We start from the raw sequence: 144,179 nt of genomic DNA on the forward strand, positions 1-144,179 counted from the left end.
ATTAATGTCGATTGCAATTTATGGCCAGATGGGCCCTGAAAAATAAGAGGCTTGTGTGTCTCTTGGAAGGTCTAAAGAAAGCAGTCGGCATGCTTGGGGTGAACTTTTCACTTCAATGCTTCGTTCTGCAGGGAGAGTAAATACTTGTGAAAAATTCAGTTTTGTAACAGCAGACACAAAGGGCTCCTTATTAGGATTATTTTTTGCCACTGCTTCTAATTCCTGTAGCAAATAGGAAAAAATGTAAATATTGTAATTCTTCTTACTGGGAAGCTATGCATGTGTTAGGGAACAACTTCACTGTGCTTGGAGATTTGAGATCTAGAAGCTGAATCCCTGAGATAACTCCATAGCCAACTAGTGTGCGGGGAGGGTGGGGGGGTGCACATTGGATCATAGCATATAAAAACTCTGACCCACTATGTGTATCTCTTTTTGCTACTCCTTCATGGGCCAGTGAGAAGAACTGGGCCAGCTAGAGGGACAGAGGAAAGAAGAAAAAAGAAACACCGGAGAATTTGATGAGTCTATGATTCTAAGAAATAATGGTTTGTGGGAAGCTGAAATCCAAGGTCAGTTTGGCAGCAGCCAAAGAGGAGGCTGCTTGGCCACTACAAGCATTCAGAGACCACATGCAACTGGATGGTGCTTCCTCCCACAAGGGCACATGCCTCAGGGTATGTAAGGGACAGGACTAGAAGACTTTTGTCCTAGCTTCATTGATATATAGTTATGTGACAAGTCACATAGACTCTCAGTTAATTTCCTTTACAGGTAAAACAAAGTATCTAGACAGGACAAGTCCCTTCCATGCTGCAATATAATGAGTCATAAGAAATACATATTTGGTCATTCATATGACCAAACACCTATTTCCCAAGTATATTTGGTCTTCATCCACAGTTCCTGAAAACACTGTAGTCTTAAAGGTGACATGGTTGTCTTGTCATGTTAATGAGACACTTTTGGACCCCCACCCAAGGGTAGGGGCTGGAGGTGAATCAGCCCATGGCCAATAATTTAGTCAATCATGACTATGCAAAGAAGCCCTCACCAAACCCCTTAAGAAAAGCTTATCCCTCTCTTCAATGCCACTTTGTCAGAGAGAGCTTCTATACTGGGACTTGGTGAACCAGAATGCTCCCAGACACCACTGAACCAGGCCCCATGCTCCATGAGGATAGAAGCTTCTACATTTGGGACCTTGTCCTGTGTCTCTCTTCATCCGTGTTAACCTGTATTCTTTATGGTATCTTTTATTAAACAAGTACACATAAGGGTTTTCCCGAGTTCTGTGAGCTGCTCTAACAAATTAATCAAACCTAAGAGGGAGGTCATGGAAACCTCTGATCTGTAGCCGGTAGGTCAGAAGCACAGGTAACAGCCTGGGGCTTGTGCGTCTGGAGTGTAGGGTGGAGGGCAGTCTTGTAGCAGGGAGCCCTTAACCTGGGGAATCTGGTGCTGTCTCCGGGCAGATAGCATCAGAATTGAGCTGAGTTCTTGGACACACTGCTGGTGATGGAGAATTGCTTGGTGTTGGGTGAATGGGAAATCCTCCCCCCAACACACATTGGAATTGGGTCTGAGAACCTGAAAGCAGTTAAGCACACCGTGGCACATGTCTAACATCATTTTGATGATAATCTTTGTTTTACAAAATTGTTAGGATCAGAGTAGTATTTTATTTTCCTACTCAATTAATTGGCATTTAAATTCTTCTTGATAGACATAAAATTATCTAATGATCTTTACTCATCCAATGTCTTTATGATATTTTTATAGACCCTTACAATTTGAAAAATAATTTCATATATATAAAAGCTCTGTTATGTAGATAATACAAGAACTTCGATTTGTCCCGAACTTCATAACCAGACTAGGGTTTAAATTCAGTTTCTTGGAGATGTCACTGTTCTTTCATTCAACAAAATCACCCAAATATTTTTTGAGCACATAGTAGATGAAAAGTACTTTTTTTGAACAAAAGAAATGCATAATGAACACAACAGGTGTACTCCCATATCCTCAGGTTGCTCATATCTTGTAGGGCAAAATGACACTTAATTATAATTAAGTGTGGTGTGTGCAATGGAAGAGGATGGAGACATCCAGCAGGAGAATTTATCCCAGGACAGAGATCAGTTAAAATCTTTCTGGAGAAGTGACATTTAATTCTTCTCAAGAATGAAATTGCTTTAGTCAGTCCAAAAGGGAGTTAGGGAAGAATGTTCCAGGCAGCAAGAATAGCATGTCCTTTGGATTAAGACAGGATTTCCCTAATACCATGTGTATGGGTTGGAGGAGGGAATATATGGAGAAGGAAGAGAGGCCCAAGATAAACAATGAGCAACAAGCAGATTATTTTTCAGTGTGTTTACATATAAAATAACCTTAGATAGATGTTCTACCTCAATAATTGCAGCTATTTCATATCAAAATCGGTATGATTTTGGGTTGATTTAATAAAATATCAAATAGGTGTGTTCACTGGGCAGCCTCTGAAACTCTGAATGCCCATGGCATCCATTGTCTCTTTCTATGGGAAGAGTCTGCAACAGGTATTCCCTTCCCTAGCTGTCAACAGAGTTTATATGTGACCCTCAGCATCCTGGAGACACCTGACTGGCCTAGGGATAAATGTCTGAGCTAGCAGGAGTTCTAAGGGGTGGCCCAGGGGAAGAACTCTACTCCACAGAAATGCACCAGCTTGGATAACAACTAAGGGACCAGCAGTGTGTTTGAGGTTGGAGCTGAAGGACAAGGAGGCCAGGAGACACTACTGCTGCAGAAAGCGACAGCAGCTATGAGGAAGAAGAAACCACACGAAGTGTGCAGGAACTTAGAGAAAAATGAAGGAGCGGTAGTTGCAGTTTAGGGGTGGGTGGGAAATGAAGGCAGAAAGAAACAAAATTGCGGAAATAGTGGAATGGCTGAGAAGCCCTGGATTCAAAGTTAGAAAGCTGCAGAGTGCCAATGGTTTGGAGTGGATTCATGCTCTGCTCTTGGAAGTGTGGCCAGGAGTGCCTTTCTGGAGAGCAACCTGATACAACTTCGTCAAATTAAAATGAACCCTATGTGTATTTCCCAAGAGTATTTCACACAGGCCCATAAGGGGAGATGTTTGAAGATGTTCATTATAGCATCGTTTGTGGTGACAGGAAGTTGGCGGCAATCTGGAAATTCATCAATGGAGATTAGATAGGCAACATATGGTGGGTATATATCCCTGAGAACTAAACAACAATGAGGATGAACAGCCTGGGTGAACATTTAATAACATGGATGAATTTATGAACTATGATGGGTGGAAAAAGTAAGAAACAGAGAGAGGTATATACCAAAGTACCATTTTTTAAATTGAAAATTCATGCGTTAAAAAAGCATATATTTTTCAAGAACAAGTACTAACCAAAAGATGGACATTAAATACAAATAAGAGTGTGCCTAAGGGGTTGTGGGGGTGGGCAGGGAAAAATAGGAGGAAGGAATAAGGACAAAAGTAAATAAATAAGAACAGGATACAGCATAGTCCTGGCTGGGGGAGTAAAAGCTACTCACCCCACTGCCACTGACAAAAGGAAGGAAAGACGAAAGGAGAAAAAATGAAATGAAGAACAAGGAGTAAAGCATCCTTTCTTTGGAGACAAGCAGAACAACACTCTTTGATCATATGGGAAGTTATAGCTGCAATGGTCTGAGAAGAATGATATTCTGCATTTCTGAGGCCTGGTCATACAGCTGTGGAGTTTCCTGGGCTTTGATGGCACATATCTCTGTCGTAAACCCCCTGCTCTGAGGTCATCTGGACATGTCTGTATTCTTTGCAACCTTAAGATACCTAACAGAAAGTTTAGAATGGGGCATTCATGACAAACCTAGCTACTCTTCTTGGATAATTATCATGCACCAGGTGCTAACCTAGTATTTTTAAAAAATACAAAATATCATTAAATCCTAACAACAATTGCATGTACAGCTTCTATCATTATCTTTATTTTGTAAATAAGGAACCTAAAGCACAGAAAGGTCACACAGCCAGTAGGTAGTAAGCTGGGATTCAAACCTAGGCAGCTTGGTTCCACAGCCTCTACGTGCAACCACAAAGCTGTGTATCAAAAGATGCTGTTCGGCAAACTCCATTTGAGTGGCTAGTTTTGCCCAAAGTCAGGCTTGACTAACATCTCAAAATTCTTAGTTTTTTTTTTTCCTCAGTAACCCCAGTAGAGGCAGTTAATAACACTTAGACTGTGAGGTACTCAGATTTGGGAAAAGGAATTGTTATGTCCATGACATGCCACACTTGTGTTCAAATCATGATTTTCCTGTTTCATTGATGAGATTTAATACCAAGGACACTGGATTTGGAGCCAGTGGTTCTTCCTCCCCAGGCTGTGTGAACCTTGGTGAGTCTTCAAGCTTTCTTAGCCTCAGTTTCCTCCTTTTAGAAACTGGGGCTAATAGCAACTCTCACATCTGTCATTATGGGGAACAAATGAGATGATATGTACGAAAGAGCTTTGAACATCACGCAGCCTATGTTTGATGGCTGTCTGAGGTGGTCTTTCAAGCTCTTTTCCTCCCACACTGTGCCTTTCATTGCATCTCAGGACCAGGTGTGAGAGCCTTGGCATCTTGTTGCCATGGGCACCTTGCATGAGCTTCCACCTGGCAGCAGACTCACCGTCACTGACATGTCCATGCTGCTGCAGTGCATGGTAATAAACATACGTGGTGACTGCTGACAGTGTAGTCTGTTTCCCCACCCTACGTGGAGTCACTTGGTCCTTCTGGGTCTGTTTTCAATTCTTTTAATGATTGGAGCATCATAGGATTGTATTTTCCTACTTGTACTCTGTTCTGCCACGTTTTTGCTTGTTGAAAATTGTGCCCATCCCAAAAAACAAAATTTCTTGACCAAGCTGTCCCCAAGTGTCCTTCCCATACCAGAATCTGATTTGTCCTTCCCTTAAAACTTTAAAGTCCTTTGAAACTGGGTTTGTCTCTTTCTTATGAAGGGCCCAGTGGTAAGTTTTGTTCTGATGATGAGTGTGCTTGTCTTCCCTGTGCCCATTTGTAGCAGGAGCTGTTAGGTGGGGCCTCGGTTTTGCCATTGTGCTGCTGGCAGCCCTTAGTCTGTTGTCTGCCATGTAGAGGGCACATAAAGTGTGTCTGGTTACCCAGAGGGTAGGTGTGTACTCCAGTCTGGATGGGTAAGAGCACCCATCGTTCAGGTCACCCAGACTGTATGAAGTGGGGGTTTTTGATAAGCCGCAGGTTCTTGGTGTAAAGAAAACCTCAGGGGACCAGCAGCAGCATCTGACATGAACTTTCAAGATCTCCATTGTTTTTTCTAGAATGGCCATGGATTTAGCACTGTTTTACTCCACTGGTTCTAAGGCTTGGAACTTTCTGCTCCTACTCCTCATTGTTTATGAATCCATTCAGGAAACATGTATGAAACGGTTGTATCTGAATGAGGGCCTGGGACTAAGAAGACTAAAACACAACTCTTGTGTATGAGATGCCATGGTCTGATGGGAAACAGAAACAGAGGCAAAAAATTAAAACACAATGAGAAAAAAGAATGTAACAGTAGGGATATGAGCAAATTGGAGGGAATGGAGTCAGACTGCCTCAATCCAAGCCCAGAGTCTAACGTTTATTAGGTTGTAGGACCTTCGTCTCCAAGAATTAAGTTCCTCAACTGTAATAACATTTACCTTATACAGTTGTCCTAAGGATTAAATGAGATAATGCAGGAAAAGTACCGGGCATAATGCATGGCCCATGGAAAGCCCTAAATAACTGTTAGCTGTAGTCATTGTTCCCTGGGCTTCAGTTCTTCTCATCTATAAAACGAGGGTGGTAATTATACTCACCTCATAGGATTACCATGAGAGTCTAATTATGTAATGCATTGAAGGTGCTTGGCATGGTGCCTGACAGAGCAAGCACTCAATAATTGTTAGCTATCATTCTTATTTTGTATAAAGTAAAAAAGAAGAGAACATTATGCTAAGTCTACAGCTTGCTTTGAAGTGCATCAAACAAGAAGATGGGTCAGGTGAATAAGGGTATGGAGAGATGGGTAGATACAATGAAACAAATATAGCAAAATCTTCATTGTAGAATCAGATGGTGGGTACCTTCAGAGGTGTTCCCTTTACCATTCTTTCAACTTTTCTGTATGCTTGAAATTTTTCATACTAAAATGTTGGGAGAAAAAGGGAGTGGCCGAATGTTTGGATGGTCTTTGCCATAGAATTTGAACAAGGAAATGACATGCAAGGAACTAAAGACCTGGCATGACCTGCTCTTTGCTGTCCTCTGCCCTTTCACAGAACAGCAAGGGCCAAGGCTCAGAAACATGAGGTGGAAATTATTCTTCAGTGGACAGTGAGTACTTCTGAGCTGAGAGGAGGGTGCCTGAAAGAGAGGCAGAAGTCTTCGTGGCTCAGAGCACATACACCCTAAGTTCAAATCCCAGCTCTGTACTCACTAGTTTTATAACCTTGGAGAAGTTCCTTAAGTTCTTTGTGCTTTGATACCTTATCTATAAGAATGCAGATAACATGATCCACCTTATTAACTTCATTTCAATATTAGATGAGTTACTATCAGCAGCAGCAGCAGCAGCTTCTTAGGACCCCTTGTCGTCTCAGAATTCTAGCCTTGCCTGGTAGAAGCTCATGCAAGGTGCCCATGGCTCCACCTCAGCCCTTGTTGACTAAGAAGTTTCTAGAAAGACTCAGTTGGAGGAGGGAGGTGAGGGTTAGACAAGGGTCATAGTGGGTGAAGTTAGGGGAAGATTTGACTGGGTGGCTAGGGTTCAAGAAAGAAAGATAGATAATCAGGCACCAGTCAGATAGACAAGCAGAAAAGGCTGAGCTGATTGCTTGCACAATGTCATGCACATGGCCTCTAACGATATATTTAAAATGCTGGTGAAATCATAATCCTGTTGTAGTTCCTTCAGAGACTCGCTCATCAGCCTGGGCAGTGTGTGTGGCTGGCAGGGATCCAGCTCGTCCCCTGCCTCCTGCCTCCATATGACTCAGCACAAATCAGACACTTTAATAGCTTCTAATGCCAAGTTTGAACTTGCCCCCAAATGAAAGCCTCTCTCCCCATCTCTGCTCTGCCCCCACCTTCACAACCCATTCCCCACTTCCAATTTATCAGCTAGTAAATTCTGAGTTGAACTTAGAGACAGACTTTCATTTAGTTTTGGCAAAGAATCAACTTCTTCCAAGAAAATTTAAAAAAAAATAAAGGAGGAGGGACGAAGGGGAAGGTTTATAAAAAGCTCAGCTAAACAAAAAGGATTTATGGAAAGAGCCCCATAACATTAAGTAATCCAGTGCAGAGACCACTGCTGTTTGATACAGAAAGTGTGAGTGAAAGTGAATTTGAAATGCTCTGAACATGCAGGTGGGGTTACCCACAAGCTACAGATGGGCTTCTGGTTTGGAGAAGTCACATTGCCTGGTGACCAGAACTTGAGAGGGGGATTGGAGGTGACCACGACATCCACACTCATTTTCATTCTGGATTGTGTGATCATTGGCCATGTGATCTCCCGGTACCTGTGGATGGCAGAAGACCTGTTGATCTGACATTCTGCCCTGGTTAATCTACTAATCCCCTGAAGAGTGAGGGACATTTCTAGCAGTATATGGTATCCCGAGTTACAGAAAAAGACATACAAACAGCTCAACCCCATTCATAATGGAAAAATGCATCAGACTGGAAAAAATTTAAATTTGATACTATTAAGTTGGGAAAAAACGTTTTCAAGTTCAATAACATCTACTGCCAGAAATGGTATGGAAAAATGGCCACGCTCTTACACTGTAGGTAGTAATGTAAATGGTATTACTTTTCTAGAGAGAAACTTGACAGTATTTTTCCCCACCTCCTGTTCTCTCTTCCTTTGATTCATTCATTCATTTCCTTTTATCCTACATATCAAGCTCTCATAAGCAATCATTCCTCATGTTTGATGTGTATCATTTTTCAGATATTCTTGCAAACTGTGAAATATTGTTTACTGTAGATGTATTTTTAATTTACAAAAGTGACATTATGTATACATCTTACATTTTTTCACTCAGCATTATATTTATGTTATGAATACATTTAAACTCTTGTTTCTAACTGCTGCCCAGAATTCCATGGTGAGCTTCCCCATGTTTCCACAAACAGTTCTTCCAGGTCTGTACTTCCAATTTACCACCTCCTCCTCACATCTGCCAAAAAAAAGAAAAAAGAAAAAAAGAAAGAAAGAAAGCTGCACTGAATATTCTTGTATATGTCCCTTTATGGACATATATGAGCATTTCTTTGATCTTTCTTCTATTTCTCTAACTCTGCCTCTATCTGTATTTCTATCTGTTCATAATCTCTAAATCTGTATTTACATACATATTTATATGAAGGTAGAATTACTGGGTCATACTATTTAGATGTATTTAATTTGATTAAATAGTGCAGCAATTGACAGTATCACCTCAAATTATACATCCTCTTTGACTTGGCATCATTGAGAACACACCCTATAGATGTAATTCCGTATATTTACCAAGTTATATAAGACATATAAGAATAGTGATGGGAACACTATTCATATTAGCAAAACCCTGGAAAGTGCTGGAGTGTCACGGGAATAAACATTTAGTTGTATCCCTAAGAAGGCGTCCCTCTGTAGAGAGGGAAAGAGCACAGTCTCTGGGGAGCAAAGTCATGGGTTGAATCTGATTCCAGCACCTACTTTCTGTGCATATTTGCACAAATTCTTAACCTTTTTTTGTTTCAGTTTTCTCAGTGATATGTAGCATATGTATTTGTTTCAGAGTCTCAGCAGAAAACAAACTGCACACTCAAATGAAGTCGTTTAAAAGGAGTTTACTGAAAAGATAGTTTTCAAGGGTGTAGAGAGAATAAAGGAAGCCATAGGAACAATACAAGACTGGCAAAAGTATAGAGTTATTAGCACCTCTCAGCCCTGAATTAGTGAGAGAGAGGGGCAGTCTCGGAAATGCAGGGAGAACTGTGTGGAGAAGGCCACCTGACAGGGGATATGGCCTGTGTTTCAAGGGTAGATCTACACCAGCTGACCATTAGGGGAGACCCAATACTAGGGGACCAGCCTGACCTCTCTGTGCACCATCCTTCTAGTGTCACCCAGTAGCTGGATCTAACTGGAAGCTGGAGGCCAAGGGGCCACTGATACTCTTCTGTAGATTAATCACTTGGCACACAGACCAGAGTACAGAGAGGATCAGGAAGGGGTGGGCAAATGGAAGGAATCCAGCAAAATACTTCCTGTGGTTTGGGGGAGAATTAAATGGATACATACATAGAAAGCGCTTGAAACAGTAAATGGCACATAATAAATGCTTACTAAATATGAGTTGTTATTATCACTATTTTATTCATATGAGTGTTGATTTCCCATTAAAATCATTGGCTCAGATCCAGAGGTGCTATAGTGAGATTAGGTCTCTAAGATATGTACCAACTGAAAAGAAGCTGTGTCTCAGTATAAAAGTATCAACCCTTTTGTATAAAAGAGATTTTAAAAAATTGGTTAATGACTATTGTCTTTGTGGAGAAGGTCTGAAGATTACATGGGAGTGGAAAGAGGTTTTCACTTTTCATTTTCTGCCTCTTGTTAATGTTTGTACTTTTTAACCACACATGTACATTATTTCTATTGAAAATGTCAGCAAGTGTCATCTGGGTGGTGTATTCATGGGACATGGCTTTCTTCTTTATTATTCTCTGACATATCTGAAGTATTTCTAAGTTGAAGAATAAAATATGTTACTGAGAAGCACGCTGTGCTAGAATATTCTAAGTATCAAAATTGGCCTTGGATAGTATTTTTGAGAATGTGAAGTTCTTTGGTGTGCTCATTATTTATTACAGAAAGGTCACGATGGCCTCACCTTCCATCTCTTTTTTAGTTCTAGAATCTATGCGTGGAATGAATGACTTCCAACAGCCTTAAGCAATAAGAAGAGGATTTCATTCCACAAAGCAAGATCTTGCTGAGTGGGAAGAATATGTATTTCCCCCTACTCCACTCTGGGATTTTGTGTATATGAATATGTTAATTTTATGGATATGTGCAAATATATATTTGTATATATATATATATAGTTTTCAACATGGCACAAGTTTAGTACAACTGAACGCACTACCTAGATTATAATTCTAGCTCCTCACTTACCAGCTAGTAATTGTGGGCAAGTTACTTAACTTCTCTAAAGCTTGGTTTTCTCACCTCCAGAATGGTGGTTGCTACCTACCTTGCAGGAACTTTGGAGGATTAAATGAGATAAACATGCCTGATATTTTAGTTATCACTCAATATATGCTAGCAGTTATTTATTGTTAAAAGTAACAGTTCAGACCAGCTTTTCCCAGTGAAGAATTCTGTTTTATTCCAACCCAGTCTCTCTAACTCAGCTATCAGTAATTTCCCTCTGACCAGGAAAAGGATCAAGTAGGTGCAAGTAGGTGGCTTTAGACATGTAGTTGTATAGCATGCTGCTTTTTGAGCTCAGCTATCCTGCTCACTTTGTCTTCTTGTTAGGCCAACAAGGAACACAATGTCCATGCAAATTCAGTAGCCCGTCCATGCTTGCAAGGCTGGGACTCTAAAACCAGGTATCCTGAATCCTAGCATGGTGTGCCTAAAGTATTTAGAACCCCATCCACATATGGCCACCAGTGACTATTTGTTAAGGATGGGGAGAATGGTACACAAGGAATCCTCTGCGTGGAAGAACTGTAAAAAGTCACCTGATCTATCACCCTGCCTTGTGCTTCCTCTCCTGCTATGGCACTCTCTCATGGGCCAGTGGCCAGGAGCAGGGCAGCTTCCAGCACGCAGGATGGAGCAAACCGGAGCAGGCACAACTCTGACCTAGGTGCCTGCTGCCTTACTTGCTTTTCACAAATAAGCTAATGCTTCTTCTTTTGTTAGAATCTTGGCTTCCCACTCAGAGGCTTTATGGATTCTTTGAAATAGGAATCATTCTTCATCACTCCTTTCAAGTCTTACTGCCCAAAGACTGGGCATTTTTTGTGTCTACTGAGCTGGGCACCAAGCCCCACCACCCTGAAGGGAATTCTGCTCTGGTGTGATATGATACCTAGTAGAAGGGAAGTGTTGAACCAATGTCACCACTCTAATCATCACAGAGCCTTTGGCAGACCAAATGCCCTGGGCATCAGCTCAAGCTAAATGACTTTGTAAAAGAAGTCTTTACCTTGTAGAGCATGGCATGTTTTTGGTTCAGTTTTAAAGAATTTCTCATCATTAGAGCTGTCTTACAGTAAGTTTCTCACTTTTGAAAGTGTTTAATCAGAGAGACTGGCAAAACACTTGACATAAATACCATAAAGGAGCCAAATAACCTCAAAGTCCCTCATTCTAGGACAAGGCCTTGCCTTTTCCCTTACCACCAAAGAGATGAATAAATAAAAGGAATCCTATTCAAATAAGAGAATTTAATCAGATTTCCCATACTAAAAACTGTTTCTGTGAGGGAAAACAAATGTGGTGTACAGGGGAAATCATGGACAGAATGTCTGGCCAGAATGTCAACCAGATGAGTAGCTTTCATGCTGGTTGATGCTGTTTTTTCACTACCAGATGAGTGGATGGGGTCCAAGCATCTCTATGTTTCCTTGAGTTGGGAACTGTATTTGGGAGTTCATAACTGGTCAGAAAAAAAGTTCAAACATTTGTACACAGATGAATATATGGCAGGTTCACAGTGAAAGAGTTAAATCCACAGAACTTTCCATGTCCCTTCTTCACTAATGTTCCAGGCTAAGAGAAGTACATATTGGAAATGAAGCTGGAGAAGGGATCTTGAAATGTCCTGCATCAATACTGCTCAACTTGGTCATGGAGACCTGTTCACCAAATAAGGTTCTGGTGTCTGCAGACCAGAATACAGAGAAGGACCATATTTAAAATTCCTGGGAGCCCTGGCTTCTGCAGGCCAGGAAGATACTTCTGCTTGCATCCATGCTTGGGCTGCCTAAACAAAGCACCACAGACTAGGCAGTTTAAATAACAAAATGTTTTGTCTCACAGGTCTATATGCCAGAAGTTTAAGATCAAGGAAGGTATCAGCAGGGTTGATTCCTTCTGAGGGCTGTGAGGAAAGGATGTTCCAAACCTTTCTCCTTGGCTTGTAGATGGTAATATTCTTTCCACATCTCTTCACAATGTCTCCCCTCTATATGTGTCTCTGTGTCCAAATTTTCCCTTTGTATAAGGACACCAGCCATATCAGATTAGGGTCCACCTAAATGTCCTCATTTTAACTTGATCATCTCTGTAAAGCCCCTATCTCCAAATAAGGTCACATAGTGAGGTATTGGAGGTCAGGGCTTCAACATATGAATTTTGGATGGCGAGGAGCATAATTCAAAACACCCATCTATACTATGCCACCCACTCCACTGGCCTTCCTGGGCCACATCACAGTTGGCAGGATGGGTAATTGGTAGTGTGTCATGAAAATGACCACAAACTCATTTCAGTACATCCATCTTGTTTGGCCACATTTCCCCTCTCAGTTCTTTAAACCTTTATTTACCTCTTACGTTAATATTCCCTTGGATTTGGTGATTATTGTTTATGTGTGTGTTGGAGGGAGAGAGATATCAGTACATAGTTCTTCCTCACGGTGCTTCTGTTCAGTAGAGAAGGGGAGCACTTGTCTGTAGGCTGTATATGTGTCTAGTTTCTATATAAATAACTAACTTTGAGCTGTTGTCTCAGGGTTTCCCTGGGAGCAATTTGGATATATGATCAGTAAAGTTAGGGCTTCCTGGGGTGAAGCAGTAACCTCACATGCACACCAACAGGAAAACAGGCTCAGTGTAAATCAAGTTTCATTGCAGTAATTACTCCACCAGGCATTTATATTGGGCTGGGTCCTAACATCCTACCATGAAAGCCGTCATCTCCATTCTGGACTCAAATGACCCACTTTGCAGCTGAGTTCATCGCGGAACCCCATCAGGAGCATGGGAGGAGGGAGGACCCTGAGGGAATGCCTGCTGCTGTGTGTTCTGGGTCTTCAAAGGCCAGGGCTGCTGGACTTAGTGGTGCTCTGGATGCAAAGACGACCTGATCAATGTCCAACCATCCAGGGACATCAGCAAAGAATAACATTTTAACCTTCTTTTGGGTTTACCTGTCAAAGTTAATCCATGATTTTGTTCACCCTGTGACTAGCCAAGTTTTTAGACTTACTGGAAATGAATATCTCAAAGCCTACACCCCCTAAACAGTTCCAGGTTCATGTAGTGAGGCTTTGTAAAGTACACGTGAGAGAAGCAGAAGCAGGTAATTTTGAAGAGGCAAGAACTCATGCAGGGAAGGCTAGCAACCTGACTCTGGTCTTCAGGGACTCAGCAGATGAAGACTTTAACTTCTGGCTCCCAGTTGAGAGCCCACTGCAGTAGGCCACCCCACTGTCCAACCTGATCCAACTTTATGGAGCTTCTGGTTGAAACTTCTAAAGGCAGTCATGAGCAACAAGCTCCAATATCAGCTTCTCAGATCTGTCAGCTATGAAAACACTGTAGTTCCCCACTTTTCAGGGTTGGAGAGAGATTTCTCATCCTCATGTAATGCAAGTCTGACTAGGAAATGCTGGTGCACAGAACCACGAGTTTTACCTATCATCTGGAAGGAAGCAAACCAAATAAGCAAATATGAGATGGACAAATTGAGGGGCAAGGAGGCAGTCAAATAAACTCAGGATTCTCCATCCTCTGAATATCCTTGAGAATGTGATAGGAAATGAACCACATTGCTCACCAATTTCAAAGAATTAACAGTAATAACAGGTGACATTTATCAAGCATATATTATGTGCCACCCATTGTGCTAGGTGCTTGTACAAATCCCACTGAATCCTTAGAAAACTCTTTGAGGGAGGAATGATTTCTAGAAGTGAGGATCAGATGAGCTAATGTATGTACAAGTGCTTAGAAATGATAAAGTGTTATAAAGCTGCAAAGATTCAATGCATGCTATTATTTTATTAAATAACCCCTGAAGTTCCTTTTAGCCTCAGACTTACAATAGTGAAATAATAAATACTTAAGAGATATGTGATATAGTCCTATCACATACCACAAAACATCACCCAGAGATGTGACATCAGCTTGCTAGAGAGGAATAGAAATGCTGTGCAACCTGCTCTGGGAACCACAGTAATGCAGAACCTTCCTTCTAAAACCGTGAGGGCGCTCAGGTCAAACAGGTTGGCGACTGACCAAGACATATATGTTGTCAATCTCCAGCTCTGTTGAAAAAGAAGCCAGGTTTTTCATTGTCATTTGCATCATGATTAGTGGCTCTGATTAGGGATATAGAATTTCCCAAGTTTGATCTTTGCTGAACTCGGTTTTCATATTATTAGAGTGGGGATAATATTTCACATTTATACTAATGTACTAAATGAGGTCATGTATTTGAAAACATCTATCAAAGTGCTGACATACAGGAAGCAATAAAAATAATAATTAAACACCCACTGTTTTAGCCTGGTTGAAAAATGAAGACTCAGAACTGGTGGGACTTTTGTGGGGTGACACATTCTATGAAATGGGTGGTGTTTGAAAGGAAGCGGGTCTAGAGGTATCAGAGCTGGTAGAGTAGAAATGCCCTTTGGGCAAGAACCTGGTTTGTTCTTACTCATACATGCCACCCACCTTATCACTGAGTCACTCAACCTTTGTTGGCAATTATTTTTTTCTGGAGTGTAGAGGCATATGAAGGTGTGGAGTCACTGCAGAGCTGTCTTTAATCTCATTAAGACATATTAACGTAGAGGGACCACAGCTAGAGCTGAGGGCATTTGCTCAACTATCAAGATGAATACCCCAAGAAAATAGCTTGGCGGATGTATAGTTTTCCTGTTAAAAGAGAGGCTTAGGAATCTGACAAACCCGTGTTTGTGGGCAAATTCCTGAACTTCTTTGAGTTTCAGCTTCAAGAATTAGAAATGATAATTCACGTAAAGCACTCCATCAGTGCATACTAGATGTTCCATATTATTTCAAGGCACTTTTATATACAACAATGAATTATTTCACTTGAAACTGAGGTGTACGGGATCAGCACTAGAGACAGAGATTCCCAGATGAATGAGTTTCCCATACCCTTAGCTCTGTGTTGTGCTTCTAGCTCTGACCACGCCTAGTCAAGCATCTATGGTCTTCCCTGTGCTCTCTGGTGGAATTGGACTAAATCATGTAGTTTGAAATGTATGTGTAGTTTGAAAATGGCTCTGCAGTCACATGCATTCCAGAATTGGGAAATGAATTCTGTCTATATTTTGAAGTTGAGCGTGTGTGGGCCTTGGTAGTAAAGAGATGGAGGTCACATCACCTGGCTCCCATTGAGCCTTACATTCTTTTTGAAGACTGGCTGACGATCTGCAAGGCAGATCATCCCTAGCTCTTAGTCTTCAGAGTTGTGGAGGCAGATCCTTAAATGAAGGCATTCCTAGCTCTTTCCAAGGGCCTGGCTGCCCAGTGTCTGTGGGATGGCTGGCAGCAGTGAGACTAAGGCAATAAATAAATGGAGAGATGGAGACTGATAGATTTGGTGACTGCTGGTGACTGAGCTCTTGTTAAATACAGCTCATCCCATATTAGGCCCTAGATTAAATACTCAGAGGCTGGTTGTGGTCCTAGACCCCTGGAAATGTCCTCATACACTGTTTCCCCCATTTAAACGTGGTGGAAGGTGCGTTTGGTCCACACTGCCACTGTACTCTGAGGGCTTTCTGGTCCCAGCCTCAAAGCCTATCTCATAATTTAATTATAGATCAGAGTGGGCAGGTTACACAGTGTTGAGAGGTAACATCAGGAGTGGTACCTGTTGATTTGATTGAGCTTTCCCATTATACATGTTTTCAGAAAATATACTTGTCCTGTCCTCCATGTGCTCAGTGTGAAAATTCAGGTTTGGTTGCAGGAAGCCAAACTTAGCCACTGGAGGTGAGAGATCACAATGAGCCAGGAGAGGAAAGGCAATAATCCTCTGAAAGGCAAAGTCTTCTTAAAGCCCATAATCCTCTCTCCAGAGCAGGTAGCAGTGGAAAGCTGATGCTGCCTCGTGGCCATTCTCCATACTCACACTTAATATACTCACCGTTGTCAATTACATAGTAACGTTTTTTTCTTTTGCACTTTGTGTACTCAGTGTGTGTATTCCGTGTGTCTGTTCTTTGTTTAATGTTGAGTGTTATACCTCAAATAACACTCTTAGAGCAGAAAGAACACTATCCTTCAAGTCATTTTTCCATATATAGATTCTTCCATATATAGAATAGATAGCCTGCTCTGCCTATTTGGTGGTCATTACTCAAATTATATTCTTTCTTTGCAGGGGAGGGGGCAGGAAAGGCTTGGACAGAGCGATAAAATCTAATTTCAGGGACTCTAAAAAGCCTTTATTCTTTGCCACAAAACGGCCTAAGATTTTCTCTTAGAAGTCTTAACCTGCAGAAATTCTGTTCTTAAGCTTAGGGCTTTGTTCCCTGGCAACATGCTAGAAAAACTCTGTACGAAAGACATACTTAATGATTAGCTCAGCTACCTTTAAATATGGATGAGTATCAACTTTTGCAGAATATCAGTGTAACTGGGGAAGAACTGAGACTTGTTTGGGTTGACAGAGAGGGGAATGGGAGGAGGATAAGGGCAAGGAAGTGGGACTCACATTCAGAAGACAAGAGCACAAAGTATCTTTGCAATGATACAGAAGCCAAGCTTTCATTTTTTCATAATTTTGAGGAAAATCTGTCCAGATGGTGAGGATCAGAGAACACTGAGATGTACCATGTTCTGTGTTTTCTCTTTAGCCAAGTCATCGTTAAAGAATAAAGCCACAATTCTTATAAATTATAAAATGAACACATGTCAAAAATTTTGTGTAATCCAATAATTAATGAGTGGACCAGTAAGATGTTAAAACTGGTTTGAAGATTTCAAAGAACCACACAAATACAAGCCATGCAGAATGCCAAAATCAATAAAGAATGGTGACATTTCCTGAACTGACCCAAACTTGAATGAAACACCCTCTCAGCCACAGCCTTTAGTGCCCTTTTTATTGATTATGTGGTTTGGTATTAACTCAGTCAGTACAACTTCTAGTTTTTGAAAGCAATAATAAAAACTTGACTCTATAGTTAATTGCAGGGACCTGTTTCAAAGAGGGTTTCTTTCCCAGTGTTAACCTGTGAGCCACCAAGTGATTTCTGCCTTGGGAATGATGACAGGTGCAGAAATCTTTCTTCCTCTGCACTGATGTCCTGTGTCATCTAAGGTGATCCACATCTCCTGTTCTCCCAAATAGGGATAATACTGGTTTTGACTTAGTTTTCCAAAAGGCTTTGCAATAAAACCAGAAAAATGATTGTTAAGTGAATTTAAATGACCACCAGACCCAGCACCCCAGCACACAGAAGTTGCTTAATTAAGGCTCTGGCTAACACATCAGACTTCAAGGAGAGAAGAGGGAGACCTTCCACAGCCCTGCCCGGTCTGATTGGTGGAAACCTCCTCAGCTCATAAACACCCTTGTCATTTCTCCTGGCAGTCTTAAGCCTGCTGTTGGTCTGCAGTGGTCTGACACGCTGGCGCCTGGAGACAGGGCAGGGTGGGGAAAAAGGCTTTGGAATCTGCATAACTCATTGCCCTCCCCCACCCCCGCAAAGCTTTGTCCTCAAGCTCTGTCTCTAGGGCCCTTGGATCAGATTGCCTGCCTCCAGGTGCCAGAGAGACACTTTTCTGTTTGCTGTCCCACCCAGACTGCCCTCAGTTTGTCCTTGTCCTAGGTGGGGGTGGCAAGTGACAGAGGCTCTTTTGAAACAAATCTTTCTTCTTCCTCCCCTCCCTTTCCCCCACTACCCCCTCAAACTGCAAGAACATTTTGGCTTCTTTTCATCACTTGAAGCTTGTGTTGGAGATCTGAGCGTACTCTTGTTCTCTGTAAATAGCCCAGAAGTTAAGGTAGGGGTGCAATCTTTAGAGGTGAGCTGTTCTTGGGGGATAAGCAGTAATGTATGAAGCTGATTGCTCTGGTAGTGGCGATTCTCTTTGGATCCCAGCCTGTGCAGTTGGCGGTCCCCCCAGTATTCCCATCCTAGTCCACATGGCATTGTCACTGGCTTGTTTTCTACTCACCCACCCCAGGCAAAAGTTATTAACAATCTGAGTATTTCTCATGCCCCCAAAAGCTGGCAAAGATTCCTTGTTCTGCCATTAACCTTTCTAACTTATGACTCTTTCTTAAGGATATTTTCTTTTTGCAGAGGATACTATTGGTCATTAAGATGGCAGAGCTTCTACATGAGGAGGAACTTTCACATTGCAAGTTGATAGACACCCAACTCCAACTAGTTTAAGCAAAAACAAGAAGGTAATGCTTCACATAGCTGAGAAGTCCAGGGATGTAGACAAATGCAGAGGTTCAAAAGCAGTCAATAAGACCTAGGCTTCCTGCTGCTTAGGTTGTTGCCATACTTAGCAAATAAAAATATAGGACACTCAGTTAAATTTAAATTCCAGAGAAACAACAATTATTTTTAGTAAATTACATCCCATATTGCTTCCTGTATTTTATCTGGCTGACCGTTCCTGGCACCCCATGTCAGCTTTCTTTTCCTTCTCATGCTGGGATTACTCTCGGGAAGACTCTAGCAGAATGGCCCTTGGCAGCCCACACTTCCATCTCAGAGCTTAGAAGCCATGGAACCACCTTTTCCCCCAAGAGTTTCAGCAAAAATCCTAGGTTGCATCTCATTGATTTGGCTTGGATCTTGTGGCCATCTCAGAGAAGTAAACACTCTGTCCAAGGGAATGGAACTTTGGCCTGGTCCAAGTCATATTCCTACCTCTACAACTGAGGTGTAGCTTTAGCCACAGAGGAACTACTTGAATGAAGAATGGGCAGGAGTGTTCCCAAAGGAAAACCAGAGTGCTATTCCTAAGATAAGAGAGGTGAATGCTAGCTAGACTCAACGCCATGGCCTAGTGGTCTGCATTCTGGAGCGCAAGGCTCCTGGACCTCCTCACTTCACACACTGGCTTCTTAGATTCTGATGTGGGTCATAGAGGAGTGGACCATGTTTTTTCTCTGAGAGGGTGAATTTGGAGAACGGGTGGCAGTCCAGGTAGCCCTGAATCAACACCAACGACAGTGTAAAAACATTTATTTAGTACCTTCTTTGTGTGGCCTGTGGTACTCAGAATGAGTCCTACATAAAGATAGAAAAGGAGATATTGCTGATGGTCATGAACTTATCTAGTGAGAGATATTACATTGTACCTTGTTCTAGAGTCTCATAATACTTTCTTTGTTTCTACATACAAGTAATTATAAGAAGGGATGAATTAATTCCAGATAAGGCTTGCTGGAGGAGATGTGTTTGAGCTGGATCTTAACAGACAGGTAGAGTTTAGAAGGCAGATATGGAGGAAAAGAAAAATTCCAAATAGGGAACTAGAAGGAGCAAACCTTTTGATTGAATCTTGCTGCAGGCCTGCACTGGATGGCATTGCCTTTCAAGTTGCATCTTAATATGGGCCTTTGACTTCATTCAGGGCCAAGCAGACATTAAGGGATCCAAGGAAAATGAATAAGATTTGATATTCTCTAAGCTGATAACTTGGCATTCCTTCAAATGCTGTTTACAGTTACAGAGTAGATAGGGGATAGGGAAGTTGGAGAAAAGGGACCCCAGGTGGAGACATTTAGCCCCTATTCTATTTTCCTTGGCAATTCTACTCTGGCCCCAAACTTGCATCCTTTGCCCCTTCAGTGCCTTAGTATAACTTCTGAGCACATACGGTACTCTTTTTGAGGTGAGTTCTGATAAATTATATTTTATCACATAGCCAGGATATTTTATTTCCCTGGTGACATTTAGTGGGATGGCCTGCCTCTTCCTCCAAATCTGACACTATCCCAAAGTGCAGAAGATTGGGAAGTGTTTGCCCCTTCAGTCCATTACTGCTAAAGTGTGCTATTCAGAAAGATCTGAGCATATGTCACTGGCTCATTGAGGCAAAGACCACACAGAGTGTGAGGTTTTCTCCTGGTGTGACCGTCAAAGGCTGCACTAGGGGTTGGGAGCATGAGCTGTGCTACCAGTTGGGTGAGACTCCTGGATCTTCCATTTAATCTACACTGGGTGGCCCTGGAAATTCAGAACAATAACTGAGAGGCCATTGCTTACCTGGTGGCCCTTGTCTGATGGCAATCTTCAAGGGTGGACAGCGCTTTGGTAGTAGGACAGGTATTTAGTATGTGAACGCACAGCTCTTTTTATTACAGACTGTACTAATACCCAGCCCAAAGATCTTCACCCACGCCTCCTGTCAACGTTCACCTCAGCAGGATTTTCTGACATGAGAAATTATGTCAGACCCTGAATTAAATTTTGCTTAAAAAAGTGTTATTGCTTTGGGTTTCTGTCTTTGAGGCATTTTTATTTATTTTTTAAAGACAGCTCTCCCTGTACTCCAGGGAGGATCCCCTAATGAAAGAAGCTGGGATATATGGCTTTAGAAAATGATGGCAATAGACAAAATATGATCTAGAAAAATAAATAATCAGTCTGACCCATTGTAGGGTCAAGTTACCCATTTGAATCAATGATTGGAAATTTAAACTAGGCAAGTAAAAAAACCCAATATAATGGAATAATAGGTTGAATGTTATTGTATTACATTCCTGTCCCCAGGATAAATTGGAAAGTGGGTTATGTTCTCTATTAAGGAGGAGATGGGCCAAACTTCACTTCATTTTAGGGTTCAGCCATCTTTAAGTTAGTCTTTGTGGACAAACTTGAGGTCCCCTCACCCCCAGTTCTTTCCCCCATGTGTTGGTGCATCTGCCCTTGCCTCCTGCCATCACCACTCCTCTTATACTGGGTTATCTTCCCCCAGAATGAGTTTGTCCTTCATGTCTATCAGCCACTGGGAGCCAAAACAATAGCTCAGCCTAAAAACTGTCTTTTATATGTCTTCATTCTCCACATCTCTCTTGAAAGGCTCTCTCTTCTTGATGCATTAAAAAAGATTCCTTTTAGAGGCAACATAAATGCTGAAAAGTAGAAGTCAGTCTGAAATGGCTATAAATTATATGATTCTGGAAAAGGTGAAACTATACAGATAGTAAAAAGATCAGTGGATTGGGGGTTGGGGAGGAAAGAGATGTCTAAGTGGAACAAAGGGAATTTTTAGGACAGTGGAGCTATTCTGTACACCATCATAATCGTGAATATATAGTGTTATACATTTGTCAAAACCTATAGAACTGTAATGCAAAGAGCATGTAAAATGTAAACTATGATCTTTAGTTAATTGTAAAATATTAATATTGGCAAATGTACCACATTCATGCAGAGATGTTAAAAATAAGGTACACTGCATCGGAGGAGGGAGTATGTAAGAAAACTATACTTCCTGCTCAATTTTCCAATAAATTTAAAACTTCTCTAAAAAATTCATTAATTAAAAAAAGAAGAGTCCTTTTACATCAAGTATTTTTTTTCCTATTTCTCCTAACTCTGAGTTTCTCTTCTGGAATGTTGGAGTTGACAGTGACTTAGATTTGCTGAAAGTCAAATTTAGATCTCCAAATACTACTGCATCCTCAGCATTTCAAATTACTTCATAACAAAACACAAATTTATGTTTCTGTGCTAATCATAAATTGGTTTATGTTCATTCGAACTATGAAGCTGAGTCTTGGTCAAACTTGAAGTTAACAAGATGTTCTTGCTCCTTTCGGTTCTGTCCTGCTGGATCATAATGTCTTGGTTCTTTTTGTCCCTGTGCCTTCTCATTAACTTAAACACTGTCCATAAGGAATTTATGCAAGGTGATGGCAAACAGGGACCTTGCACGTCACTTTACAAGGGTCCTTTTCTCTTGGCCTCGTTGGGAAGCACTTCATCTCATCCCTCTTGACCATTCTCAGATGATTCATAAGAGCCACCTTGGGAATCTGCTGGGTTTGACTTCATTATCTCAAAAACCCTGGTCACACATATCTGGGTGATCCCTGAAGACTCTCCAGATATTTATTTAATGAGAACAGCAAACCCAAACAGAGAGCTTTGTGGTTACAAAAAGAATTTTAAACAAAATCCTTGAGTAGTGTTCAACCCCTCTCTTCTATAAACAGGCCCTCTCTGTCATCACTCTGGCTATTCCACAGGGGCCAGAATTATCCGTCTTGAGACATTGAAATCACAAGGTGCTGCTCTCCCTCAAGGCAGAGAGAGCGGCTCCAGACCTCAGGGAAGGAGACTCACAGGCACATCATTTGGCAGGCCTTTCTAAGGAGCCAGGATATTGTCAATATTTCCACTTTCATCACTAAAGGTAGGTTTCTGAGCTGAGGAATAGAGAAGGAAGACTGTTCCTGGGCACTACAATGTGTCAGGCACCAGGTTATACATTTTATACAAGTCGGTCCATTTAACCCTTGGAGACAGATACGAGGATTCTTCAGTTTATAGATGAGGAAAACTGATGGGAGGTAAGAGAAAGTAACGCATCCATGGTGAGGTGGCTCACCTCTCGGGTGGCACTATCCAATGGTAATATAACCAAGACACAAATGTGTGAGCCACACGTGATTCTAAATTTTCTGGAAGCCATATTTTTTTGAAAAATAAAGAATCAGGTGAAATTAACTTTAATAATACACTTTAACCCAATACATCCAAAATATCACTTCAACACCTAATTAATATAAAATATTAATGAGATATTTTCCCCTTTTTTGGTGGTATAAAGGTTTCAGAATCTCTTCCCATTGCTTCTCCAACCCTGGGGATGGCAGTGGACTTCCTGTGCTGCTGATTTCTGACTACTCTTTTGTCCTCTTCCCTCCATCATGCATACAATCAAGTCCTTGTATTAAATCCCTGCTGTTTATAATACCTAGGTAGCTTCTGTTTCCTGTTATACCACACCCTGTAACAGTAGATTATATCACCCTGCTTTGTTTTTTCTCCATAGCTTCTTTCACAATTTATAATTATTTACTTGTTTACATGCTTATTAACATTTCACTATTTTCACATCAGACTGAGAAGGGATTCTAGAATGTGCTCACCATCGCATACTCAATGTCTTCAGAATCCCAGGTACTCAATAATAATTTATTAAAAGAATAAATAAATCTAGTGCCTGGGTTTTTAAATCTTGGATCCATGAATCACTTAGGGGACCTATGGATGACCTTCAAGAGATAAATGAATCTTTGAAATTGAATACAAATGTTTGTATGAATTTGTGTGTGTGTGTTTTCCCCATCATTGGCAAGAGTCCGTAACTTTTATTAGAGTTTCATCATACAAAAAAAGCTAAGAGACAGTGTATCTAATAGGGGAGAAACTCACATGTAAAATTGTTGTTAGAATTTTATAATATTGACAAAAATACATGGAAGCACAGAAGAAGAATGAGTCCCTTTTTCCATTTGTACAAGCCAAAAATTTAGGAGTCACTGCTGACATCTCATTTTCTCTTATTCTTCACATCCAATCCATCAGCAATTATATCCATTGGCTCTACCTCAAAACACATCCAGAATTCAACCTCTGCCATCATCACCCTGGTCCAAGCCACCACTGTCTCTTTCCTGGATGAATGAACAAGGACTCACATCTCGCTGCTTCAGCTCTTCCCCGTAAATGGTCTATTTTCAACACAGCAGCTCAAAGTCCAACAGGAGTCAGATCATGTCATTAATTTGTTCAAAATGCTCAGTGAGTGAATTAAATCCAAAGGTCTCTGAAAGTCCTCTGTGATCCGACTTCTCTCTCTCTCCTCATTTCCTATCTTTCTTCTCTCCACAGTCCAACCAACCTGCCTCATTGCTGTTTCTTCTCCTACCACAGGGACTTTGCTCTGGCTGCTTCCTTTGCTGCAATGTTCTTCTCCCGTATGACTTCTTTGTTCCTTCATCTCTTTAAAGACCCTGTCCATGCAACAAATAACTCCCTACTCCCCCTTCTCTTTATGCTGATCATCCGGCTTTATTTTTATCTATAACATGATTGTCATCTATTTATTTACTGACTTATTAATTATCTATCTCTTCCACTAGACATGAGATTCAAGAGGGCAAGGACTTTGTTTAATTCAATCCTGGAACAAGGTACGTTCTCAGTACATGTTTGTTGAATGACTGTGATGGCAGTGACACTTAGAGAACCTTGAAAGATGAGTGGGACTTTGAGGGGCAAAGAAAGATGAGTGACAGTGAGGGAGAAAGGTAAGTGACAGCATCTCTCAGGGGTTGGTGGGGATAGTCTTTTCTTCTTGAGTGTGTTTTAGTTTTGGGATTTTATATTCATCCATCACCCACTCCCCTCCCCAAAGGTCTGTCCTGGATAAGTCCATAGCTGGACAGAGATTTTGCCTCACACACAGAATTGGCTCCACCATTTTTTTCTCATCCATAGATGTAAGTGGAAGAGTTCAACTACTGGTTTAAGGAAGTCAGACTAGAGAATTTAGTTAGCTCTTGTTGTTCAGGGTGAATTCTGGATATATCTGATGGGTTGATGAATAATGTAACACGTGATTGGGTTGGAGGGCAAGAATTGATGGTGGAAGCAGAGCAAGATTTAAAGGATGTATATATGGAGAGAGAGAGTAAGAAAAGCATAACAAAACCTTACTGAGCAGTTGAGGAGTTCCAGGTCATCCTATAGCTCTTTTCCAGCCTCTCTCATCTGTCATTCTGAAATGTTGGTGAGATTGGCTTCAAGGGACACTGTCAACTTTTGTTTTTGGAGACCGCAGGGTAAATATTACAGATCTGGAACTGCTGGCTCGCAACTTCAAAGCCTTGAATAAAGCTGCTGGATGATCTGGAAGCCACCTGGCAGGACATTTAACTTTTGCAGTTTGGGGCATTTTTTTCCTTCTCATTTCTTAATTCCTACCTTTCCCCCATCCTCCTTAACACCAAATGAGCTATTTGGATGCCACAGATGCAATTTAGACCTGGGTACCAGCCAAGGTCACGAGGCTCAGCGTATAAGAAGTGAATGCCAGCTGTATTTCAGACAGAATTTCCAAGGCCACAGAGGCAGAGGGAGGAGGCTTGGTCTTCCTGATTCTGGATTTTCTCCTCTCTTCTGCACACAGACAGACATGAGCACAAAACACCCTTTTTATTTTTAATTTCCTGCTTCTAGAAAGAATGGTATGACAACTTTTTATCCCTTTTCTACCTGAATTCAGTCCTCCTCTCTTTGTCTCCCTCCCCACAGATGCACTGACTCTATGCATGAAAGAATGCAAGCTGAGACTAGTCAGTAGGGAGTCAAAGAAACAAAAATAATAGACCAGAAGGTCCCCCAAATTTAACAAGAATTTCTGAAATAGAAATCTATGCTCTACAGGGGAGTAAAGAGAATAAAAAACTGTGAGGAGATAATCCAAACAAATATGTGATTATAATTATCAGGAATTATATAAACATGGCTCTGACTCATGAGTTTGCTAATTATTGTCACTGTTTGCAGTGTTAAAACTAAGTTCAAGACTTTCCTCTCCACTACTACTTATAACAATAAATTATATCTATCTACCTACCTCTCTATATCTATATAAATAGATCTAGTCTATTTCTAAATGGCTCAATGGTTGCCTTCTGTGGTCAGTGTACGTTCTTTATGCATGCATCTGAGCATTACTATGCATACCCATAGTCAATCTTAATTTCTGCCTTCCAAATGCTTAAAATCAGTCATGTTCTTTATGCTGACCATTGTACCACAGTCCTCTGAAACATCATCCTAGTAAAAATCTTCTAATGTGAAAAACTAAAACAAAAATAAAAAATAAAGTTAAGATATACATCCGAATTAATGTAATGGAGTCCCTCAAGTTTCACTGAGAACACTGTTTGACCTAGAGTGACTGGTCTGTATACCTTGGCCCCTTTAAAATTCTAAAACAGTCTATATTTGAGCAGTGAATTTATAAATGTGTATCATTTACTCACCAAGCATTTTTTTTTTTTGAGCATCTGCTATGTATCAGGAATGGTGCCAGACTCCAAAGATACACAATTCATAGTTTCACGAGGATTCTGGCAACAGCAATCTGGCATGATGGGAGTGCGATATAGCTAGTAGGCATTGGACACAATGGGGTCTGCCAGGAAGTGTACCTGACTCCAAGATGCTCCCTGGGGAAGGGAGTCTGGAGGAGGTGATGGAGTTTTGAAAGATTAGCAGGAGTCATCCAGGTGGAGGCGGTGGAGTGGGAGGTCCGAGAGAGCATGTTCAGAGTGGTAGCGTAGAGGCACAGTTTCCCTGGAAGGCCTTGGGCCACTGAGATGGTGTGTGCCTGCTGTCGCCAGGGTGAGGGTGTGGGAACATTCAAGGCAAGCAAGTCTGGAGAGATACTGAGTGAGAAACAAGATTTAAAGGGTTAAAAGAAAACCAGGTATATTGCAATGTAGAGGTCAAGTTTACATTTCTGAAAGATCTTTTCTTTAATTTCAGCCTGTCATCATCCAAGAACTGGGTTCATGTTTTACCAGTTTTACCAGCTATGACTATATCTCCTGAGGAAATGACTTTTTAAATTAGCTTCTGGAGAATAATAAGCACCAATTAAAAGCAGAACCCAGATCCAATAGAACTATTGAGTATAACATATCATAGTTTTCAAAGATAAAGCCAGTGTTGTCACAGTCAGATATCTAAAGGTTCACTAGAGTTGGTAAGCTCAAGAATTGGCAGGTTTTTAAAACCATTGGTGATACAAGGCTGAGAGGTGGTGGTCTCCAGGCTCTTTGAGACAAACCCTGGAGGGGAAGGTCATCTTTGGTTCTGCCCCTTGCCGGGTACACTAGATGGAAGAAGAAGTAGAAGAAACCCATTTCAGCATGACCTCAGTGGGAGGCCATGTGTCCTGGCTGGGAATGGAGAACTTGGTTTGGACCCAGGCTGGAGGTTTGGCTGGGGCCTAAATGGAGGCCTCTAAAGTTGAAGGGTGGAATCCCAGCTCCTCTCCTTACTAGCTGGGTTTCCTTCTCTGTGCCCATCTCCCCATCTGCAGAATAAGGGTGCTTACCACAACCTACTGCTTGGGGCTATGTGAGCATTAAATGTCAGTTAGCGTGTGTCCAACACTTCGACCCATGCCTGTACCGAGTATGCTTCCCATGCATGTCAGCTATTGTTGTGCTCTGTTTCTCCCATCAGAAATTAAGTGAAGCCCCTGGCCCATGGTTAAATGAAGTAAACATTCATTTCCTTTCTCATTCAATGTTAAGGAAATAGATATGGGGTGAGAGGTATGATGGAAAGGATGTGGTCCAGGAGGCAGAGGTTGGCCCAGATGACCAATTGGTGACTCACTCAGTTCTGAAATGTGGCTCTCTAAGCAGAGCCCGGGGCTTGTCCATGGTGTGCAAGAGCAGTGTTACTGCTCTGCTGAGCCCCCTGCCCTCCTGAGGGGGGACATACAGGCAAAACTCTGCCTCCAGGAACACTGCATCTTTCCCAAGCCCAGAGAAGTGCTCAACACCCCTGTTTTCCCTCAGCCTCGGATTTTCACCTTAAGTCCAAATGTATTTGTACGGTTCTCCGGGCCTGAATGAGGCTAGAGGGATTCCATGTAATCCCAGTGCTGGTTTCCTTTGAGTTGAGGCGCAGAGGCACATGCACACAGGCACATGCGTGCTCGTACTGCGTTCTCACCAAGGTCCCAGGAGGGGAAAAGTCCATTTTGGAATGTGCCATGTTTGGGCTTTGAGGAGCCCAGAGATTTCTCTATTAGTACAATAGCCTGACTGTGCAGGTGCGTCTCAGGCTAGCGGCAGGTCGGCAGGCCAACTGAAAACTCATCTTAAACAACCACCCCAAAGCTTAAGCCCAAACACCATGGCTGCACTCCTGGAACAAAGTCTGTTTTCTTAGAATATCTGGTTACAGCATTTTAAAAATGAGCAAGCTCATTATCAATAGTGTTCCTGAGAACCCAGAATTCTTTTAGAAACTGTTAGCTCTCCAGGGCTGGCAGGAGCTGCAAAGCAGACACATTCTCTGGCCTGCCACCCCCTCCCTTGGGCAACACCCAGCCAAACCCAACAGCCCAGCTTAGCGCAAATGAACACCGGGACTCAATTCCTACCAAGGAGCTGGGGTCCTGGGTGACTGAAGGGGGGAGCGGACTCTCCTCCCCCAGAAGTCTTAACGGGTGGGAGAGACTTTTGTACTAGCACTGAGTGGGCATCACATTACCAGCGAGAACATTGGATTAGAACATGGGTTTTGTTTCTCAACTTGAGCACATACTAGTTGTGTAGTCTTCAACAAAGTATTGACCTTTTCCAAGATTCAGTTTATTCATCTATGAAACAGTGACAATTATTGTGAGGATCAAATGATATAACACATAATTGGTAAACTAGAAAGCCTTCAACATTTGAAAGGAATTACCTTATTCCTCTTAATATGATCTTTCCTTGTTTCATATATACATGTGTACGTATGTGCACACATGGAACTTACTTATCCATCTTCAGCTTGATTATAAACTCTTCAGAGTTTTGGAGACAGAAATTAATTTTAATAGTTTGAAATTAAAATATTGCTCTTGCTTCAATGTTGGGCACAGAGTGGGCATAAAATAAATGTGTGAGGGAAAGATTAAGTTGTGTTGTTTATCATCTCCGATTTAAGAAGGTAAGAAGTTGTGTACTGAGTTTTTAAAAAATTCCAAACATCTTTATCTATCTGTCTGTGTCTTTGTGAGTTTCTTCATCTGCAAAGTACAAGGATCTCCTTCCAGAAGGCTGTTCCCAAGGGTTCCTTGTGTTTGAGGCGGCTCAGTGTTTTGCACAGAGGCTGGACTCTTCACTGAGAGATTCCATTCAAAAGTCCTTCTCCTTACTAACTGTGACTTTAGGCATATTACCTAATCTCTCTGAGCTTCAGATATGACATTGGTAAATTGGGTCAACGTCTCCTTCTCACTGGGTTGCAGTGAGAATACAATGAGAAAACATATGCAAGGCATCTAGCATCATCGTGCCTGGCCCTTATTACCCATTCAGTCCAGGTTGGACATTCTACCAACATGACAAATGGAGAGGAGGAGTAAACAGAGTGATGGACAGATGACAGGGATGACACGCGCAGCAGGAGTCCCAGGGTTAAGAGGGAATGCCCTTTGAGGGCCCTTCTAAGAATACAGCCCAGCCTTATGCTGAGAGAAGCCTAAGGGTACAAAGAGAATGGAATGGAGAGTTTTGACACTATGCATATATTCCCATTCCAGTGAGAAACCTATGCTCACTCAAGATTGATCTCTAAGGAAATCAATGGGCTTCTCCAAGGAAACAATTGAGGCAGGTTAGGAATGAGATAAGAAACAGGAAATAGAGCCTGAACCTCTGCTTTTTCTCTATTCTTCCCCTAGGTGATATCACCAAGCCTAAGGGCGTTAAACACCATCTATGTGCTAACAATTGCCAAATTTATATCTCCACCTTGGACGTGTCTCCCAAACTTAAAGCTTTTAAATTCTGTTGTCTACTCTATATTTTTCCTTGTTTATCTACTTTATATTTGTATACATATATCAACTCCAAAAATGCAAAACACAGTTTTTGGACTTCCCTCTTCCCTTCCTGTATAACTTTCTCTGAACATCCCTTGGATGTCATGATGGATTCCATGTATAATTATCGAATATTTTTAAAGAAAACATTAATACTGCAACATGAAGTTCCGGAGACTGTGCTAAATCCGGGGAAAATAAAATAAAGTAAAGGATAGTCCCTGCCCTCAAAGGCTCACCAAGTAATAGGGGTGACAGTACATTGCCCTGAAAGTATTTTTTCATATATCTCCATGTTGTAAAATGTGCTGCAGAATAGAAAAGGCAGAAAAATGTGCTAACAGAGTGACACTGAGGAGATGACACTTTTAGCTGCTCCTTGAAGAATAAAGAAGATGTTCCTCTTTTGGTAGGTATTGTAGTGTTACAGCTCTCAGTTCAGTCCTCTTGACCTATTTGAGAGCATTACACATACCTACTCCATAGATCAGCTTTGGTCATAAGACTTGCATTTGCCAAATGGAATGTGAGCAGAAATGTTGTGGCTACGTTGGAGCAAAAGCCTTAAAAGGAATCACTAGGTTTAGATGCTTTTTTCCTTCTTTGCAAGAATAGTATGTTCCAGGGAGGGATTTCTTCTTCAGCTTGGATCTCAGAATGAAGAAGATCCATGGAAAAGAGCTGCAGCCAGGGTGAAGGTCAGTGAGAAATGAAACTTTGTTGTTGTAAGCCAACAAGATGTTCAGGCAGTTTATTGCTGCAGCATAAATGACTAAAGTTGAGTCATAAAAACATTGGTACCAGAACTGGAGGGCAACAGAAAACCAACCATGTGTGCCACTGGCTTTCAGGTTAAGTGTTATATAGCTAGGAAACTTCTCGGTGACTCATGTTATTCAGTGGAGAAACATTTGGTGAAACTGTTGCTTGTGATATCTTTATTTATATATCTACATATCTATATATCTATCTATTCTGTGTGATAAACCACTCCAAGTCTCAGGGGTATACAAAAGTAAGCATTTATTTCTTGTTCCGGTGCCTGCAAGTTGCAAGCTGTCTGGGGTTCAGCTGATCTAAACTGGGCTTGGCTGGGCTTGGTGCAAGCTATATGTTGATTTTGTCTACTCCATGTGTTTCTCCATCTCCTTGGAGTAATCAGGCATGTTCTTCTTGGGATGAAAGGTAGAAACAAAGAGATATCGTTCTCCCATGTTGTGGGTAGAAGAGGTAATAGATATTTGCTTAACCATGATGTAATTGACCATAATATCTAATGAATTTGCGGTTTTAGGTGAGTAAGTGGGAAAGAGCACAGAAATTATAGTCATGTGTGCTGTTTCACTTATGGCCAAACAGTGGATGCCTGCCTTGGGCAAGTCAAAATTTCTCTAAATCTCAGTTTCCCTATTTGAAAATAGTGGAAAACAAACCAGTATTTTTTACAAGAAATGGAATTTCTAGCTAGCTCAAATAAAAGTAGTGATGAGTGTTTCTCATCAGAAACATTTTGTGGATTCCAAAGGAAACTCAACTCAACCAGGACTTAGAACAGCCTGAGAGACCTTCTGCACCCTGTAGACATTCAGTGGTTTGTTCTGCCATTGGTGTGTCTCAGATGAACTCCATGTATCTGTTTCTCTTCCACTGCATTTCAGTTATGTGTGTATTTGTGTACAGACATATGTGTATTGCAATTCTATGCACTCTCAAGTTTTTGCATGAAAAAGGAACAGAATTCATTTTGTTCCTTGGAGGGAGAAGGAAACAGAGATAAAAAGAGAGCTGTTCACACTCAAGTTTTTAGTAGAGTTGACTAAAAATAAGATGTTTGGCATGAGAATATTTTTCCCTAAAAATTTGTCAAGCAGTGGCATTTCAAGTTTAGGGTGGTACAAGGCAAAACAGCAGTAGTACTTAACTGGAGTTGGGCCTGAGCAGGGGACTGTGAATACACAAATCCTGAGAAAATAATATGTTATGTGGGAGCTTTGGTTTGGGGGGAGTTTGAATCAAGGCTCCCTAAATCTGACTAGCGCCACCCAGACCATGGCAACCAGAGTCCCTCTTCTGGGCCCTGCACCTCAGCAGCCCCTTTTTAGCTCTTCTTCAGCTGTGTTGCTTGCTTTGGAGTAAGGAGTTTGTGGAGTCTGGGATATGCAAGTCAGGAACCCGTACCCTTCCGGATCCATGGGGCCCTGCAATCCCCTGTCAGGTGGTTCCCAGCTGGCTTCCTAGGACAACAAAGGCCTATTGCCTATGTGCCTCTGTAGAGTGGGTCACCCCAACACTGTGTGTACTTCTGGGTTGAAGGACTGTCCGTGGAACTTTGTTTGCAAGGATGTGGATGGAAGCTGGGTGTTGGACCCTAGGATGTCTACATTCATACATGTGAGCCCCTCCTGGTACTGAATGGAGTCTAGGATGGGAAGAGAAAGGGCTGGTACCAGGAATCTCCACTGGTAGTCTTACCCCAGGCCCTGCAAATCTGAGAGACAGGCTTATCTCTGTAGGATAGGGAGGCCCCAGCTGACATCATATGCAGTATAATTTGAGGGCATTGCAAAGCCCTGCCTGTAAGACATGGTATTCTTTGGGAAAGCCTGCCCTAAGAATTAACCACAAACCTCCTCCCTAACTGGTATAATAATGAGGCAGCAAGAAAAGTCCAGCTACAACTTCCATTTTCAAAAGCTCATTATGCATTATGATCTTATAAGAAAAATATTCTGTATGTGGCCACCTGCAAAATGAAATAGGCAAGACTTGGTTCTCACACAAGGCACCAATTTCTCCATTTGGAATGCTAGCAATGTTCTCTACTTGGAAAGTTTATAGAGCTTATATCCTGCCTGTTTGCCTTTAATAAAGAAATGTTGAATATTTTAAAATAAGCTTGCTTTAATGGGCCAGAAATATATTCTTCCAAGTCTTTTGCATCTTTAAATATCCTGAGGGCTATAGAATCCCCGGAGTTGGACTGAATGCCATGTCAGGATATGCTCACCTTGCTGGGGTTTGGGGTTCTCTCTGGTTTATGGGGCCACAGCTGGTGTGGGATAAGATCCCAGGTGTCTCTGCTCATTTATTTGTGTGCATTGTGTACATTCTTCCTGCTGCTGGACCGAGTAAACTGAGTGCTTTCTGGCTTCTGTGCTTGCTTTTCTTTGCCTGAAGAAACTTAAACTTCCTGCCATGTGTCCACTGTTCACACAGCACTCTTAAATGCAAAACGGTGTTTAAAACTTCCATCGCCACCACCCCTCTTCTTTCTCCAGGAGTCCTCTCCTGGCCTGCAGAGAGGAAAGGGTACTGCACTTGGAGCCAGGTGGCTGGGTGGCAAATCCAAGGCCCTTCATTTAGTAATTGATAATGTTGGGCAAGCCAATTAGAAATGCTCTATTAGAAAGAAGCCAGGCATTCATTTATTCCTTCAAAAAAATACTTACCCAGGTTCCCATGTGTTAACATTAGAGGCTCCAATGAAACAAAGATAAAGCACCAGGGAAACCTTGTGACTTTAGGAACTAAAGCATAAGTGCTACCTGCCTTGTCTCCCTCCCCAACAAGTTGTGAGGGTCACCTGTGGGCATCTTCTAACCTTACTCTATAGACAGAAGTGATCAATTGTGGAATAGGAGAGTGCAGCCAAAAGGCTTTATTTCAGTTTTACACGTGAGGGTGTGTGATAACTGTCTGAGTAGAGCTTGTTTACTTTATTTTTTGTAATATTGCCCATAGCTTCCTTTAAAAATATATGCAGGACTGCACTGAAGTTAAAGTGAATTTCAATAAAGTTTGTTGTAATGATTTGAAAATGGGATCCCCCTGGGGTATTGCACAACTGGTCTTGAGACCTCAGTCTTGGCATCAGTAGATGGTTTTTCACATTCAGAGAAGAGGACAGCAACAGGAGGTCTCCAGTCTAATAACAAAGATCACCGTGCACTGGTGGGGCGAACAGGTCAAGAGTTAAAGTCAGAATAATCTGAATACAAATCATCACATAGAAAAAGGAAATTTTCCAACTCCTTGAGCCACTGTTTGGTGTTACAGATTTCTGCTTTCTCTCAGCAGAAAGGTATTAAGACTATAGGTAAAGATAAGTAGTCTGGTTGGAGCAAGATAGGAAAACAAAAGGCAAAGAGCAAGTCAGTGGGGCCCCCGGTGGACTGCTGTGTTTCCACCCACACTAAAGAATACTCGGAACCATAGGAGGTTCAGATCCTGCTCACCCCTCCGTTTGCTCATTTATTCAACAAATATTTATTAAGTGCCTGCTGTGGGCTGGGACTTCAGAAGGAAGCAAAGTCTGGCAGAGTCCCTGTCTTCATGTGTGCTTGGAAAGGACACTGACGTTAGTCAAATAATCACACAAACCCATTGGCACTTGTGGTGGTGCTGGTTGCTGAAAGGTGAAGGACGCAGTGCAGAGGGAGGCAATACTAAGGGGCCTGACCTTGTAATGGAGACGCAGGAGACGCTCCTGAAGACGTGACGCTACTCTCTGCTTCTACCACCACACCACCTCTGTCTTTTCTGCCCTCTCTCCCATCTTGCAGGGACCTTGTGACTGCACTGGGCCCACCTGGATAACCCAGGATAATCTTTCCATCTCAAAGTCCTTAATGGAATCACATTAGCAAAGCTCCTTTGGAAAGAAGGTAAGGCAACATAGTCACAGTTTTTTGGGATCAGGATGTGGGAGCTAGATCTTTGGGGAGTCATTATTCTGCCCACAGCACCAGAGCATCTGGACTTAAACCTGAGGGGACACTGGAGAGTAAGTGATATATGGAAAGACAGTTGCAGCTTTAAGCAACTAGAGAGCGGAGCTTAATCGCATCAGGCTCAGCTAAAGAAAGTGGCTGGAAGGGAGGCTCTCAGCAGGGGTGGTGCTAAGTAAGTGAGATGCAGAGTCCAGAACTTAATGCCTGAATGAAATGTTTATGGTATACAAGGCTGGTCCACTCTAAAGGCAAATAAAATTCTTGATAATCCAAGGGATTTGTGAATTGTACGTGGGTCCTGGCACTATGCCTTGCCGTGTTGTACAAAGCAGGGCTGTCTGTGACAATCCTGGTGTTACTTCTCTAAATGCATTACCCTTGCTCTTAGAAGGAGTCTGGTTTCCTGCTCTTTTGGAGATTCTAAGTATGCCCTATTTATTAGCATCGCCATCCATTCCCCCTCCACACCTCTTCTCAGAAGAATTTATAGTTTAATCATATTGAATGTGTCCCTAGTAGAATTTTTCCATTTCTACTTTTTCCAGTATGTTTTTTATGGTAATATTTTTTCTTCCCTCCTCACCTTCCTTAGGCATAAACCTTAACACCTCCCCTCTGCCCAACTCTGGTGTGAGACACTTACTAAGAAAACTCAAGAGGCTTTTAACAACAGAAATCAAAGGTGAGTGAAGAGAAGTGATTGCACACCACACTTTCTGTGCCTGTTAGGCTTAAAGGACAGCTGCTGTTGGTAGTTCTCTGCAGATGCTGACCTAAGGCCACCTTTCTTCCCACTCTGCTACCCACTGAGAGCTCAAGTCCTCCTAGTTCCTTGCAGAATGCCTTCCTAAGGGGTCAGGGTTAGGAGAAGTAGGGGGTTCCATTAGCGGACTGGGGCTTCTCCCAGAAGTCTTCCCAAATCAAACAGAACCATTGCAATTCAAAGGATGAAGTATTCAAACCCTCATTGTTAGGATCTTCCTGAATTCACTGTGGAACCAGAGGACTAATTATTTTTTTCTAAAAGCTACTTTCCTCTTCTCTCTTCCTTTGGAGCTTCCATAATACTAGCATTAAACTGGTTTATTCTTTGGGAGGAAGGCAAGATGGGGAAGTCTGAATATGGGCTAAGATCCTCTGAGTGTCTGCCTTCTCACCTGTAAAGACTGAGCTTAGATCTTGGCAGAAGTTGAGGTTTCTCCTCTTTGCCACTCCTTTGCAGGATATGGGGGAGAGACACCTCCCCTTCCCTTGACCTAGAAGAGGCAGATAATACATCCTGTCTCAGGAGCAATGGTTCGTGATCATGCAGGCAAAGTGCTTATAAGATGCCTGGCATCCACTAAGCTTTTAATAAATGTACACCTAAAGGCAGGGTGATGATGAAGATCATTCCTCAGTTGTTCTAACCTTCCCTTATGGTTGGGTTCTCAAGCTTTAAAAAGGCAGGGACACTTGAACTCCTAGTCGTTTTTCCCAGCTTTGGTCTATTGATAAACAAAGTTTGAGACACTTTCCTTGCCCCCTACTTAATACTCATATGCAGAACATGTTTCTCGAGTTTAGCTTCAGATCTTTGTTGCTCATGCCTTGGCTGGTCTGTCCATTATCATCTCTAAGTGACTAGCTGCTGTGGGGATGTAGCTTGTAAATCATGATACTCTGAGGAGTACCAGAGAGCCAGAGAATTCTACAGCTTCCGATTCTTCAGATCCTACTACATTCCTCCCAGAGCACTGCTCTCAAAATGTGAGCTGTTAAACACAGCAAGCAGTTCTGGCTTAAATCATCAGGTCACACATTTCCCTTCTCCTCAAAGGTTGGACTTTTCAGGATAGGTTGTAAAGATGATCTGCTACATTTTCTCTTGCCCCGCCCCCACCCAAATAACTAAGTTGAGACAGACCAGTGTCTCAGAATTTCCTGAAGGCCTCTTCACAACCCTTCTACTCTTTCATGACTTGCCCCCAAAGAGCCCTTTCCCATCTCCCTCAGAGGGTCTAAATGCTCATTTACAAGCGTCAAAGAGGGAAGGAAGAAAAAGTAAACCAAGAGGATGGTTCATTGCTCAATGCAGCCCCTGACAACGGATCCCCCAGCTTCCCTCTTTTCGGCCTATAAACTGCTCTGTAAAAATTAAAAAGCGTGAATTTACAGGGCCCGAGAGGTGCCAGGAGGTGAAGACCCATCTCCAACCAATGGGTAAGGCATATTGATGAAGCAGGAATATGAGGCCTTCCCAAATTCTGGCCAATAAAATACCTTCCCTGCCTTTCCAGATCCTTGATCTTCTCTCTCCCGTGCAAAAGTAAGTGGGGACAGGAATGAAGGAGAAAGGTCAACAAAAAAGCAGCACAACCAAACAAAATGCCAAGCAAGCCCTGGACCCTGGCATTTGGGTCCCAGTGGCCTCCCTCCTGGGCCCTTCATTCCTCTGTGGATTCCTTGGCCATCCTGTCTGCTTGAGTGCCTCCTGGTTTCCCAAGAATTCACACCCAAACTCATTCACTCATTTGCCCATAGACAGTGAATGCACCAGGGTCTAGCTGGATGCTGTGTGCTCCAGTCTCCTGACACCCTGCCCAATTCTCTTCCCAGTGGATCATGACAACTTGATTCCCACTGAATGCATGAAATTGGCAAAACCATGCATTTCCTCCCTTGCCTAACCTTTCTTCCTCTTGTTAAGATAGTGGGATGGAGAAAAAAGCACAGATAATAGATGTTTTCAGTTTGGAATAAGAGTAGTGATCATGGGTCTTGGATGAGGTCTCTACAAGTATTCTACAAATACTCCCCAAATACCCTGAGCTGCTTCCCCCAGACCCACTTAACCTACAATGCAGTGTAAGGGGCTTAGCCAGGGGGCCATACTCAGAGGGGATGTGAACGTCTGAGCCTTAGAGATGTGACACAGAAGGAATAAACCTTTGCACTAATGCCCAGTAAGTCGAAGCTGCTCGACAAATAATATTTATTTCCTGTGTGGTGCAGGCTGGAGTTTAGTGGCTATGTATTTTCCTTTTCTTAATTTCTTTCTGGGGCCACATATGACTTCTTCACCCAAAATAGTCTTTGGAGGTTCCAGTATATATACCTGGAGTGTATGTGTGTATGAGCCTGTCTTGGGGAGGCTGTCCCTCCTTATTATTCAGGGCAGATGGAGCTTGATGAGGTCAGCTGGGTTTTTGAGAGTTCAGGTCAAGGCTCCAACTGGCAGAGAAGAGTCCCATCCTCCAGGCTGCCCAGCCAAGGCCATGCTCTTCTGAAAGCCACTGAGCTGAAGATAAACATGGAGCCTGGAATAGATTTTTCACCTGATGTCCTTTATTACATGTTCCACACTTTAAATTCCTTTACTTCACTCCTTTATTCTCCTGGATCTTCTAGAACAAACATTGAAGTAGGAAAAAAAAAAGGAAACTGTCCTCTTCCTTCCACCCTTCCCATCCTTTCTGAGTGACTCACTTCAACTGGAACAATTAATCTTGATCAGGATGGTATGACAGCAGGAAGAAGGCATCCACAGCAAAGCCCTTTGGTGCCAAAGACTTGGGGAGGCAATCAGCTCCTCCCCTGTGCTGCAGTCGGGGCAATATGGAACTATTTGGTTGTTTTAAAAATAGCATTTTACACATTCAGAGCTCCCTGTATCTGCAGGATGGGCAGCAGGTCAGGGGTTGTGAAATGCTGTGCTAACCACCAAGTGTGAGCAGGCACTTTTAATAGTGTTGGCTGGAATGCAATACAGGCCACGGAGCCCAAAAGATCAACTCCACCTCCTCCGGGGAGATTGAAGCCAAATAATTCCTAGTGTTTTCACTCGTGTTTTCCTCCACAAAACTCATAGGTTCCGGGTGTTATGCTTAACCATATCCTCATTTTCTGACAGGTGCAATTACTCATCTCCTTTCCTCTGTCCATCTCCTGTTTTGTTTTTCTCTGCATGGGTCACACTTTCCAATAATCCACAGCTACACCTGGCACCCTAGAAAGGCTGCGGTCAACAGAATGTCCTTCTTGCAGATGGCTGAGCAAGTGCTGGAATGACCAGGAGGAATCACTTCATCATCTTAAGAAAGTGGTCACATCTTTTAATTTTTAATTAACTGATTGAGCCCTCATTAGAAGGAAGACTACCATTACTGTCTTGAGGTCCAAGAACTCCAGGGACATAGTCCAAAGAGCCTGGTCCTGCTTCCAGATACAGAGCTGAGACAGAGTTAGAGGCTGCAGTCTGCCCAGTTATGGATGCATCCCGTGTCAGCTCCTTCCCCAGGTGCCCTTGTTAAGATCTGCCCTGGTACAGACTGATTGGGCCCTCTCCACTGCTGTGCCCATTTCCTGTGGACCCAGATATGAGCACAGGCCACAGCAGCTTCAGGGCCACACATGGCAGCAAGGTTCCAGCCACAATGATCCCTGATGGGAAGAAGTCTGTATTAGAGGTGGTGAGGTGGTTGTGGTGGTGGTTTGGGGAAAGGGTCAGTAGAGGGGCTTCTAGTTCGTTCAGGTAAATCCTGTTCTTAGAGGCCGTGGTCTCCTGCCCCCTTTGTAGACCTCAATTGGGACCATCCTAGTCCTCCTGATGTCGTGGCTTATCCTGTTCAAGCCACTGGAACGGAATAACATCGACTGGGTGGTTTAAACAGCAGACATTTATTTCTTGAAGTTGTGGAGGCTAAGAAGTCTGAGCCCAAGATGTCCAGTGAGGAAGGTATCTCTTCCTGGTTTGTAGATAGTTGTCTTCTCACTGTATCCTCATATGGTGGAGAGTAGAGAGACAGGAAGCTCCTTGTGTCTCTTTTTATAAAGGCACCAGTTCCATTTGTGAGGGCCCCATTCTCATAACATAATGACCTCCCAAAGGCCCCACCTCCTGATGCCATCACACTGGGGGTTAGGATTTCAGCATAGGAATTTTGGGGAGATATAAATATTCAGTCCGTAATCTGTTCTAATCAGGTCAGTCTCTTTCCCAGGGGGCTCTCCAGCTCCTTTATGAATTTGCCTTTCTCCTCTGCACCTACTATGAAAGGTGTGAGGCCATTACCTTTATACCCTTTCCCCAAAATAATGGGGAAATAAATATGTCTCACACTCACAAAACTAAGGAAAGTCCAGTTATATTTTCCCTATTATCTGCTCCCCAGTGTGTCTGTCTTCTCTTCCAGATAGAGTCTAACCTCATTATTTCCTACGTTTTGTCTCATTGTATACACTACAGTACTGGGATAAGACAGAAACCATCCTTCGGTTGAATTATGCTCCAGTGTATCCAACAGCCCTTGGTCATATTAACAACTCACTGGCCTGTGAACAGAAGTCATATGTAAGATCATACTCTCCTCCCATCCCTCCATATTAGGTGTGTCAGTTCAGAGTCTTCAGATCCCTATTGACTTGACATTTTCCAGTCTTTGGCCATTCATAACACAGACATTTCTTAAGCAACAACACTATGCTAAGCACTCATCTGGGATATTGTACTAGAGAGGTGGAAAAGTGCCTGTAATAATTAGGTAGTCTATTAAGTGGGGAAAAGTACACGCGTAAGCAGCTGTGCTATAAAGTAAAAAGTGGTAAGTTTGAGCCCCCTAGAAAACAGAGCCAGATGCAAAAACTGTTGTCCTACTTCTTCGACAGGGAGTGCAAACCTGGGAAAGGAGGGAAGAGGAGAAAAAGGTGTGAGAGAAAAAACAGTTACAAGGGGCCGGGTGGTTACTGCGCTGGGTACCACTTGATAGTAAGTGTAACTAATCACTAGGTCTTGCAGGTCTGTCTTCCCAGAAGCCTGTGGTCTGCTGGGTCTCAAGAGAGTACATGATAGACTGGGGAAGGAGGTGGAGAAGTTCTTCACTGGCTCTTGTCTCCTGTTAGTTAAAGCTTCACCCGTGGAGGCATGAACTCCCTGTACTTATAGTGTGTGTGTGTGTGTGTGTGTGTGTGTGTGTGTGTGTGTGTGTGTGTGTGTGTGTGTGTGTGCCTCATGTGTATCCCTTTGGGTTAAATGCCTCAGTAGAATGGAATATACCAAAATGGAAGGCAAGGGGTTCAGAACAAGAAGAGGCAGTCAGCAGCGTCAGGTTGTGCTCTGAGGATTCAGAGAAGGAATTGTTTCTTAGAAGCGGGATTGGGGACAGGGAGTGGAGGAAGGCGTTCTGGGAAAGGTGGATCTTGGTGGTCGCAGCTGGGTGGGGTTGGGTTGGGTGGGAAACACTGACTGCAGGGACACAGAAGGACGCCACTGAGGCTGAGTGAGAAGCAGTACAGGGATGGAACAAGGGAAGGGTGGTGGGGGAGAAGGCTGAACATTTACATGGGGCCTTAATAGAGCCAGGGTGAGGAGTTCTAACGGGAAGTTTTTGACAATGGGGGTGATTGGTACTGTTGCAATAAATGTTTTAGGAATTTGAGTCACTCTTCTTTATTCTGTTCTGTAGAGTCAGCTACTTGTGTATATAATGATATTTTGAACAAGAATGATATGGACAAGACTTTTGAAATTTCAGACTTCTATGGAAAATACTTAGCTCAGTACACTGTCCTATCCATTTGTCAGATGAATACATTGAGACATGAAACATGTGGTAGTTGAGATTTTTACTTTTACTGGCTCTTGTATGTAGAGCTCAGGGGGGTAGATCTGGCTCAGGCATAGGCTGAAGCTGGATCCCAGATGACGCACGCAGGACCCTGCGCATTCCAGCTCTTGACCATCTACCCTTCTGTCCTGGCTTCAGTCTCATACAAGTGCTTCTCTGGTGGTGACGAGGGTCATCAGTGGCTGTGGGCTTTCATCCTGCAAGCTTGGCATATTCCAAAATGGACAGTGAGTCAGGGAATAGAATGTTCCATTAAAAAAAAAAAAAGAGGGATTCTAGCTAGGAAATGGAAATGGCAAAGCACCAGTTGTCCTCTCCCAGGATCAGAAATGTATTGGCTCATTTGCAATTCGAGTTTGCGTCTAAACTGAGGTATCTCTTGGAGTTGGTGACAGAGCACAGAGGTGGAAAACAGCTGTTATTGTGTGTGTGTGTATGTGTGTGCGTGTGTTTTAAAGCTCCCTGGACAATGCAACTTAGGTTAAGTTCTGACTCACTGAAAGAGGTCCTGTTTGATCCTTTTCAAAAAAGGGGATCATAGTCCATCCTACATACAGCGTTTGGCTTCATCCTGTCTCAGCCTTTCTTCTCCTCGGGAACGGAAGTGGGCCCCTTTCCCTCTGCATGTTCCATGATGGGTACCTGGGAGTGGAATGTGGTCTTCACTGCCTGGGATTCTGGAAGGGAGCTTCGGCCCTTGTGTCAACAGAGTCAACTTAAAAAAAAATAATTCTCTTAGAGAGTGAAGGAAGGCATCTCGGCATTTTGGTTTTTTGTTTTTTTCTTTCTCTCCCCTACTTGAATTAATGTGAAGTCAAAACCAGATCTTAGAGAGGAATTGGCTGCCTCATAATTTAGACATGTTTGCTTAACATTCTGAAAATAATTCAGTAAGAATAGGTTTTTCTTGGAATTTATCACTGCCTGGCAAATTAGAGCCCAAACACAGCAACTTTGTGCTAAAAAGGCATGAGACCCAGCAAATGGAAATGGCAGTGGCAGGGAGAAAGGAAACCCAAGCAGCCATTCGACTTTCATTAACCAGAATGGTGTGAAGCAGAAATAGAAAACACATAGCAGAAGCAGGGACAAACACAGTGTGCATTCAGACCCCTGTTCCCTCCTGGACTTGGCAACAGCTGACAGGCCAACGTGGCAGGGGAAGGGCATCCCAGGTCTCAGAAACAGTTCTGAGAGATTCTCTCATGCTGCTTTTCTGCATCCTCAGCTGAAGGGTTTTTATCTTTTGGGTTTAATAGAGAGGATCCACATGGTCAGAAAATAGTAAACTAATGTGAACATATAGGGTCAATAAATGGTAATTTATGAGGACACGGACAGAGCGGTAAACCTAAATCAGGAAACCTGGGATGATTTCAGCCTTTGCCATCCTCAATGCGACAAGCCAAGGAGCTTCCCTGAATATAACTTTTCTCCCCTTTTCAAATGGGGAAGGATAATAGTTAGCTCCAATCACAGAATTGTTGTTAGGTAGTATTTCACAGCTTTGGGCATTTAAAAATCCATATGCTATATACAGGCGGCCTCAGGTATAACTCAGGCCCCTTCATAGACATTGGTTCCTTAGAACCAACAACCACTGTCATTAGGCTAGATGCTCAGTTCTTGGAGGGCAGGGTTATGTGCTTGGATCACCTGCCTGTGGCTCAGTATGTAACCTTTGGATTCTTCCTCATCCCAGACCTTAGTAACTGTGAACGCTATGGGCAAAGCTAAGTCCCGGCTTCTTTAAACATTGGTATCCCTAAGCCTCTTCTCTTCACACTCTTCCCTGTATCCCTCATCACCTCAAACATGCATGGCTGAATATTCCTTCCTTCCATAGGTTTATGGCCCAGAATCCATATCTTTAGCCCAGACTTCTCTTCTGACCCCTGTTATCTACTCAACCCCTTGGACTTCTGGCAGTTCCCTGTCCATACCTGCTCCTTTCTGAGATTGCAGTTCTCTACCTGCTCTTTCCTGCCACAGTGTTTGAGACAGTTTGGGCTGTATAACAGAATACCATAGACTGGGTGGCTTCAGCAACAGACATTTATTTCTCAAAGTTCTAGAAGCTGGAAGTCCATAAGGTGCCAGCAGATTCTGTGTGTGTGGTAGGGACCTCTTTCTGGCTTGCAGACCATCACCTTGTTACTGTAATGGCAAATGGTGGCAAGATGAAGCTTTGGTGTCTCCTCCTTGTCTGATAAGGGCACTAATCCTATCATGGGGGCCCCACCATTATTATGGGCCGAGTTCATTCTCCTTGGTTCCTGTCCCTGCGGCAACAAAGAATTGAAAGGCGGAGACACAGTAGAGAAGCAGAGTGAAAGTTTTATTTGAATGCACTCCAAGGGGGGAGCAGGCCAGAGCCACGCAGACAAAGGCTTCTTTTTATGGGGTTTTTGGCAGGGCAGAGAAGTCCTTGATCGACAATCTTTGGCCTTTCAGGTCTTGTCTAACTGGTGAAATGGAGACATGGGCTGCGCTCTGATGGTTACTGTGCTTGTTTTCTGAGATTTTCTTTATCTGGGGAGTGTTTGGACATCCAAGTAACTCCTGGTCCTTGAAACTTCAACCGATTAACCCTGTGAGACTTCTCTTGCTCTCTGGTTTTTATCTTCTTAACTCTTTGAGTCCCTTTTAGGAGGCTTTACTGGCTTTATTCTCCTTCCAACCGCTTATGTTTACCTTTCTGCCTAACATTATGACCTCATCTAAATCTAATTAGCTCCCCAAATCTCCACCTCCTCTGGGATTTTCAGGGGGCACAAACATTCAGCAGGTAACATGTAGTGAGTGAGTGATTCCATGATCACTCAGGCATCCTTGCCTTCTCTCTCTCCTTAACAATGTACTTTAAATCTACCAAGGTCATTCTGGTTTCCACCATCTCTTGAATGTGTCTACTTTTCAGTATTAATCATTGTAAATCCAGGGAAAGGAAATCCTGGGGCAAAATACCTCTAAAAACTGAAATCAGTCAAAGGGAGAAATAAAGTTTAAAACCCATTTATTGCTTACAAACTGTAGGCTGGCCCATCTCTCTCTCTCCTGCTCCAGCAGCAGCAAAACCGGCCCTCCCCCTCCCCTCTCAGGTACAGATAAGCCCTCCTTGCCCAGGTAATTACCCACTGATATGGAGATGAACTTCTCTCCACCCCTGAGGAATTATGCAAATCCACTAAAGCCATGCTTCTCTCCACCCTGAGCTCCTGTTGATAAGCATATGTACTAAAGCCAGGTGAGATATTCTGGATAAATTACAATTTTACCCACAATCATCACCACCACCTTTGTTCAGCTTCCTGGGCTATGGCAACGGCATCAGACTGACCTCCCTACCTCCAGTTTGTCCCCTTCTAATTCCTTCTCTGTGATTTTTAAAGAGCAAATCCTAATGTGTCTCTCTTCTTTTGCACACTCTTCACTGCTTTCCCTTGACCTCAAGATAAACTCTAGATTCCTTAACATTATTTACAAGCCTCCCCTCTCAGTTTGGCCCACCCCTGCCCTCACCACTATTTAGTACCTTACATGCCTTGTGGTCTCTGTGCCTCAGAGATTGGAATCTTCATACAAGATGAACAATCCCTTCTGTTCCTTACACCAGGCACTTTAACGTCCTGTAGGAAGTCTGCCTGGATCCTCACTCCTGTTTTAACTCCAGAGAAAGAGGAATTTTGTAGTTCCAGAAATTAATATAATATCAGATTCTTTACTTGGGTGTCTTTTCTGCAGAGGGGACACTCTCATCAGTTCTGAACAAAATAAAAGCAAGCTTTAGTGTCATCTCTCACCTCTGGTGGACTCAGTGAAGAGAGAGTGGAAGGTCCCTAGCCCATGGGAAAAGATTTAGAGTTCTAGGCAGAATGCAACCACTCAGAGGGAAGGACCTATGACATTGCAGCACCTGGAGGTCCCCATAGGGTCTTGATCTTGCCCCATTGAGGGAAATTCAGCAGGTTCACCAGCAGGCCCTATCAGCCTTAAGAGCAATGCATGTCTTCCCCAACAGGAGCAGAGGCCCCACTCAGATGCCAAACTCTTCCAGAGCAGCCAGGATTCATGAGCTAAGTCACCATTTACCAATAACCAGGAACATTCTCAAATATTGTATTGCTAAAGCCAATCACATTCTAAGAAGTTCAAAGTTAGTATTTTGGTCACTACCCTTTATGAGTGATACATCATCCTGTTTATAATGGGAGGCTATAGCTTCAATTGATTTCAAGAACCTTCTGGTTATTAAGAGAAAGGGTTATTACAAAGTGGCATTTTCCTGGGATAAAGATCCTGAAAGAAGGATTTTCCTAGGGTTTCCTATGAAGTCATCCTCCTGGGTGGAGTTAAATGCACCTTCCTGGTCTGGGGTCCCATATATCCCCCATACTTTTCTCATCATCTCTCTTAACGATGTCAAGGTGGCTTATTTAATGATTCTCACTTTCATCAGACCATAAACTCTGTAAAGGTTTTCAATGCTGTATCTGTTGTTCCTGAGACAAAATTTGTGTTTAGTAAATGCTGGATGAAGAAACACCTTCTCTTTGGCTGCTGCTCGGTACACCAGTTGGAATGAGGAAGGAGACCTCTGTGAATGCACTGGCTTCCTTTTGATGGGTAGGTCTCCCACCTTTATTTCAAGACAGTGTTTTGCCAGGGAAGCTACCATCTCCCTGGGTTAAGAGCAGCACATAGAAAGAATCTTATTTCACCAGTTGTAAAAGAGGTGAGCAGGAAACAGAGAGAGGTGACATTAGAAGCCTGTAGAGGAAGGAGAGCCTCGTGTGTGCGGTCCGAGGGGCTGCAAGCAGGGAAGCAGACACGTGATCAGTTTCTACCATGTCACCTCAGGTTTTGCCAGCAATTAGGCTGATGGAATATGTGCCAAATCCAAACACTTCATGTCCCCAAGGCCTTGGTGGGCTTGATGAATAACCTTCATTGTGAGGCAGGCTAAAGACACTGTCCTGACGGTATAAAAAATGCCTTTCTCCCTTCATCCATTCTACCCCATCTGAAGCCTCCCACTTCCTTTTGCACAAACTATCAGGAAGACATTAAATAAATCATCCCAGGAAAAGTAGAACTGCTGGAGAGACACCTCATCCATAACCACCTCACCACCACTCCCTTTGTCAAAAGGAGAGTGAAATGGGATTCTTGTGTCCTTTGGAAATTTCAGTATCTGGGACTCATATGCTAGGGAAGACGATGTTCCTTCAATTCCCATCTTGGGCAAGATGGATGACCATGCCATGAATGGCAGAGTGTAGGGTTGAAGAAACCATACACTGGTGTTCTCACATGGAACTCCTGGGTACCCTCAAGATGGATCATGGTGTTCAGTGGGTGGGGGCAGGAAAAGGAACCACAGTGAACTAAGACCCCCCTTAAGATCCCACATGTGGCTCTTGATCCTGACTGCCCGAGTGTGAATCCCACTTGCCCTGCAGCCTAGCTCTATGACTCTGGGCAAGTTTCTCAACCCCTAAAAGCTTTAGATTTTCCTGAAAAATGGAGGTAATAATTACACCTAAGTCAAGGGTAATTGAGGATGTTGAATAAGCTGATGCAAGAAAAGGACTAAAATAAGTAATGGCACCTAAAAAGTTCTCAATAAAAACAGCTGTTAATACTGATTCTTGGTAAATCATTTAAAGTGGCATGGGTAAATGAAATAAATATGAAGATGTATTCAGAAATATTAAAAGAAAATATGGCTTCAAGGAAATTTCCTGATTGTGGCAAGACAACTGAGGGTAAATTCATGGAACACAATTCATTTATCCATGCTATTAGGGAGCTTGGTTGGAAAGCTTTTGAAACCTTGAATCAAATCTACTCCCCACTCCATCTATCTATCATCTGTATCTATCTATCTATCTATCTATCTATCTATCTATCTATCTATCTATCTATCTATCTATCTAATCTATCATCTATCTGTCATCTATATCTATCTATCTATCTATCTATCTATCTATCTATCTATCTATCTGTATCTATTTATATCTATCATCTATCTAATTTTTACCTATCTACCTGTCATCTATATCTTTGTATTTATTTAGGTAAAAAACTGAAGTCTAAGAGAACACTGTAAGTAAAACAAGAATCAAAACTTAGAAACTAGGATTTCTGCTCTCTTATGCTGTTTATGCTGATACAGTTCACAGAGAACTTTTGAGTCACATAAGGAGGGTTTTCTACATGTCATTTGCACTCCTTACCCTGAAAAGTGGGCATGATTATTTCCATCCTGAAACTGAGGAACTGGAAGCTTGGATAAGTAAACTGAATTGACCTGAGGGTCATGATAGTGTGAGTCTTTCACTAGCTGAAGAGTTTGGATATATAAGATACCCAAGGAAGTCCAGGTAACCTTGTATTCCAGCAAGGGAAGGGAAGGTGAAAGCAGCAAGAGGGAGGGACCTTTGATGGTCTGTCCACTCATGCGCCAAATGTATAAGAACATTGCCTAGCACTTTATAGGTGATCCACAGACATTTATTGAAAAATACTAAATGAATAAACAAATGAATATTAATAATAGTAACAAGCTAGTTGAATTTTTTTTTTTACATTTTAAGACTCATAAAAAGAATTTATGTTACCAGCTTGCCTCCATTAGCATGTTGTCCTGGTCACATTCTTATTTTAAACATAACATTCATTACTTTTAATATTTATAGAAGTAACAAAAATTGATAAGACCCAAAAGGTATAAGAAAAATCACACTCACTCCGTATTTCAGCAATAATAATCTTCTCAATCTAGAAAATCTCTCCCTCCCTGGACTTCTGTGATCAGTACTCACATGATTCTGAAATAAAATTATCCCCAGATTTCTGAGGTCCACTGTCAACTCTGTATTTTTTCCTCTCAGAAGATTCATTCATTGTCATGATTTCTACTGTTTCCTGTGTGTGAAGGACCCTTAAATCTCCAGTTTTAGTCCCAAAGCTGTCTCCTCAGTTCTGGTTCATCATTTTGTGTTGACATCTCAGCTTTGTTGTCTTTCTTGCAGATCAGAAATGTAAAAAAATTATCTTCTCTTCTGATATACTTTTTTCAGTTAAAGACCTCACCATCTTCCCAGGCATTGCATCCAGAAACTTCTATCATTGATAACTTTCTCTCTCCTTGGCTCAGCACACCCAAATTGTTATTAGATCCTGGAAATTATACTTCCTTGTTTCAGTCCCTCTGTCCCTTTCTGAGACTAATACAATCACCTCTATTTTATACACTGCCTTAGATCAACTGTCTTGAACATCAGCTTAATCTACCTCTCTCCATTGCCTAGGGTTTCACATCACCTGAGAAGTATTTGTAGTGCCTTAAGTCTAGCATTCAAAACTCTCAGTATCTGACCTGAACTAGCAAAGTGTTAATCACCTTCAACTTGCCTTCACACTATGATACCAGCATTTCTGGGCACATCAAGCTTTCAAGACGTGCCTACTTCTCGGCCTCTGTGTTTTGCTCATGATTTGCCAGGATGCTTTCCTTTTGCTCGTCTTCTTCCAGCTTTTTCTGAGCTGGGATAGAAAAGGTGGGTACAATTTGCAAATAATGCCTCCATGATGTCTATCAAAATAGCCAGGAATGATTTTTTATCCTCTGAGACCCATAAAACACCATATTTTCACAAGGTTCTTGTCATATCCAAAGATGTATCACCATTATAGATAAATGTATTATCTGTCTACTATTTTGAGTCCTTCAAGATCTGTACATGGTAATGTTGTGGAGGAGCCAAAGGCAAGACATACTTTACACCTGGGGCAGAATATTACTCTTTACCCCATCTTCTCTCCCCCTCACCCCACTTTCCTCTTTCCGAGAGGTGGTCTTTGGCATGCTATAATAGATGTTAACATAGTATTCACCAAGGTTATCCCATGAGAGCCAGGGTTGATCAGTCTAAGGAATAGTTCTAATAGCTCAGCACTATGAGGGCACGGGGTGTGGCATGGGGTTGGGGTGGGCGCAGGAACAGGGAACTCAAAAGGAAATGGAAATTAAGAGATTCTATGGGAAACAAGAACACTTCAAGTGAGGTCTGCTGACTGCGGTGTCCTCAGTTAACTTCTAACAGTATGTGCTGATGGATGTGTTTCCCAAAGATGGGGGAAATCATCTACTGATAAGATATTTATCCTAACTAATGAGTTGTAGACTTTGGGCAGCCTTCACAGACTGACTTCCATGCTTGTAGAGATAAAACTGAGGATTTCTTTTCTTTCTTTTTTAAAAAATAATTTATAATTGTGTTTACCTACAAAGTCACACAAATACTATAGCTCTAAGACATAAAGAATTACTTTTGTCACATATTAAGAAATCCAAAAGTATGTATACTAGAAATAGGCATAGCAAGATGTCCAGAAGCCAGCATACCACGGAGCTGAGATCCATCAGGAACCCAAGCTCTTCCTCTGTTTCAGCTCCTCTATTTTTAGCTTTTGCCCTCCTAGTCATAGGGTGGGTGTGACATTTCCCAACCCCACATCTGTGTTTTAGACTTGAAAAAGGCTGAGACCAAAAAGTTTTACTAGAGACTTTAACTATTTATTCAGACATACGTTTATACCATATTGGTCAGATTTGTGTCACATGGATTCCTCAGGCTGTAGGTCAACTAAGTAAATCAAGTATGTAGTTATCTAGCATCTTTTACAGAGGAAGGCAAGTGAGAAACTGGTTACTACAGCCTCTGATACTCCTCTACCACTATTATGTTCTTTAGTAACATGCATCTAGATTGTAGTAAAAATTGGGTTCTGGGAAGTGTATGTATGTTTACACACATGCATGCATGTATGTATGTATATATGTATTTGCATACCTGCTGTAGGGCTAAGGGTTTTGCTTGTGAATCTATTGGTTTATGCTATCACAGTACCATTTCTGTTAACTCTTCTTACATGTTAAAAATAAGGAATTTAAGAACTTGGCTTTAATTACTCCAACCCTGGATGTCCTAAAAGAGCCACCCCATTCCAGTGAGAGGTTCTAGTTACTGAAGGAACTCACTGTTAAGGAATCTGAGCACCCTGTTGCATGAAACTGAGCACCATTTTTTTTTTGTATTTTAACAAATATTATTTAGACTTTAATTTCTGTAGTCTTTAAGAATGTTGGTCTTTACTTTCTTTGGATTGTAATGTAAAGGGGGATTTGAAATTTTGAATGCTAATTGCTCCCTGAGAGTTTAATACTGGGAAGCAGTTCAAATTCAAGTTTGAGTCATTCTTATTCTGTTGACATCATATTTTGGATTGTACTGCTGTTAACTTCCGATGAATTATATTGGCATCTAGGCCAGTGACAGCTTGGGAGGACCTGGGATATAGACTAGGCAATGGATTGGAAGCTTAGGGCATTTAATTAATTCATCTTACTCATTTTTAGAGCCCTCCAGAGAAAAGGTTAAACTGCCCTCCATGATCCAAGAAGCCTGTGCAAAGGAGGGGAGGCTGACAGGGGAGAGTGGCCTCAGAAAGGTGGGAGTAGGATGGCTCTGAGCAAACCGAGGGAAGAGTCTGAGCGCTGGCACATGAGTTGCATTACAACCTAATGGTTTAAGGAAACCAAATCTTGAAAGTGTAAGGAACATTCTCCACTCCTCATGTTTTTAAAAAGGAGAAAATATTTCTACTACAGCACTCAGAAAAGAAATACATGGTGCTCTCGCTCCGCTTCTCCACCCTTGGCTTAAGTAACTGTGTGATAGGATTTACAGACTTAGAAGCATGCGGCTCCGTCCCCTCCGAGTTTTCTTTTTCATGGTTGGCCTTTGCCCTTTCTTCCCTACTGAGCTCATGAGGGCCAGGGGCCAGGTGTGGCTAGTGACGAGTGGCTTCCTGAGTTTGGACAGTGAAAGAGTGAATCTGGGTAAGGGACTTTTCTCTGCAGATGGTCACCTCACTGAGAATAGGTCTAGGTCTGAGGGTTGAGAAGAATTGAGCAAGTCAGTTGTGATGGTGGATTCAGGCCATAGTTTCCGAAGTAGTTTTATTTGCCATCAAGCTGATATTTTTCTCTCCGCATCATCTGACTCCTGTTGTCTAAGTTTCGGTTGGTTCCAAAGTAAGGTAGGAAAGATGAGACTAATTATTACCTCTAAATCCCCGAGAAATGTTAGCAAGAGAAATGTTTGTTGGGTCAGTAGAAGTTTCCCCTGAAGGATCTGAGCAGCCACACTTCCAGGGTGAAGTCAGTCCTGTCCAGGAAGGGTGGGGTCACAGAAAAGACCCAGGGGGTCCTTGGGGAAGGATAGAAGGAAGGGTGCTCAGGAGAGATGGAATTTCAGGATGTGCCCTGGGTTGGGGTGTGTACTCTATGGACTGATAAGAAACTCAGTGAGGAAAACAGAGAAATGTACCACAGTCTGGAGATGTTATCTGTGAATGTCTCATAATAACATTTTCTTTCTATAATGTATTGTACCTTTACAACTTCCCAGATGTCATGGGAATCAGTTAAGGATGCACATATATATATATATATCTATATCTGTATATGAGATACTAAAGAGACATATATTGAATACATTAAATGAAGGTAAGGATTTCTATTTCATAGAGCTAATGAAAAATCCAGTACGCTAGAGGGCTATATTAAGAAAAAAACAAGGCAAAACAAAATTCTATCTCTCCATTCTAAAGACTATAGGTGGGACTCACATAGCAGGAATATGCAAAGGTGGGAGGGGTACTACTATTAAGAGATGATTAGAAAAGTGAGCCAAAGAAAGGGAGAGAGAGAGGAAGGGAGGGAGGGAGGGAGAGAGGGAAGGAGGGAGGGAGGGAAGAAGAAAGAAAGGAAGGAAGGAAAGGATACATATGCTCTTTAGTAGATATGGTATCAAGCTGTCTTGACACTATCATATTAAATGATACTTTGATAATTAAAGTCTTTGTTGCAACCTGTTTCTTCATCATTTTAAACATCATTTTAAGCCTGAGGACAATACCCTAGAATGACCTTAGGTGACACTGTGAATACAGAAAAATTCAAAGTATTTCCTTTGTTTTAAATGGAAAATTGTGAGGGTCACAGTTGCCAGGATGAAAACCGAAAAGAAAGAAAAAAAAATCTAACCAGGAAATGTGAAAGCGAAGGTTTTAGCAAATTAACTCACCCTGATGACTCATCCCAGATGTATTAAGTTTTCACATTTTATCGCCTCTTCATTGAAAATACTAAATACCATCTGTCTCCAGCAGATGAGTTAATGTTAGTCTTAAAGCCTTAAAGTTCACATTTCCTAATTCTTTTGTTTGGAAATAAATAACCTTTATGTTGCAGTGGCGTGCTCTTGGGAATGTAATTCCTTTGCCCAGTCAGGAGGAAGAAATACACAAATTCCCAAGCCGAGTTCTCAGGTTGTGAAATACTCTGTGGGAAAAAAAAAGATTAGTTCTGTACACAGGCTGCCTCAACTGGATCTGGCCCCAGATTCTTTTTAAGATTATGTTTCTTGCCCTTTTAGCCAAATCTCAACTCTCCGCTGAAGTTGAGGCCACATGCAACGCCGGAAAAGGGAAATACCTGTCCGGCTCAGTCATGATCCTTGAAGAGCGCCTTCAAAGGGCAAACAAGGGCCCTTCCATTTATTCCTACCCCCTTTCCTCAGCAACATTGTTCTTTTAAGCAGAAAAGTGCTATTTGGTTTTTACAAGAAAATTTGGCTTTGCACATTTTGGGTACTTCAGGTAGGAAAAGGGAAAGTTATAAAGAAAACTCACCAGCAATCTAATGAAAGGGAGAAACGGCTGGTTCTGCTTTTGGATTCCAGGGGCCCAACAGTAGACATAAAGTTAGCTTGTGACTTTTATGGGGCTAAGAACTGGGTCTCATTCTAAGATGACGTTCTACTCCCAGGTTAGTCACTAACTTACCAGTGAACATGGGCAGGTGACCTGATGCCTTTGGCCCCAGATTTCCATTTTTTAAGCTATAGGATAGGACCAACATGGTCCAAGGCAATATATATCGATCACCGTGACAAAGAATGGTTAAAATAAAAAGGGAATTAATTTATGCTCTGACCCATGTTTCTTGGTAAGCTGGGTAGGCAGCTGCAGGTCAAACACTCTGAGATCACTTAGTGTTTTACTCTGTTCAGACTCTTCGCACTTAAATTCTTAGCATTACAGGCCTCCCAAATTAGGCCCCAATTTACCTTTGCAGTTTCTATTACCACTTCTTTGCTGTGCATGGACTTTGACTTTCCTGCAAATACCTGCTATAGTCCTTCTCCTGCTGTGTTTATGCTGCTCTCTCCACTATACTCTGCCTTCCCCATCTGCTTTCCAAAAATCCCACCTCATTCCCTAATCACTGGTGCATTTTTCAGTATATTCTTTATGACATTCCCCTGCTTAACCCTCCCTAACAACTTGGTAAGATTATCTTCCTGTAATCCAAAGTTTCTTAACCTTAGAACTATTGACATTTTGGACCAATATTTTTTGTAGTAGGAGACTGTCCTGCTCAGTGTAGGATGTCAGTAGCATTCCTGGCCTCTACCCACTAGATGCCAGTAACACCCTCCCATCAGACCCCTAAACTGAGACAATTGAAAATGTCTTCAGAGATTGCCAAATACCTCTTGGGGGTGCAAAATCATCCTTCATTGAGAATCACTGTTGTAACCCTTCCTCCTCCTCATGGTACAAATGGGTTCAAAACCAGAGAGAACTGAGTTAGAAAAGTTGCTCTAGCATTTCCTACTCTGTGACTTTTGGGAAGTTACTTAACCTCTCTGTGCCTTAGTTTCTTATTTGAATTTTGGAATAATTCAGACATGTTTGGGATTATCTGACGATCTTTAGGAGCCTCTAGAAGCTGGTTTGCAGTGGGCCTCAGCAGCCTTTTGAAAGAGAACTGCTTCTCAAGGGAGGAAGTAGAACAAGAAAATACTTACAAACAACAAGAAAATACTTATGTAGGGGACACCGTGCCTCCATCAGTGGTCTTAGCACATTGTAACATGATAGGAATTAATCTGTAACATAGCAATGGGTAGAAAGTGAGGAGTGATTCTGAGAGCATCTTGGTGATTCATATTCAACTGGTATCTCTGTGGCCCCCTGTCATCCATGCCTGGCTGGGTGACATCAAGAAGACTGTCACTAAATGCTAACACAGAATTATTTGTCACACAGTGACACTGTTTAATGAAACACTGTATATTTGTCACACAGTGTCACTAATGTGGCACCCCTCTCCCAGCCCCATGTAAAGAGGGCGGAGTTATTCTGCACCTCACCACGTTTCTCAGTATAGTTTGGCACTGGAGGGGTGCGCTCAAGTTGGGAGGGGTGTCTCAGGAGCAGTAGCACCAGGTGATGCCGGGGTTCTTGTTCATGGAGCTGAAGAATGAACTTCACAAACATTCAAGGTAGGAGAGCAAGGCGGAGGCTTTTATTTAGAGAGAAAGCGAGAGGACAGAGCTCCTGGCTCATGCCAGGAGGGGACAAGAGAGCCCCCAGGGAGGGGCGGTTGTCATGGAGTTTCACAGGCAGTTGAGAGACAAAGGGCTAGGGATGTACACCTGCTAAGTGGTCCCAAAATGTTTACCTTTGAAGAAACACTAAGTTTCTTATTAGTCTTCCTGGTTATTTACAAGAATTTTACTGCTCTGATTTCCTCCCAGGATAGCAGCTTCTTGGTTTCTTGGTCTGGGAGCATGTCACTCAAGACTGGCTGCTTTACTCCCAAGGTGGGCTGAGTTACTGTCTGTTTGTTAAGAAACTTGTTTTTTAACTAATTGGTTTTAAGATGGCATCATCCTGTTTTTACTATGTTGTTTTGGGCTTGCTTGCTACATTGCCCAAATTGCAACAAATCATTTGTTTAGGGCTGGAGGAAGAAAAGCAGCAGGCCAAAGCAAATCTCACAATGGATTATCATCTTGCTTTGCTTTTTCCAGAGGCCCCCACCCTACTCTGTCTAAGCCCACGGTCCCTGTCTCACAGGCAGAGCTCTGTCGAGGTTGAGTTCTTCAGTGGCCTCTCATGCTCCTTGGAGCTGTGCAGATGGGGTATAGCAGTGGTGGCGTTACCAGGCCCAGGAGGAAGGGCAACCCTCATGCTTCAGATGGAGCGGTGCCTTCAGATGGAGGGCCTGCATTATGGCCTCCTGAGGGCAGCTGCTCACTTCCTGGAGCAGTGTAACCTGCAGCCAAGTCCTTGTGAACACTTCCCTAGGATTCTTAGAACTCTCAGGGGGCTTGGTCAGCAGCAGGGGGTCCTGCACCAGCATAAGGGACAGCCACTCTGTGAGATACGAGTTATTAAAATTCCTATATCCGCAGGTAGTAGGCACTTACCTACCCCTCTCTGGAATCTAGAAAATTTATAAACCACCTCGTATTGTTAATCTTTTGCCCTTTGTATTGAGACTGGTGGAGTTATTTTGGAGAAGTTTAAACCACCTACCACCTTCACCTGCCATAGGGCCAAGCTTGCCTGGGAGAATATTTTTCATCGTTTCCATTGGACTGATGTAACTCTAGCAATCATTTTGCCTATCAAGCAAAGGCAAAAGCTACATTTAAAGAAATTTTCATTAAGCATTTCATCCTAAGCAGTGAGGCAAGTGATGTACTCTGATGGCCACAAATCCTATGGCCTCTGGTTTTCACAGTGTTGGTGACTGGCTTTGGGAAACGTTAATGCAGACTCAGCCATGGGCATTGGCAGAAGCTTTTATTCAAGTAAACCAGCTCAGTGTTCTTCAGTGGCATGATGTGTCATGTGATTATCATTTGTACAATTCACCAAATGTTTCGGACTTACACTTACTGCTTCCGGGTGAATGGCAGGATTGCACTTCCCAGTGCCCCTCTGATTGGGTAATGCCATGTGACTAATGTTAGCCAATGAGCTGTGAATATAAGTGATAAGAATCACATCCATGCTGAAGAATTTCATTGCTGATATGAAACCACTGAGAGCTCTTTTTCCCCCTGCCACAGTGACCAGTAATTCTCCAGATGGAGGCTGCTTCATTGAGCTGGATCCTGTAGTAAGGATGGATGGGACAGAAGCTATGCTGTTTTAGGCCACAGATGCTTGGGGACTCGGGGGCAGAATTGTTACCACAAGCCAGCATTGCCCTATTGAATGATACTTCCCATGTAGACCTAGGTCTAATATTACCTGAGCACCTTCTATGTACCATGTGCTATGTTAAATTTTCAGAGAAGGGAATGAAATGATCAATCCCAGCATTTGCAACATAGTCATCTCTCCCATTCCAATGAAAGCTCTGAAACAGCTTCAAAAACAAAATTCAAAATCTTTTATTTTTGCCCTCCCATTTACTTCTAGTTTCCACTGACCTCACTGTCGTTGCCCAGGTGTTAGAGAGCCTGGAATATCTTCTGTTCTCAGCATGCATCAAGTCTAATTTATGCACATGCAAGAGAGCTTAAAAGATGACAAAACAAGATGAACAAAATAGCAGTAGACTCATAAACACTGAGGAGACACTGGTGGTTATCATGGGGGAGGGGGATAAAGAGGCACAAAAATTCTCAATCATAATATAAGTTGGTCACATACTTATATTGGTAGTGCAGCATGGAGAATATAGCCAGTGATTCTGTAACATCTTCCTATGTTGACAGACAGAAACTGCACTAGTGGGGGTGAGGATTTAATGACATGGGTACTGTTGAACCACTGTGTTGTACACTTGAAAGCAATGATGTAAGATGGTATATCAACTGTACTTCAGTAAAAAAATTACTATATATATCAAAATAAATAAATAAAGACAGATCTCAGAGTATATCCAGACCACTGGTCTCAGGAACCTTGTATTCTACCACTATTTGCATAATGACACCTTGTTAGGACATAGTGACTTTTATTTACTTCAAGTCACTGTTCCATAAATTATCTCTTTCAATGGGCTGGTAGTTTGAGTCTGACTGATTTGGTCTTCGTTACAAAGGGAAAAGACACATAGCTTGTGGGTGATGTAGAGCTGGAATCCTCTGGATCTTCTTCCACTTGACCTAGTTCCAAGCCCATGCCACAGTGTGGGATGGTGGCAATGATTCTAGCTAATACAACCCAGGCCCTGGCGAAGGTCACTATGTCTCAGTATGAGAGGTCACTGGTGATGTACACTCACCCTAAAGACCCTTAACCCTCCTTCTAACCAGGTTGGTAGTCCAAACTCATAAAATTCATGTCTGAAAAAACAATGTCCATGCTTTCTTCACAAAATGGAAGAGTTCACTTAGGATATTCATAATCCTAGAATATTTCTCCCAATTCTGGCCCATGTGTTACAAAAACAATTTCTTTTTCCTTCTTGTGTTCTTCCTTACTTCCTCACTGTTTCCCCAGTGACCTTTCATCTCTTTCCTTCCCCGCCTCTCTCCTTTTTTCCTGCCCATCCATGTTGTGGGATATAAAGAGTTTTCTGGGCCACAGCATGACTTGGGTTCAGAAACACGAGATGAGGCAATCTACCACTTGACACAGGTTCCCTTTCACAGAATTTTCGACAGAATTATGTGGCCTTTGTTTACAGTGTTCAGTGCTCCTTAGTTCCCAAAGGAGCCCATTCTAATGACTGAGAGTTTGGGTAATTACCTCGTTTTCCAGTTTTTAGTATTAGCAAGACAGGAAAAAACAGACAAGCTGTTCTGTGTGACACTCTCATCTACCCAGTAACTTTGCTATGTCACTTTCCAGGAGCGGATGGGCAGAGTGAATAGCTCATGCATCTGCCCTTCCCAAGTCATGATATTCCCTGATTTTGAGAAACCACCAGGGCTCGGTGTCTGAGGCCACTCTTAAGGGCTTTCGTCAGCATTATGAGTTTCAATAAATGAAAGTAAAGTGGGCCCAAATTGAGTGTGGCATGCAAGAGAGGGCAAGTTTCAAAACCCTAAGAGATGAACAGTTGGCAGTTGTGTTCTGAGATTCTCTGCTTCACTCAAGAGACCCCTTTCAGCGACCATGACCTCTGTACACTTCTCCTAGACCAAACCACTCACTGGCCGGCGAATACCCCTGGCCTCTCATGCATCAGTGCTTTTGCTCACACTATTTCCTTTGCCTACAAGTTTCTAAAACACCTAACTTATCTGCCTGGGCTTCTGCCTCATATTAGAACAATTGATATTCTTGCCTCCACTTTCTACCAATCCCATAGTGATACTAAGTGCTTGTAAACATGAGGGCAAGAACTATTGCCTGACTTTTTTTTTGAAACCTTTATCCAGCACCTTGCACAGTGCCCTGGGCTCAGAATGGGTCCGTAGCACCATAAAAAAGAATCCATGCAATGCATGATCTAATTTATTCAAAGGTGAGGTCACTCAGATAGGAATTTCACACAAAGGAAGTAAGTTCAGCCCACCACTCACTGTGACTGAAAACCACAGCCCATAAATCAGCCTGGCAGGCTGTCCTGCCAAAGAAGAAATGTTTAGACAGAGAGGACAAGCAGTTTGACGGAGGAGGGAGAGGAGAGTGCTAGGGAGGAGGGGCAGGGAGGAAACCACCGTATGAACTTCCTTGAATCTCTTATGCCATTGACCTGCCAATAAATTGGCTTAAAAAAACAACAACAAAAATTTAACATGCCCAGGCCTAAATCCGATCCTTCCCCCAGACAGGCAGGCACACCAGGCTGCAAGCCCGACCCACGCTGTGCCCTCTGGTATGACCTCAGAGGGCAGGGCCAGAGACAGAGTCCTGGTCAGGGGGAATAAAGACCTTTGTGTAAACAGCTCACCTCCATTCTCGAGTGACACTGTTTGACATAGTTTAAAAGTGACATTTACCTGCTTCTGCTGGCTCTGGAGATTGGGAGAAAAGTATGAAGGAAGGGCAAGAATGAGTGAGCACGGTGCTGGTCTGCGGGGTGTTCCCAGGCTGGGCGTGGGGTTGGTGCCACCGAGGACAGCAAGGTGGCTCTGCCAATCTCTGACAAAGCGCCCCGGAGCCACAGGCAGGGGGGAAGTGGGCAAGAAGCTGTTAACATCCCCGCAGGAGGTTATTTTGCCATTGAAGGAGTTTTGTTTTGTTTCCTTCATTATTGTCTGGTTAACTATTTCCTTGGAAGGGAAGGATGTGTAGAGATGCAGAGTCCAGCCAACTGCACGTGGTAGTGGAAGGAGTGTAAGTACATGTGTGCACGGCCACCGCTCCCAACACATGGGCCTTTTGTGTCCAGCTTTGGCGCGACTCATTCTCCTTTGCAGGAAGTTCTAAACCCACACTGAGCACATTATGTTTTATTTCATTGTGTAACTGTCTGTAATTACATAATTCACACAATAGCTTAGTCTTTTGGGAGTTCAGGATAAACCTTTTTCTCCCTAGATGTTGGGGTCTAGAAGGCTTAAGGTGTGTTCTGGTTCTTTTGTGCCCTATCATGGTTGGCATAGTTCTAGGCACATGGGCACTGCCCACTGGCTGTCATTGGGCTCAATAAACAGCTATATCAACTCGACTTCAATTTAAAAAAATAAAAGGGAAAATACAGCTTTATTGCCTGACATTAATAAAATTCCATAACTTTCACTACACCATGACACTAAAATTTCTCCTAAGGGTTTATAGCCAAACTGAGAGAGAACATGGGCATCAGCCACTCTCCATGTGACTCTATCCATGTGTGCAAGGGGCAGACAAGGTCGGGCTGTAGGGCAGATGTACCTGAAAGGCTTGGTGGACTGCCTTTGTCCAACCCCTAAGTTGGGGGGCCTACATTTAATGGAAGCACACTATTAATAAGACCTAACATTTCTGGAGCACTTACGACATGCCAGACGTGTCCTAAACCCTTTACATGTTTTAACTCATTTAATCCACACAGCAAACTCTGTAATTGTCCCTGTGTTAGAGATAATAAAGGCTGAGGGAAGCTGAGAAGCTGGCTTTTGAGTGGAGAGCCTGGCTTTGAATGCAGGGAGTCTGGACTCCAACCCATGCTTTTACTCACTGAGCTGTACAAGAGAAATACTTTTTCAAAAGACATGAAAAAAAATGGCTTTTGTGTCATTGCAATAGGGGGGTTTCATGTGTTTTGCTTTCTAAACTATAAATTTGGGCCAAACATAGTATGAATGTTGGCATCAGCTTGGCATATAAGGCTATTGATCAGCAGTTTGGGTCCATGCACACAGAGAGTACCTTGAAAGGAATATACTGATTGAAGATGAAATGAAGCTAATGTACTACTCTTGGGAAAAGATCAAATGTGTTCACAGTGAGAGAGCAGACTTGACCATAATTAATGAAGTAATAATCACTTTGAGCTTAAGACCTGATTCTTTGATTACAAATGTTTCCATTTGAAGAGGGCTGGAGGGACCCTTTGGCCTGTGGAAAATAATCAGTAAAACTTTCATCTTAGGGTTTCTGTTATGTTTGATCAATGTATCTGTCATTTCCAAAAAGCTTCTGAGGTTTTCATCTTCCTGTCTTTGTGCTTTTTCAATTGATTTTAATCAGAGGCAAGATGCTGATTCAGCTTCTAGTCTGAATTTATTCAGCTGGTGCAAAGATTCAGCGGCAAGGTTGCATTTACATTTTTATCACTGTCTCTTAAACCTGAATAATTTATCATGTTTTTTCCAGCTCTCTTCTCTCACCATGTTATAGAACCAGAGTGAAGTTCTTGCTTTTGTAATCAAACTCATCCCGGATGTGTCTGCCATTTCTCATGGGATTCTGACACCCTCTCTGTTCTGTCATGGCATGTTTGGGGGGAAAGTTTTTTTTTCCTCTTCACTGATTCTTCTTAGAGATTTCTAACTAAGATGTCAGAGATTTCTTTGTATGCATTCCCTTTCAAAGTGTGCAGATTCTGCAACAAATTAACAGGCTACTAAATTAAAGATTTTGGGGTAGGAATCTAATATGTTGCTTATCAATGCATTTTTTTTTAAATGAAGAAATCAAAAAATGACAGTGAACTCCAAGGAGAAAATCTTATAGACTTCTACATGGGGTTTTCTTTCTTGGGCAATTACACTGTTTAAACATGAAAATAATAGTCCTGATACAATCAACAAAATATGTTCATGGAAAAAAATGCTCTCCACCATGTCAATAGCTGAGACATACACATTCATGTTCAGGCATACTAAAGGTGTATTAGACCTGAATGAAATTATTTTACCTTTTTGTCAATTCAGAAACAGAAATGAATAAATACACATCCATGAACACACACAGCCCAAGCCAAGAGATTTTAGTGTATGGCATTGGAAACACATGCATGTTTCAAAAACTGAAAAAAAATCACTACTTTATTTGTTATTTTATGAAAAAACTCACCTTGGGGTTCATTGAAAGCAAGCTCTTTTGAATACATAGAATGGATGTTGAATTACTAAAACCTTAATAATTCTTTAATCTCAAGGACCTGTTTTAAGGCTGAGGCTCATTAGGATTTATGACTCTAAGAATGTTTTAAAATATTCAGTGAAATTCAGCTCATGTGTTACCTTCCCCATTCTCAGGCCACAGGTTCCCGAGAGGATCTGAAGCCTGTAGCTCGCTGTAGAGATTACTTCCCAGCTCCAATTGCCTTCAAGGTCGAAATTATAATTCTTTCTGGGAGAGATTAATGAATGACCAACAATGGTAAGATGGTTAATTTAATGTGTTAGGTGGGCTAGGCTATGGTGCCTAGTTTTTAGGTTAAACATCAGTTTAGAAGTGGATGGATGTGATTAATATTTTTTAAATTTTTTTGTATCATTAATATACACTTACATGAACAACATTGTGGTTACTAAATTCCCCCCATTATCAAGTCCTCACCACATAAGCCATTACAGTCACTGTCCATCAGTGTAGTAAGATGCTATAGACTCACTACTTGTCTTCTCTGTGCTATACTGCCTTCCCCGTGACCCCCCACTACATTATGTGTGCTAATCATAATGTCCCTTTTCCCCCTTATCCCTCCCTTCCCACCTATCCTCCCCAGTCCCTTTCCCTTTGGTAACTGTTAGTCCATTCTTGGGTTCTGTGAGTCTGCTGCTGTTTTGTTCCTTCAGTTTTTTCTTGTTCTTATACTCCACATATGAGTGAAATCATTTGATACTTGTCTTTCTCTGCCTTGCATATTTCACTGAGCATAATACCCTCTAGCTCCATCCATGTTGTTGCAAATGGTAGGATTTGTTTTCTTCTTATGGCTGAATAATATTCCATTGTGTATACCACATCTTCTTTATCCATTCATCTACTGATGGACACTTAGGTTGCTTCCATTTCTTGTCTATTGTAAATCGTGCTGTGATAAACATGGGGGTGCATATGTCTTTTTCAAACTGGGCTCCTTAGGATAAATACCTAGGAGTGGAATTCCTGGGTCAAATGGTATTTCTATTTTGAGTTTTTTGAGGAACCTCCATACTGCTTTCCACAAAGGTTGAACTAATTTAGATTCCCACCAGCAGTGTAAGAGGGTTCCCCTGTCTCCACATCCTCGCCAACATTTGTTGTTTGTCTTTGGATGGTGTCCATCCTAACTGGTGTGAGGTGATATCTCATTGTGGTTTTAATTTGCATTTCTCTGATGATTAGTGATGTGGAGCATCTTTTCATATGCCTGTTGGCCATCTGAATTTCTGATGTGATTAATATTTATATCAGTAGACTCTGAGTAAAGCAGATTACTCTCCACAATGTGGGTGGGCCTCACACAATCAGTTGAAGGCTTTAAGAGCAAAGAGTGAGGTTTCCCAAAGAGGAAGCAATTCTGCCTCAACAATGCAGAGTAGAAACTCTGCCCAAGTTTCCCTGCCTGCTGACCTGTCTTGTGAAAATTTCACTCAAGATGGCAATATCAACTTCTACCTGAACTTCCAGCCTGCCAGCTCCCCTACAGATTTTGTATTTGCCAGCTACCATAATTAAGAGAGCAATTCCCTAAAATCTCCCTCCCCTCTCTTCCTCTCTCTCTCTTCTATTGGTTCTGTTTCTTTGGAGAACCCTTGATTAAATGGCAACAGTCCTCCCTGGGAAAGTGACATTCCTGCCAGGCACATTCTGTCATTCCTTGTAATGAAAATGGTTAATGCATTTTTTTATTGAGATCCAAACTGCAAATTATAACAGTTGATTTATAGTGGTAAATTGTGAGATTTCTATTATTTCCTAGGACAAATCTAAATTCCTGACATCCTTATATTCAGCTCACATACCACCTCTTCCATGAAGCTCCTGAGAATCCTTCCCCTCACACTTCCAAGACTGCACTGGCTTCCTTTCTTCTATGTGCCCATAGCACCCTCTGCATATACATCTTCCTTACTTTATTTAGCATCTTGCATTATAAATTTTTTGCATATCTTTTCTCCCACTAATCTGAGCTTTGAGAGGCTGGGACTAGATTTTATGTATCTTTGTATCCTTAGTGGATAGCATACTATCTGCACAGAGTAGGCACACACAACTTTGCTAAATTCATGAATGGATGCAAGGACAGTTTCATCTTAATAATTCCATGTCATCTATAGAAGATTCTCCCTATATCCACAGAGTACATGGAAAGAATATAGGCAGTTGAGCCAGACAGTTCTGTCCTCTGTTCCAGCCCCCTCACCCTCTCACTGTGGGCAAATCTTCCAAAGTGTTTGGCATTCCTTTCCTAAACTATAAAATAGAGATGATAGACTATACCTTCTTTATTGTATTACCATGAGAATTAAATGATATAAGTCTGCTTTTCCAAAAAATAAGAGGTGCCATTTCCCCCCATATCACCAAGCATTCGTTACAACACACTTACTCTAAATTATGTGAAGTGGAGACTTCAGAATATACCAGTGGTCTCTGGCTGGCCCTTCAGTTTCCTCAACACCTGCTTCTTGCTAAGAGGAAGGCATGAACATGCTGGGCCCTGACTTAGCTCTGATTATGATAACGTCGCACTCCAACTAAAGATGCCTCCCTGGGGTCTCTTGCTCAATCTAACCAACACAATGTCTGATTTCAGAGCCAGAGGGATTATTTTATGTTTGCTCTCTGAGATCCCCTAAATTGGTGGTTCTCTCGAAGAGGTGATATTGTTCTCAGAGGACATTTGGCAATGTCTGGAGATGTTTTTGATTGCCACAGCTGGGGCAGGTGGAAAGCTATTGTCATCTGTTGGGTATATGCCAGAGATGCTGCTTTACATCCTACAATGCCAAGGACATGCTAGACAAAGGAGAACTATCTGGTTCAAAATACCAATAGTGCTGGAGTTGAGAAACCCTATTCTAAGTAATAAAGAATAGACACCTCCCTCTTCATATACATATAAAGGAAGACAAAACAAGACCCAGCTGTATGTCAGAATAAATCAGAAGAAGGTTCTCCTATGTGTCAATGCTAATAAGTTTCTCCATCTATTTTCCCACTTTATTCCCAGATTAGACTACTATTTATTTATTTTCTCTGTACACTATCATTATTCTTTTAAAGTGTATATTCATATAAATTATACTGATGGGGGCTGGGCAGCTGCACAAATTTATTAGCATTGGATGGTCATAGAGGATTTAAAAAATGAAATGAGATGCATCAGCACACCACATCATCTAGTTTTTTGATGAATGGAGACATTCAGCAGAACAGCACATGGCTAAGAGCACTGTTTCTTCACTCAGGCTTCCCTTTTGCCATTTGCTGCTTTTCCATGTACAAGCTGTGTGATGTTACATGAGTTACCTAACCTCTCTGTGGTTTGCTTTTCTAACTATTCAATGAGAATAGCACCTGCTTCATAGAGTTGGGATAATAAGTGATATAAACAAAGAAGTAGTTGTCTTTACCCTGCTCTACAACTTTCTAGGTATGTGATCTAGTAATTTAATCTTTTTAGGCCTGAAGTGCCCCACCTGTAAGATGCAAATACTTGTAAATAGTACTTATTTCATGTTATAAGTATTAAATGAAATAACATGCAGAAAATGCTTTTTTACCTCGTGAACTCTTGATAAACTGCAATAGTTTTTACTGCTTCAACAGTTGCTGTGTGGCACCAAAAAGAAAGTAAAGTATGGTGATTGTTCGCTGGGTGAAAGGTATGGATTGTCAAGGATGACTCAGTGACCCTCCATGGATGTCACTGTCTGAACTTACTCTCATTCCTTCTGGGTTCAACACAGTAGGAATAGTCATGTGTAGAAAATGGGGATGCCATCAGGTGGAAGTAACTTCAATGTGGGCTGTTGAGAAAAGGACCCCTTTCCTATTCTGTCACATTCTCTTTCCTTTATTCTGATGATACTCTGCAAGTCCAGCTTGGGAGACTGGCTTAGTACGGAGTCAACATGGTGCTAATTTAGGGAAAAATTTTTTTCAATTAGCAGCAGTCACTTCTAAGCTAAACCCCTGGGGCCATGGCCATGGGCCTGTCACTGAGTGGGGCTGAGGGATATTTCCTTCGGGTTGCTGGGTAAGATCTGAGCTGCATCGCAGGGCAGTCATGGGAACTGTTTCTTGCTGACTGGGGTGAAGAGCAGCAGCCCATCAATCTGTGTCTGGGCATAGGCTTGCCCAAGGACAATTATAGGCAAATTAAAGAGTAATTCTGTAGGTAAATGACATCAGGAGAATATTCCACTTGCTTGGTAACTATTGGCTAATAGGTCCTATTCTGTATCAAGGAAGAAGATGGATAGGATGAGCTATGGAATTTATTTTTATTAAGGGATTATTACTAATGCTAATAATAATTCACAGAGAGTCATGCTTTACATTATGTTTGGAATATGTGAAAACTGTGAGATGATGAAAATTATCAGAAAGCATCTAAAGTACTTGCGAGAAAAGGAGATGTTAATAATCGGTTTCATTTCAGAGCCGAATTACTCCCTCCATACCGCATGCAAAAATCTAGAAATCTCAGACAAAATAAATAAACAAAAAGAGACAATAAAGATGACCAGGCAGATGTGGAAAAGATAATAATAGAACATAGAAATTAAAAACACAACTGCCGGGAGGAACAACCTAAGACAGGCACAGTTGCAGGGGGACCATCAGGTGAGAAATTGGGGATCAACAGAGGTGAGGCTTAGAACCTCACCCCTCCTGTTTTGAGAGTAATCTTCTGCATCCGTGGATGTTTTGTTGCCCTTGTCTAGCTTGGATTAATACTTAGTCCATAGGCACACACCTGATCATCTACATTTGCCCTCTTACAGCACTAAACTATGTTTTCTACCTTTATCTTGCATCTACCTACCACTTAAACATTTTATTAAAAATAATAATAACAATAATAACAATAATAATAAGGGAGAAATGTGGGATTCACATATAAATCAAGTATAAAAATCAAACGAATAATCATATTTGACCTGATTGTTTATAGTTCATGATGCGTGATCAAAACCGAAAGTTTCTGTGATATGACTGCCCTTGCACTGTTCACCATGTAAGAACTTATTCACTATGTAAGAACTTGTTCACCATGTAAGAACTTGTTTGTTATGCTTTAGAAGATTGGAGACTGTTGAGAATTAGGCTTGGGGTTGATTAATGATTGTGCATTGAGTCCCCTATACAGAATTTTATTGTTGTTAACAACCATCTGATCAATAAACATGAGAGATGTCCTCTCAAAAAAAAAAAACCACAACTGCCACAATCAGATGCTAAATGTATTGGGAAACAACCTAAGAGGTTATTAGACACAAACTAAGGATTATTATTAAACTGGAAAATTTGTATCTGCCAATTATCCAGAATGCAACACAAAGACAAGAAAAGTAGGACAACCTGTTGAGAGGTAGGAAGACAGAATGAGGGTGTGGTGAGAGAGTGAAGGAGAAAAACCAAAGTATAGAGAAACGAACAAATAAGCAGAAAAAAAAAAGGTGGTAGAAAAGAATGCAAACATACCAATAATATCAATAATCTGACTGGACTAAACATGTAAAAGACAAAGACTCTAATTATTGAAGTTAAAAGATATCTAATGATACTCTTTTCAGGAAATTCATCTGAAATGTAAGGAGATGGAATGCCTAAAAGTGAAAGAATGAAAAAAGGAAGAGTAGAAAAGCCAGCAGAAAAATACCAAACAAAAGAAAACTTTGGTAACTGTCTGAAACAAAAACTATGGTTATCTTTTGAGAATTAATCATTCAAAAATTTTATGTTATTGAATTTATCAGTATTTCTTTTTTTGTGTGTCTTTTTCTAAACAACTTTACTGAGATATCTTTAATATATAAAAATTGTATATATTTAACATATATATTTAAAAGATTAATACAGTCAAACTAAATAATTTATCCTTCATCTCTACATAGTTACCTTTGTGTGTATGTGTTGAGAAGATTTAAGAACTATCCTCTCAGCAAATTTCAAGTATTTAATATTGTTAATTATCATCTCTATGCCATACATTTGTTCTCCAAAAGGTGCCATAAAAAAGTTAAGACTAGGGAGGAGGAGCCAAGATGGCGGCGTGAGTAGAGCAGTGGAAATCTCCTCCCAAAAACACATAGAGCTATGAAAATATAACAAAGAAAAATCTTCCTAAAATAGAGACCACAGGACACAGGACAACATCCAGACCACATCCACACCTGCAAGAACCCAGCGCCTTGTGAAGGGGGTAAGATACAAGCCCCAACCCGGCGGGACCCGAGCGCCCCTCCCCCCGGCTCCCGGCGGGTGGAGAGAAACCGGAGCAGCGAGCGCTTTTCGGAAGCCTTAGAGGGACGGGCCCCCGTTGCTGGGGAGGCAGGGTGGCGGGACCGGTGAGGAGGTGCCTGGGAACGGCGCCGGAGGACAAAGAATATCCCGCGTTTCTCCCTTCGAGACCTGGGGGTGGGTGCCTGAGACCGGTGCCTGAGGACGGAGGAGGTCGCGCGTTTTTCCCCTTTTTTTTTTCTCTTTTTGGCAAGCGCTTTTTGGAAGCCTTGAAGGGACGGGGACCCCAGTGCTAGGGAGGCACGGTGGCGGGACTGGTGAGCGGGTGGCTGGGACCGGCGCCTGAGGACAAAGAATATCCCCCGTTTTTCCCTGCGGGACCGGTGGGCGGGTGCCTGAGACCGGCACTTGAGGACAGAGGAAATCGTGCGTTTTTCCCCTTTTTTTTTCTCTTTTCTGCGAGTGCTTTTTGGAAGCCTAAAAGGGACAGAGACCCCGGTGCTAGGGAGGCAGGGCGGCGGGACTGGTGAGCGGGTGCCTGGGACTGGCACCTGAGGACAAAGAATATCCCGCATTTTTCCCTGTGGGACCGGTGGGTGGGTGCCTGAGACCAGCACCTGAGGACAGAAGAAATCGCGCATTTTTCCCCTTTTTTTTCTCTCTTTTTGCCGAATGCTTTTTGGAAGCCTTGAAGGGACAGGGACCCCGGTGCTAGGGAGGCAGGGCGGCGGGACTGGTGAGCGGGTGCGTGGGACCAGTGCCTGAGGACAAAGAATATTCAGCGTCCCTTCCCTGCGGGACCGGTGGTGGGTGCTCTTTGGAAGCCTTGAAAGGACAGGGACCCTGGTGCTAGGGAGACAGGGCAGCAGGACCAGTGAGCGGGTGCCTGGAACCGGCACCTGAAGACAAAAAAAAAAAAAAAAAAAATCGCTTGTTTTTTCCTTTTTTTTCCTTTTTTTTTCTCTTTCTTTCTGTTCCCTCTCTCATTGTTGCTGTTGTTGTTTTGGTTTGGAGAGTGCTTTTTGGAAATCTTAAAGGGGCAGGACAGGTCACTTAGACCAGAAGCAGGGAATCTGGGGATCTCTGGGCACTCTAACCCCCTGGGCAGCAGGGAGCACAGAGGCCCCTTACGGAGATAAATAGTCTCCTGGCTGCTCCCCCTCCAACGGGGCTCCACCATTTTGGAGGAACAGCCCCAGCCAGGCCAAGCCCACAGCAACAGCGGAGATAAACCCCAAAGCAACTGGGCGGGAAGCAGAAGCCCTGTCTGCGCACAGCTGCCCAGCACAAGCCACTAGAGGTCGCTATTCTCCCAGGAAAAGGCCACAAACCAACAAGAAGGGAAGCTCTTCCAGCGGTCACTTGTACCAGCTCTGCAAACTATCTCTATCACCATGAAAAGGCAAAACTACAGGCAGACAAAGATCACAGAGACAACACCTGAGAAGGAGACAGACCTAACTAGTCCTCCTGAAAAAGAATTCAAAATAAAAATCATGAACATGCTGACAGAGATGCAGAAAAAAATGCAAGAGCAATGGGATGAGATGCAGAGAAAAATGCAAGAGCAGTGGGATGAGATGCAGAGAAAAATGCAAGAGCAGTGGGATGAAGTCCGGAAGGAGATCACAGATGTCAGGAAAGAGATCACAGAAGTGAAACAATCCCTGGAAGGATTTATAAGCAGAATGGATAAGATGCAAGAGGCCATTGAAGGAATAGAAGCCAGAGAACAGGAACGTATAGAAGCTGACATAGAGAGAGATAAAAGGATCTCCAGGAATGAAACAACACTAAGAGAAATATGTGACCAATACAAAAGGAAAAACATTCGTATTATAGGGATACCAGAAGAGGAAGAAAGAGGAAAAGGGATAGAAAGTGTCTTTGAAGAAATAATTGCTGAAAACTTCCCCAAACTGGGGGAGGAAATAATCAAACAGACCATGGAATTATACAGAACCCCCAACAGAAAGGATCCAAGGAGGACAACACCAAGACACATAATAATTAAAATGGCAAGGATCAAGGACAAGGAAAGAGTTTTAAAGGCAGCTAGAGAGAAAAAGGTCACCTATAAAGGAAAACCAATCAGGCTAACATCAGACTTCTCAACAGAAACCCTACAGGCCAGAAGAGAATGGCATGATATACTTAATGCAATGAAACAGAAGGGCCTTGAACCAAGGATACTGTATCCAGCACGACTATCATTTAAATATGATGGTGGGATCAAACAATTCCCAGACAAGCAAAAGCTGAGGGAATTTGCTTCCCACAAACCACCTCTACAGGGCATCCTACAGGGACTGCTCTAGATGGAAGCACCCCTAAAAAGAGCACAGAACAAAACACACAACATATGAAGAATGGAGGAGGAGGAATAAGAAGGGAGAGAAGAAAAGACTCTCCAGACAGTGTATATAACAGCTCAATAAGCGAGCTAAGTTAGGCAGTAAGATACTAAAGAAGCTAACCTTGAACCTTTGGTAACCACGAATCTAAAGCCTGCAATGGCAATAAGTACATATCTTTCAATAGTCACCCTAAATGTAAATGGACTTAATGCACCAATCAAAAGACATAGAGTAATAGAATGGATAAAAAAGCAAGACCCATCTATATGCTGCTTACAAGAAACTCACCTTAAACCCAAAGATAAGCATAGACTAAAAGTCAAGGGATGGAAAAACATATTTCAGGCAAACAACAGTGAGAAGAAAGCAGGGGTTGCAGTACTAATATCAGACAAAATAGACTTCAAAACAAAGAAAGTAACAAGAGATAAAGAAGGCCACTACATAATGATTAAGGGCTTAGTCCAACAAGAGGATATAACCATTCTAAATATATATGCACCCAATACAGGAGCACCAGCATATGTGAAGCAAATACTAACAGAACTAAAGAGGGAAATAGACTGCAATGCATTCATTGTAGGAGACTTCAACACACCACTCACCCCAAAGGATAGATCCACCGGGCAGAAAATAAGTAAAGACACACAGGCACTGAACAACACACTAGAACAGATGGACCTAATAGACATCTATAGAACTTTACATCCAAAAGCAACAGGATATACATTCTTCTCAAGTGCACATGGAACATTCTCCAGAATAGACCACATACTAGCTCACAAAAAGAGCCTCAGTAAATTCCACAATATTGAAATTCTACCAACCAATTTTTCAGACCACAAAGGTATGAAAGTAGAAATAAATTCTACAAAGAAAACAAAAAGGCTCACAAACACATGGAGGCTTAACAACATGCTACTAAATAATCAATGGATCAATGAACAAATCAAAATAGAGATCAAGGAATATATAGAAACAAATGACAACAACAACACTAAGCCCCAACTTCTGTGGGATGCAGCGAAAGCAGTCTTAAGAGGAAAGTATATAGCAATCCAGGCACACCTGAAGAAGGAAGAACAATCCCAAATGAATAGTCTAACATCACAATTATTAAAACTGGAAAAAGAAGAACAAATGAGGCCTAAAGTCAGCAGAAGGAGGGACATAATAAAGATCAGAGAAGAAATAAACAAAATTGAGAAGAATAAAACAATAGCAAAAATCAACGAAACCAAGAGCTGGTTCTTTGAGAAAATAAACAAAATAGATAAACCTCTAGCCCAACTTATTAAGAGAAAAAGAGAGTCAACACAAATCAACATAATCAGAAATGAGAATGGAAAAATCACGACAGACTCCACAGAAATACAAAGAATTATTAAAGACTACTATGAAAACCTATATGCCAACAAGCTGGAAAACCTAGAAGAAATGGACAACTTCCTAGAAAAATACAACCTCCCAAGACTGACCAAGGAAGAAACACAAAAGTTAAACAAACCAATTACAAGCAAAGAAATTGAAACAGTAATCAAAAAACTACCCAAGAACAAAACCCCGGGGCCGGACGGATTTACCTCGGAATTTTATCAGACACACAGAGAAGACATAATACCCATTCTCCTTAAAGTGTTCCACAAAATAGAAGAAGAGGGAATACTCCCAAACTCATTCTATGAAGCCAACATCACCCTAATACCAAAACCAGGCAAAGACCCCACCAAAAAAGAAAATTACAGACCAATATCCCTGATGAATGTAGATGCAAAAATACTCAATAAAATATTAGCAAACAGAATTCAACAGTATATCAAAAGGATCATACACCATGACCAAGTGGGGTTCATCCCAGGGATGCAAGGATGGTACAACATTCGAAAATCCATCAACATCATCCACCACATCAACAAAAAGAAAGACAAAAACCACATGATCATCTCCATAGATGCTGAAAAAGCATTTGACAAAATTCAACATCCATTCATGATAAAAACTCTCAGCAAAATGGGAATAGAGGGCAAGTACCTCAATATAATAAAGGCCATATATGATAAACCCACAGCCAGCATTATACTGAACAGCGAGAAGCTGAAAGCATTTCCACTGAGATCGGGAACCAGACAGGGATGCCCACTCTCCCCACTGTTATTTAACATAGTACTGGAGGTCCTAGCCACGGCAATCAGACAAAACAAAGAAATACAAGGAATCCAGATTGGTAAAGAAGAAGTTAAACTGTCACTATTTGCAGATGATATGATACTGTACATAAAAAACCCTAAAGACTCCACTCCAAAACTACTAGAACTGATATCGGAATACAGCAAAGTTGCAGGATACAAAATTAACACACAGAAATCTGTAGCTTTCCTATACACTAACAACGAATCAATAGAAAGAGAAATCAGGAAAACAATTCCATTCACCGTTGCATCAAAAAGAATAAAATACCTAGGAATAAACCTAACCAAAGAAGTGAAAGACTTATACTCTGAAAACTACAAGTCACTCTTAAGAGAAATTAAAGGGGACACTAATAAATGGAAACTCATCCCATGCTCATGGCTAGGAAGAATTAATATCGTCAAAATGGCCATCCTGCCGAAAGCAATATACAAATTTGATGCAATCCCTCTCAAATTACCAGCAACATTCTTCAATGAATTGGAACAAATAATTCAAAAATTCATATGGAAACACCAAAGACCCCGAATAGCCAAAGCAATCCTGAAAAAGAAGAATAAAGTAGGGGGGATCTCACTCCCCAACTTCAAGCTCTACTACAAAGCCATAGTAATCAAGACAATTTGGTACTGGCACAAGAACAGAGCCACAGACCAGTGGAACAGATTAGAGACCCCAGAAATTAACCCAAACATATATGGTCAATTAATATTTGATAAAGGAGCCATGGACATACAATGGCAAAATGACAGTCTCTTCAACAGATGGTGCTGGCAAAACTGGACAGCTACATGTAGGAGAATGAAACTGGACCATTGTTTAACCCCATATACAAAGGTAAACTCAAAATGGATCAAAGACCTGAATGTAAGTCACGAAACCATTAAACTCTTGGAAAAAAACATAGGCAAAAACCTCTTAGACATAAACATGAGTGATCTCTTCTTGAACATATCTCCCCGGGCAAGGAAAACAACAGCAAAAATGAGCAAGTGGGACTACATTAAGCTGAAAAGCTTCTGTACAGCGAAAGACACCATCAATAGAACAAAAAGGAACCCTACAGTATGGGAGAATATATTTGAAAATGACAGATCTGATAAAGGCTTGACGTCCAGAATATATAAAGAGCTCACACGCCTCAACAAACAAAAAACAAATAACCCAATTAAAAAATGGGCAGAGGAACTGAACAGACAGTTCTCCAAAAAAGAAATACAGATGGCCAAGAGACACATGAAAAGATGCTCCACATCGCTAATTATCAGAGAAATGCAAATTAAAACTACAATGAGGTATCACCTCACACCAGTAAGGATAGCTGCCATCCAAAAGACAGACAACAACAAATGTTGGCGAGGCTGTGGAGAAAAGGGAACCCTCCTACACTGCTGGTGGGAATGTAAATTAGTTCAACCATTGTGGAAAGCAGTATGGAGGTGCATCAAAATGCTCAAAACAGACCTACCATTTGACCCAGGAATTCCACTCCTAGGAATTTACCCTAAGAACGCAGCAATCAAGTTTGAGAAAGACAGATGCACTCCTATGTTTATCGCAGCACTATTTACAATAGCCAAGAATTGGAAGCAACCTAAATGTCCATCTGTAGATGAATGGATAAAGAAGATGTGGTACATATACACAATGGAATACTACTCAGCCATAAGAAGTGGAAAAATCCAACCATTTGCAGCAACATGGATGGAGCTGGAGAGTATTATGCTCAGTGAAATAAGCCAGGCGGAGAAAGAGAAATACCAAATGATTTCACTCATCTGAGGAGTATAGGAACAAAGGAAAAACTGAAGGAACAAAACAGCAGCAGAATTACAGAACCCAAAAATGGACTAACAGGTACCAAAGGGAAAGGAACTGGGGAGGATGGGTGGGCAGGGAGGGATAAGGGGGGGGAAGAAGAAGGGGGGTATTAAGATTAGCATGCATGGGGGGGAGGGAGAAAGGTGAGGGTGGGCTGCACAACACAGAGAGGACAAGTAGTGACTCTACCACATTTTGCTAAGTTGATGGACAGTAACCGTAATGTGGTTGTTAGGGGGGACCTGATATAAGGGAGAGCATAGTAAACATAGTATTCTTCAGGTAAGTGTAGATTAAAAATTTAAAAAAAAAAAGAAAGAAAGAAAGAAAAGGGGGATTACTCCTTAACAGGATAAAACTATTGGTACATCAAAGATCAACGCATGCTTTAAATATCCTTAATGTTGATCACTTAAAGGGTGTCAGATGATCAGCTATGGAGGTACTCTTTTCTGATAATATTCCTTTCTCTTAATTATAAAAAAAAAAAAAAAGCAGTTACTGTGTGCTGACCTCCAATGAGTTCTGCACAGTGGTATAGAGGGCATGTCAAAGTGTGGGCAAAGGGTCTGTTTGTTTCTACGCAGAAGATCAAGGCCTAGCTTGGATATCCAGAAAATGAACTAAGATACGATATGAGGAGGAGCTTCCGGCATCAGCACTCTCTGGAGGACTCGTGCCGGGGGATGATCATCAAAAAGCCTCCACAGGGATCCGGACGATGCTGTGGTTGTGGCTGCATCCAGCCCACCGTCTCCTGGACTTGCCATAAGAAGGAGGAGGGAGATGTCTAGGCTGGCATGTGCATACAGTGAGACAACGAATTTGACTGGATCTGTACTGTTGGAACTCAACCAGGAGTTGGGAGGGGTGCAAGTTGTAGCACCCCAAAATCTCATGACTATAGACTATCTATGGTTAAAAGAACATATGGGATGTGAACAGATCCCAGAAATGGGCTGCTTTAATTTGTCTGATGGTTCAAGTACAGTTGGAAAATATCCATCATATCATAGATAAATTTTCACAAATGCCTAGGGTGCCTAAATGGTTTTCTTGGCTTCACTGGAGATGGCTGGTAATTATAGATTTGCTTTGTTTATGTCACCGTATTCCTATTATGTTAATATGTGTGTGCAAATTAGTTAGTAGTTTAAAACCTATACATACTTAAGGTACTATACAAGAAGATATGTCAAAGAAATAATCAATCCTCCCAAGTTTCCTTCATATGCTACATCTATAGCTTTTCTTCTTCCTTCCTAATTACAAACCTTAAATAGAATTCGTGCCTCATATCGAATTTACCGAGTATCATAATTCCTCCAGGTGGTAAAGATACCTCGAGACAAGTGCTGGGCATAGAAGCCACAGGGCATAAATCTGCAAAGAAGTAAAAAGCTAACCTTTGCAAACAATATGGCTTCTCTCTCACTTACCAACTTTACATTTCCCTGTATGGCCCCGGAAGATGACTGGTTAGCCAGAGACGGGTAAGATTCCTCAAGGGAGGAACAACCTAAGACAGGCACAGTCGCAGGGGGGCCATCAGGTGAGAATTTGGGGATCAACAGAGGTGAGGCTCAGAACCTCACCCCCCCTGCTTTGAGAGAAATCTTCTGCATACGTGGATGTCTTGCTGCCCTTGTCTAGCCTGGATTAATACTTAGTCCATAGGCACACACCTGATCATCTGATCATCTACATTTGCCTTCTTACAGCACTAAACTATGTTTTCTACCTTTATCTTGCATCTACCTACCACTTCAGCATTTTATTAAAAATAAAAATAATAATAATAATAGGAGAAATGTGGGATCAACATATAAATCAAGTACAAAAATCAAATGAATATTCATATTTGACCTGATGGTTTATAGGTCATATTGCATGATCAAAACCGAAAGTTTCTGTGATGAATGCCCTTGTACTGTTCACCATGTAAGAATTTATTCACTCTGTAAGAATTCGTTCACCATGTAAGAACTTGTTCGTTATGCTTCAGAAGATTGGAGACTGACGAGAATTAGGGTTGAGATGGATTAATGATTGTACATTGAGCATTGACCCCCCTATACTGAATTTTATTGTTGTTAACAACCATTTGATCAATACATATGAGAGATGCCCTCTCAAAAAAAAAATAAAATAAAAAAAAAATAAAATAAAATAAAAAAAAAATAAATAAATAAATAAAAAAAAAAAAAAAAAAAAAAGTTAAGACTAGCCACAGACTAAGAGGAGATGACTTGAGAAACATAACAGAATGAACAGAAATTTTCAGCTTGGGGAACACAGTCACAATTGGGAAAAGAAGAAAATCTATTTTAATATCCTCTTCCATAATATCCATAAAAATAGCATGTTTTCAATACTTGATATCCTGGTTATCATTCTGCAGATTATTAGAGGTATTATGAGCAATAGAGTAACTACATAATAAAAGGGTTAATTCCATTAGAATTGTCAAATAGCAATTATAAACTTATAAATACCTAATTAACTGCTTAAAATAAAATAAATCTACAAGGAGAAAAGTACAGATTACCATTTTCACAAGAAACTTCAACACATATTTCTCAATTATTAATAGGTCAGGAAGTAAAATAATATTAATAATAATGATTATCACATTAATAAGTGTAGAATGTTAAAACAATAAGCTTGATTTAAGAACATATAGAGAAGATGTATCCAAAAAAGTAATAATATACATTCACTTGAAGTACAGGTGGAACACTTAAAAAACCTGACCATATTCCAGGCTCTATATGGCAAGAACAGATGTCTAACACATAGATATTGATAGGGTATGTTCTCTAATCAAAGTGAAATTAAGATAGGAATCAATAAGAAAATGATGAATTAAATTACATCCATATATTTGTTAATTTAGAAAGTTCAACATATTTTTGGATCAAAAAAAGTAATGACAGTATTTTAAAAATCCTTGTTACTACATGAGAATAAAAACAATACACATACAAAAATCTTGAAAAATAAAATGAAAACAATATTAAGAAAGTTAAAGCCTAGAAAATTACATCAGAAAAGATGAAAGTTACTTTTTAGTTAAGTTTAATAACTGAAAAGTAATGAGCTAAGAATCCACATTAAAACATTAAAAAAGTAAACAGAATGAACCCCAGAAAGTAGAAGAAAGGAAATAATAAATATAAGATTAGAAATTAATGAACTGGAAAACAAATAGAATAAATAAATGAAATTGACCAACAAAGGGAAACTTCTCTTTTTTTGTTTTCAGAGAAACAACTACCAAGATTGATTGAGAAAGAGATGGCACAAATAAAAAATATTGGAACTGAAAAAGGAACATAACTGTTGACATAGCAGAAGTATAAAAAATAAGAAAAGAGCATGAAAAATATTGTGGCAATTGTGGCAATAAATATAGCAACTTAGATGAAATGAATAAACTCCTTTAAAAAAAAATCCCAAAATATCAAAATTGACTCATTAAGAAATAGAAAGCCTGAAGGGGTTCTATAAAAATTAATAAAATTCAATCTGAAGCTTACAGTAGTTCTGCAAAGGAAACAATAAACCCCAGTTATTTTATAGGCTAGTTTCCCAAGGTGTAATTTAAAATCGTTAACATGAGTGTGGTCCTACACACCATGTTCAATGCCAGCCATCAACAGCAGACACAGGCATACTGATCTATACTTATTGAATGTCAGTCCTAGTTTTACAAAACTTTCAAGAAAATGATCCTTCCAATGATATGTAAACTCTTTTAGAGATTAAAAAAGTGAGACGATTATCCTCAGTTCACTCTAGAGGTCAATATAATCTTGATTTCAAAATCAGACAAGAACAGAAAGAAAAAGAAAAACTTTGGGTCAGATCTCATTCACATCAATGCAAAATTGTTTAAACAAAGGAGTAACAGAATAAATGGAAAAGTATATAATACTATGATACATCATAATGAAATTTAGTTTACTTCACAAAATAATAGTGGTTTCACACTAGAAATCTATGAATATAATTTACCACAGGAACTGAAAATAGAAACAAATACATATTACCACCTCAATAGATGCCGAAAAAATATTTGATGAAATCCAACACATATTTCAGAGATTTAAATATATGTTCACACATGTATTTATCTTATATATACTTATGTATATGTGTATATATAATTATGTTATATAAATCTTCATATAATTTTATAAGCATATTCTTAAAAGTATATATAATTTATTTATGTAGTGTATACTTATATAAATGCATAGAGTTAGATATAATTATGTATCTATACATAGAGTATAAATATATTTTAGGTACATATGTATTTATATATGTATACGGTCATAGATACATATAATTATATCAACATGTAAGTATGCCTATAGATATATGGTAAGTTCAATTACTGTATGCTTTTATTTGGGGAGTGTCTTGGCTATTCATAGCTCCTTGTTCTTCCACATAAATTTTAGAATAAACTTGCCAACTTTCTGAAGAATCATTTAGGACTTTTTTATGATAATTACACTGACTGCATATGTAAATCACTAAAGATGAAAATAATTGCTTCTTTATGATATGTAGGGTCTCCATTCATTTAGATCTTTTTCTTTCAGTTAAAAAACTGAAAATATAAGGAAAATATATTTATTTTCTCTATCCTTGAGATAGGGAAGGATTGCTTAAATAGGGTACAAAGACTAACCACACAAAAATGATTGATATATTTGACAGTAATAAAAATTACAATTTCTCTGTATTAAAATATATTTTAAAGAAAATGAAAAATAAGCCATATATTATGAGAATTATTTGATTGACAGAAGAATGAACAAAGGGTTAGCCCCTGAATGTATGAAGAGCTTCTATAGATCAGCAAGAAAAATGTAAACAATGGAAAAACAGTCAAATGATTTGAAACAGAATTTCACAGAAGAAAATATAAATGGCAAATAAATATATAAAATACTTACTCTTATTAATTGCCAAGAAAACACGAACTAAGATCAAAATGAAATACCCTTTAAAGCTTCTCAATTGGCAATATCAAAAAGTTTTGATAGAAGAAAATTCTCACAAGATCTTGTCACACCAAGAGTTGGTGAGGAAGTAGATTGAAGGGAATTCACAAGTTTAGTCTACATTAAGACAACTATTGGAAAGCAGTTTATCATTTCTTGTAAAATTGAACATTTGCATTCCTTATATCTAGTCATTTTTCTTTCAGGTATATGTTCCAGAAAGATCCATAAGAGACACATAAGAATGTTCACTGCAGCATTATTCATAATAGTCAAAGCTGGAAAGAACTTAAGTGTGCATTGTTAAAAAAAAATGAAGGTTTATTTGTGCCATCTTTGCACAACAGAATAGTTTGAGTGGAAATGATTGATCTATAGCTCCATGAAGCAGCAAAGATCAATCTCAAAACTGTAATGTATGGAAAAAGCCAGTTGCAGAAACCTTTGTGGCATGTCTTGCCATTTTTATAATGTTCAGAATTTTAAAAGGTGCGCAGCTTTTTATTGTTAAATACAGGTGTGATAGTATTACCAAAAAAAGACAAGGAAAGTATAACACTGAATTTAAGAGAATGGTTACCTCTGGGAGGTAGGGGAATGCACAGGCAGTAAGAAATACATAGGTAGATAGAATGGAGTTGGTAATAGTCTGCCTCTTAAATTGTAATGTAGGTACATGAGTTCATTTTATTATTGTGCATCAACACTTACGTATACTTTTGAAAGCATCAGACATATGTAGATATACTTATGTATCTACAAATACATAGTAGAAGCTATATTCCTGTCAGCTGGAAATGCAAGGAGTTCTAACTCCTATTAAGTGGGAGCATTGCTCATCTTTAATTAAATTAAACAGATTAAAATTTAATGTGATATAGTTAGACAAAAGAATATTCCAAATATTTAAATAAGCATGGGCTTCAGTAATCTAAAACAAATTATTAAAATGAAAGCTCCTTTAAGTTTCAAAGTGGATGATGGGGAACATACCAGGAGGTGACCCCCAGTGATCCACACCCTGTGGATAACCCTTGAGTGTGGGCAGGACTGACGACTTACTTCCTTCTAATCAATAGAATACAGCACAGGTGATGGGAGCTCACTGCCATGGTTGTGTTAAAACATAAAGATGATGGAATGTCACTCCCGCAATTATGTTTCATTATAGAAGACTGGCTTAGAAAACCATAGAGGGAAGTTCTCCTTCTGTCCTTGAAGAAGTTAATGACCATGTTGTGAACTGTCTATGGAGAGTGCCACGTGATAGGGAGCCATGTGCAGCCCCTGGGACCTGAGGGATAGAGCCAGTAAGGAGCTAGGGCCCCCACTCATGCAAAGGAAATGAATCCTTCTAACAGCCTAACTGGGCTTGAAGTGGATTCTTCCCTAGTCGGGTGTTTGGCCAAGAAAGCAGCCCTGCCAATATCTTGCATGAAGCCTGGGGATAGCCTGAGCCGAGTACCCTGAGAAGCTCTGCTGGGCTTCTGACCCACAGAAGCTGTTAGATGCTAAATGTGTGTTGTTTTAAGCTGCTAGATTCATGGGAATTTGATACTGTCTTTGTGTTCCTACAATGCATAGAGAGGGCAGTGTCTATTTTTTTTCTTTCGGGCAGATGAATGAATGAGAGAAGCCTTCCCCTCTCCAAACCCACCCACCAGGAGGCTGAGCAAATGCTCCTGGCAACAGAGGAAGGCTCCCGTCTTAAGAGGTGTGTAAGGATGAAGCTCGACCCATGCAATGCCATAAATTGGTAGGCAGGGGAGAAGAGAGCCCTGGACCCAGGCTATTTTTCTCAGGCCCCTAATACCTGGAGAAACACTCTAAACAGCAGGGATAGATTTAGCAAGAAGCTAATGAACTTAAGCTCCATATCCCATTACTAACACCTGCTTCTTCCAAGGCCTTGGAGAGTACCTAGCAATTTGGTTTTTGTAATTTTGTGTTCATTTTGTTTAAGGAGCCTCATAGACTCCGTAAGTGGAGGGCTCCTCTCCTGGTAAACTATAGAGAATAGGTAGCCTAAGGGTTTGCCTTTGTACCTGCAGAATAGCCAGTATAATATTTGCAAATAGAGATGTTAAACAAGAACTTAAATTGAATTGATAAGATCCCAGAAGAAGAATTTCTTTTAGTCATTCATTCATTCATTCATTCTTAAAACCAGAGTTATTGGTTGGGATTGTGGATAGTTGTTTATAAATTCTTAGAGTATTGGATTTTTACTCTTTGACTTACATACTTTTGCCTGAGTTGTTAAGCCCTCTACATCAGATAAACTGTGTGAACTCCTCGTGGTGGTTCCCTGTCTGACTTCTGTCTCTTAGTTTTCTTGAGTTTGGTAATCCCTTTAGTGATACAGTCAGGAGGTAGGGACTTAGACTGTACCATTTAGTGAGGTCCTGTCCAGGCTTGGGATCTTAATATGATCATCTTACCCAATATTTCTCAGTGAATAAATTGTTTGGTGGAAGAACAATATCTCTTTTAGGTCATATTGGTATCATCTGATGACCTAACACATGTTCAAGTAAAGCCACAGTAGGTACTTGAGCTGTGACAACTAGATGGACGTATGAATTATATTATACCTGGTTCGTGTTACTGTCAGGTGGATTTCTTCCTTTCCTTTTGTGATTTACTAATTATTGGATGTCAGCTATTTTGCCAGGGTTTGGGTCTCTCTCCCTCCTCTCAGAAGTGTCCTGACTGGGGAAAAGCCAGATGTGTAGAATCTCTGAAATGTTCTAACCCCCTTTGCTCAGCTCACTCGCCTGCCCTCTCATGTCTACAAGTGTCACTAAATCTTAGTGTTTGGGAAATGAGTCCATCTATATGCCCCATTTTCTTCATTTTCCTCACTATTTCCTGGGGCCTCTGACCCCCTCTCCTCCCGCCATACCCCACCTCGCCACTCCTTTGAGCTTCCTGATTGTTGCACACACTGTTTAAGGTATTGCCGGCTTAACTTTTACCTTCCAGACTCAAGGCCAAACCCAACTCCGTCTTTGGTGAAACCACTCAGGGCCATAGATTTTTCTGCATATGTCTTGCAGACACCTGGGTATTAGTTTCCAGGGCTTCAGGCCATATGCTTAGCTCCTATGAACTCCTTTGCTCCTACTCACATTTCTGCAATGCAAATGAATCATGCTATTGGCATATGAGGGGATGACATCAGTGTAACATGCAATAGTGAGAGGAAAGAAGAAAAGCCCTGAGTGCGACAGCTGCACAGCCTCGAGGAAATTTTCAGCTGTACTTTAAGAAAATTAAAAATTCTCATTGTACTCAGGGCTTTCTCCCCAGGACCTCACCCCAGAGGCCTATGGTAAGTTGCAAGAGCTCTCTGGCCACCTTCAGAACAGCACCAACAACTTAGATGTGTCCGTTGTGGTCAACGCTGTCCAGCACTCATCGGACCTGCTCTAAATAAAGCAGTCTGCCCACCAATTCACCTGACAGTCATTGTGCATTTTTAATGCCCAGTGACACTGAGGTTCTGGTTTTTTTAGTTTATGCTCTGGTCACTAAGGTAGGTTTTGGGGAGTGGGTCCTGTCATTTTCCATCGGCTGTATTATTTGTAGTGCACAAGGGTTTCAAATGCCTGTCTCATATCATTGCAAGTGTGTCCTTCCTGGGTGCAGCCCTGAGCCTCCAGCAGTGCCCTGATGCTCCTAGGACCTTGAAACTTCACCTTGGTGTTCCCTCATCAGCCTTTACTTGACCTAATCAGAAATATAGTGTCTCACATTCTACATCTGTAGCTTCATGCTGGCTACACATGTTCCCATCTTTTGATGAGCAGAGAACTTCTTTCTCCTAATTTCATCAGCTCACCTGTTGCAGGCTTTCTCCCAGCCTCTTGGCCACTGGGGTCATTGGCATCTTTCTAGAAATCCCACTGTGCCTCAGTGTCTGGGGATTGATGCTGCACTTGCTTTGCAGGGGCTGAAAAGTGCAACTCTGTAAGGTGACACTGCCAACTTACCCCCAAATCCGTTAATGCACCTTGGAGCTGAAAGTCATAGGCCACAACTGCTCCCCATTGAGTGGATACACAAATCATAAATAACTCATTGGGCACGTCATAAACGTGTGCCGACCTGTTTTTTCCAGCCCATCTGTCTCTAAAGGCTAAGGGAGTAATGTGAGCTATGGGGGCCTCCTTCCCAGAGGCTTGAAGCAACACGAAGGGATCAAAACATAAAGCAGAGGTTCCTCTTGTGGGAGGAGTGGGGCAGCTGGGCTTTCCCTCTGCAAAAGCCAGAACAAGAGGAAAGGGGCCGGTGCACCCGAAGGAGGGAGAAAGTAGAGACCAGGGGCAGAAGTGAAGAAAAGAGCACTTGATTCTAAGAAGGTTGAAGAGTCTTCCTTTGGAAAACACTTAGAAATACAGTTGATCTTTACATAATGCAGGGTTAGGGGCACCAACCCCCCATTCAGTTGAAAATCCACATATCACTTTTGAATTTCCCAAAACTTAATTACCTAAAAGCCTACTGTTGACTGGAAGCCTTACTGAGGACATAAACAGTCAATTAACACATATTTGGTATGTTACATGTTCTTACAATAAAGTAAGCTGGAGAAAAGAAAATGTTTTTTTAATTGTCACAACTCCAAAAAACTGTCCAATATATTTAATGAAAAAAATCTGTGTATAAATGGACCTGTGTAGTTCAAACCTGTGTTGTTCAAGGGTCAACGGTAAATCTCTTTGCTGGTGCATATCTCTTTGCTGGTTCACAAACACACACATATTTCTACATGTCTAAAAGACACTTTTATCCTCATTTGTAAAGAGAAAATTGTAACCAGGGCTGCAATTCGGTCACAAGCAGGTTGAAATTGGCCTGTGTATTTATTCTCTTTAGTCCAAATAGGTTTATAAATACTTTTATATGAAATGTCTGTAGAAAGGATATGTACTCTGCAACTTGCTCTAGTCTTCACTGCTCCCTGTGTCACACTTGAGATTCTTCACAGGGTCTGTTATCTCTCTGGCCTCTAGAACAAGATTTTTGAGGGTCGGTACTAATAATTCTTTGCAGTGGGGGCTACCTGTACATTGTAGTGAGTTTACCAGCATTGCTGACCTCTACGGATGCCCACTACATGCCAGTAGCACCCTCCCTCCTGCACCAATCTGTCATGACAACCCAAAATTTCTGGTTGTCTTGTGGGGAACAAAATTGTCCCCAGCTAAAAACAGCTGCTCTAGAGATACATGAATTTACCATCCATGGGCTAGAGGTTTTCTGAAGATGAGACAGGTAAAGTGATTTATTAACATCTCATAGTTAGTACGCATACCAGGAGTAGTTCTATGATTTTATACTTCCACCACAGGTTCTTTCTCCCAGAATGTAGATAGTAAATCTCTAAATTATCTACCAATTTTCCCATTATAAAGAATTCCCTGAGTCTTATAAACAGCATTCATCAGAGGTAGATTACTTGCCAGTTTCAATATACATTTTGAAGCAAAATGGCCAGTTGTCTGATTTTGAGATGGTTACCCCATCTTTGAGTTCAGTGTCCTCACCTATTGAAGGGTGCTGTAATGGTACCTGATATCAAGCCAGTCTGTACTGGTCTGGCCAAAATGGTTGAGGCTGACATTATCCAATTGATTGGTGGTTATGATATAACTATTGTTAAATATTTCAGATATCATCCTACCTACCTAATCGGGCTGTTGTGAGGATTAAATTAGATGGTCTAAACAATGATGGACATATTCTAGGCTCATAACACTGTCAGCTATTATTTTTATTGCCCAAAGTCACCATCCATTACAAGAAGGAGGTCCATAAGTACCATTTTGATGTTACGTCTTAGCCACTCCTCTCCTTAGCCTGCCCCAGCCCCAGCGGAGCAGTCTTGTTTCTCTACTTTGGGCTCATTCCTGCCTCAGAGCCTTTGCACAGTCTGCACATTTTGCCTAGGGCGCTCTCACCCCAGAACTTTGTTCTGCTCCTTCTCATTATGCGTATTTCTGCTCAATCTTTAGGGATCCTTTCCTGATCTTCCTTTATAAAAGAGCACAGTTCCACATAGCTTTGTGCTATCTGGATGATGATGACGATGATGATTATGTGTCTTCCCTCCTCTTCACAAAGAAGGAACATTGTTTCACTTGAAGTATAGTTGATATACAATATTATATTGGTTTCCAGTATACAACACAGTGATCCAACAGTTCCACACATTGCTTCGTTTTGTTTGCACTCTAGCTCCAGCATTCTACCACATCATGACAGAAGCAGAGTCCAGGATACCACTGAGGTGCTCAATAAATGCTTGTGGCAGAAATAAACTAGGCAGAAATGCTGGTTCTGATCCCAAATCTAGTGTTCTTTCTACTCCATTAGATACAAGACTGTCCAGGAAAAGATGAACAATATTCATTCCTTCCTTTATTTATTCATTCCTTGATTTGTTCATTCATTTGTTTATTCATTCCTTCAGTCAAGACTTGCTGGATACTTTATTGGGAATCTATCTGTTCCATGCAGAGAAACTCAATGAGTAAATTCTGGTTTCTGTTGTCCTTCATTCTCAGATACGGGTAGGAAAAGTAGAGTTCTCCCCCTGCAAAGAGTACAGACATATTTTTTTGTTAGCATTGCCCCCAAATCCTGAGACCCCATTGACGCTGAAAGTTCACAGAGCCTCTATTATTTGCCAGGTGGCACACTAGGCACCATAGAGTCCAAGATGGATGAGGTCTTGTCCCTAGATTCAGGCTGGTTTTGCATCTCTCGTCTTTTCTGTTTTCTTCCTATTGCCTTCATCCTTTGTGTATTGCCTCTGGCCTGGACTATTGCAGAGTTTTGTAGAGGAAAGTGCACAAACTTGTCACTTGTTGGTCAAGACAGTTCAACTGCTGGCAGGCCTAAGGGATGTCACCCACTTTATTCTTTTTATTTCAGTGCCAACATCTCTCTTTCTTTTAGGACCTTTTTAGGATCTTTAAACTAGCACACAGCCTGCAACTCTTCTATATTTTGCTACTTCTTAAAAAAAATGTATATATATATATATATACGTGTATGTATGTGTATCTACACTCTATTCATTGTAAGTTTAAATCTAAACATTATGTGCAAATAGACAGGAATAATGTAAGTAATAAAAATAGGGAATCTTATGGATGTCTGTGGATACTGGCTCACTTTCTTAGGGGGTACATTTAAGGTCCTTTGTCTTTAAAATCAGTCTGGTTGGCTCTCTCTATGGGGTGCTGAGTAGAGGAGTTTTAATTTCAGGTTGGCAGGTGACTGTTTCTGTGGGATTCTTAGCCCTTCCCAGAGCTCACACTCCAGTCAGGTCTCCATGTACATGGTTGTGGAGCTGTGCTCTGACTTTGCTTAAGGAGGAAGGGACTGCCCTCCACTTCTACTCCAAGGAATTCTTCCCCTGCACTGTGGGCAGCTGTTCAGCAACCTTACAGACACTTCATTCACCTTCAATTCCCAGCCCTGAAAGTTTTCTCATCTTTCCTGACTATCTCCACTGGCCCCACTGCCTGCTCAGGTGATTCAAATTCTGGAGGATGATTTTGAAAGGATCCAAATGAATATCTGTGGAAAGAGGGCTCAGTGAGACATCCAGGCTTTGCACATGAAGGAAATGTTACCCATCTAGAGCTCTAAACACCAGGATGGCTGGATGCCTGGATGGAAATTCAACATCAGAGCAAATCATAGGAACTCAATCTGTTACCTACAAAGATGGACAAATTTCCCTTGACAGGAAATTTTAGAGCCAATTCTTGTTGTTTCACCTCTGCAGTCCAAAGTATTTGGACTTTAGCAAGCACATCACAAGATTCATGGCTTTCAGAGTACTGGAAATATAAATGTTAATGGGGCATGCTGGCACTTAGTGGTCAACCAAGTAGCATTATATTACTTTAACAGTCATGAACCTTGATATTGCTCCACTCTAGTGTCTTTTATTCTATTTTATTTTATTTATTATTGAAGTATAGTTGATATACAATCTTATGTGGGTTTCCAGTATATAACACAGTGGTTCAACAGTTACCCATATTATTAAATCCTCACCCCCACAAGTGCAGTTACTATCTGTCAACATAGAAAGATGTTACAGAATCATTGACTAAGTTCTCCGTGCTGTACTACCATCCCTGTGACTAACTTTTATTATGATTGAGAATTGTTGTGCCCTTTTGTCCTCCTCACCGTCCCAGCCACCCTCCCCATAGGAACCACCAGTCACTTCTCAGTGTCTCTGAGTCTACACTCAAGGTCTCTTTTAAAGAGAGAAATGGTTGGGACAAAGAAAATATTCAAAGTCTTCATTTTTTCTGAGACTATAAAAGAGGCACATGATCAGTAATAACACAGATCTGCCTTTGCTTCTCCCTGCTCATACACAGCTCCTAGCTGCACAGGTATTTCTTGGGGTACTCACTGGAATTGACTCGTGTTCAGCAATCTTTTTGTAAATTGCAAGTCATTATTTAGCTTCTGTAATATTTTCTCTCTCCTTTTCTGGTCCCCTGATCATTGTCTTCAATTTCCAAAGCTGCTTGGAGGAATCATATTGCTGCCATCATTAAGGCTGACCTCCACGTTAATGCCAATGTTTATACCAAGGGAATCAACACCCTAAATTGTCAGTCAAGGGTTGTGTGTGGCCAGTGTAAGGCAATGACACATTCCCTAGTTCTCTGTCACACGTTTCCATATAAACTGCACTCACCAAGTCCTTTATGCGGGCAGATTCCTTGTACGTGCCTCTAATCCCATAGCCATAGTCCATGAAGCCAGGTAGAGTACTAGACACCATCTCTTCTTCTTCATCACCATCTGATGCTTGCATGTATCTCCCTCTTCTCCTTTCAATAAGAAACAAGAGCCCCCATGCAAATCAATTACAACTACACCCACACGTGCCCAAATTTCATTAAAGCACAGGACCATCTGGGCTATGCTATAAACACATGCCTTTTCCTTTATGGGATGGCAGAACAGAACTGTGGAAAAAGGGTCATCACCATCTGTCCAGGTGGATTTACTTTGCCTAGAACTCTTTTCCCCCGTAGCTATGCTCTTTTGTTCTTCAGTCCTTGGCTTAAAATCCTGATTTCTTAGCATTTGCATTGATTCTTGGCCCAGGCCCATGAAAAATTAAATACAGGTCTTGTGTTACTTGGACTTCACCACAGAGCCTGGGCATGTAGGCATCTATACAACCCCCTCTCCTTGGGATTGGTCCTGCTTCTGTTATTAGCCTACCCCTTAACTGAATGAGGCCAAACTGATGGGCTGCCTAACAAGGGATAGTCAGAGAAGGGAAAACTGAGCAGGGCTCTTTGAAGACTCTCCTACATGAGAAAGTACATTGTAATCTCATATGTACATCCTGTTTCCTATTTAAATTTTACCACCCTTGCAGAGCCCAATTAGATGTTATCTTTCCTATGTGGCCCCTTTCCCTTCCCTTAACATTCATCTGAACATTGGGGATTTGCAATCCTTCTCCAAATGCTCCATGGCTCTTCATGATCAAATCAAGGCTGTTGAAGCACCTTGTACCATTTACATGTGTTGCCTCTAACAAGACGCACATTTCTTGAGATTAAGCACAGAGCCCTTCAACCATGGACACCATGCCTAATTCTGTGCCTTTATCTTAGTAGATGACTCATAAATACTACTGTTCAGTTCCGTTTATTAATTTTGTTAGAAAGAGATATTCTTTGAAGTGAGTGTGGAGCCTTTCACATCATTTGTATTAAACTTTGCTACACTCAGATTTATAAATAAGAAAAGCAAAAAGGAACTGTTCATCATTTTTTAAGTAAAATGTAGTTCTTTTCACTAGTACTCTGAATAAATTACCAACTTTTTCCTTTGTATCACAAAAAACTATTTCAAACGAATGGTCCCTATGCCTTTCTGCAAAAATCAAGATTTTAATTATAGCCAGGATTCTGAAATTATCTTGATTTGGTCATTTTCCTAGGTCCCCTATTGTGGCTAGAATTAAGATTTTCAGAAATATGAAGGCTTCAGGGTTCTTTGTAATAAAGGACTGTCAGTGACACTATGGAGATTTGTGAAATACGACATCTTAATATGAGCAATTCAAGCACATAAATTGTCCTCATTGAGGTATACAGCATGGGATGTGCCTGATTCAAACTGGGGCTGAAAACACTGAGTGCCTTCTATTTTTATTCATGTGTGTGTTAATTTACTTATTGCTTATCTTGTTCTAAAGTGATTTTATGGCAAGAGATCTAATTTGGATTTGGTTCATGAGATTAAGACCTATGAGTTTATTTAACCCACAAATACAGTGTGATTCAAAATTGCTAACCTCTTGGTGAGTGAACTGGGAAGACCCTATCTTGAGGGAAGGATTCATCTGTAGATATAGCATCTTAGGAGGGAGAAGAGAGGGAATATAGAGCAGGGTGAATAGGACGGTGTAAAACTTAGAACCTTTAACATATGATTGCTTGAAGGGCTCAAGGATGTATTAGTCTTGAGAAATGAAGAATGGTGATATCTGAGGAACACCTTCAACTATCAAGCATTTTCTAAAGGAGGGAGATGCACTGCTTTTTAGGCTAAATCAGGATCAATGCACAAAAGCTGCAGTGGCACAGATTCTCATGCAATGAAAGGAATAATTTCTTAACAAAGATTTCCAGGAGAGCACACAGCCTCTGAACATGTTAGTTAGCAGCAGCATGTTCCCTTTCACCAGCCACATTGGTGGCCACCTGCAGGGGTACTGTATGGACAGTTTGTCCTCTCTGTTCTCTAGGACCTGGTCAGAGAGAGAGTGCTGCCTGGGAGCTCAGCCAACCTGTGTGCTGCCTGGTACTGGGACAGCAGCCCTAAGAGATCCTGTGCCAAGAAAAGGGATACAGGCAGTAAACCCAGGAGTGACATAGAAGGCCTTAAAGCCAGGCGTGTCATGAGTGAGTCACCGAACAGGAAGGGCAGGACAACCAGGAAGCAGGAAGGCTGTGGGTAAAGACAAGTGGGATCTGATTTCATGAACTACAGTTAGACTCCATAGTGACATTCTACTAGCACAGAAGTTGACTCGTTTCACTGACCCAGTTGGGTATTTTTAAAATTAGACATCCACACCTGCCAGATTCTTGCTTTGTAGAAGATCAGATTTCCAACCACATATTCTATAAGCCAAAGAGTCACCATCCTGTTTTGCTTGACTGTTATTTCTGTCACCCTTACTGTCATTAACAGAGACTCTACAAATAAGACTATGGCTTCACCAATACCCTTCAGCTTCTTGTATCTTCTCAAAAAATGAGCACTACTTTAGGGAGCTGAATACTTGAGATCTTCATTTAGCTGCCCTGGTCTTCAGGTTCCTTATCTGAAAGAAGGGCCCGCAAGAAGAGAGAAGCTCTAATTCCAGTTCTAAATTACCAGGGAGGGGCTGCAATGTGCTCATTCTCATTTGTCGTTTGCATATTTTTTCCCTCACTCCAGGCATCATATTCCATGACACGTGCTAGCTGGTTTTTTTTTCTTGGCCTCCAAGTGCATTCTCCTATTTTCCTAATTGACATTACAATCTGATGAACCATGTAAAATATGACTGAAATACTTCTCTAACAGCACAGGCTCTAGTTGTCATGGAAGTCTGGATGGCGGAGGCCAGACAGGGCCCAAAGGAGATGGTAGGAAAAGGGGAAGAACACCAAAAGTGTCTATATATGGGAATATGTCTTCAAGGGCCACTTTAAAAAACTTTTGTAGGATGAGAACACTGCTGAACTCTAAATGGCAAATTCTTAACTTGGGCTCCCCCAAAAGCAGAGTCTGAGATGAGGCAGTTGTGTCAGTGGTTTATTCAGAAATGTGATCCCAGGGTTTAGGTGCGAGACGAGGAACGTCACCTGGGCGGGAGGAAGAGTCCATCCAAAGTGCATCATTGGGCTGGCAACTGCTAGGGGTGATGAGTTACTTGACCTGTGGGACAATCTGAGAAGCCTTATAAAATGCATTTTGGAACTGGTTCTCTGGGAGGCACAAAGGGACATCTATCCATTGGTTCCCATTTCCCATGTTCAAGGGTTACTCCACAAGTGTTAACCTCCAGCTCTTTGGGGTTGTACAGGAGAATTGCTGAAGAACTGTCACAGGCATCCCAGCCTGTGACATCAGTGGAGCTTCAGAGCGTGAAGCACAGAAGTGAGGGGCTAGCAGGTGATTCACAGCTGAGGCTTGACAAAGTCTTCAGGGAGCTGGTCACCATAGCTATGAGGGAATAAGTGCCATTGACAGGATTTGTAGTAATATGCAGGAGTTATCCAATATATATGTGTGACTTGTCTCTCTAGACTGTGTCCCTCCGAGTATGCAATATGGTGACACCAAATTCCCTGCCTATCACTGCTGCTCTGAAACCATATTCCCTGCTCTGAAATCACAGCTGATAATTTCGCATGTACTCTTGAGCAAGGCTGATATGGAGGATCCTCTGAGCACTCCTCCAGCTTCTCCTGGAGATTGCTGGTCCCTTTGGGCACTGCCCCTTCGGCTGGGCACCACTTCTGCTTCTGCTAAGAATCCCCAGCTCCTCCCTTGGATGCTGTGCTGCACTTAAAATCCTTCTTTCCTGAAACTTCATTTCTTGGTTATTTGTCCCAGCTTCTTATTCCCAACTCATTCATTTTGACAAGTCCTTTCTCAGGAAGCCTCCCAGTCCCTCAAGAAAATGGATTCTAGGAAGTGGAGTCTATAGGTAGCCCATTGATTAGTTCAGCTCAAAGTTGAGAGTAAACTTTCACCAATACTAACTGAAACCTCTATGTAAACATAAAACAAATGTCATTTATGAGATATGTCACAGGAGGGGTTTAAAACATTTGGGGCTAGGAATGGAGCATAAAGAGAAAATGAGAGAGGGAATCTTGATGCTCTACTAGAAAGCAAAAGAAATGAGCATTCCAAGTCTCTATTTTCCCTGTATTAATAACTATGACTACTTCATGTCACTAGATGCATGACAAGGGATTAATGGTCCTAGAAACAATGGTACTCTTATATTGGACTAGATTCTGAAAGTCACTCCTATGCCTCTAAGTCATTGTACTTGCATGTCTAACATTCTCCAGAGAAGGTATTTCAGTAATCTGCATTACTTGCCTGGTTCTATTAAACTATGTTCACTATCTAGAATACCTCGCAAAGATTAGCCCATATTGTATCCTGAGCCTACCTTCTAGTCAAAACCCAATGGAGTTAGAGAACAGCTGCTATGTTCCATATATTCTAAGCACCCTGTGGACTTCTTAAATATGCTTTAACCAGTTAACTGGGTGGTTACTCTTCCCTGTATTTCAATTTTTTATATTTTTTGAGAGCAAGGATCAGTCACCACTAAGTAATTTGAGTGCAGCTAATCCCTGTTCCAATAGAAAATACAGGGAGAAAACATCACGGGTCTTTGCACCTGCAAATGCTTCTCGTTGGGGGTGCCCTCCAGGTCTCATTCAGAGTGTGCTGAGGGCAGTGAGGCCGACTCGCTTTTTAAAATCTGAACCCTTCTGAGGGTTGAATCAGCTCATCTTCCATGCTCCTTGCTGGAGGATGTAAGTGAACTAGAGAGAAGGAAAGAGGCAGAGAGCCATGAAGAGGCATATTTAGGGTCAGGAAGAAACTGTCATGGAAAGGGCAACAGGATGCAGAATAGTGGAGGATGAGATGAGGTTCCTGTATAATCTCTTTTCCTGTTTCTTTGTAAAAGCACTGACTCCAGCTCAGCCACTTTTTGTCTGTCAACCATGGTTGCTGTGATAGTGACAGACAGAAAGGGACCTTCTGTGGTCACTTTATAAGGTTTTATATCTCCAGACAGAACTTAATATACTTTACATAAACAGGAGGGATGAAAATGGAAGGGTTAGCAGTGGAAATTTATGTAAATAATAATAATAATAGTAGCTGACATTTATTAAGCACTGACTATATGACAGGATCTTGATTATTTGATCCTCAGTTAACCCTATATATATTAGTCTGGACCATTTCGATTGCAAGTGGTAGAACCTTTATCAGCTAGTTCAGACATAACTTACTGGCTTTGAATTCAGCTATGTTTTGATTTCCAGGTCCATGTGATTTAAATGATATGAATAGACTCCCTCTCATTCTCCTTCCTAGGCCTGGGATTCCCTGGGTTAGCTCTATTCTCAGACAGTCTCCCTCTTGGTGGTAAGTTGGCCACCAGTAGTTCCAGGCGGAGGTCCCATCCCCAGGGGAAAGAGGGGTTGTTTCCTGTAGGGCTCTGATAAAGTCCCAGAACAGGATCTCATTAGCTATGACTGGGTCTCAAGCCCATCTCTGAGCCAATCAGTGGCCATGGGTGTGTGATGTTTAGTTGGCCAAGACTGAGTCCCCTGCCAATCCCTGGGGGCAGGGGTGGTGGTGGAGGAGCCCCACTCAAACCATGAGGCCTGAGGGTGAGAGGTCTGGTTCCCAAAGGAAATGTGTGGTTACAGAAGGAGGAAGAAAGGACATGGGAATGTTGTTCAATCTGTCCAGGGCTGGACACCAAGTTTTTAAGAATCCTTTTCCTATATGGTACCAGTTTAGCGTTAGTCCAAAGAGGGACTTGTAGGAGATTTGAGATGTTGGATGGCCAGACACCATCATGGATGGACACACAGCTCCCAGCTTGTTCTCTAGTATCTAGTTTGTCTTCTTCACTCTTGGCTCTGCTGATGGCATCAGCCCAGGCCGCCACCAAGCCCTTAGCTGTGAATCCACAGACAGGTTTTCATAGTCCCCTCTTCCAGCCTCCCCTGTGGTCCTAATTCTGCTTCTGTGCACACTTACTTTCTCAGATTCTCCTGTGGGCTCTGATGAGACCACTCTCACCACTGATTCTGGCAGATCACTTAGTGACCAACTTTCTAATCCCTCCACACCCCGCTTTACAACCTCAGCCACTCCCATGTTTGTTCAGGGTCTAATGCCTAATCAAACCCTGATTCCCATAATGCTTCCAGCAGCTCTTGTCTTCCTGACTGATACACTGGCTTAGTAAAAACATGTATATCCAGGACACCCATTATCTGCACTTGATGTATGAGAAAAATAAAACCAAAGATCAAGGTGGTTAACATCTTTTTCCATAATCACACAGCTATTGAGTGGGAGGGTCAGGATCAAAACTTAGAATTTAAACCAGTTTTGAAAGTATTCTGAACTGTTTGAAAACTGGATTTTTATAGGCCTGTCTGACCCCAGCAGCCAAGCTCTTAACTACCAGCTAACCTGATATGGTATATATACTTTTTCTTGTCTGACTTTAAATTGTAGCAGAAACCATGCTGGCCTTTCAAGGAACAGAGGTAAATAGTAAAGCAGATTCCTTTGGTTTTCTGAGAAGAAAACAAAATAAATTATTTTAATATGAAGGAAAGAGAGTACAGAAGTACAGATTCAGATAAGCCACTGTTAAAATAGAACAAATGAACAGCCATGTAAAGCCACTGTGAGTATTATGGAAATAAAGGATTTAATTAAAAATTAGTCCACTGCTTGACATTTGTGAAAGGAAAGCTGGGCTCCTCATTAGTTCTCATTTGCCAAAATGAGTCTTGGCTGATTGTGAATCTCTCTGGGGTTGTGAATCCCTCCCTGGCTGTTCTACCCATCTTGGGGTTCATAGCCTGAGTTGTACATGTCTAGCTGTGGATGGGAGTGTCACTTGAGACCTGCTGTGGCCACCCAGCCAGTCTAACGCTCATTATCTCTTCTGGATATCTATAGCACTTGCATGTTTCATTCATATTTTCTTCTCACACAGCTAATTCAACACAAACCCCCTGTCAGTTTGGGCATAAAAACTGGGAAAAGACAGTCATCTGCTTCCCCTTGCATACAAAAGAGGCCTGGGATCATTGCAGAGCTTTCCCCGAAGCACTCAAAATCTTTATGGGAATGAACACTGTTGGGAGATTTGAGTGGGATGGGAGGGAAGTTAGAGGGTACCGATTTAAAATTAGAAGTGAAAAATTGAAAGCAGATAGTTTAAAAAAAATACATAAAGTGAGTGGATGAATGAATGAATGGAGTCAGGAGATGTGGAAGAAACCCTCCAACATGTGGCCACACGAGAATGTAGCTCTACTACCTAAAGGGATCTTGTACCCTGCTGTCCCAGAAGCCCATGTGCCTGGCCCATAGAGATGCTCAAAGCAGTGTTTGCTCAAGTCAGGAGTCACTTGAGTGAGGCTTGCATCTTATGAACTAAACAACATTAAGAGTGAGCAGAGAGAGCAGACGTGACATGAGTCGGCAGGAGTCGGAGTGCTCTTGGCAAACCTTCAGCCTCATCAAAAGAATGCAGGAAAATACTTGCTTAGTGAAGGGCTTGAACTGTCCACCCTGTTCCCCAAGTCCTGGCTAATTCACTCTGACCACAGGAGGTTCACTTCTCTTCTCTGAGTTTCTGTTTCCCCCTTTCAATAAAATAACATTGGATTAGGTTCCCTGACAACCCTTTTGAGCCTGTGAGCTGTGAGGGTAGCTAGAGTTGGGGAAACACAACAGGGGCCAGCATGAATGTGGGGGTGAGTGTGGGAGTGGGAGGCTGGGCGTGGACCCCCCTTGGAGGGATTCCCACCTGTCATCTCCATGCTGTCCTGTCTTCCTCTCCTTTCTGCTCTCTGGGGTATAGGCTCTTTCCCTGGCCTCTGCTTTGCCTGTCTCAGTATCAATAATGGTAAATATAAGCTCTCTGCCTGCTGCTTGTGTTTCCTGGCATCACTGTTGGCAGGCACGCGTTGGAGCAGCACAGAAATGGCATCTCTGAATGGAGCAGATGAGGACAGAGGGCATGGACCTCTCAACATGGTGCAGCGCTGTGCCAGGCCAGAGTCGAGGGCAATGTGTGTCCCAGCCAGAGCCAGGAAGTGGCAGTGGCAAGCCAAATGAACATCCGAGGTCCCTCTGGACTCCAACCAGCCCTGGAAATTTTCACGAATGCTAAATCCACTGGTATTTTACAGGAAAACTGACCCTTGAGCCATCTTTCCTACAGCAGTTCTAGTTTACTTTTCCAGTGACCTTCTGCTTTAACTATCATGGCAGTCTGCCCTTGGGTATATGAGGCTAAATTGATCATCTTGTTGAATACCCAGACACTCACACTCACACACACGCAGGAGTGAAATCACATGACCACAAACACCCACACTCTCCCATGAGCCAAAACACATTTGCAAACTTCCTGGACTCACCCGCACAATAAATTCCTAGTTACTAAAATTTAAAAAGAACCAAGAAAATTCCAAAGCAGAATTCCTTTCCACATGAGTGCCTAAATTCAAGCCTCATCCTCATTTTATTTCATTGCTATCATTATTAGTTTGTAGAATAAACTCACTACAGTGATGATAAACTTATTTCGGCATTTCTAATTTTATTTTCTAAGAATTTGCATGGAATCCATTCATGGAATGAAATCATCTGGTAGAGACTGGAAAGATGTGTATAAGTACCACTTTCTGGATTATTGTTACTGTTACTATGTTATTTATGATTATCAATAAGGGCAAATATAAGGATTGTGGACAAACAAGAGGAGTGGTAGAAAGAACAGTAGGCTTGGATTTGGAAACTTTGGTTCAAGTCCTAATTACTAGCTGCATAGTTTTAAACAGACAGTGTAACCCCCCATAACTTCAGTTACCTCCCCAGTAACACTGGAATAACAAAATCTACCCAAAAGGTTTACAGGAGGTTTAAAAGACACAATATAGGTAAAAACTCCCTGGCACATACAGCTCTTCAATAACAGTTGAATAAACTGTGATTAACCCACACTCAGAGTAAATTACTCTGAAGCGTTTGACAACCTAAGTAACCATATTTTCACACTTGGTCTTGTTGATAACTGTTGCTGCAGATGACATCTGTGAGGCATTGCAGTATTTTGGTGTGTTCCCAAAATAACCAAATCAAGATGAAACCATGTGGCTTTTATATTACAGGGATTACTGATTTTTCAAAAAATTAGTATATAAGAAAATAACTTATGTATGAGGCAATGCTCTGATTTCAGATAACAAATGCTCCCAATTAACCAGCATAATCCAGTCTTATTGACACAATCATTGCCTTGTAAGGAGCCACACCTGCCAAACTCAGAAAAACAGATCCTTTGTGATTTTTTCCTGGAGCTTGAGCACTGAGAGCTGCCACAGGGAAAGGAAATGCCCTATTCGGTTTTCTTTAACTCCTTTGACACTCATTCATTCATCAAGATAGTGAACATTTTTGGAATGGGTGGATTTTCCTACTTATTCTCTACCCCTACCCATTTGCTACCTAGAGGCCATTGAATAGACAGGAGCAAAAGTTCGCTGTCCTCTGAGACACCAACTGCGCTTTCCTTTGAATTTAATGCCCCATGATGTTTGTGACCTTAATTCTTCAGTCTCCCATTTAAAGTCATAATGAAAAGGATACCTTGAGAGGATTTCATCCTGGCTTCCAACTACGAAGCCAGAGAGGCGCTTATCGTGGCTTCATCCTTACTCTGCCTGCAGGGGGGCTGCTCTTGGGACTGGGCTGTGGCCTGGACACATACCAGGTTGGATGGAGCCATGTGTGTGTGGCTTCTTCATCATTATAGGGGCAGCTCATGGCTGGCAAATTGGCTACTAAATCAACAAGAGGTGTTAAGCCCTGTTCTCAACTATTCTGCCTCTGGGCTGCTTTTGGAAGACAATTCTGTTCTCATCCCCTGACAGAGCTAGGTCTGATCAGGAAATGATCAAACATGTGACCAACGTGCTATGATGAATAGAGCCTTCTCCTTTAAGGAAACGCTTGAATTTTCCTGGATACAAAGGGAGACAGGAAATTCTTTCCCCAGGGGAGTTTTTCAATTTTTTTCAGTTGTCATGGACTTACCTTCCCTTAATGAAGATGCATGTAGCTTAATTTCCCTCAAAATAGCACCGTTTACCTAAATTTTGTGAATTCTTGACCGATTTCTCTATGTACAAAACATAATAACACACTGACTTCAGTCTTAAAGAAATACAAACAACTAGATATAGGCAGGCTCTCAGGACTTTGAAACATTTATTGAGCCTGGCTCAGACTGATATCATTTTCCTGGGCTTGAGCAGATAGAGTTCACCTCCCATCTGTGTAATCAACTATGTCAAATGTGATAGAACCTAGACTCTCTCAGGCTGGGATCCAGTAACACCTTTTCTCATAGTTCTTTTAGCTAAACACAAAAACAACTTGAGAATCCACACTGTGTTACCCAGCCTGACAATCTTAGTCCTCTACTTGGAGAATATGGCCCATATTTAATGTAATATTGATAGACATATATTGATATACATACAGATGTAATTGAGTTTATATCTCCTTTCTGTCATTTGTTTGCTATTTGGTGCACTTATTTTCTATCCCCTCTCCATTTTTATCCTTTCTTGCCTTATCTTGTACTAACAAGGTACTTTCATTATGCCATTTTTTTTCTTCTGTGAACATATCCTTTTACTAGTTTTTTAGTGATTATCCTAGAGATTACAACATGCAGCCTTGATATTTTTTTTATGGTCCAAACAAATTATTGCTTTTACCACTTCCTCAACACTGCTAGAACCTTTTAATTTTATTACTTCCTATGGCAAAGGATTATTTTTGTCATTAATTTTAGTTTTATGTATATTTTGAAAATCTACAGAACATTGCAGAACTTATTGTTTTAAAGATTCCATGTTAATTTATATTTTCCTGCATTTGTATCTTTTCCAGTGTTGTTTACTTTCTCCTGTGTTTCCATGTTTTCATTCAGGACTATGTTTCTTTTGCCTAAATAACTTTTTTTTGGTGTTGCCTGTAGTGCACACCTTGTAATGACAAATCCTGCTTTGTGTGTGTGTGTGTGTGTGTGTGTGTGTGTGTTTTAATTTCTGAAAAATATTTTGCTTTCTGTTTGCAGTACATTTTCACTGGGTGTAGAATGGTTTGATATTTACATTCCTTCAGTGCTTTCACTGTATCTCCTCTCTCCTCCATACATGGCCTCCTGGCTTGCATCATTTCTATTGAGAAACCAGGTATTAGAAAAAATTAGAAAAAAGAACTTTGTTGCTCTTTTGAAGGTCCATGTCTTTTCTCCTCTGGATAATATGAAGATTTTCTCTCTGCTTTTGTTTTTCAGCAGTTTGGCCAGTAAGTGCCTGGATATACTGTATTTATCTTGCTTGGGCTTCACTGAGCTTTTTAAATCCATGTGTCCAACAGTTTTTAAAGATGCTCAGCTATTATTTCTTCCAATATTACTTCTGCGCTATTTTCTCTTTTTATTCCTTCTGGGATGCCAGTCAGAATATGCTAAATCTTTTGACATATTCCACGTGCCTCCTATAAGCTTTTAGATTTTTCTTTTTCCTTCCTGTACTTCAGCTGAAACACAGCAAAACACTTGGATCAAGAACATCTTAACCTGGTATCAAGCCCACTTCTTAATTTCAGACATTTGTAATTTTCAATTTCTAGAACGTCTATTTGATACTTTTTAAAAAATGTAGATTCAAATTACCTGTGAAATTTATGCATATGCATTTGTTTCTGTCCATCTGTTTCTCTATTTTCTTGAAATATTTTTTTGAAAATATTAATTGTATTTACTTTAAAGCCCTTAACTGCTGATTCCAATATCTGAATTATCTCTGGGCCTGTTTCTATTGTAGAATGTGTATTTTGCATAAAAGAACCACAGAAGCTCTGGATGAAATTAACTTCTACCCAAAAGAGGTCCCCCTTTCCTCTGTTAGGTAGAAAAGTCAAGTCACTGATCTCAATACGATGAGGAGTTGAGATTGATTTGGACTGGGTAGCAGTTGAAAAGCTCAGTTCACTTCTGATTGTCTTTTATTAGCTGTGGGTCCCAGGTTTTTAATTGAGAACCTTAGTCCTAAAAATCTGTGGGAGATTCAGGTCTGACCTGCACAGATTTTCAGCATCCCTCCTTAGCCTCCCTGCCCATACAACTTCAAAATTTGGCATCTGTCTTGAGGCAGGCTTCCCCCTCTTACAGGTCTTTGTTTCTTCAGCACTGGATATAAAATTTCACTGCTCCTTTTCAAAGTTTTCTGCCCAGTTGTCTAGGCTTCCTTATAACTCAGAGCTCAATAAACATTCCATGGGGTTGAATCTTTGGAGCCTTCTATGTTTTCTAGCAGTTAGCTTCAGGTCCATTCATGGCCAAAAGCTTTGCTTTTTTTCCTCTTTCTCCAGATGCTCTCTGTCTTGGAAAGGGCAATTCTTACCCCACAACTAAATTCGTCAAATACCCACAGTGGAAAAAAAAATGATGTTCAACTGCTTATATGGAAATGGTTTCCTCTCTCTGAAATTTCAGTTTTTGATCCAGTCCTCAGTGCTTCAACAGATCTCTGATCCTTGAAATTGTGAATTTTTTTATTTTGGTAATTTGTGTAGCTTTTTCTTGACTATGGCAGTGGGAATGATGACCTCCTTTGACCTACTATATCCCAACCAGAAGATAAAACCATAATTTTCTGAACATGTTCTGATCAGTTGACTCTAGTCATCATCAGTCTTTATTATAATTAAACTTGTTTCAATAATGTATAAGTAAACTCAAAACAGAATTTTCCCATTTTTTAAAACCAGTCTTTCATGCTCTCAAAATTATAGATCTCTCATTCTGGTAGGCATTCAATCAAAATGCAATGCTCGTTTTCTTTCTAACAAACTGAACTTCTATTTAACAGCTAACATAAATTGAAAGATAAATTTGGATTGTTAACACCTCACCACTGATTATTTTACTTTTAACTCCTTGCAGGAAAATATGTGTAGGATAATACGACTGTTAGCAATTCTTTGGGACTTTTTATCTATATTTGACCTGTAACAGATACTATTAATAGGGAAAACTACATAAGTTAGACCTTGCATGGTGTTTTCCATATTTAACCTACATCTCCACATCTTAACACTACTCTAAAGTGTTGGGTAAAATTACTTGAACAATGATAGAACACTTTTGAGGGCTCTAAATCAGATTGTGTTCTGCCTTTTCTTATTTTTAGACTAGACTTCACTAAATGAAATTGTCTTTAGACAAACAAGATGTATGTGCTGATGCCATAAAGAATAGAAGAGGGTAAATTGTGATTTTATATACTGACAATATGGGTTCATTGTCACAAATAAGAGATAATCCTGACAGCTAGATCTAGTGCTTAGTACAGAAAGTCAACTTTAAAACCAAAATGATCATCCTTGGCCAAACTTTTCCAAAATTCAATTCATTTCTATCAATGTACTCCAAATTGAAGATTAAATTATTTAATTGGGGGGAAGGTCATATTTTGCAGTTATTTCAACCCCATAGATTCCCTAGGTGTCAGGACACCCCAAATCAGTCACTCCAGAGGAACATTACAAAAGATGTTATTTATTTATTTAAGTGGACAGATTGAGCAACTGGTTGGAATATTCTTCAGTACTAAATAATCTTGGCAAAAGGTTCATAATGGTGCAGTTTGAGAAATCAGCTGAGGCCCTTTGTGTGCTAGACTATATCCCCAAAGTTCCTACCGAGATAGAAGATGCAGGCAAAAGAAGCTGGGAGAACTCCTCGGCCTCCCATGAAGATCTGGGGCGTAAGAATCTGCTCTTCAACACTTGTGCAAATACCAACTCTTCAGTCCTCATCAACAAGTGCAACCTTGAAATGTCTGCTATTCAACGTCTCACGAAAGCTTGGCTGACAAAGGACTCTCTAAAATTTGCTTATCTGGAATAATGGATGTTCTGAGGCTTTTTTTTAAAAAAAATTGTTTAGTCAGTAAGAATTATGTCACTTATGCTTCCTGATGTCAAGAAACTCAGGATCAAATTCGAACTCTTTTGTTATAGCGTGCTAGCCTTTATGGCCTATATATTTGTTTTCTTCCTTGTCATGGTGTAGATTTTCTACTTCTCCATTTGTCTTTGTTCTTATTTAGCCTTTATTCCATGGAGTTTCTTTGTGCAGCAAGCTACCTCAAATCTTCTTGAGCGGGAGGGGGCATATAAATACAAATGCAACTGAGTGTGAATGTCCTTGAGTCTGTGTGTGGTGTTTCCACATCCCTGTGACCCTAGTCAGTTTTGACTGATGTTCAAACTGTACATGTATCTGTTTACCCTAATCCTAACTCTAGTAGGATTATATGTGGATAAATCTAGTTAGGATTATATCTGGATAAATTCCCACTTTGAATGACCAAGAAGAGGTTCCACAGTTTTTCTGAACTTCTTTATTTCTTTCAGGATTTGTCATTATGGGCGTTATGGTTTTTGGGTTACCTAAACCTATTTAACACAGCCACCAAATCTGCATATATCTAATCTGGAGCCAGGAGAGACCTAATGAACCAGGAAGTAGAGAACTGGGGCTACTCTGGCCTTTAGGACTTTATTTGCATGAAGGCCTTTTTAAATGACATTAGAAGGGGAATGAAAAATAAAGGAAAAACTCTACAGCCCAGGCTCTCATCCCGAGGCTCTGTGAAGCGAGCATGACCAGCCCACAGAAGCTGAACGTGCCATGTTGGTTGAGCCCTCTCCTGTGGTGAACTCTGGGACATGAGAAGTGATCCTGGGCAACCAGATGTCAAAATTCTCCCCAGATGAAACACAAGGCCAAACCTTCCATTCCGTGCAGGGCCCAAAAGCAGGGTGAAGGAGGGAGCAGGAGAAGCATCCTCACAGGGCACCACCCGTGGCTGCAGAAGTGGGAAAGTACTTCTTTTGAAAGACCTGTGGGTGTCACTTTGCCATGATCAGACTGGGAGAGAAAAGGGCTTGTTTCTGAGCAGAAGTAAAAGGACAAGTGAAAGTGACAAGAAAGGACTTGCTTCTGAGTGCTCATGAGACCCCACCCATGCCTCCCAGAAACTACTAGACAGGCTTTGAGACAGGCACCCACAGCGCATGGGAGAAGGGAGTGCAATGCTGCTAATGTCATGGCCAAGATCAGAGTGAAGGTACCTGGTGTCTTCCTTCTCTCCAGGGCTCTGGACACACAGGAACAAAGATTTGAGTCAAACAGGATCAAACCATCAGCTTTGTTATCCAGATGACAAGGCTTCCTGGAAAACTATTTTGGGGATGCAGCTTAAGCAGGAGGCCAAAATCAGGGATTGCCATTCTCACCTTTTGAATGAAATGAATTGGCCCCCACTGTGACATGCCTCCCCCACTTTCCTACCCAGGCACCAGTGGAGAAGAAAAGATCTCATCACCTGTCTACTCAACCTGCAGACTAGTGCAAGGTGAGGACAGCATGCAAAAGAGAGATGGTTTCTTGCTTTTGAAGCAAAGACTCTTTACTAGTAACACAGGCAGTGTAGTGTACTGGCAATCAGGTCCTCACCAATAAGATAAATCATTCCTTTCTTTAAGAAGACATCTAGTAAGAGGGAGAAAAAAGTCCTTAAGAGGTGACAAAAGTCCCTTTCCCTATGGGCTGATCATATGGTTATCATTTCAATAGTGTGAGTAAAATTACAGTATTTCCAGAATCTCTTGACTGGCCTTCATGCATCTCCATATCAGTAGGTGTTTCCAAAGGGTGGAGAGAATTAGTCCACCTTCCTATCAATACATGATTACTTGGGGGAGTGAGGGCCTATCTGGACCAGAGAGGTTGGGTGGGGCCCCTTTTTGCAGCCCCGTCAAGAGAGACATGGAAGAGCAGAAGTGGGTGACTGCTTGTAAGCAATAAATGGGTTTTTCCCACTTTATTTCTCCCTTTGACTGATTTTTGCCCTGGGCTGGGAACAGATTCCACCACCCCGACTCCACCTCAGAGTTACAGTTAGAAAAAGAGAAGACTTCTTTCTTATATGAAGGCTACCTCATTGAGCCTATTGACTGATGGTATCTGGCAACATCAGGTTATCTGTGGGCAAAGGTAAGCCTTTTATCCAAAGCATCTATAGGCATGTCTCTGGGGACAGTGGTTGTAAGATATCTAGAAGGTCAAGAGGGCAGTGGCCAGCCTAATTGGCAGTGCTGCGGATCTGTCTGCTGTAACCAAGGTCACAGTGGTCAAAGTTGATGGAAAGTTTGACCTGCACTTCTTCTGTTTTCCTCCAGGAGCTGTGTAACCTTTGCAGGCTCTGAGTCAGTCCTTGCACTAGAAAGATCCCCTAATCCACATCAATGCAGTTAAATCTAGTTGTGTCCCTATAGCTTTTGTAGCAAAAACCTCCTGAGGAGCTTGCACTTCAGAGTGCATTTGAATTGCATAAACTGACACTGTGATTCTGGGTATGGGGCCGTGCTGGAAAATGTTTCAAATTCCTGCCCAAGAAATATCACAAATTACCCTGTGTCTTTCAGGGTCTCTGGCGAATGGACACAACAAGGATTGTAAATCTACAAATGACAAGACTAGTCTTTTGAATCTCCTTACTACTGGAGAAACAGGGTGGGAAAGCAGGGACCACAAGAGAGGATCAGCACAAAGATGCGCATGGAGGACAGACATCAATTCATCCCACTTCTCAGGGGAAAACTTCATCCTCAAGACAACCTGGTGTCAGGAGAGAGCTTGACAGGTCCCGGTAGACCATCCTGATGGCTGTGTGAGGGCCTCTCTGAGCCTGGCAAAGGGGAGAAGGTAGTACTATCAACGTGAAAATACTTAGGTATCTTAAGGACTGTGGGTAAAATTGGAACATTTCCAGAATATCTCGCCCGGCTTTGGTGCAGTTGCACATCCTCAAGGGTGGAGAGAGGTTCATCTCCATGTCAAGGGGTAATTACCTGGGCAACCGAGGGCATGTCTGAACCTGAGAGGTTAAGGGGAGGGGCTGGCTTGCTTGCTGGCTTCTTCCAGAGCCGAGGAGAGAGACAGCCTTGGACTGCAGTTTGTAAGCAATAAATGGGTTTTAAACTTTATTTCTCCCTTTGACTGATTTCGGTTTTTAGAGGTATTTTGTCCCAGGATTTCCTCTCCCCGAACTTACAAGGGCCAAAAGTATCTATTCCATAATACTTTTTTCTCTTATTTACTATAATTGCATAGATGGTTTGCACCACACCTATTACTTAATAAAATGAAAAGAGCAATTATCAGTTAAATGTTATTTTGCCTACTTGAAACCCTAAAGAAAAATCTGGCTAATGTTGCCCAGGAATGACCCAGGTATTTATTTGGTTGTTAGCATCAGTTGGTTTTGTTTTCTGTTTATATTTGTTTTTCAATTGGTTTGGTTTGGTTTCACTTTGATTTGGTTTGATGCTGGTGTTCAAGTTTACAAGGCCCGATTTCCTGCCTACCACTTTCTCTCCATGTGGAATCCATCCTGCTGAGGCCTGTCTGAACTGCCGGTGCAGGTCCCTGAGTCCTGTCTTCCGGATTTCACAGTTTCTGTCTTCTCTTCAGGAGAGTTAAGTGTTAACATTGTCCTGAACACATTTGCCTTTCAGGAAGATTAATGGAGTTGGTGTGTAGCAGATAAGCCCCTCTGGGAGAAGCAGGCAGGAGCTAAGCTGTGTCAACACGGCCTAAGGGCAAGAGAGAACCAAATTGATTACTCAGGCTATCTCCACCTTCCTTGTCCTTCCCCCTCCCGTTTTCAATTTTAATACAATTTGATGTCTATGTGAATGTGGAGACAGATGAAGCAAGCTTATGAAGGACTGCTTAAAGTGCTAACCCTTACAAGGTGCTAAAATGTACCTAGAAATGGAGGAAAACGGATAAAATTGGATTTTCCAGGGAGTTGTCAAGGGTTGGGGGAGGGAATGCAGGTCTAAACAGATGATGTGAGACCTCAGGGGGCCTGCTTGACTACTGCTCATTGCTAAAATTCCTTTTCAAGGAGGGTGAATTTGTCAAGGACATAATTCATCTTCCTAAGAGAGGGTTGTGTAAATTGTTTTGCAAACGGAGAGGCAGAGGGCATCTGCCAAAGATTACCCTCCTCCATCTTTTCCTCATATAGCAATGACTATCACCTTAAAAAAATAAGAAAATAAATATTTAAAGGTGGGCACCCAAAGTATTATGCTGCCAGACATCTGTATGGCATTGCAGCTCTAGTGGTGTCTTTTCTGCCTGGGGGCCTTCTTGAGGCTTCTGAAGTGGGTGGTGGCAACTTTCAGAGAGTTCTGCTCTACCTTCCTTAAAATAACGGCCTCTGCAGGGGTATCACAGCCTCAAAACTCCTCGTGCCCTGAGACGCTCCCAGTTGCTAACATTTGGAAAGTTTCTTCTTAACTTTTATTCCTGGAACTTTCTCCTTTCTCTGAAGGATTTCTCTAATTAAGTGAGGTGGGAAGGGGTTGGCGACATCAGAGAGTTTCTGTCTTTCTCTGATGTCATAAAAACGGGCAGAGCCATTTGCCAGCTATGAGACTTGACATGCACCACCTCTTGGGTCTCCATGTTCTCTTAATAAATGCATTACCATCTCAAGTTAGCAAATGTCATTTTCTCAATTACCCACTTCTGCAGGACTGGATACTTCCAAGCAATTAAATAGATGTTAATTATTGTTAATACTACTCTACCACTAATACAGATAACAATGAGAATAATAGTGGTCAGTTTATCAGCATTGTAGGAATTCCCAAATTCCACAGGACAATGACTTAGTAGTCCAAATATATATAAATATATATTTATATCAAAAAATGCTTTCAGATTGTTTGATTTCAACTGACAAATCAAAAACTCTAGAGACCAGGAGATTTATGAAATAAAAGGGGTTATTGAGCCTTTGCAGATGCTAGCCAGATAAATTTCCTGAGCCCTGGGGCAGGAAATTTCTGCTTCACCAGCAGCAAGACCAGTTAACAGAAACCACTTGTCTGCCAGACTCAAGACACAGGAAACATTTATGAGGGGGTCTCATGGAAAGAAAATTCTTTAAATTCACATTGGCTACAGATAAGGAAGGTGGGCTAATGTGAAGTGGGGAAAGTCCTGGGATAGGTAGATAGTCCACAGAGAAGGCTTGTGGGTTGTTTGTTGATGACTGTCAGACACTGGTCACATGCAAGGGGGATGCAGTGGTCCTGGGACCTTCTAGATTGTTGCTGAAATGACTTCACCCAGAGCATGGAGCGTCTGGTTAGCTGTGGCCTGTGACTGTTGACTGATGACCTTCCCTTGTCTCTGTCCCTCATTCACTGGCTCTTGTGTCATTTATCTTAGGACATTTCAAAATTTTTGCCTTATCACAGCCAATTCAGACTGTGGTACTTGTGCAGGAAATAAAGAAACCAGATGAGAGAACTGAGTATTACAGAGAAGAAATGTTGTACAAGATGAACTTTCAGTTGAACAAAGAGTGCTGTCCCCCACATATCTCTTCTCTTTACACCACCTTTCAATATAGCCCTTTATGAATGCTTGTATGGACTTAAAGTTTGCGTCTGCTCCCCACCAAATTCATGCGTTGAAACCTTAATTCCGCATGTGAAGGTATTTGGAAATGTGGCCTTCTGCAGTTAATTAGGTCATAGGAGCGGCACCCTCATGACGGGATTAGTCCCTTTATGAGAAGAGACTCACTAAGTGAGCCTGCTTTTCTGTGCTCGCAGCCATGGGAGGACGTAAGGAGAAGGCCGTCTGCAAACCAGGAAGAAGGCCTTCACCAGACGCACATCTGCTGGTGATCTGGGCTTCCCAGCCTCCAGAACTGTGAGAAATAAATGTGTGCTGTTTAAGCTGCCCCATCTATGATAGAGGCCAGACTGACGAAGATGATGGTTTTGTGCTATAAAATGTCATGCAACAAGATATTTTGGCTAGTCATGGGATCTGCGGCACAAATGCCACAGAGTTCCTCTTCCTAACTCCTCCTCTAACCTCTGGGAGAGGAGAATTGTCTTCTGGGGTTCAGGTACTCCTGATCCGTGGATATGGTGATCTTCCTTTTCCTCGTGTCCATGCACTTATGGATATATGAAGGGTGGATGGTATGTTTGTTGCCCCACCCCATGTCTAAAGGACTAGGGGGTCCCCAACTGAGGGCAAATACAGGACAGGACAATGAGGCTTCTGAGAAGGAACTTGCTCTGAGGGATGGACCAGTCTGGATTTATAAACTGGACACTGCACCAAGGTCTGAATCATGAGAAGGAAGTAGGGAGAACAGGCACAATGTGCTGCCTGAGTTGGAACTTGCAGATGGGCTCGTGTGTCCTGTGAACACAGGCCAGGTGAATGAAGCGATATAGTTATTGCAACATAAACACTGCCACATTTTAACAGCCCAGTAGAGGAGTGAAACACAGGGCATTGTGCTTCTCATCACACAAAGGCAGCGAGGGAGATATCTAGCTTTGCCATCTCAGATTTATCAGCAGTTCCAATGGCAGATCTCCTGAGTCACTGTCACCCAGACCTCTATTTCCAGAGCCTGGTTCTTCCCTGCTTGTAAGAGATTGGCCAGGATTGATCTGCAGTCACAACTATTCTCTGGGATAGTAGGTCAACGGAATTCTGGAACAAGACTGGAGGTTGAACTAATGAAGAAGATGTGGTTTCAGGCATGTTACCTTGGGCATAAGTAGATGTGAAACCTAATTAGTACCTGCCACTTGAACAGTTTTCTAACAAAGAGTGACCAGTTTTCCAGTTTGCTCAGGATGTAGGGTTTCCTGGGACGCAAAACTTTCTATCTAAAACTGGGAATATAACGTAACTACAATATTACATATATATGTGTGTATATATGTATATACACTCATACACACACACATATACACACATATATATAGTCCATGCACATAGGTGTAGAAGAAACAATAAAAGGAACCAGACTTTTATACGAGCTTATACAACACTCAGTCATTCTGAGAGGGTTCATCCTACTCCTTTGTTTGTCATGTCTCTGGCTTTAGTTGTGTTGAGGAAGCACCCACTCAGCTTCTCAGGTGGGTTAGCACAGGGGGTTACATGTGAGCCAACTGGGAGAAGAGACGGAATCCGAACAGCAAAGAATGGTATTCATTGTACAAAGTCTCCAGCACCTGGACTGGCCTCTCCGTCTCTACTCCGCAACTATAGCCAGGATATTGCAGAGCGGATTCTTTCCAAAAAAAGGAGAAAACAGAGCTCCCAGTAGAAACAGGTCTCCATTCAGGGAAATGAGTGCTTTTTAAGAGTTTTTCTACATTGCCCCATTCAGAAAGTCTCCAAAAGGTGGGCTGATTCTCACCCTTATGGAAACCATCACTATGAAGGTTTAATGTGGGACCCTGAAAACTCCCATTTCCAAATCAAAGAGTTTATCTTGTAGGAGGCATTTTGTTTTCTTTTCATGCTGGACCTAAATTTGGCATCCTATGGCAGTTTTATTGCATAACATTACCTGAGAGCTCAGCCAAATCTCCCAGTTCAAGAATGGCAGCTGGGAAAAGTTGAATGAATAGACTATTTTTTTCTGTCTTTCCTTAACTCCATATGTTTCTCAATTTCTGGCTCATAAATTTAATAAATATTTTTAAATATGAAAGATGGAGAATGTGAGAACTTGACAAATCTGAAACATTTCTAAATCTACGGACATGGTATTTGTGGGCCTATGCTGTGTGTTTAGGGAGAGCAGTATTGCGAAGCCTCCATAGGGAAAATGAATTAGGGCTTCTCCGAAGGAGAAGGAAGATTTTGGTATGTGAACATGGAGATAGAGAAGCCTTGGGAATATTGAGAAGCCTAGAAGGTAACACTCTTATATTAAGCTTTCAAGTGCTTTTGTGGGAATGGAGATATTTCTATGGTATATTTGTTGGATCAATTTTTGGGGGAGAGCAAAGAAACATGCAGTGAATAATTACTTGGTGTTTACCAGAGATGCATTGGCTATAACAGTATTTCCAGGGCACCAGGAATGAGATTTGAGCTTATTTTGGAAATGGCTAAGACAAGGCTTCAGGGCAATATCACAAAGGGATACCTAGGAGGGGAAATAAGCCTGGTGCTCTAACGTGATGCTGAAAAAAAAAAAACCAACCCAAGTGTTCTTTGACTTTATGTCCTCAAGTCAAACAATGCAAGAGGTCTAAACAATTATTGTACTAGAGTGAGACTTGCTTTTCACAGAGACATGGATTAGCAGTCATCAAACTACTCTGTGAATTTTAGTAATGAGAAAAATAAGTAAATACATTATAGATAATGGAAGCCAGTGTTCTCATTTCCAGAAAAGGAATTCACATAGTAAAGAGAAAAAATAGAGTGAAACCAGAGATGGTGTATTGGAATTAGAGCTTTCAGTGGGAACTCCTGGCATTTGTTACATTGATAGATTGGTAGGTGTGCCTTATAGAGATGTATGTGGGTGTAGATATATGTGTGTGTATGTTTACATACAGATATTTCCTAGCTTTGTCCTCTTTCAGGACTTAAACCCAATGAAATCCAGTAGCAATGAGCACACCTGGCATCCAGATCTTGGTTTCTAAATACCATTCTCTGTTAAAAAGAATTAGGGCTCTTTGAAGAGAGGGCTGATTCCATGGCTCTAAGGAAGGTAAAAGATGAGTTTGGAATATCTTTTTGTTTCATAAAATAAGAAGGTGCCCAAAGAATGATGAGTAAATGTCAAAAAGGATATTGAAACCAATGGGAAGCTCTGGATTCCGAAAAAACTTGATAGTAAAGGATTATAGCCTGTTGAGTAAAACAAGAGCCTACTGACTTAACTAAATGAGCATCAGGGAAAGCTTTTCCTTACATTAGAAAGTCAACTAATAAATGGAGAAGGGATGATTTTAGAAAATTAACATTTGGCAACTGTGGCAGGCAGAATGGGGAGACAGTAAGCCCTGTCAAACTGGTTTGTAGAACCTCACTGAACTTGCTGACTGACCTTTGAGAAACAAAGTCTCTGAATTTTTTTCAGCACTGATGATATAAACCTAGACAGAGACATGTCTCACTATTTAATAGGACTGTTAAAAACCTTCCATTTAGGATGATGTATTGGGTGTGGTATAGGGTCCCTCCCCTTCCAGGGACACTAGTGATTTCATCCCATATTCAGACTGATCTTGAAGGTGAAGACAAGTGGAAAAGGCCCTCTATAACCTGGCTAAGCCCATTGTCTTGGAGGGACACTGCTTCACTCACACAGAGAAAAGCACATCTTTCTATCTTCTACTGGGCTTTGAGCATGTGCTGTACACACAGAGTCACTTAATATGTGCTTGTTGAATGAATGGATGAATGAATGAACAAGTAAGCAATTAACAGCTAAAGTCAGGAATAAGCCTTAAGTTAGTCATTACAGAAATTTAAAAAGGCAAAAGTATCTGTCTCAATCTAAATTTATTCCAATACTAAAATTGGCTCTTTTGGAGCCTGAAGACATTTATAAATCTTTGTGTCCCTATTGTTCAATTCCAACTTCCCCTGTGTTTATGAATGACAGAGAGCATGCTCTATGAAATACAACCTTTGTAAATGCTTCCTGAATTTGAACATTATATTGCTTTGTGATTCCCTCCACTTGGGATTCCAAATGACCCCAAGTGGATTTTCTGGGGGGCCTTGGATAGCTAGACAATTGAGGAGACAAGGCACGCACACACTGTACACAAGCACACGTACGCCAACAACATAAACAGACACCTAACTAGAAACAGCTGTGCAGAGCTATTTAGTAAAAGGTTGAGTAGCTGGAACCAGCAGGATTTGGTGGGAATGAGTTCAAACTCAACCCCTGAGGCCTTCCTAAGTCTTTGCAGGAGGGCAAGAACAAGGTCTGGGAAGTGGGGAAATGGAATGGCTCATCCTGTCCTCAGCATCTCAGTCCCCGCTGACTCCCCACTTCTGCTCACCCTTGCAAGATTACACACTTTTATTTATGTAACATGCAAGCAGAAAGCATCTTGGAGCACTCTGAGGGTATTTACAGAGAAGAAATACAAATCAGATTTGACCAAAAGAAAAAGAAGCCTCAGACATCTGCCTGGGAATAAGAAGGATATTACAAACCACTTTACCTGGCCTCTTTCTGGCTCAGGAAAATCCATGGATAAATGATAACATTTATAGTGCATGGAGGGTTGAAAGGCAAGACTTGCAGCATTTAACTGAGTTGCAGGCATGAGTATGATGTTTATACTCCCCCAAATCCTTTATTTCCAAAGGAATCTGGCCCATCAGTAAATAGCATTTCCTCAGTCTCCTCCATGTTTTGAAGCGGGGAGGTGGCAAAGGCATGTCTTAATTTTGAAGGTGAGAAATGTACATTGTTTTTAGTTAAAATGGCCTCTTCTGAGGAACAATATATAGCAGAATCATAGATTCCTAGAACTAGAAGGATCTTAGAAACCATATAACATGAACCCCTTATGAAGAGGAGAAAACTAAAACACGGAAAGAGAACTTTGCAATTGTCTAGGAAAGACTGAGCAGAATTGGCACCACACACGAGAGCTAAAAATCCCTAATCCAACCCTGACAGGATGAGGTGGTGCGTGTTATCTTGCCATCTATACAACTGAGTGTTCTTTCTTTCTCATACTCTTCATTTGTCATCCAGACATATGCAGCTTGATCACTTATTTTAGTCACCTGGTACATCTGCGCCAAATCCTTAGCAGCCACAGGAAGCAATGCCTGTTCTGTCCAGTTGTCAAGAATCTGTGGATTTGACAACAAGGATTTCAGTGAAGCTTTGAGCAATGGTGACATTTTGGGGAGAGGCATGTAATTCCCAAAGTGCATGGGTTGTGATCGTGTGTTATGGTGGTTTAATTCTGGAGTTTGAATGTTGGCTCTGCTGCTTTAGAGCAGGGTGAATTTGGACAAGATCTTTACTATACACCTCATAAGGTTAAATGAGATAATATGTGTAAAACACAGTATGGCTTCTAATGCCTTGAACTAACTGTGGTTTATTTACAATATGTTAATATCACTTATGTTTCTGGAATAAATCTAAGCCAATATTTCAGTAACTTTTAAATACCAATATGCATTGGAGCTGGTCCTCTGCCACGAAAACCATATGAAGAAACATGGGCTAGCCTGCTGGAAAGCAAGATGGGTAGTCCACGGCCCCCATTGCCCTGAACAGCAACTCAGTAACTGTCTGATTGTGTGACTGGGGCCATCTTAAATAATTTAGCTCCTAGCTCACCCGCCAGCTGATTGCAGATGCATACACAAGCCCAGGAAAAATCATCTGACCAGGCCCAGACCAGAGCTGCTCAGCTGGCCCAGAGGATTATGAGTCAAATAAATGGTTGTTGATTTAAGCCATCAATTTTTTAGATGTTTTGTTATGCAGCCCAAACTAACTGATACAGTGCCCCTATGTGATCATGTCTCAAGTGAATGAGAGATGATATATGCTAAGAAGCTGCCAAAAGCCTTCCATCAGCAGAATTTTTTTTTTCCAGCAGAGAAGATGGTCTTGCATGGAGTTTTCCCCACCCTCTCCTTTGGCCCTCCTTTTCTGGTGAGGAGTGCAGTCAGTGACCTCAGAATGGAGACTGCTATCTGGGTGTCGTGGGGGCCAGGATAGGCCTGGCCTCATTAACACCACGTTCTAACCAGCTGAGCCAGTTGGCCTGTCTCTGTCCTCCTGGAAATTTTTACCATCCACCATCTTCCAGACTAGCACACTCCACCCATCAGACTTCTTTGAGAAACAAAGATACATGCAAGCATGTAGTAGAAAGGCCAGGCAATGAAGCTTGGCAGATGCTTGCTTCCCAGGACTCTGTATTGGGGTTCCATAAGGGCAGAAATGCCACACTGGAGTCACAGGTGCCAGGGAGGACTTACTCCTGCCTACAGCAGTCTTCTATAGGGGTGTCTCTAGAAAGAGAAACTCCACTTATTCCAGAAAGTCATTCTCACCTTTTAGTCCTCCCCAGGAGAAAGGTTCTTACTTATGTTGTTGTTTTAATCTATTTTTGTAATCTCAGTCCCAAGCCATATCAGATGCCAATTTCATTAGCATTTAATCTTTTGAAGAAAAAGATCTGTTGACTTGAACATGTCAATCAAAGCCTAGGATCCTCCACTTTTTATTGGCATGGGCGGTTAAGAGGAGACCTAAAATTATGTCTTCAGGTCAGTTTTATATGGTTTAATTCATTGTTGCATGTTCCACCTACTTCTATCCTTCCTTTTGGGGATTTTAAAGGAAATGGGGTATGCCAGAGGGTGAGTTTGGCCCCAGAACCCTACTGCTCTGCCCCAACATGCAAATGTCTTTCAACCCTTAGATCCTAGACACTCTGGCTGCCATCTAATGAGCCTGCCTCCATTTTCCTGCCTGGTTTTTGTCTGTTCATTCATCTTTCCTATTTAGCATTTCCTCTGAGCAGGTGAGAAGCCCCTGCTCTTGACCTTAGTCTCATGAAGTATCGCCCCAGCCTGGCCAGGAACACCCTCACCCCAATTTGTGACATTCCAGGGTCAGTCTCTACTACCTAGTCCTCAAATCAGTTCACCTTCTCCAAAATCAATGTCTCTAAACTATTACAAATGCTTGAATTTCTACCATTAGAGAATCTTTGGTTTCAATCAGATGCTAGAAATCCTTTTCCATTAAGGGCGAGATAATAAATATTTTAGGCTTCACATGCCACATATGGTCTCTGTCACATATTCTTCTTTGTTTGTTTTTTTAAACCATTTAAAGATGTAAACACCATTCTTTGCTTGAAGGCTATACATAAACAGATGTGAGCTGGGTTTGGCCGATGGGCCATAGCTTCCCAGCACTTCCTTTAAATTAAAGCAGAGTCTATTCTTAAAACACAAATATCCCTGGAAATGCTAAGCAACTAACAACTCGGTATGAATTAGTTCATTTTCCTTCTTTCTAGTCCCAATGGATATAACCAGGTTTTGAAGAAGGAAGGAGGAACATAGGGATGCTTCAGGCCAATGCAGTTGGACAGTCAACAAGAAGAATGGAAATCCTGGGAGGCTTGGGCAAGGAGGAGGGAAGACAAGGACGTTGAGGTAAACTGTTGTACCATGTGTTAATGGCTGTGGCTAAGGCTGATATTCAAAGTATGTAACAAGTGGTAACGCATGGGCACTAACCACAGGAAAAAGATATCGGGCAGCCTTTGTGCTGGATCAGGGCCTGAAGGTTTCTGTTGCACTGGACATTAATGCCTCAGCTGCTGAGTCATGGGGAGGTCCAGACTCATCTTGGGAGTGGAGGTGGGAGGTCAGAGGACATGAATATTGTAAGGCCGAAAGTTCTATTTGCTGCCTTGACATCTCTGAGCCTCACAGAGTTCCAAAGACCTAAATATGAGTTCTCCTCATCTCGCTAGCTATCTTCCGCACTCAGCAGGCTGCCACCTGGCTAGGTCTTCTATCAGCTAAACCAGCTGCAGTCTGCCTCGTCCTCAAGCTAATAGGCTTAGTTCCCGGCCAGTCCACAAAGCTATTCCAGTAAACCAGTGGCATCCTCTTGTGGGAACCAGGGGACACCCTACCCTTTTGTCCCTGCAAAGCTTGCAAAGTGCTTGTTCATTCTTTTCCTAAGCACAGCCTGCATGGGGCTCAAAAAGCATGGGTGTCCTCCCCTGGGCCGTGAGTGGATGTGACTCATAAACTACTCTCATCTTATCTTCCCAGTTTTGGGCATTCGACCATCTCATATTATTTGTGTGTAGAGGGAGGTTCCCTCCCTCATCAGTGGGGTGAACAGAAGGTGATCAGGATAGTGTGACACTCTGGATCCTTGGGGGCAGTGACCATTGACCAACGAGTAAAAATGCATTGCAATTTTAGCAACCAGTCGGCTGTATTTGAACAACTAGTGGGGCTGTGATGTGGGGCTTGGTACTCCTCTCCTCTAGATTTCTCCTATTGCATACCGCTGTTCTCAGTTAGGGAGCCTGAACTGATCCCAGAACTTGAAAGTGGCCTGGCTAGCATGGATTAGAGAGGCTATCACATTTTGTTCAGTAGTGCACTGTTCTAGACATCTCTTGTAAGGAGGAAACTGTCAGGCTCCCAACCCATTGTAACTACAATTCTTGCATTACTTGAAATTAGAGAAAATAATGTAGAAATGGTAAGGTCATCATGGAATCTCAGGACCAGAAAAGAGTTTACAGTCACCTAGTGAAGGCCCTCCATTACATAGGCAAGGACACTGAGGCCCAGGGAGGGGAAGTGATTTGCCCCAAATCGCAATGGGGAAAAGATGCCGTAGAAAGGAAAAAAGTTGGAAGGGAGAGGGCAGGTATGAAAAAGCAGGATGGGAAGGTTGTCGTATGTGATTTATGGTTGCCCAAGAACAGGAAAGTATTCCTCAAAGAACAAACTTGTTAACTGCTTGGCTTCTAGCACCAGCCAGGAGTAGTTGTTTCGGGAAAAACAAATGGAAATTGCAAACAAAAGACACTGCTGTCATTGCCATCATTAGTTATATTTTCAGACGTACTTATTAATACTCCAGCATCATACATTCTGTGACTTTCCCAAGTCACACAGCAGAGAGATTCTGACTTTAGGTCTCCCAAAAGGTTAATGTCCTCTTTCAGGGAGGGGAAGCATAATTTCTGCTGGGTGGGTCTCTCTCTTTTAGGTTAGTAGGTTGCTCTGTTTTAGTGAAATTCAGAGGCTTTTACTGAAAGCGGATGCTGGATTCTAAGTGAAGGCAGGCAACTTGAAAAGCATTCCCAACTAAGGATTGGAAGGGGTAGAGTCTGGCCAAGGCTTTGGCACTGGCCAGCTCTATGATCTCGGACACATCACGCCTGTCACTACTAAACAAGCAGTCTGGACCAGCTGGCGTCTGGGATGCCATGCAGTCCTGCCATCTTGAAGTGATGACGGTAAGACAGACTTCTTTGCCAGTCACCATTGGTAGTGGATGTGAGCCCACAGAAGGCTCACATGGAGCTCTCTTACTAAGGCACATCAGAACCCAGAAGGTCCCATCCTCCCAGAAGCTGCAGTGAGTGACCAGGGTGAGCTAGAGGGCATTTTTCTCTGGCACCATCCAAACAACAGACTCTCTCCCACTTTTAAGACCTGTGAAAAATCATAACATTTAATTACACTCTACGTGGACAAAGCTGGGGGAAAACAGGCACTTCACATTCATTACTTAGGAAAATGTACATTGGTGCCACCTCTTTGAGGGACAATTGGCAATATCCACCAAAAGGACAAATACACATCTTTCTGACCCAGTAATTCATCATCCTGGAATTTGTCTGACAATATACCAACATGCATATCATGTTACTTGTTACTGTATTGATGCTAATAGCAAATGACTGAATATAACTTATATGTTCATTAATAAGAGACTAGTTAGCCGAACAACTGATCAATAGCATTTGCTGCAGCTCTAAGATAAATGAGAAAGATTTCAGTAGGTGGTGATTCCTAAAATGGATTATTAAATTTAAAAAAAGCATATGGCACTAGTGGGGAGGAGTAGATCTTGTGAGTAACCACAGAACCACTGGGTTGTAGACTTGAAATGAACATAAGATTGTCTATCAATGATGCAATAAAAGAAAGAAAAGAAGAAAAGTATAAAGTAAAGGAGTGCTCAAAAGAACCCACAATGACAGGACTGTATCAAAGGGACACAGGAGTCAACTGAAAGAGCTCTCAATGGCTCAAACTGGAACAATTTGAGGAATAAAATAAATAAAGCAGTTTTGGATTATGTTATGGTCTAATTTGGGTCACCTCCAAATTCAAATGTTGGGGCCCTAACTTCCAATGTGACTATATTTGGAAATAGGGTCTTTAGGAAGTAATGAGGTTAGATAAGTAGGGTCCTGATCTTAGAGGATGAGAATCTTCAGAAGAAGCAGGAGGGAGCTCACTCTCCCTCTGCCATGAGGACATAGAGAAAAGGTGGATGTCTACTAGCCAGCAAGGGAGCTCAGAACCGAATCAGCCAACACCTTGATCTTGCACTTCAAAACCTCCAAGAATGCGAGAAAATTAATTTCTGTTGTTTAAGCCACCCAGTCTAGGGTATTACCTAGCCTGAGCTGACTAATATAGATTATATCACAAAATATGAAATAAATATCCATGGGTCCATACTGCTATAAGTAAATGACTGAATAAATAAAAAATAAATGGGGGAGAAGACATATCTCCTAAGCAGGATTCCAAATAATGTATGCAGGTATTTTGCCCTTAAGGGAGGGACACATAGCTCCCCATTTGAGGTATGGGATGTGCAGAGTGACCTCTTTCCAAAGAGCAAAGTATGGAAAGGGAGGAAGAAGATTGTGGTGGAGAAATCTGACACACACTGCCTTAGCCTGGTGATCAAGGTCAACATCAGGATTGGTAAGTTTTATTGATAGTTTATAGTATTTGATATGTAAATGGCACTTTATTTCTCTAGTCTTCCAAAACCCATAACCCCAGCCTAACCATAATAAAATCATCAGAGAAATGCCAACTGAGGGACATTCTACAAAATACCTGAGCAGTACCCCCTCAAACTGTCGAGGTCATCAAAAACAAGGGAAATCTGAGAAACCGCCACAGCCAAGAGGAGCCGAAGGAGACATACCAACCAAACGGCAGGCGGGATTCTGGATGTGAGCCTGCCACAGAAAAAGGACAATGCGCAAAAACTAAGGACATCTGAATAAAGTATGAATTATTATTAACTATAGGGTTTCAACAGTGGTTCACTAATTATGACAAATGTACCTTAACAATATTAATAATTGTAGGGCAAGTGGGTGTGGAGTTTATAAGAATTCTCTCTGCTGTCTTTGCAACTTTTCTGTAATTCTAAAACTCTTCTAAAATAAAAAGGTTGTTTAAGAACACAAAATACAGAATAATATGTTTTCTACAGTCCCATTTTTGTTTTTATTGTTAAAGGAAAACTAGGTGGTAGAAGATTAGACAGAAGAAAAACAGGTAGGAATGGACCTCTCTGGAAGAAAATGCACCAAACTTGGAAGGAATCCAGTAGATGAGAACTTTCACAGTATTCCTTTTTGTATGTTGTAACTATTGTCCTGTGGGAATATCTGATATATACATATTTTTTAAATAGTAAGTATTGTTAAATATAACTATCGTAATTAAATATTGTATATATTTAATTTTATTAAAATAATAGAGATCCCAAGAAGAATCATCTTCCCTAGTGGCAGAAGAAGAGAGGTGAGCTTGGGGCGTGTCATTCAAACTTGGGATGGTGAGCCTAACTGTGTAAGCCAGCTGTGTCCATATGGCGGGCGCTTCGCGCAAAAGAAAATCAGCATGTGGAGCAAGATTCCAGAAAGGTGATTGAGCTGCAGGGACTTAATAAGATCAAGACATATAAACCCAGGCATCTGGAGAAAGGAGATGAGAGAGATCACGGGAACAGGAGCAAGGTGAGTTTTAAAGCCACCAGAGAAAGGTCAGTGCAGCTGGTCCGGAGGGTCCTCACTTGCTTTCAAGCTTCCCAGTGCTCCTGCTCCCAGGCACAGAAGTGCTCATTGGAAATAAGGACTTCGATGCAAGAAAAGACAATGCCCCAAACCTGTGCCCAGCACTTACCTTAGGGGCCTGGGAGGTACTAAGGAAGTTTCATGAGATTCTTTTGTTTATTGTTTTAGATAAATGTTAATGTTTTTATTCTTTTTGCAGTATTATTCTTTTGGTTGAACTAGTGTTCTGACATTATTTGTGTTTCAGCCCAGAAGCCTTAGTTGGGAGAATTTTGTGAACAAAGCCATATTTCTTTCATCATCCATACCATATATTTGGGTTCTGGTTAATTAAGCCCCCAGAGAGACCTACGCATTTTCCTGGCTTGATCTCTAGAGACAGCAAAGCGGAAGTCTTGTGGCCTACGCAGAATCAACAAAATCCTGCAGAGGAATCATGTCATGCATGTCATGTACATCCTGCAGCTGACTCAGGGATGGACCAACTATTTCATGGCTCTAGACCTGTCTCTGACTGGTCTATTTCCCAATCAGTGTTAGTGTTGTCCTTAGTTGAGAGGATCATATCACTTATTGTTCCAAAGCAAGATACTTTTGACAGTGGTGGCAGTAATAACACTGCGGGGCATTAGTAATAAACTGGGACTATCCTAGGGCAAATGGGGATGTCAGGTTGGGGCCACCTGTAATATTTGCCATGTCAGGGAGAATACAAATGGAAGCCTGTATGTTATGTCTAAATTTTTAAAAGCTATGGATGAAGCTAAGAAAGTATTAAATTTATCTACTATTCTCCTACCTCAAAAAATAGACCTTTGTAATGATAATACTCATATCCCCCCCTCTCAGCCTTCTTTTCCAACTAAGTGAGAAATCTACACAATAATACCTATATTTTCTTGTGTGTGTGTGTTTTGGAGGGGGAAGCAGGGGATTCTTTTATTCCCTACCAGAAGTGTCACTGACCACTTCCCTATTGCCCCTTTCCAATTCCCACCAGCCAGATGCCTCCAGGAGGGCCCCAGGGCAGTGGCCTCCAGCTTTCTGCTTACCTGACTCAGTCAAAGTTGGGAAACCTGTCTCTAAGGTTTCCTAACCCCCAAGCCCTACTGGCACATGCCTTCTAAGCTCTCCAAAGAACACTGAGGTTGGAAGGCCAGGTTCAGGTAGAACTTTCAAACTCGTCCATGTGGTGGCTGAGGCAAGCTGACTGTTGGCTCCAGACCCTGGGTGCCAGCTCCAGGATAACCCCCTTTCTGTTTCCTGCCCAGGTTCCTTCCCATACCTTGCAGGCACGCATTAGACATCCCAAATCACAGTTATAAGCTCTGTTCCTGTTCGTCAGCAAGGGCTGCTCTTTGGCTATTGCCCTGAGTAAGAGCCATGGCCCTTCCTTTGAGGGGAATTCTAGGGTCCCACATACCCAGAACATGGTCTAGCAGATGGAGCACCCACTCTGAGTGGGCATTATCCCATGATCTAGCAGATTCTTCACACTTTGGAGAGGGGCTCAACCAGAGGAGGGCTAGAAGGGAACCCTCTAATGTGTGGGGCCCAGGGCAGAGGTCCCCTTGCCTGAGCTGTGCTATGGACTGAATAGTGTCCTCTCAAAATTCCTTCAAAATAGGTGGAAGCTCTCATCCCCAATGTGAGTGGATTTAGAGATAGCTTCTTAAGGAGGCAAAGTCAAATGGGGTCCTAAGGGTGAGCCCCAATCCAATAAGACCCCAGATCTGTCTCTCTGTGTGCACACTCCCAGGGAAAAGCCATATGAGGACACAGTGAAAGGTGGCATCCACGAGCTGAGAAGAGAGGTCTCAATGGGACCCAACACTGTGGGCACCTTTATCTTGGACTTTCAGCCTCCAGAACTAGGAAAAAATGAACTGATGCTGTTTCAGCCATTCAGTGTGTGGTACTTTGTCATGGCAGCCCGAGTGGACTAGCATGGCTGGGAATGAGTTGCAGTCGCCCCAGTCTGAGACATGCACTCTGCTCTCCAAGTGTTTAGGAAGAGGGAGGCTTAGGTTAAGCAAAGCAGGCAGGGTGGGGGGAGGTAGAGGAAAGAAAGCTGATGGGTGCAGAGTGTAGCATATTGCTGGGAAGACTGGGCCCCATGTTCATTTGACAAGTATGAGTTGAATTCGCATTTGTGCCAGGCATTGTGTCAGGCAGTGGAAATGTAGTTGATAGAAGATGTCCCTTGTCTCAGTGGACCTCATTTTTAGTGGGATCACTGGGCGGTAGTATTTGGATGGCCCCTTGAATCCTAGAGGATGAGCAGCACCCTTTTGGAGAAGCTTGCTGACCCAGGGATCCATCAACCTCCCTCTGTTCCTTATCTCCGAGGGTGACCCAAGAAGGTGGGGGGTCCCTCTGTTGCTTGGGTGATCATCTCTCCCCTGACACCTCAGGCAGATGAGGATTGGAGGTGATAAACCATTTTAGCATCTGAGCTCCTCTGGGCCCCCCGATGTGGCTTTGGGGAGCCCGGTTGGATGAGGAGGTCATTGAGAGGTGAGCTCAGGGGACCACTCTAATTCCTGGCTCTCTGTAGGAAAAGGTCTGGTCAACACAGCGACTTCAGTGTTCCAAGCTCCTGCCTCTCAAAAAATTAGTGGACTAGAAATTTCCCGGACTTTCTGGACTTAATCCACCTGGGATTAGCCTTATTTTTACCAGTTCAAAACAGGTGTCTCAATACTTTCTTGCCTTTTTTTTTTTTTTTTTTTTTTGCAAAAGGTAAAAGGGGCTTCCTGGCCACCCTTCCCAAAGCAGAGCGTGACTCTAACTGCTCAGGCTCAATTCAGTGTTACCCAAATGGTATCATCACTCTGAGGTGAGGTTTCAGGTAACATGTGATTCTTCAGGCCTTGAAATAAAGTTTGTGTGATTAGCATTGATCACCTAAGTAACTTTTTAAAAAGAACCTTGTTTATTTCTCAGAGAGGAATTCTCTTTGTTTTCCCTATCTCATCTCTTTATGTCAGCTCTTTTCAAAGTTCTAAAAGCACCAGTTGGCCCCACACCAGAACATGTGTGGGTTTTCACAGTTGTACAAATGAGGAGGGGAAAGAAACCGAAAAACTCTGAACTGCATCTTCCCAGGAAGGGAATGAAAGAATACAATGTTCGACTCATACCTTGACCATGAGGCTGGCTTTCAGAAGGTCTGGGTATAGCTTTGAACTTCTCTAGTCATCTCTGGAAATCTTAAGCAAGTAGACTTCTAGATTAAAATGATTTGAACAACAAATAGAATTAAATAATACAAGAAGGGTCAAATCTCACATTTTTATAGCCAGCTTTAACTGGAGGGGTGAGCAGTAACCTACGGTTCTGACTGGCGTCGTCGGGCACTTGTACCATACCCACTGTTAGTGACTCTAGTCACTGTTGGTCTCCCTCATCTCTTGGGATCTATCCAGTTACTCACCTTTCAGTACTGAAAGGACCCACAGAAAAGGACTATGCAAACAGCACAAATTCTGCTTCTGAAATGGAGGAAAAGATGGGAAGAAGTTAATAAATCAATTTCCTAGACTAGAAAGGCCTCTTCTGCTCTTCCCAGGAGACTTTCATACTCCTGGGCCTGTCACCACTGCCCCTGTTTATGCTTGCTCCACGGGGCCTACACAGTCTGCCTGTGGCATGTTCTTGGAAAGCCCCAGCATTCAGCCTCGAATCTTTGGTGGCCTCTGTCCAAGATCACCACCCTCAAATCTCATCCCCACCTAGTCTCTGAATCTAAAATTAGTCCATTTCCCAGAGTGCTCAGCCTGGTCTCCCTGACTTTTTGCTCATTCATTAGGTGGGTTCCTGGCTCGTGATGCAAGAATGGAGCAGAAGAAGCAATCACACCAGCAGGCTTCTGTGCTTCTCCAGTTCCCCAAGGAGACCAGGACAGACCACAGGTGTCCGGGGACGGGGAGCTGTTACCAAGGTCTCACCATATCCTGACAGCTGAGGAATCCTGGCCTATGCTTTCTCTCCAGCACTTCAACAACGCCTGAGATTTCTCCTCCTCCACAGAGCCCTCCCAGAAGAACCAAAGGGAAAATGAGAGTATTGGACTTGTTATTTAAAGCGCTCAGTCTCAAGATGCATGGCATATATCATTATGGGTTACCTGCTCCCACTGGCAAGACTGAACATGTGCTGCAGGCACCAGCTAAGCAGGAAATAGAAAATAAAAAAGCTTATCTCTAAGGACATTTTGCAGAATTTTGCAATCAAAGTAAGGGGAAAAAAACTATTTCCACCACAGTAAAACTGTAAGTTGTGTCTTTTTAAGTTTGGTGTTTATTTGGAATGTCACATCAGTTTTTTTTCCATACCTAGGAATCTTTTATTATCTTCTCTGACGCCACATGTCATGGAAACACACGAGGTCAGGAGTCAGGGCAGAGGAGGGACCATCACTATGTGTCCTGGCTGGTTGTTTGACTGTTTAAACTGTGTAAGTTCTCTGGACTTTGGTTCCTTTATGTGTCAAGCAAAAATTTGTCTCAGAGTTTAAAATCACTTTCATCTCTCAAAGTCCATGATGCTATAACTTTATAATAACCTGTATGCATATATAGGAACCAGCTGAGGTTTAAAAGCTATGATCAACTGATGAGTGCCATCATGGCTGGACGCCTTGGCAGCCAGAGTTGCCCGTAGGGCAGAGATGAAGCTTTGGCATATGCCTTTGAATGGTTGCTCCTTTGGGACATGGCGCATGACTTTGTGGCTTGCAGTGGGATGAAGAGTGCACCCTCCAAGGAACAAAGGAATCGTGAGGGTCTGGATGCTCAATGCAAATTGTAAACCCAGGAGAGACCACTGTGTTCCCATGAAAGAGGCTGATGAAAACCAGATGCTAGGCCCACAGTTGCACAGTTCCTGAGGATTGCCCAGCTCCTGCTCAGCTCACCGTTTGGCTCCGTCAGTAATTGAGAAATTGGAAAGGACTTTTCTTGACCTTGTTTCCAGACCCAATCTACCTGCCCCAGGGGAATCCTGATCAGAGCTTGCCTGGGCAGTGACCTCTTGGGGAATGTAGTAAATCTTACCCAGTAGGTAATCTTTAAGGAGCCTTCAGGCTTTGGTGCCTTGTGACTCAAAACCTGGGGTCTTATGGGTAGGTGGTTGATTTCCAGGGAATTAGCCACAGCTAATTCTGCAACCCCAGTGTCTCTCAGTCATCAGCTCCAGCTGGGGTGGGGAAGGCAGGCCTTCCAAAGTCCGTGCAAGAACAGTGAAAGGAGAGCAATTCGCAGCACTGACATTTAGTGGGTGGTTTGGGTAGTGGGGGAGGAATATGCAATCTCTGCAGAGTTAATCTGAGAAGACTTCTTAGAGGAGGTGGGGGCCTGGGAGTGTTTTAAAGAGGGGAGGAAAGTAGCTCAGTAGACTTGTGATTAAAAAGGAGGCTTTCCACAACCAAGCTGATTAGCTGCCTGAATGCTAGAGGTTGTGAACTCTCTGTATGTACTCAGTGGGTGGTCTACTGTTGTGGGCTGTTTTAGACCCCCCAAAAGTTGTGGGCTGTGCTGCTCCCCTTAGCCTGGGGCAGGAGGCACATAAAGGACTCAGCTTGACAAAGACACAAAGCAGAGGTGAAGAGGAAAATGGGTGATGGACATGGAGGACAGTGGCTGGTCGGCCAGGCAGGAAGGTTGCCCAGAAGCCTTCAGTGGCCACCCATCGGTCCTGTTCTCACTCCATCCTCACAAGGCCCTCCAGAACAGGCGCTTTTCCCGCCAGATGTTTTGAATCTCCTTTCCCATCCTAATTAAAGACAGCTTTTCTTCCTGCTAGAGAGGGAAGGGGAGGAATATCCCCTGTAGCCCCTTTCTTCCCTCCTCTCCTCCCTCTGGGGTGGGGATGCTCTCCATTTCCAAGGGAAAGGTGGAGTTAGATGGCTCACCCAGTCCCTTCCAAGCAGGAAGGTCACAGAAGGAAGACGTTTTTCCAGGTAGGAGGAATGTGGGCTTCACTGTATGTCTGCCCCCTTTCCCCTACAGGCACTCACCTCAGTTAGAGAGCTGCAAACTTCAGTCCCCCAGAGAAGCTGTGATTTCCAGCTGTCAGTGGGGGAGAACAATGCCTCTTTGCTCCAGATCAGATGTCTTTCCCTGAAGAAAACTGTGGCCAGCTAGAGAAATAGTGCACTTTTCTCACCAAGAAGCTCTGGGATCACTAAATTAGGGATCACCATAGTGCAACATCATTAATTCCTGAGGGCAACACTGGCATTAGAAATCCTCTCAAGGCTCACCCGTGGGCCTAAACAGTCTTCTGCAGCTTGGGTGCTTCTGTTAATCAGGTTTGATATCCTGTGGTTCTGAGGATCATAAGGCAAAATGAAAGGATCCAAAGACAGAGCTTCATGGAGGAGCACCCTTTCATTTTTATCGGTAACCATCATTTTTCAGACCACCCAAGCCTGAGGATAAAAATATCCTAAGAGCTAACATAGAACTTCTCCAAACTACATTTGGATTCTGTAGAAGTATAGGCTCCCCCTCAAATTTCTTTCATGTAGTCTGGGGTTCCTGTCTCCCTTCATGTCTCATCAGTAACCTCAGAGCAGAGAGTGCCCATTATGTGCTCTGCAAGCTGGTCCTCTGGGCGACCGTGTGACATCTGGTGGTTTTATCTTCTCCCACCCTGGCTTATTTGGGGTCATGGCTCTCATTGCTGCTGAAACTCTTGATGTCTGCTAAAGGCATTCAATTCCTGACAGTGTCCAAAGTCAAGGTCACTGGGGTCCTCCCCACTTATAACTGAGGGTGCTGGCATCAATTCTGCAGATTCTCTGACTATTACTATCCCAAACCTTTCATTTTTATTTTGCTCTTTTACTGGTCTCACAAAACCACAGTGACTATCATCAAGGAAAAGGAATCTTCTCATTCCTCTAGAACTGGTGGGCATCTGTCCTGAAAGCAAACACATGTGCCTGACACTAACTTCACTCCGCAGCCCCCTGTACAAATAAACACCTGGCAGACTCACCCCATAGGTTCTCCACATATGCTGCTGCTTCTGAATTCCAGCACGCATTCCCAATTCAAGCTGAGACAGATTCAGAATTACAATCACAGCAGTAGTGAAAAGCTTGGGTTTGAGTCCTGGCTCCACCACCTACTAGTTCTGAGCTTTAGTTTAATGTGTAAAATATGGATGATAATAATTCCTATGTCACAAAGGTTGCATTATAGGCAATGCATGCAAGTTATTTAACCTAGTGCTTAGAATGTGATCAATCAACATTGACTATTATTATTATTACTTAATTTTTTTTCTTAAAGAAGAAGGAGCTGAGGACAAGATGGGTTAAGTGACTTGTCCAAGATTATACAGCCAGTGAGTGGCAAAGACAAATCAACAGATCCCCAGGCATCTGACTCAGAGTCCAGTCTACTTGAATAACATCATCTTTCCACGGCTCCACAGGTGAGTTTCTACTAGAACTGTATTTGCTTGGTAGTTTTTTCCTATTTAATGTCACTGATGAGCCCATGCTGGAAAGACTCAGTAAACAAACAGAGCCAAGAAAAGGCAGGAAAGGAGATGAAATGAGACCAGACTGCATATTCTGGTGAAGCAGAGGGAAGAGTCCATTAGTCATTTGATGGTGGCCAGTGTCTTCAGGTCCCTGTTTTATGGAGGAATTAAGAGGACAAAGAAACCTCAAAGGAAAAACATGAGGCTTTCAGACTAGTTGAGCTGTGTTCAAATCCTGGCATGTTGGCCAACTATTAGTGGGGGGCCTTTTGATAATGCACCGACTTGCGTATGGGAGATAATGAAGGGACCTTGATAATTGTTTCCTTATTTGAAGAGGCCAAACTTGAGAATTACAAATGGAAAGGGACTTTGCCAAGGTAACATCCTAGATTTGGGCAGAGGTGGAATGAGAACCCATGTCTCACCCCTGTTTTAATGTGGTCTGAATGTACAGTGTTTCTCCAAAGTTTCCAGAGTCGGGCCTAGAGAAGAAGAGACCATTTCCCCACATGTCAGTCTCATGCTGTTCTATGTGCAGCAACCAAGGCTTCTTAGGTTATAGACCCTACTGAGGCATCAGGTGGGAAGCCAGGAAGGCCTCACTCTTCTTACTGTTGAATCTCAAGTGCCAAGGTCTTGGTGGAAAGAATGTTCTCCAACAGGCTACTTTAACCCTTTAATAAAATAGTAATTGCTTTCATGATGGTAATTGAAGGGAGGTAGGTTAATGCTCTGTGTTACCTAACTATCGTTGTATAACAGATTACTCCAAACTTAGTTTAAAACAATACAATTTTATTGGAATTTCTGTGTCAGAAAGTTGAGAGGGGCTTAGCTGGGTGGTTCTGGCCTGGGATCCTCTAGGAAGGTGCAGCCAGGATGTCAGCTGCAGCTGCAGTCACCTGAAGGTCTGACTGGGAATGCTGATCCACTTCCAAGATGGCACACTCACATGGCTGCAGGTTGGAGGCCTCAGACATAACGATGGATGTTCCCCCAGAGGGAGTGGTCAAGAGAGAGATCAAAGAGGAGTGTGTGGTCCCTTTTATGACCCAGTCTCAGAAGCCACACACTGTCATTTCTGCCATATTTTAATCTTTAGGAGTGAGGGACTAAGTCTAGTTCACACTTAAAGGAAGAGGGACTAAGTTCCAACTCTTGAAGGAAGAAATATCAAGATTTTGTGGACATATGTTCAAATCATCATATACTCTCTCAGCCTGAGCATTATCCATTTGTTTGAAATTCCACCATTAGTGAATCCAAGAGAGATAAGACTATAACTCATTTTCATTTTGCAAACAATTTAAATTTATGTTAATTGTGAGTGTATGGGATGGCACTGAACAAGGAGTTGCTGGGCCATCTACATATGCCAGAAGCCTTGGACATATCACTTCCTCTTCTGGACCTCAGTTTCTTTCTTTGTAAAATGAGGCACGTGGACTGAAATATTTTTGCTGTTCCTTTTGACTCTGATATTCTCTCCTTCAATATCATTTATTAGATTTTAAGGCCCACTTATGACATTATCTCTTGTCTATGCTATCATTTATCTATCAGGCATATCTGTATGTACGTATACATAGTCTATATTTAACATGTTTTTATATGTGTGTCTATATTTCAAAACCGTATTTAAAAAAATCTTTTATGACCCTTTAGTTTTAGAGGGAAGGTGAGGCTGTTTATGTTACAAGAACATATTTTATTTGCCCACAGCAGCCAAAGCACAGCATGCTATTTCTATAAATGGGGCATGATGGTGTTTTGTTATGAAATGCCTTTTGATGTAGGGCAGCCACAGTCCAATGACTTCCAAATATATTTCCGCCTACTGTAAAGAATAAAATGATAGATATCTCATGGCCATGGGGTCTCTGCACACATTTCCAGGAACCTGAGGGCATTTACTAAATCCAAACAGAGAAACATTGTTTTAATGGTTATAAATGTGTCTACTCAGCTTTGAACAAGCCCTCTCTCCTGTTACTCATAGATCCTTATGTCTGAAGCCCAGCATGAATCAGTCAGCCTGGGTCACAAAAGAAGGGACATACCTGAGTGTCTTCTCAAGACAAAACACCAACCCTTCATAGACCACCTCTGGCTATTCCTTGATCCGCTATCCACATCTAAAAACCATTAATCAGGGGATTTGTTTACTTCCCCCAAGGATTACCCACCTTTAGGACAAAAATGCTTAAAAGAATTAAGAACAATTTAGGAATTGCTTCTCTAGTCTCTGGGTCTTACATTTGCATATACAAAGTCCCATTGTGGATAGACATGCCGGGGAACTATTCATACAGGTCCAGCATGGGTTCTTGCTCCAGATACCGCAGTAGTGTTTGTACCAGGGGGAATTAGATTCAATCAGGTGCCCGTTTGCAGGGAATGGACAAATACATGTGGTAGAAGCATGCTGTGGTTAGTTGTAATTATTAGAAGTACATCAGTCATCTATTACTGCATAACAAATACTCCCAATTTAAAATCTTATCCAAGAACCACAAGGATTTATTATCTCACAGTCTTTGTGGGTCCAGAGCCAGCATGGCTGAACTGGGGCCTTTGGCTCAGAATCTCTCACAAGGGGTAAATCAAGTACTGTCTAAGCTATAGTCAGTTGTCTCAAGGCTCAGCCAGACTGGGGGAAGATTTGCTTCCAAAGTCACTCACAAGGCTGTGGGCAGGATTCAGTTTCTTGTGCTATTGGGCTGAGCATCCCAATTTCTTGGTTGGCTGTTGGCTGGAGGCCTTTCTCCAGACCTTGTCACCAGTCCTCTGTATAAGGCAGCTCCCAACATTTCTGCTGGCTTCCATCAGAGTAAAAAAAGCAAGAGAGACAGGAGGTTTTCATAATCAAATTTCAAAAGTAGCATCCATCACTTTTGATGCATTCCATTCATTAGAGCAGGTCACTAAGTGTGGCCCACATATGAGGTGAAATGATTGCACAAGGGCGTGAAGACCAGGAGGATGGAACCCCTTCAGGAACTGCCTATCACAGGAAGCAACAGATTAAAGGACCATACAGCATTAAATGCAGTCTTAACAGAAAAAGGTTAAGAGTTAGGATGAAGCCTGCATTTCAAATTGTATAAATTTGTATACAATTTGTATAAATTTAAGAGGAAACAATGCTCCATGTTTTATAAGCATACAAACTTATGGGTATATAACAGTCACATGGTAATGTTTGCTTGCTGGGCATGGAATTTGGAGACAAAATGAGAATAAATGACTGCATAAATCCAGAGTGGGGCCTTGCAGACACAGGAGAAGATGGTGGACTTGGCACTCAGGACCAAGTTCAACTCTTTGCACCTGAGGTTCAAAGAAAGGAAAAGCAAAGTAACAAACAAATGCTCTGGGTCTCCCAATATTCAAGCCCTCACAGGAGGATCTCACTAAGAGCTCCCACACCCCAGGGTCATACTGAATTAAAGTCATCTCAAGGGCTCAGCCACTTCTACCAAGTGTAGGTGGCATCTGCGTTAATGTGGCATATCTTGGAGTCCGTAACAAGCTGTAAAAATTCACTTTGCATAAGATGCACTCACAGGGTAACCAAATGTTCTGGGGCTGAAGGAATTCCTGAATGTGGGACTTCTCATACTAAAATTAGGACAGGTTCAGGTAAGCTGGGACTGGGATGAATTGGTCACCTTATGACCCACAATGCCTGTTAAAAAAAGAGTGAGTATAAAAAAAGCAAGAGAGACAGGAGGTTTTCATAATCAAATTTCAAAAGTAGCATCCATCACTTTTGATGCATTCCATTCATTAGAGCAGTTCCTTCATGCTCTACAAATTGCAGCACCTTCATGGGAGTACTTCAGGGTACTTGAGAAAAACCAAGGATCTGCATTTTAAGCAGCACCAGAAGCCCTTGTTAGTCCATGGATCGCCATTTAAGAAATACTTCTGCAGAAGAATAGTTTTGAAAGGCATTGCTGATGGCACCAAGGTTGCAGCCATTCTGAAGTTCATGATCACAAGTCTTATGCAGCCCCTTGAGGGCAATTCATTACCTGTTGATAATCCTAGGACTCTAGTGCACAGTTCAGTGATTCTAGAACTTGTCTTTGTAAGACACACCCCAAGATCTAGAAGGCAAAATTCAGGAAGGGGTCAGGAGAGCAACTGGGGAGGAAGGTTTTCCTGATTGGCTGTTACAAATAACAATACCCCATAGCTGGATTAGTTTCTTGAAAGTCATCCACCCTGTAGTGTGATCTGAGGAATGAGGAATGTGCTAATAAGATTAAAGTGAGAACATATAGGTCATCAGGAAGCAGCTTGCCTCAAACATAATCCCTTTAAAAATGTTTTCCATTTTGGAAAATATAAAATGTCACACAATACATTGACTAGAGAAAATGCGCTGAGATAATATGGAATGCCTTACAGGATGTGTTCCTGAAGGAGGTGGGGAGTCCAGATGTCATGGGGAGAGAACTTGAGAGGCTGCAGGTGTACTTGGGTAGATACATTCTTACAGGAAGGGGTGTCAGACTATGAAAGTTTGTCAGACACTCCTAATGATCAACCAATAGTTCTTGCTCTGTTTTTATATTCACTAAGTCACTTTTTATCACCCTTTATTCTTTGTTCTCCAAATGCAGACTGAATAACTTCTGTGTGAGGAGCACACAGTGTTTTAGAGTTATTTGTATCCTAGTCCTTGTCTACTGGATTTTAAGTCTAATGAGGGTAGACTCTACCCAAAAGACTAATGCAAACAAAGCATATGGGTGGTTTCAGAAGTCATCTCTAAGGAGAAGAGTGATCCTGGTTTTAGATTCCTCCTGAGGCTGATTCTGAAAGAATTCAGGTGTCACTAGCTTATTTGGAAGGTGATCCCAGGAAACACATGCAGGAGAGTGGAGAGTAAATCAGGGAGGGGAAAGAAGCTGACAAAAGGCACATCTCAGCCCAGTTACCATTAAGGGCAACTGGTGTTAGAGCCTGCTTAGGAGATTTGAAAGACAGTATAGATACTATGCTGTCCATATATAGAATACACTTCAGAGTTATTCTAAACAAGGGGTATTCATCTACTAGGTCTCTATATGTCATTGGTTTGAGGGCTGCTTCTTGGGGAATTAAGACTCAAACACTTCTGGTCTGTCCAATATGAGAGCTGAGCATGCTCTCATGACTATGCAGAGTCACAGATGTTTTCCATAAACGGTTTTGAGACGAGATGAATGCCAAGGGGATATGGGTGAGCTATCTACAGCATCTGCTCTAATAGCTCAAAATTGCTGCATGCTTACAGGATTCCATGTGCCAGATTAAATGTGTATCATCTCATTTAATATTTGATTAATATTCCCCATTTCCCAGATCAGGAAACAGATGGAGAGTGAAAAATGACTTGTTCATGGTCACACAATCAGCTAATGGTATAGCTGGGATTTGAATCATATAGTTGGTCTTTAAAAATCCAAGCTTTTGGCCACTGTACTCTATTGGATCCTAGAAGAGTTTAAATCTAGTTCAGGGAATAGAAACAGTTTTCAAGATGTGGGTGTAAAATCCACCTGCTTCATGAAGTGTGGAAAGGATTTCAGCCTGGAATTCAACACTGGTATTGAAGTATAAACCTGTGGATGGAGTTCAAGAATCATGAAGATGCCTGTCTAGGTGGGAAATAAATCACAGATAGTTGAGGAAAAGCACCACCGGGGAGGATTCTGAATGCCAAGGTAAAGAGTTTGTGCACAGCAGTTGAACAGTAAGGAACTACTGACACTTTTTGAGCATGGGCAGGACAGGAGGTGGGCTTGAATAACATTAAAGAGTGTTAATAATATAAAACGATGTTAAGAGAGTAACAGGAAACTATGGATTGGTTGGGCTGACCAAAGGAGAGGGGAAAGGTGGAAAGCCAGGGAGGAACCACAGCAATAATTCAGGAATCTGAGGGTATTTTTTTCAGAGACCCAGAGTCAATGCAAAAGCGTGAGCAGATCAGCTCTGACTACAGGCTTCTAGACCAGGTCATGAACACTGAATGTTTAAGGACTTTAATCCCAGATATCAGGGTCATTAGTGGAATGTAATAGAAAGAGGCACCAGACTGGCTAATGTGGACTTGGGCCTGGCTGGACTGTCCAGTTACACTTCAGCATCTGGTCCTAAGATTTCATACTTTAGAGACAGTTTAATCTTTTCACCATGGGTTGATCAGATTCTAAGTGAACTGATGTGATTCCTTTCAATAACTAGAAAAGATCCACAAATGATCTTTTCTAATGATTTAATGAATCAATTCACCATGACATTCATAATAGCTTACAAGCCTGAAATACATTGATTGGCTAGTTGATGCATCATTTTTCTAGAAAGGGACTTTTCTTCCTTTCCTTTAGATAGCTGTTCTTTCTTTTCTGAACCCTAAATGTACATGTAGTCCAAGATTCTAAGTTCCCCTTTTCTCTGGACATCTTAATCCAAACTCTCAACTATACCTTTTTAATGATGATTTTCAAATTCATACCTCCAGAACTCATCTTTGGCTTGAATGTAATTTCCAACTTTCAGTTAGGGGTGCCCGCCAGGATATCCCATTAGTACCTCAAACTCAGCATGATCAAAAATCAAACGTGTCACATTCATCCATAAACAAGTTTCTTTTTCTGACTTTCCAATTTATACTAATGACCTTATCATCCATCAACTTGCCAAGACTCAACCCTTGGAACTGTCTTTGACTCCTGTTTGACTGTCCTCTCCATTTCATTGTATCAAAACCTTGTTGATTCCACTACTAAAATATCTCTTAAAATTCGTGGGCCCCTCTCTCTTCACACTAATATAGTATAGTTCAGGTTTTCATTGCCTATTACTTAGTCACCTACCTAGAATATATCCCCCTCCTTATACTGTCCTCCAAAATAAATAAGGCCTCATTCTCTAAGTATTTCTCCATATATTGTATCTATTTGAAGGTCTCTTACGGTAATAATAACTAAAAACAATATTAGGGGCTAGACATTGTCCTAAGTACTTTACATATACAACTGATCATTGAGAAGCACAGGTCTGAACTGCAGGGGTCCCCTCATACATAAATTTTTTTCAGTAAATATATTGGAAACATTTTTGGAGATGTGATAATTTGTAAAACATTTTCTTTTCTCTAGCCAACAGTATAGAATACATACACAAAATATGTGTCCATCAACTGTTAATATTATCAGTAAGGCTGCTGGCCAACAGTAGGCTGTTAAGTTTTTGAGAAGTTTTTAGGAGTCAAGAGTTGTATGTGTGGGGAGTCAGTGCCCCTAACCTCATTGTGTTCTAAGGTCAACTGTATTGCCTTCTCTAACCCTCACAAAAACCTCCGAGAAACAAATAATTATTAGCTACATTTTACAGATGAGAAAATTGAGGTACAGAGAGGTTAAGTGACTTTTTCAGGATAGCCTAGTGAGTGACAGGACCTGAATTTGAATCCACATCTCTGTCCTTCCTATGAGCAAAGGGCTACATTGAAGCTCATGGCTTCTTTTCTAGATTTGAGCTCTTCAAAGTCGGGGGGATGTTCTGTATAAACACGTGACTCTTGCACGGTGCCTTACTAATAGTGGCTACTGCTTGATATATTCTTTTTAATGAATGATGATTCTGCTTGATGATAGAATTCAAGGGAACATGAAGCTGAAAGTTATTGGGTCCTGCTGTGCTACAGAAGAGAGGCTGTACTTAATCTAGTCTGATGACAGCGTTTCACTACACCAGATCATTTAAGTTGTCCCTGGCTAAGGTAGAAACGACCCAAGAGAAATCAGGCTGCAGTGTACATGAAATCAGGCAACAGGCTCAACAGCATTTGCTCAGCTTTGCTTTGCCCTTCAGCCCTGTTTTTCACGGACTTTCTTTGTGGCATATCTGCAAACTTACACTTCTTAACCTAACAAAAGCAGAGTCAGAATTAGAGAGACTTAAAAACAGAAAAGTGCATAGTAAGAGAGTGTTTGCAAATGTAGGTGGGGCAGAGGCTCCCTGGGAGGCCTGATAAAATTACTTTTTGGCTGAATAAACTCGCAGAGCTCTTCTTGAGGCTGAGCAGTGCTATTTCATGCCTCTACCGCAGGCATTTTCTCTCTGAAAAATCCACGGCCCAAGAAAGCAGTTGGTGGTGGGAGGAGGGGGAGTCCCTGAGCTAATCCTTGAGGTTGAGACAGAAACACGGCTGCTTTGGATTCAGCCTGGGGAGATCAAGGGGAAGCCTGACCGCTCTGTTTGGAGAGGCCCATCTTCACTTGGCACCGTTCTCAGCACTCAAGTTCTCTGTCAATAAGCACTTTACAGGGGAGATAAATGGATTTTGAGCTGAGGATGGGAGGAGGGTGTCTGGGGTAGAATAAACACATTATCTGATCTCTTCCACCAAGCCCCTTCACTGAAATGTTCAAGGACTCCGGCCACATGTTTAGCAGAGGCTAGGTAGGAGAGAGATTCTCTTCAGCCCTGTGGGTGATGCCGGCTGGTCTAAGAATAATAGACAATATTTGAAGATCGGGCCTCTGCAGCTTGCTTCACCCGCAGGGCTGCCAGGTGCTGTGTTATGGGATTATCCAGTGACAGTTTGCCTACCATGGTTTTTTGCAAAGAGAAACCATGAACATTCATTCTAGAGTGGGGTGGGTGGATGACAATACTCCACAAACACGAAAGGTGAAATCAAATACTTGGACAAATTCACGAAAAATTTACCACGTTTTTTTTCTGTAATGGTGTCCTTTCCCTACACTTTTTTAAATACAAGAGGTGCTCTTCCCAAGGGAAGGTCTAGGGAAGGATACATACAGGCACACTCAGGTCCTAAGATATACTACTTCATTCACTAACGGCTTTATTTTATAAAAGATGGCCTCCGCACAGAGTTTAATCATCATTTTGATATGAATCCCCTTCCTCCCAAGGGGTCAAAAGAAGCCTCTGTGTACCTGCCAGTAGAAGTCATCTGCCATTAGTCACATTAGTGAGAAACGCAGAAACAGCCATCGGAAAGGCTCCCTAAGCAAGTTATTCTCCTCTTTTCTGTCTTCCCTTCCCAATGTCTGCATGGACTAGAACCCTCAAGAGGGAGTGGGACAGGCTGGCCTAGGGAAGACCATTCCTCCACCCCAGCTCCTAGAACAGGGAGGAGAAAAAGTAAAAGCAGTAAGAGAAGACACTCCCGCTTCTGTATCCTCTAACCACAAACAGGGAAGAGGGAGACCTTATCTGGAATGTTATCTGGAATGTGCGATTACAACCTGAAGTTGGATTCATTTCTAATAACTGAAAAATACCAAAACTGAGCCACTAGAAAGTTGTGTCCAAGATGTCATTACAGGGTCAGAAAGGCCTGGCTGAGGGTAGTGACTAGGGAAAACTCTCCCAAACAACTGGATGTTTGCAGCCACTGAGTAGAGAATAGTCAATAAACGAGTCCTCATAATGACATGAAGTCCCATCGGGCCGCCCTCTAGATGAAGTGCTCCCAGTGGCTCCTTACTCCCTACCCTACAGGTTAAAAATGTACTCTGTGCATGACTCACAAGGCTATTTGTGATCAACCCTTTTTGCCTCCGAGGTGTCATTTACCTCTTAATTCCAGGTTTGGCATTTGCAATTATTCCAGTGTATCAGGCTCTCCCACTCCCTGTGTCTGCAAACAGTTTCCCCTGCCAGGATCGTCCCTTTCCCCTCTCATCTGTAAGGAAAATTCCCTCAAGTCTTGGTTTAAGCATGATCTCTTCTGTTGAGGCTTTCTAATATTTGTAGGCAGAATTACTTATTTCTTCTACCATATACCCTTTGTACATACAACTCAATTATCTTACTGAGATACTTCTCATGGCCGTAATTAATTGTCTGTCTTCTCACAAAACTCTAAATTGCTTGAAGGCATCAACTGTGTTCTCCCTTATAACCCCATTCCTGGGTGGGGAGGGAAGTGGCTTAAAGAACAAATCCAGAAACTGGGCCAAGAATATAACCACGCACTCCATGAAGTTTGCGTCAAAGAGACTGCCTTAAGTCTGCAATGATGTGGCCTAATCTGATTTTATCTTCTAGTGTTCTTTCTATCTCACACAGCTTCCTCTCAAAGCCTAATTGATCCTAAAGCCCCAACTTCGGCTAACTCTAAAAGGCCTGGCTAACCCTGGTGTAATGTACACTTTCTTTATATTACCACAGTGGAGTCTCCATTATCTATAGGAAGCTACTGTCTCCACGTCTCTGACCATGGCTGGTATTTGGTATTGTTATAATAAAATAAAGCTCATTCATTACATGCTATCTTTAGTTATCACTCCCTGGGTGGAAATCCAATTTCATTTAGGTCACGAACTTCTAGAAGGCAGGCCTTATCTCGCTTTATATTTCACATGGCAGAGATATGTTTAATTCTGTAAATGTCTTCTTGAAGTCTTACTTGGACCAGACACCATGCAAAGTAGCAGATACCAAGTGAAGAAGTCATGGTCTCTCTGCTCTCAAGGGCTTCACAGAGGCTGGTCCTTCTCTGCCTTGAAAGTTCTCCTTTCTGACCTTGAGGGAAGTTCCTGAGAGGGTCTGTGGAGCAGCAAAGACAGAGAGGGATGCTAAAGCAGCTGGCCAGGCCCTCAGGGGCTTCCACTGTACAGTCACTGAGATGACTGGAGTCCCATCGAATTATCCTCAGAACCCTTCTGGGTTCTAGCCCTAGAGATCCTTTTCATCTTTCATACCTGATTTTGACTGCACAGGAGCTGTCTCAGACTGTGAAATCATAGGAAGAGATGGCCTTAGAATCAGCAATGATTGAATTCAAATCCAATCTAGCCTAAACTGAGCTGGTCAGATTTTGTCACTTATTTTCCCATTAAATGTTGATAAGGTTGACCAGCCTTTTATAGTCCCAATATAAAAGATTTTTATTTATTCCCATAAATGAGGTATGTCAGGCCTCTGAGATTTTTCATCTCAATAATTGATGCATGTTTCTGGAATACTAAATGTAAGTAAGTCTAATCTTACACTTCTTTAGTCTTGGAAAGATAGGTATATCTCTAGTCTATATACAGAGAGCCTGTGTGTGTGTGATCATGTATGTATATATGTAGACACATTATACATTTAATGAGTAAAAAGTAGACATAAATTTTCTACTTCTCCTTTACCCCCTTTTCTAGTCTTTCCTCTAGGACAAAAGCTTTGCCTCCCTCTTTTTACTCTGGCTTCTAACTCTTTTTCTCCCCCTCTATTCCCCCTGTCCTCCCATTAATTCTTTAAACATAGTTTTATCCAGAGACTGTCAGGAAGTGCAGTGTGATACTCTGAGTACAGAAATCCGCCTCCAGGCTAAACTCTGGTGTGTCTTTTAGTTACCAAGGACATATATCTTCCCCTTAGTTCTTGCTCAGGGATTATATAAATGGGTCAGATTGAGAATCCATCTATTTCTTTAAAGCCCAACCCATCAACGGCTGTTACCACAATATGAGAGTTTAAGGTATTAGTCGTGTACCTGCAAGTACTGTGCAATCTTTACTTCCTTCCCTCTGGGAATGCGTTCCAGTAGACAGGGGTAGAGGGGAGAGAACAGAGCCTGAATAAGCTGCTCTATCTGGAAAAGCACTCCTTTCTATCTATCTTTGCCATTTTAATAAAGCTTAATGTGGGGAGAGAGAGATTTGGAGTCCTTCAAGAGCAGGCCCGTTAAAACAATCGCGGAGTGTGTAAAACACAGCTCGGGCCCTGTGTGTGGGTCTTCCAGTTGACGTCACCTCATAAACCCACAGGCTCTGTTCCTGGCCCTGTCTGTAAGGCACAGGCTGGACTCATCAGTGACCTGCTTTTTCTGGAGATTAATTATTTGTTCGGACAGAGGTCAGGGGGAGGGTCTTTAAAAGATTGCTTCAGTGTTTGGCTCCATCCCCTCTCATTTGGGTTAAAAACTGGACTTCTCTGCTCGGCCTATCTGTAGGAAGGAGCACAGTATATGTAAAGGTCATCATTGACCCACATGGCCCATTCCCAGGAGGGACCAAGAGCCAGGAAGTGAAGGGGCTGTCCCTAAACTTTTAGGTTACCAGTCTATCCCCAGGACAGTCTGTGGTCAGATTGGAAATGCAATGAATTGAAAAAGGCACAGGGTTAGGGGAAGCCAGCTGACAGAGGGACTTGGGAAGAGTCTGCGTCCAAGGGGCCATGAAGCTGTTGGAGGACTCAGGCTTTTCTTTCCAAGGACATGCCAGGGTTTGCACATCTACTGCCAGGCTGTCTCTCTGGAATGTCTCTCAAAGAGAGAATAGCAATCATTTAACAGAGTGCGGAAAAGAAAAGAAAAGGTTGAGGGGTAGCAGTTGTCAAATGTATGAGGGTTTCCAGAGGGAAGATAGAAAAAGCTGTGCACTCTGAGGACAGGATCCTGGGAACTGGACTTCTTTCAGAGAAAGTGGGCAGGAATTGATTTAACTAGAAGGTGATCAAAAAAGCTCCTCAAATTTTGCTCATAAATTTTAGGAGGGTGGCAAGTAGTGGTTTGTTGATAAATGTTTGACAATTTAAACATTTCTCTCTCTCCAGGGGAAAAAAAAAAGTCCTGGCTTACAGGGTTTACTGATCTCTGTGATGTAAATACTCCTATCAACACTGATTTCAATTAACAATGTGAGGCCACTGAATGTGGGGATGGGAAGTGATACACTCCAAAGGCTCTTCTGAACTGGTTGTCAAGATAACGCTAAAAAGGTTCCTAAGCTGTATTCCTGATTCTTATGATATAAGAGGCTTCATGACACAGCTGAAAAGTTGGAGCCCAAAGCTCCTGTCAGTTCTGCCCTGCCATCCTAGCTAGCCCTGCCTTCCTAATCCATACACTTTTCTCTGTATGTGTTTCATTAAAAAGTTGAAATATTGAATGGTATGAAATAAAGATATATTCCCACCCCTTGCAACTGTAAATATGTACGATTTGGTACCATCATTTCTCTATTAGTTCTCATCTATGATAAGGCACAGGACCGGGCTGCATTCGCAGTGGGTGGAAAGTGAGATTTCAGTCTGCAGCTAGTGTGTGGTCCCCTTTTTGAGGAACCAGAAGGAGAACACCTAGCTTCCTTCCAGGTAAAGGGCCTGATTGACATCGCCTGATGGGAATCATAGAGAGTTCTGGAATGCAGCTCCGTTCACAGCCCTTGGCTCCTCTGCGTGCCCCAAATAAACACAGACTGTTGACAGCCGTTTCAGATGAATCCCCTTGCAAGTACTGGCATGGCACACCACCGTAGCCATGGGGCCTGGCCCTCCAGGGAGGGAGCCCCAAGCAGGACTGCCACACAGGGGTTGGAGTTGGAGGGGGCAGAGGGGAGGGGGGTTCCTGAAAGCCATCCCAGCGTCCTGTGGTTTGGCAGCTGGCCTGGGAGCCCTGGGGCTGCCTGGGGAAAAGTCAGAAGAGAGAACAGAGGGAGGGTGTGAGGGAGGGGGGAGGGGGCCTGCTTTCACAAGGCAGGGCAGGCTGCGTGTGCCTGTCGGGGCTGAACTGCTGGCTCTTTCCTGAAGGGACTTTCTAGAAGGGAGGAAAGTAAAGTGCCATGCATTGAGCAAGGCAGCAACAGCCCCATGAGGCAGATTTGCATCGCCATGTTGCAGACGGGGGAACTGAGGCCTGAGGGAAAAAGGACAGGCCCCGTGCCCCTGATATATTAAATGCCAGTGATGAGATTTGATCCTGCCCTCTGTGCTCTGCTCTCTCCTTGGGCTTATGCTCCTTTTCGGTGCCTCTGGATCAAACCCTTTGCTCGACCAGCCAATCTAGGCCAAAACCTATTTGTCTGATTTTCTTTTGTCTGACCTTCTCACTTGCAAACAAGCCCCAGACTGACCAGTCAGATCGTGGTGGCCTCTGGTGACAATGGGGAAGGAAGGGGCTGTTAGTGTACAGCTTCTCTTTCAGGGCAGGTTCACTGTGCCCCTGGCATTTACACCCGAGAATCTTAGCTGTCTTGGCTCTGGCAGGGCACCAGGGCAGCCCTCCAGCCGGAGGGCTGGTATTAACACCAGTGATTTCTCGGACTCCTGACTTCAGAGACCAGCAACTTGTATTGAATCAACTGTGTGTCCTCACCCGAGCGTCAGCCCTGGTCAGCTGCTCAGTCGTGAATCCAGGCACGTCTATCTCTCCATCAGTCCCTGTGGCCTCGTTCTGCCCTTCAAACCCTCCCTGCACAAACATGAAACTCAGCACGGACTCCTCACAAGGACACTCACCCCTTGGCTCTCAGTCAGAATAAACAGGCAAGTCTCTAGACGCTAAAACCCTGTCCCAGAGCGAAATGAAGCCAGCATGGCCACCAGATGCCTCTCGTCCCACACCCGCCACGCTGTCTCTGTCCCTGTGTCTCCCACTGCCATTTTGTACTTCTCCACTAGAAAGCCAAACTCTAAAATTCCTAATTGTTTTCTCTGAAGAACTTCTGTTGAATTTTGATGGCTTAGATGTTCCTTTATCCCTGTGGGTTTGGTGGTAGTTTTGCTGGCTGGGAGGGACAGCCAGTGCTTTTGCCCCAGCTTGAGCAAGTCTATTTTATTGCTGTTCAAATGGGAATACATATACACAGGATTCTGTAGATGATAGTCATAATACCTCCCCACAATAATCATAATAGCAGCTAACATTTACTGTACACCTACTATGTGCTGGGCAATCTAGGAAGTGCTTTATGAAGATTACATCTTTCCTACTCACAACAGCTCCATGAAGTAGGACCTATTTTTATATTCATTTTCATATGAGGAAAATAAGGCTCAGATAAGTCAAGTAAATTAAAACTTAACCTAAGTTTTCAAAACTAATAAAAAAGTAAGTCTGATGCATCTCTGTCCTTAACGAATGTCCTATGTAGCTCTGACCACGAAATATGGATGTATATTCATGAATAATAGTAAGCTGAACCATAGGAAATGGCCATTTTGTAGGCTAGAGACAATCTAACACCAGGAATTTCATAAGGTTCCACCTAAAACACCAAACCAGAATCCTCTGTGATCACCAGACTTGATTATTACTGAGCATAAAAGTGGGGATTAAATGAGTGTGTGAATGAGTATATGAATTATTGGAGCAAAGTCAGTTTTCAATTTCAGGAAGAATGAGCCTGTGGGCAGGCAAGGTATGCGTGTGTTTGCGTGTGTGTGTGTGTGTGCCTCAGCCAATGGGTGGGGTCCCTTAAAAAAGCTATGCTCTGTCTTTACCTTCCCTGTGCAAACTGGCCACTCGTTTCCATCCCATATTTCTTACTGCTGCCACTAGGGTCTTTTTATCAGTGTTGACATCTTACCTCCAAAAAAACACTTTTCCTTTTGAACAGCTCTCACTTTTTTTTTTTGAACAGTTGCTCTTTTGAGGAAAGTGTTACAGCCTTAATGAACTCCCCAAACTCTTTTTTATCATCAGTAATCTAGGCAGAGAAAGTAATGGTTTCAGCTGGATGGGACTGACCGCAGAGAGAGCCGTCCCGTGGTCTGAGCCCCTGCAACCAACCGATTTTCTCATCTTGCTTTTGCTTTTCCTTTTCTCATCTCCTGATAGGATCAGCGTGATGTGAACCCAATTCTTTGTAACCCCTGCAGCCTAAGCAGGACCTGCCAGGGATGTGAAGAGGTTCCAGAGAAGAGCCTGAGTCAGAGCTATGATCTTTAGGATGGGAACCGGACCCTCAGAAAGGAAGGCATGTGGGAAAGGCCAGAGGCATCCTGGCCTCGCTGGAGGGAATGGGCAGGGTATCAGAGGAGCAAGGGCCAAACCTCAAGATCCAAAAAACAGGAAGCTCCAGCTTAGCCCTTCACGTTTCTTCCTTAGGAAGCCTTTGAACATGAATCAGGAGAAAAAATGGGTGAAGTTAGCACAGAAAAGTGGGAGGGACACACACCCAGGAACACTATAAAGAGGAGAAATGTAAGACAGACAAGAACATGGACCGCCGCTGGGCCCTCCATGTGTCTGCATTTCTCATTGCACACCCCAATCAGTAAAAATGTTTTTAAAACATTCCCCAGTGAGCACATGTGTGTTTACTACAAATTGTTCATACTTGTTACCATACTAGCATGTGCATTCTGAGACAGGCACAAAATATAAATTAAAATGGATAAGATAAAAGTAAGTAAGAGTAGAAATGAGATTTCCTTTCCACATCCTTGAGGAACCATCTTGTGCAGTCCTTGGGGTGAACTCATGCCATTTTGGAGGCCTTTGGGTTAGAAGAGCATCGCCAATAGAAATACAATGCAAATTGCAGGTGTGTAATTTTCTAGTAGTCTAATTTAAGAAAAGTAAAAAGAAATGGATGAAATTAGTTCTAATAATACATTTTACCTAACCCAGCACATCCAAAATATTATATTTCAATGAATAATCTCTCTATATAAACAGTATAATGAGTTATTTTGTAACTTGAGTCTTTGAAATCTAGTGCATATTTTACACTTAAAGTACCAGACAAGCCACATTTCAAGTGATCAGCAGCTCATATAGCTCATGGCTGCTCTATTAGACAGCACGGGATTAGAGGAGTATAACCTCAGGAGGAGGAGAAGGGCTAGAGGACACTGGACATGTGTCTGTAGTTGAGGCTGAAAATGATAGCCTAAGTATGCCAATCTGCCATTGCCAGCAGTGTGAGCTGTGAACTCCCTTGACTAGACACCCTTAAAGTAAGCATATCAAATTCAGAGTAGAGTGATCCCATTACAAAGGAATTGTACATGAGCACATAAATGTGTAAGTGTAGTAAAGATGTGCATAAATAAAGAGTGAATATTAGTCACTGTGGGGATATAAGATTGGTGAACAGTGAGAAGTAGATAATTAACATTTTCTTTGTATTTGTCTGCAGAGTTTGAATTGTCAAAATGCATATTCATTTGAAGAGTAATTTTAAGTGACCATAATTTTTACAAGGACATGCATTAATTTCTTCATAGAGAATTCATTCTTAATCCTTATTGATAAAATAATATTTCTTCCATCATCAAGACCTGGACTTTCCCAGAGGTCAAAGCATTCCTCTTTATAAATGAGACTTTTATTTTTTTATTTTTGGCAGAGGAAGACTTGGGAGAGTGATGATGGGTTTAGGGTTGCCAGATAAAATA

General features: G+C 41.9%; 2 long non-coding RNA genes across 5 annotated transcripts in view; both read left to right on the forward strand.

The window, feature by feature from the left end:
- Positions 1-706, forward strand: part of LOC140844741 (uncharacterized) — a 16,358-nt gene extending 15,652 nt beyond the window's left edge. The window contains exon 4 of the long non-coding RNA XR_012123229.1: positions 458-706. This is a non-coding gene — a long non-coding RNA (uncharacterized lncRNA). The remainder of the gene's footprint in view (positions 1-457) is intronic.
- A 22,938-nt stretch (positions 707-23,644) lies between these two features.
- On the forward strand, positions 23,645-105,050 carry LOC118972026 (uncharacterized). Of its 4 annotated transcripts, XR_012123230.1 has the most exons (5): positions 23,645-23,843; positions 24,185-24,235; positions 34,230-34,331; positions 34,990-35,079; positions 104,490-105,050. It is a non-coding gene; the product is annotated as an uncharacterized lncRNA (long non-coding RNA). The 4 variants fall into 4 exon arrangements; XR_012123231.1 differs by lacking the exons at positions 23,645-23,843; positions 24,185-24,235 and adding an exon at positions 30,312-30,365; XR_005060807.2 differs by lacking the exons at positions 23,645-23,843; positions 24,185-24,235 and adding an exon at positions 61,525-61,648 and having other exon boundaries at positions 34,069-34,331.
- Positions 105,051-144,179: the final 39,129 nt, after the last annotated feature.

This window comes from Manis javanica, chromosome 12, assembly GCF_040802235.1.
Source record: "Manis javanica isolate MJ-LG chromosome 12, MJ_LKY, whole genome shotgun sequence".
NCBI classification, from domain to species: Eukaryota; Metazoa; Chordata; class Mammalia; order Pholidota; family Manidae; genus Manis; species Manis javanica.